The sequence below is a fragment of the Malaya genurostris genome, chromosome 2 (genome assembly GCF_030247185.1).
Source record: "Malaya genurostris strain Urasoe2022 chromosome 2, Malgen_1.1, whole genome shotgun sequence".
NCBI classification, from domain to species: Eukaryota; Metazoa; Arthropoda; class Insecta; order Diptera; family Culicidae; genus Malaya; species Malaya genurostris.
The window spans coordinates 139,907,870-140,036,982 of NC_080571.1; the positions used below are offsets into that span (position 1 = coordinate 139,907,870).

General features: G+C 38.7%; 1 protein-coding gene and 3 pseudogenes across 1 annotated transcript; all 4 read right to left on the reverse strand.

Moving 5' to 3' along the window:
- Nucleotides 1-3,895: 3,895 nt before the first annotated feature.
- On the reverse strand, nucleotides 3,896-62,114 carry LOC131428860 (uncharacterized protein K02A2.6-like). The gene is made up of 3 exons (XM_058592919.1): nucleotides 62,017-62,114; nucleotides 24,976-28,825; nucleotides 3,896-4,075 (listed from the first exon to the last, which is right to left on the reverse strand). Exons 1-3 carry the CDS (start codon nucleotides 62,112-62,114, stop codon nucleotides 3,896-3,898), a joined length of 4,128 nt encoding a protein of 1,375 aa, XP_058448902.1.
- A 28,851-nt stretch (nucleotides 62,115-90,965) lies between these two features.
- On the reverse strand, nucleotides 90,966-105,661 carry LOC131428862 (uncharacterized; annotated as a pseudogene).
- Nucleotides 105,662-107,312: 1,651 nt separating this feature from the next.
- LOC131428863 (uncharacterized) lies at nucleotides 107,313-109,685 on the reverse strand (annotated as a pseudogene).
- A 106-nt stretch (nucleotides 109,686-109,791) lies between these two features.
- Nucleotides 109,792-112,919, reverse strand: LOC131432520 (uncharacterized; annotated as a pseudogene).
- Between the last annotated feature and the right edge of the window lie 16,194 nt (nucleotides 112,920-129,113).

Genomic DNA, 129,113 nt, shown 5'->3' on the forward strand with positions numbered 1-129,113 from the left:
CATGTTTCAAACATTACCAAATATGTAACGAACGTTTGAATAATAACGCAGATATAGTCGAAAGAGAAAGTAAACAAAAAAAATCTGTCAATTGTTTTTAAGCCCTTTTGAAATGTTGACGTCGAGTTAGTTTACGTTTCTTTTCACTGAAAATCTCGATGCGTGACAGTCGCAAAAGTACGGGTGAAAATCTTTTCACGCGATATGCTCAAATTTTCACCGTGTTCACTCGTTAAGGGTTCCAAGAGAGGTGGAACAGAAGTTCAATGGCTGTAAAAACCACCAGCTCCCGTTAACATCGTTGGTGTGGGTTTGTGAGGCTTACAAAACGGGCATATTTGACAGATTAATTTAAATCAAAATCATAATTCATTTTGCTTTGTAAAAAAAATGTAACCAAAAAAAATGTCTCACAAATGTTCAAACTACTTACACTTGAAGGACTCACAGTTCACCATTTTCAAAATTGAATTTTGCACATCGGGAATACACGTGAATTATTTGATGTTTGGTCAATTCACGTAAACGAACCGATGATACTCTATTAATTTTAGGGGATGTTCGTGATTTTTCAAGTGATTTTAATGTGAATTTTTATTTGTGTGTCAAGATAATGAGCACGCTTACTTGTGGTTCTAAAGAATTAGATCAAAAGTCGCACTGTTTCGTAAAAACCATACTTACCCAAAATTGAATACAACGGGTATTACGACATTTTGGATCAATAAGCTTCTCGAAAAATTTGAGTAGATATTACTCCCTTTTGTTGACATTTGTAAATGAGTATAAAGTACCAAAGTCATTGGAAATCTATTCATGCTTCACAGTGTATTTATATGTACAAATGTAAACAAGCATTTTAATATATTTTACTTAAAAACTAGAGCCTGATACGCTCTATCTAGCTCGCTATCTAAAACACTTTATTTTTTCCATGCTGAATATTGGTAAACTTTTTACTACTCATTCGGGTCGGGTACGGGTACAGGTAATTTTTAATCGGGTACGGGTCGGGTACGGGTAAAATTTTTTATTTTTTATCGGGTACGGGTCGGGTACGGGTAATTTTTTTTTATTATTGATCGGGTACGGGTCGGGTACGGGTAATGTTTTAAATTTTTAATCGGGTACGGGTCGGGTACGGGTAATTTTTTTTGCTGATCACTCGGGTACGGGTCGGGTTCGGGTATAAGAATTTTTATACCCGACCATCTCTACCTGAAACCAACCGGAACCACCGGAAAATTCAATCCTCGGATCGGTCGATTTGGCAGTTCGGACTTTATCAGTGATGATCAAATCGCATGAGATCTTTGTTTAGGTTGAGATTGCATTTGTTTGATTCTGACGCGTTTTTCGGTCGACTAGCTTGCTTTCTCCTACAAAGAGGGAAACCGAAACCTTCCCCGAGAAGTCTCAAAGGCCGGGCAGCCGCACATCTGGCGGGTGGTGTCTCATCAAGAGTGGCGCTTAAATCACCCCGCTTAAACCCCTCGGAGGCACGTTAAGGAAGGCCAGTTGCATTGGCATCCAACAATACCAGGCATATTCAGTTTTTTTTTGTATCGCCAAACTTACATAGACACATTGGCACGTAAAAGGTGGACATGTGCTCCAAGTTTTTTCTGAAGTACTTTTGGCCATCTTCAGTTTAAACAAAAGTAAAACATTTCAGCTCTCGGTCAAGAAGCTTAGAAGAATTACCGTAATTTACAGACACACTGGCACGCAAAAGGTGGACATTTGCTCCAAGTTCTTTCTGAAGTACTTTTGGCCATCTTCAGTTTAAACAAAAGTAAAATATTTCAGCTCTCGGTCAAGGAGCTTGGAAGAATTACCGTAATTTACAGTTAATTGCTCTTTTCTAAAATATCTAAATGATGGGAATATTTCTCAATAGTCTTTGATAATAACAACCATAATGTAAGTAGTAAAACATATTTACTAATATTTATATATTTGTTCATTTATTAGCATGCTCATATAGTTTCGCTTATTTATTGTATTATTTATTTATTACATCTTCATTTACAACATACTATTGAATTAGTTATTTAGTCAATATACATTTTCTCAGTGTCAGTAGGATACATAGTACTAGCCATGCAATGATTCTGTACACTAAGAATCGGCTGCAAAGTCTGTTGAAACAAAAAGGCCAAATTCCACAAAAGGAATATAATGAAAAAATTTGACTTTTGACATTTTTAAATAAGTTAACCTACATACATAACATTGTGATCCATGGGATCTTATTGAAACATAAATATTTGCGCGCTTCAACGATCAACTCGTAATTATTGCTGAATTAACAAGCGATAACAAATAAACGAAAGTGAACTGTCTTTTCGCACACGCGGAAGACCTTAACCAGAAGGAGGTCGCGGAAGACCTTAACCAGAAGGGGCTCAATAACCCACTAGACTCATCGAAGGGGGCAATCCCCAAGCGATCGCCAGTAAGCGCGGACACGGTCATGGGGTCAAAGCAAGAATTGGAGGTATTGCAAAAGACACTATTAGACTAGATGGAAGAGGTAAAGACGAACAAGTAAGACAAATAAGCTCCAAAGTTCAGCAAAGAAAGCTACCATCACGACATCCTCACAATGTGAAGTCGGGCCAACGAATTCTAACGGTCAACAAAGAAATTTTCCATTACGGCGTCCTAACAATGGAGTAGGAAAAACAAATTTTAACAATCAGCAACGGAATTTACCTTTACCGTATCCCGATCTCACGCAACCGGACCAAGAGACAGATTCGAGCGACGATTCAGAACAGCAATCATGGAACGGAAACAGGGAAGAGGATTCATACTCTAACCAAGGAAGTCGACTATCGTCAAATCACGAAAGCCAACGATCGTCAAGACATTCGATCAGTCCCGGGGAACTGCACCGTAGACAAAGGCATAGAAGGCAGAATGAGGGATATGATCGACTGGAAAAATGGAAATTGCGTTTTCCGGTGAGTGAAGGTCCACAACGGTTGAAAATTTCCTTTACAAAGCCAGAAAAGTAGCCGAACGAGAGGGAGTTTACAAGCAGACATTGCTGAGACATATACATATACCTGCTACTCGAGGAAGCAGCAGCAGATGGATTCTTCACATACATAGAGGTATTCGAAACCAACATCACCTACCGATTAGGAAATCCAAATAAAGATCAAGGGATAGGGTCTAGAATACAGGAACGGAAACAACTAAGAGAACCGTTTATTGCCATCGTATCGGAAATAGATAAATTGAACCGCATGTTATCCAAACCTCTATCAAGACGAAGGAAATTCGTAGTAATCTGGGGCAACATGCGTTCATACTACCGATCCAAAATCTCCAACGTCGAAATTAACGACCTACAACACCTTATAATGCTCAACTGCCGAATCGATGCTGCAGACCCACAGATGCAACAACACACATCTGAGTTTTCGACACGGCGACCGATCAAACAGATAGAAGCGGACTACAGTGACGATGGCAGTGAGGATTCAAGCCCACTGAACGCTGCGGGAGGCCACCCCTATAGGAACACGTTATTCTCGCACAACTCAAGGCAAGGACTGCAGCAGCCATGATAACAGAATGAGCGAAGGGAGAGACCGAATCAAGAAGCAGTGCAAATGAAGTGTTTAAACTGCCAAGATGTTACGTTTGGTTTTGTCTATCACTACTGGTGGCTGCTTTTCAGCACCGGACCACCAGTTCAGGGTCGTTTATCTTCTTGGTCACCGGAGAAATTTCACTTCACTACTAGGTTTAGGGCGGACTTTTCTTCCCACCTGTGGTCACTGAGCAAAATGGACGACACAGCTTGTATATGAAAGAAAGACCGTACAATTTTTAACTCTAAACACTATATTTAAAAAAACACAAAAGAATATACTTTTTACTACTTGCGCAAGTTCATTCGTCGATAACTTCTTCTCAACACTCCGTTGCGGCCGTGATGATCGTTGGTCGACTTGGTGGTTCCTGGTGACGATGAGCGGGGCGGCACTAGCTTCGGGGGCGATGAATCAGCAACGGGGATCCAGATCCTGCAGCAACTTGGCCTGTATGGAGCGTAGGCCTGCGTTTTGTACACAACCCGGAGAGTGGTACCGTACACTATATTCACTAGCAGCAAACTTATCAATACTAATTATTGATCCCTTTGGATCCACTTTGAACTTATCGATGAAGGACTTCTGAAACGGGTTGATCCATTTGGATCGACTTCCACTAACTTGTTCTTTTTTTGAAACGCACTGTCACATTGGTTTGTGACCCGCGGCTACGATCTTCACTCTTCCGGGCTGGTAATATACTCGAGACCCCGCAATGGTTTTCTCTCGTGTTTTATAGGCTGGTTGTCCGGTTTCCATCGCATACCCACCGCCACCTTCCAAGCATGCCACCCCGCATTTTATGATGCGATGATGACGATGATGACGACGATGACAGTGTGTAGACAGATGACGGTTACAATATTTTGTCGTTTTATTATGGTTGGTGTCATGAATTGTGTATTTGAATTTTAGTACTTGCAATTTAATATGTGTATTTGCTATTTTGTTTCCTTTTACCGAAATAATCACAATTTGTTAAATAAATTTGTATAAAGAAGTATATGAATTTACGAATGCAAATAAATGAATAATATAAATAAATAAATAGTGTAAATAAATGATTGTAAATATATAAATAAACAATAAATAAATGTAAATAAATAAATAATAAATAGAATAAATAAATAATAAATAGGATACATAACTAATGAATAAATAAATGGAAATATATCAACAAAACCCTACTTTTGACACCAACCTTCGTTGTTGAGCAGAACTTAAACGTTACTCAAACATGTAAACACGGAGTATCAACGCGATTGACGTTTAAATTCTACTCAGACATTTACTGACAATGAAATAAACAAAAATATACAATATTTGGAAAATATATACAAGCTGGACTCAGTGACCAAAGGAACTACATTGTGACCAGAGAATAACAGGTCACAAAGAAGAGGGACACGGTTAAAGACAATGTAAGAAACCAAGGCTGATTTTCTGCTACGGTTGCGATAGTTTAGGTCAAACAATCCGTATTTGTGAACGGTGTTCGGGCCGAACAGAACGAGTTCAACAGGGAAAGGAATAAAGGGGTGGGAGTCAGGGATTTCGATCACCTCGTCAGACAATGAAATTCCCAATTCAATAAAAGCGTGCCTAAACAACGATCCACTACTACAGGTTTAATATATACGAATTCGAGTAAATAAATGTCCACACCTTAAAGTTAAAATTTTCGAAATTAGCTTTCAGAACTTAGAATCAGTGGAAAGGTATGGTTTCGATACGTATAAAGGGGTAATCAGGGTAATGCCTACGATTGTAGTACCTGAAATTTCAAGAAAATGGATTTGGGGAACAGACCGGAAGAACTAAAAACGATTGAACACAAAGATGAACCGATACCGTGTTTCGCTATCGAACAGGACAATGATTCGCCAAATGTCAACACAAACGAAAAACTGGATGAGACCCTCGATATCCCGATATACGAACAACCAATAGATTCAACACCGGATCCGGATAATATTGAAACAGAACACGACTTTACAACACAGCAGGACAAAGAACTTGCCGATGCGATCAGAAGTTTCGTATTAACCTCTACGGTCAAACTCGGGAGAACACACCTGATAGAACATGAGATAAAACTACAAGAGGGGGCCACCAACATACACATGCTCACCATATATACAAGAAGCGGCGAAAGCTGAAGTGGAACGATTCAAACAGTTGGATGCAATCGAAGAATGCTACTCGGAATGGACCAATATTTTAGTGCCGGTGATGAAAAAGAACGGGAAAGTTAGGGTGTGCCTAGATTCGAGGAAGATCAACAAGCTAACAATCAAATACACTTATCCAATGTTAAATATGCAAGACATATTCCGACGATTGGGAAAGGCAAAATACTTTTCAGTTATTGATCTCAAAGACGCCTACCTTCAGATTCCATTGAAAGAGGAGAGTCGGAACCTAACCGCTTTTCGTACAGCGGAAGGAGTCTTTCGGTTTAAAGTTCTTCCGTTCGGACTAATAAATGCTCCATTCAATATGTCAAGACGGATGGCAAAAACATTAGGCTTTGATTTTGAGGAACATTTAAAACTATTGAAAATCGTAGCAGACAGACTACAAAAGGCAGGGTTAACTATTTCCCTCGACAAATCAAGGTTCTGTCGTAAAGAAGTCGTATATCTGGGATACCTATTAAATGAAAATGGGATGGCAATAGACAGCACTCGAATCTAACCGATCCTAGACTATGTTCGACCCAAAAATCAATAGGACATACGAAGACTAATGAGTTTGGCTGGATTTTACCAAAGATTCACTAAAGAGTAGAGCAGAATTATGGCCCCGATCACGGAGCATGACAAAGCGCATTTCGGTTTCGAAAAGACCTTAGCCACCGTCAAAAATCACTTTCATTGGCCCAAAATGAGTAGCGACATTCGGCGATTCTGCCAAGAGTGTCTACGATGCCAAACAAGTAAGTCGGGAAACGTTAACGTCACCTCACCAATGGGATCCTAGAAACCAGTCGAGCACTCATGGCAATTCGTGACCCTCGACTATATAGGCCCGCTACCACCATCTGGAAGAAGCCGACACACCTGTCTTCTTATTGCCACCGACGCTTTCAGTAAGTTTATCTTGGTCCAGCCGTTTCGAGAAGCAAAGGCAAGCTCGCTGGTAGATTTCGTAGAAAACTTGATTTTCCGACTGTTTGGTGTACCAGATGTTTTGCTGACGGATAAAAGTTCCCAGTTCGTATCCTAATTGTTCAGAGAGCTGCTCGAATCGTATAACGTTTCGCATTGGTTGACGCCTGCCTACCAACCTCAAGTGAATAACACCGAGAGAGTAAACAGGGTGATCACGACCACCATCCGAGCTACACTGAGAAAGACTCACAATTACTGGGCAGACAACATACAGGAAATTGCGGATGCATTAAAGAATTCAGTCCATAATTCCACAAAGTACAGCCCGTATTTTGTTGTGTGTGGTCGGAGTAAAATATCCGATGAACAGGAATATAGTCTCGTACGCGATAACTATCGACAGGACGATAAGAAGGGAAAGGAAGTGTCCACGAGAAGAAAGGCACTATTCGAAGAAGTGAAAGCTAACCTGGTTACAGCGTTACAAAAACACGCCAAAACTTATAATCTTCGGTCCAACTCGCACTGTGCAACCTGTACGGTCGGAGAGAGGGTGCTCAAACAAAGATTTGACCTTACAGATAAGGGGAAAGGGTTTTGCGAAAAGCTGGTCCCTAAATACGAACCTGCGATAGTTCGCAAAGTTATGGGAGCTCACACATATAAAGATTCGGGGTTTACTTCGCCAATAGGCTGACGGACTCGGAGAGCAACACGATCGAGCGAACCTGTTCTTGAGGGTACCGGGATTGGCCTTTAAAGCACACAAGTACAAGCTACGAACATTTTTTTCTGAAGTGACAAAACCACTGGAAAACCATCCATGAGAACGCGTTAACCAAAATTATGGGGAAGACTGAGAAAGTCGCGACGCGCACGTAAATGAAGACAGGGAGAGATCGCAACGCAAATGCAAATAAATAATTGTATATATTTGTAAATAGATTCATCATATAGTATTATTTCTTAAAGATAATTTTAGTCCTAATAGGTAATTACGGTCTCTAACGATTGATAATACCCACACGGCATACTCACTTCACGGGATATTTGCTACTCACATTAAATAGAATTCATTGTCCAGCATACTCACTATCGTCTGTAGGAACTCTTGTCGAATGATGTACACTGCAAAAACAAAACATCTTAATAATTTACCAAAACAAATACCTTATTTCTCTTCGTAAATGCACGATGTTTCTCATGTAGTAAAACATATCTTCATACTTTCTCTGTTGCTTTCTATTTGTTCAGTATTCGATTGTAATCATTCATACCCGTCGGTAATACGAAATAGTATGTAGTTCCTACCGCGATCAGTTGAACTACACTACAGTCAATAAAATAGAAAACAAACCAGAACTTAGCAGCTCAATTGATGAACAATCCGCGGACTAGGTCAAATGGGCTATCCACACTGCTTCCAATTGGAAGGATTCCACGGTTCTAGCGAAATTTCCTTCATCCACTAGTAAAATTCATTAACCGGATAGAACCAAAACGGTCCATAGGCTTTCATCGGGGTCAAACTGTATTTACCATCAATCACACCACTGCATCACCTGCTACAAGCTTTCGTTTTACGACATTAAATAAATAATTTGTGGTTATCCAATTCCTACCTTTCAGTCAATTTTCTGTCTGTACTTTACCAGTACGAACCAGAGATTTGGTCCCCCAATACGATGGTGTGCGAAAACTGTACTATACATAGCACATTCAATTTCTAACCTGAAAAAAACAAACCTTACACCTAATAAGCAACGGATACCAATGGTACTCTCCTTATTACATTACAGTTTCGATTGTTTGTTATGTTAGGTTAAAGTTTTTTGTTGCTCCTATGTTTAGATTTTTTAGAAATTTCACAACTTCTTGTAGGATTGCAATGTTTTTCGATTCGTATAACTGTTTTATGTTTTAAAATTTGTCATCAGAGCTGCATTTTCTTCTCACTTGCAAGTAACACCGACAGTGTAGTATAATGTGTTCAGTAGTTTCTTTTACTTTGCATTCGGTACAATTTGGATCATCTTTCCTTTTCATTATATGAAGCCAATATTTGCTATAATCATGTCCGGCTAGAATTTCGTTCAGTGTTCTGGTTTCAATATTGTTCAGTGGTAAGTTGTAATACCATGGTTTTTTACTTGGTTTTTCCTTATATTCCGGTTGAATGTCTGTGATTGTACTCCGCAGCCATCGATTCTGATCCAGTAACATACAAGAGGATAATAAATCTGTTAATATCACTGCGTTCCATAGCTGACCTTTACGAATTTCTTCGGTAGCAACTTTCAATGCTACCAGTTCTGCTGTCATAATCGATGTGGAATGTTCCAGTCTCAATGCGATCCGTTTGTTTCCTGGTTCCACAAAAACTCCTATCCCGCAGGTGATTTTTTTTCCAGGTATTTATTTTCCATATGTGTTAACTTGTATGTATCACCTTCGTAATCTTCAATTCTTTGTAGTTGTTCGAACACTGAGTTTCGGTGTGCAACGCTCTTGACAATTTCTTTGCATGTTGTATATTCACACCGAATTTCTCACGGTTCTTGACTTGCTATTGCTGCTAGTGTATTTAAAGGTGTTGTTCTGGTGACTCTTCGTAGACATACAGGATGTTTGTTTGTGGCAGATGTATTGTTGATGACAGATGATCCGTACTCTATGAAGTTTCTTACGAGGCCGTTGTAAACTAGAGCCATCGTTTGTGGGTGACCACCGTTCCGAATGTTGCTGATGACTTTTAGCATTTTCAGTCTCTCTTCTATATTTTGCTTCATCGCTTTAATATGTCCACCAAATCCTAAAAACCTGTCAATTAGTATCCCAAGGTATCTGTGTTGATTGACTATTTCAATCGCAACATCGTTGATTTTCATGTTCAAAGTTTTGTTCCCGCGTTTTGTTGAAATAAGATTCCCTTGGTCTTAGTGGGATTTATTTCCAGGTTGAGACGGCTTGCTCTGTGTGTATCGGTTTTTGCATTTTATTGTTCAATCCTTCAATAGATTTTGCCTTTACGATCTCATTATTTAGCTTCTATAGCGTTTTCTATTGTACTCTGATCGTGGAACCTTCTCATCGCTGCCATCTTTTTCTTCCAAGCTTGTTCAACCTGTTCACTCCACCATACTTTGGGTGTGTATTTGTTTGCCTTTTTGTCGATTAGTGAGAATCTAGGTGGGAGGAGTTAGAACGCGCAGTGTAAGTCAGGTTTAACCAATGGGATCAGTTGTATAACGCCGACCATTGTATGTTTTGTGAGTAAGAGAAGAAATAAGCTTCTTGATGAGAGTGAGCGGGTGTGATACGGAGAGGAGCGGGCGATAGCATGTTGGGTTATTCACGTGAGTGTCGGTTTGAGTTAGTGTGTGTTCTTGAGTTACTTGTCGTTCTAGTTCTTGCCGGTTGGTATTCAATTGTGGGCATGAGGGGTGTCAAGGAAAGGGGAAGTGCCACAGTAGGTCAGGTCTGTTTATTTTCAATGCAACTTAATGCTTCCTCAATTCTTTCGTCGAAATTTATGTCTACGTAGCTCCTTTCTTTGGGTCAGCGTAAAGTGCCTTCATGTAGGTAATGTATTTGTTTTATGTAGGTTTTTGGGTTTTCGTGGAATGGTGTCGAGTGGAAATTTGTAGAGTATGTGTTTATGGAAATTTGTCAAGTGCGTGAGTCTATTTTTGTGAACAATGGTTTTTTTCTTTTGATTGTAAATTTTGTATTTCGCAATTTGAATCTTGAAGTTGTGTAACTTTAAATGGACCTATATAAAATGAATCTAGCTTGCGTCTATTTTCGTTTTGTAGATACACTATGTCGTTCAAATGTATTTCTATTGGATTGCACAGGTGGTCTGTTGTTGATTTTCTAAATTCTTTTTGGTGTATTAAATGTTTGTTTGCTATTTTGTGTGATTTGTGTAGTCGGTATTGTAATTCTTTGTTGTACATGTCGAAATTATATATTGGTTCAACATTGTCTGGGTAGCTTTCTTGTGGTAGTCTGGCTTTTACTCCGAACACTAGTTCGTAGGTTGTATACCCATGATCTGAGTGTGGTGTTGTGTTATATGAAAATGCATAGTATTGTAACCAATCATCCCAGTCAGATTGATGTTCGTTGATAAATGATCGCAGAAACTCATTGAGGCATCTGTGATTTCTTTCCAAAGAACCAATTGTCTGAGGATGATAAGCTGTCGAAAATGTTTGTTTAATTTTTAACAATTTGCAAATTTGTTCTAGGACCTCGTTCTTGTATTCGGTTCCTCTGTCGGTTTTTAACTCAAGAAATTTACCGTAAGTTAGGATAAAATTTTCTACTAACGCTTTAGCTACAACGTTAGCTTCTTTGGTAGGTATGGGTATATATACAACGTATTTGGTTATTTCACACTGTATGCTTACAGCGTATCTATTATTATGGATTGTTTTGGGTAATCGTCCAACAGTATCGATTGCCACTACTTCAAATGGTTTGTTAGGTGTATTAGTAATTTGTAATTTTTCTTTAGTATGCTTAATGATTTTGTTCTTTTTGCAAATTTCACAGGCCTTAATGAAATTAGCAATTGAACTTTTCATAAATTTCCATGTATATATTTCTCTTAATTTGAGGTACAATCTGTTTTGTCCGATGTGTCCTCCTGTTGGTAATTCATGGTGATTCTTTAGTATTATTTGTATTTTCTGAGGTTTACTAATAAACTTCGGTGGTTTGTAGATAATAATTTGTAATGTTTTAATTGTTTTTAGGACGAGACCTTTAAACATTTACATAGGTACCATCTCAAATATTTTATCATTGCAAGAGATTGCTACTCTGCTAACTTTTAATTTTCTCATTTCTTCTTCATATTTGGAGATTGCAAACACGAGTGTTTGTCTGATATCTCTTATTTCTGTAATTACACGATGCATCGGTTTTTGTTTCTGTATTCCTTGATATGTATCAATTATAATGTGGTTGTTTTCGAAAAAACACCTCATTTTCAATAAGTTTCTTACTTCGCTAGGGGTTTCCGTTGAATAAACAGAGAGTTGATCGACTCACTGTTGATGCAAGGATTGTTACTTGAATTATTCTTATAATTAGTATTTTTGGTATTATTTAATTTATCTTGATCTTTTTTCTTTTTTATTAGTTCTTGTTTTCTTGACATTGACCTTGTATTAACCATCAAAATACTATTTGCCTTCAATTCATCTGAGGACATAATTATGCGTGATAACGCATCGGCTGCAACGTTACTTTTACCTTGGATATATTCTATATTAAATTCAAATTCCTCTAAATGTAACCTCATTCTAGTTAATTTGGTGGTTGGGTTTTTCATATTTTCATATTAAATAGGAATACTAACGGTCTGTGATCCGTTCGTATAGTAAATTTGCGTCCATATAGGTAGGACTTAAAGTAATTAATTGACCAATGTATTGCTGTCAATTCTTTCAAAATTACTGATTTATTTTTTTCTCTGGGTGTAAAGCTTTTACTGGCAAATGCTATTCGTAAGTCATTGCCATTGATTATTTGTGATAAAACTGCACCGTCTGAAGCGTCTGTGGTTAAAATAAATTGTTCATTAAAATCTGGGTATTGTAGAAGTTTTGGTGACATTAAGAAGGATTTTAAGGTTACAAAAGCATGCTGACATTCTAATGTCCATGAAAATTTCTGGTTTTTCTTTAGTAGCTGATTTAATGGGTAGGCTATGGTTGCGAAATTTGGGACGAACTTTCTGTAATAGTTGCAAAAGGCAACGAATCTTCGTACGTCGTCGCTACTTGTTGGCGTAGGATAATTTTTTATTGCTTCGTATTTATTACTATCCGGTAGTATTCCTTTATCTGTAATTTTGTGACCTAAGTATGTTACTTCTGTATTAAAAAATGTACACTTATTGAGGTTTAGTTTAAGGTTGTACTTCCTGATGCGTTCAAAAACTTTTTCTAAATTCTGGAGGTGGTGTTGAATTGAGCATCCAACTACTATAATATCATCTATATATGCAAAAGCATGCTCAGGTGTTAATCCTGACATTGCGATTGTCATCATTCGTTGAAAACTGTTTGGACTGATATTTAAACCAAACGGTAATCTTTTAAATTGGAAGTGACCGGATTGGGTCGAAAATGCTGTAAATTTCCTAGAGTTTACTTCTAAGGGTATTTGAAGGAATCCTGACATTAAATCCAGGGTTGTAAAATATTTTGCTCTACCAAGCTGGTCTAAGATAGCATCAATTCTTGGCAGTGGGAATTTACCGGCAAATTTTTTTTTTAAGTTGCCGGAAATCAACTACCAATCTCCATTTTGCATTATTGTTTTCGGATTTTTTCGAGACTAATAAAATTAGGTTGTTATAAGGGGATATGGATCACAGACTAACAGACATGACAGTATGAGTAAATTCTTATAAAAATAATTTTTCGTAATGCACTAGTTCCACCTATATTGTACTGCGCGAACTATTTACTATCGGTACACCCCTTGTATTACGTAAAAGTTTTTTTACTAGTTGGTTTCCCCTCGTTTGTCAACACCGATCAGCTGCTTGCAGGGATGCCTGATTTCATCAAAATTTTTGAAAATGAATCGTCACAATAAATTATTGGATTACGTTGATAATATATTTAACTTTTTCGCGATGTTGGAAGGTAACCATTTATTTGACTCAACGTTGTTCATCTAGACTATTTTTAATGTGTTGGTAGTTTTCACCCGAAATTAAGTGGCGGCAGACCAGAAGCAAGTGAATATTGTAACAAAACGGGTTCGATTTTGTATTGCGTTGGAGGATAAGAAGTAGGCATAATTCTGTATATAGTTTTGGCAATATGTATTAAATCTGTATCCTGCATGAAATTCGCATGGACGTATACAAATCAATACATTACAGGTAATTCTGCATGAATGGCAACTCTGTTGGTAAATGAAAAAAATAAACACAGTATAGATGACAGACAGGATGTTTTTGATAGGGTAACGTGGCGCCATCATGACACATGTGAGTACTGTCCCAAATAAAGGAATATTCGAAATGACCGTTAAAATGATTGAAGAATCTAATTTGAGTATCCTGTCTGTTAGTCTGTGATATGGATGGTTCGATAATATCATCTCTCAACATTTTGTTTACTTGTGTTGCAATTTCGTTACTTTGGGAATGAATAGTTTTGCAGTTTGGGATGTATACTGGGACCTTATCGCTTAGTTCGATGTGTTGTGAATAGAAATTGTTTGATGAAACTGGTTCGTCTGGTAAGCAAAATATATCAGAGTAATTTGAAATTAACTTTTCCAGGTTGTTTCTAGCGTATATTGGTACGTTGTTTAGATCGAGTTCGTTTAGGACTTTGTTTTTTCTAGTGTTATTTTTGTACATGTTGTTTTTCAAAATTGTGTACTTACTTAGGGTTAGGGGTTCTAAAATTGGCTTGAATTCTGATTGGCTGACATTTACAGGTTTGTCAGTAGTATTCATAAATTTTACTAATTGGTTTTGTGGTGAAATAATTGCGCTTGCGCAAAATAACCCTTGTTTAATTTCCTGTGAGTGTAGTACCATGTCCTCACTGATATTCAAATTTTGCATTATTCTGATAACTTCGCATCTTCCTGGTATAATGTAGTTTTTATCAATTGTATCTTGAATCAGTATTGCTATTGGAATATTATTAATTGTAAAGTTTAATATCCAACATTCATAATCTATTAGGCATTTATTAGCTGAGAGGAAATCTCTGCCTAAGATGCCGTCTGTAGAAATAGGAAAATTTGGGCTTACTAGGTGGAATCTGTGTTTAATTGAAACTTCGTTGTAGAATATTAATTCTGTTTCTGTTGATGCGATGGTTTCTATCTCGCCTTCGGTAACTCCGGTAAGTTTAATTTTATTATTTGGATTAATTGGTTGTTGTGGAGATATTTTGTTTGCTTTAAATACTGATATATATGCACCTGAATCTATAATAAATGTGGATATCGAATTTGTCATTCTTATTCCTACTTTGATAAAATTAGCGGCGTGTATATTCATGGTATACAAGGTCTTTCTTAAAAATTTTGGTTCGTTGGGTATTGGTTAATATTTTGTGGTTGATAAGTTTGATATGGTGTGCCGTGATTTGGCGTAGTATTATGCATTTATATTCCTTTGTAATTGTGTATTGGGTGATTATTATTTGGGTAGTTAGGCGAATCAACATCGATTGGTTGTTCCGCATTAGTTATATACATTTTAGGATTTACATATCTTTGGTGGATATTTTGGTTTTGGTAGTTCCTTCTCTGGTATCTACCTTGAAATCTAGGGTTACTGTTTCTATCGAAAGTTTGATTATTGTTAAAATGTGGGTTATAGTTTCTAAAATAATGGTTATTACGGTTATTATAATTGTTATTATTACTACTTTTATAATCGTTAGGTTGATGTGGTACATATTGATTATGGATGTTGAAATGTCTTCTGGGAGGCCCGTACGACATACCTCCTCTCAAATAGTTATTTTTGTGCTGTTGATTAGCAAGTCTTGTGTTCAAAATTTGGAAGTGTGTGTTTTCGTTAACTTCACACTCTTGTGCCTTTCGTATAGCTTCTTGTAGAGTGCTGAAGCTTCCAGCTCTAAGTATTATTTTTAATTCGTTGTTGGAGCAACCTTTTATCATAGTTTCTACCCCAATCTTAGTGCTCATGCTTTTTGCTACTGATAGCGGAATTTTTTGATCTATATATGTATTTTCCAATTTTCCACAAATGATGTCGATTTCCTCGCAGAAATTGTTAATTGAGTTCTTTTGTTTTAGATTGTTGATTTTTGATATTATTAGTTCTGGAGTGAGGTTGCCTTTACATCTATCTTTGATTATTTCTATTAAATTATTTATTGTATCGACTGTTTCAGGGATACCTTGTCTGGCTTTTCCTGACAGTCTGGTTTTTAAAAAAAGGCGGGTGGGTAATGTCAGAGACATAACTGGATGTCGTGAATACGAAAACAACTGACATGTTTTTTAACACTTCCGAATATCAATTAGTTGATCAATTGTATGAATTATGCAAGCATTCCCCTTTTTCACATTTTTCGCAAAAACAAAGAAGACTTCACTTGATCTCGATTACTGTGAATTTCACACAGCGAAAAGTGCACAAATCTAACTAAACTATTAGATTTGCACTAAACTGAGGATATTTCCTTTCGATTTGCGAACAATAAATCCTAATTGTTCTTCAGAAAACTTTTAGAGTCATTAGAACGGCTGATGTGGTGTAATGCTCTCCACCGTTGGTTTTTCACCAATGCAAATGGCTAGCTGCTGTAACGTAATCGCGAAACTAGCTTTGCAAACGGCACAAAATACATCTGTTCGCTTTGGCGATAGAATCCAAACTGATTCAATTTTTGTTAGGAGCTTTCTTTTACGTGATTTCGTTTGTAGCTTTTTCACTAATGGGCGCTCCTAACAGCTATAAAAAGAGCCGCATACAGAATTTTAATGTCGATTATTTCATTTCGGATTTGCATATCATGATCGATTTTCATTTTTTTTTGCATAAATATCTGTTTATTAATCTTATTTTTGTGTATTACATCAACATTTTACAGTACAAGTGTTTTGACCCTTTGGCCTTTCATCTTTGTTGTTCATACGATTCGTTATTAATATTAGGTGTTTTAGTTACTCTTGTTTTACATACTAATGTTTAATCATATTTTAATTATTTATAAAATGTCTACCTACTTATAACTATCCCTTCGAATTATTTGTATTTCAGAGATTGAGCACCTCTCTTCAAATTTTGTGCAGTATTGTTCGAATTTTTGTTCTAGTATATCCAGTGAGGCCATCTCATGTACTTCACTAGTCCTTGTCCAAAGGGGGAGATTTAGAATCATCTTTAAGATCTTACTTTGAATGCGCTGAAGCCTAAGTTTGTGTGTTCGTGCACAACCCCGCCAAACATGGACTGCGTATTCAATTGCGGGGTAGATGATTTGTTTATAGACAGCCATCTGATTCTTCAGGCACAGTCTAGATGTTCTACAAATCAGCGGATATAGAGACCTAATGAGTATGCTGCATTTTTGAACGATTTTGTCAACATGTGACTTGAATATCAGATGTCTGTCAAAGGTGAGTCCTAGATAGATAACTTCGTCGAACCATTGGATGACCTCATCACCGAATCGTATTCGGGATTCGTCTGATGGAACAAGTTTTGGAGATCTTGAATGTGGAAACAAGATGACCTGAGTTTTTGCTGCATTGATCACAATTTTCCAGCTTGTAAAATATTCAGTTAGAGCGTCCAGACCTGTCTGTAGTTTATTCTTCAGAGCATTAACAACACGACCTTTGTAAAGAATGGCAGTATCATCAGCAAATTGTGACAGAACACCACCACCCGGAAGAGGTGGGATGTCTGATGTAAAAATGTTGTATAGGATGGAACCTAGGATACTTTCTTGGGGTACACCAGCAGGAATAGTAAATATTTCTGAAAGTGAAACCTGGAATGCTCTATCTGCAAGATAATTTTTGATAATTTTAATAAGATACATGGGAAAATTATACCTATGCAATGTAAACACCAGGCCATCGTGCCACACATTATCGAATGCCTTTTCAATATCCAATATTGCCATGGCAGTCGTTTTGGACACTGATTTGTTTTGCTGGATGACGTTGTTAACCCTTGTGAGTTAATGGATGGTGGATCTTCCTTTCCGGAACCCAAACTGTTCTTCCAGAAATATATCCTGTTCATCTGCGAAAGCAAGAATTCGCCTCTGTATTGAATTTTCAAACAGCTTGGATAGGGTAGAGAGTAAGCTGATGGGCCGATAGCTCTTGGAAAAGGAAGGATCATTCCCCGGTTTCAAAACTGGGATAACTTTAGCTAACTTCCACTTTGAAGGGAAGTAACCAAGCTCCCAGCACCTGTTGAAAATTTTAGCTAAGAAGACAAATGAGCGAATACTCAAATGTTTCAGCTCAATGTTGAATGTGTTGTCGAAACCGGGGGCCTTCATATTTTTGTATTTTTTCACAATAGCCATCAGCTAATTCGCAGTGACTCTACTTTCCTCAGGAACTAAGCTGTCTGATTGGTCAACCTGCTACTCTATCTGCAACGGCTCTTTCATGTGGACTAACAATGTTGAGTCCTAAATTGTGAGAACACACAAACTGCTGGCCTAGCGCATTTGCCTTCTCTACTGGTGTGATTAAAGGTATTCCTTCAGCTGCGTCCTGGGGTGGCAGCAAAGGAGGAATAGGCTTCGGTTTTTTCTTAAGCACCTTCGTTAAGGACCAAAAGGGCTTTGAATGTGGGAGAATTTCTCGAAGCTTTTGCAGGAAGTTCCTGTTGCGAAGCTCAGATACCCTTTCTTGGATTATCCTAGTTAAGTTGTTATAAGAAGTCTTCCTATCTAGGATGCCAGTTCGTTGATACTGCCTCCGGTAGATATTTCGAAGTCGGATGAGTTTCTTGGTGACACTGTCGATTTGAAGAGAGGAACTCGGCATATGTTGTACTGGAACCGTCCTATCACGAGCGACTGTGATTGAATGCTGGAAGGAAGTTGATCCGCATCGATTTCCATCGGGGAATCAAGTGGCAGATCGATATTAATATGTTGGTCGGCGATTTGTTGAAATTGGACCCAATCGGTGCGATAATAGTTCCTCCGAGGTTGAATAGGCACTGTTTCTGGTGAAGATCCCAACGTCAATATTACTGGAAAGTGGTCGGAAGAGAGCTCGTTGAAGACAACCGGAGAGCTGTCTACGGCGATGTTTCTGATGAATATATCCAAAATGGAATGAACTCCCGATCTGGAAAGTCGCGTTGGTTGATCCGGAGCGAGGATGTTGTATTGTCCAGTTTCGTTATCTTCGGCAAGTACGAATCCGTTTCGATTCTGTCTTCTGTTTCCCCACAGCTCATGCCGTGCGTTCAGGTCCCCAGCAATGATGAATTTGTTCTGTCGTCGAGTGAGCATAGCCAGATCTCGCTTCAATGATGAACACGTACCATCTCGAAGATTGGTTTGTTTGGGGCAGTACGCTGCAATGATGATGATGGGTCCCATCGTCGTAGTAATCTCAATTCCGATGGCTTCTATTAGTAGCAATTTAAATGCTGACAGAAGCCTGTGCTGAATGGATCGTTTAATGGCAATGGCAACTCCCCCTCCTCTGGTAGTTGTCCTGTCGAGCCTGTGAATCCTGTAATAGTAAATAAAAATAGAAATTTCAGGTTTAAGATGAGTTTCAGTTAAAATAGCAATATCGGCATTCTTCTCTTGAAGAAAGTCGGACAATTCAGCAGTTTTGCTCCTGAGTGAGCAAGCATTCCAATTTACTATAACCAACTCATTATATTGCATATTCGATGATGAATTTGCCTAAGGCGTTGATTTGATCTAACCGTGTACTGCAGTTTCGTAGTTTTGTTGTCATTGTTTCAAAAATGACGATCAGTTGTTCAGCAGAGAATAAATCACCAGAGTCATCCTTTGCTTGTGGTTGATTATTGCCCCATCCAGGAGGGATTTTTGAGGAAGATTCTTTTTATGATCCAGCAGCTGAATCTTTTGAATTGCTGCGAGGAAGTGGCGGCAAATTCGGAATATCCCTCTTCGGTGGGAGCCATGGGAAATTAGCCTCATCCTTCTGTGGAACATTCTTGCGCGTTGATTGTTTACGGGACGCCTGTTGTCGAATTTTTGTGAACTCAGCACGTTTGGGACACGATTCGCTAGTAGATGGATGGTCGCCATCACAGTTCACACATTTTACAGCGATGTCATCTAGTAGGCAATCGTTGGTATTGTGTGGTTCGGCACATTTCCCGCACCGACGTGCTGAGTTCACAAAAAATCGACAACAGGCGTCCCGTAAACAATCAACGCGCAAGAATGTTCCACAGAAGGATGAAATTAATTTCCCATGGCTCCCACCGAAGAGGGATATTCCAAATTTGCCGCCACTTCCTCGCAGCAACCCAAAAGATTCAACCGGTGGATCACAAAAAGAATCTTTTTTAAAAATCCCTCCTGGATGGGGCAATAATCAACCACAAGCAAAGGCTGACTCTGGTGATTTATTCTCTGCTGAACAACTGATCGTCATTTTTGAAACAATGACAACAAAACTTCGAAACTGCAGAACGCGGTTAGATCAAATCAACGCCTTAGGCAAATTCATCATCGAATATGCAATATAATGAGTTGGTTATATTGCTATTTTAACTGAAACTCATCTTAAACCTGAAATTTCTATTATTATTTCCAATTACAGGATTCACAGGCTCGACAGGACAACTACCAGAGGAGGGGAGTTGCCATTGCCGTTAAACGATCCATTCAGCACAGGCTTCTGTCAGCATTTAAATTGCAACTTATAGAAGCCATCGGAATTGAGATTACAACGACGATGGGACCCATCATCATCATTGCAGCGTACTGCCCCAAACAAACAAATATTCGAGATGGTACGTGTGCATCATTGAAGCGATGTTTGGCTATGCTCACTCGACGACAGAACAAATTCATCATTGCTGGGGACCTGAACGCACGGCATGAGCTGTGGGGAAACAAAAGACAGAATCGAAACGGATTCGTACTACTACTACTTCGTACTACTTCGAAATATCTACCGGAGGCAGTATCAACGAACTGGCATCCTAGATAGGAAGCTTCGAGAATTTCTCCCACATTCAAAACCCTTCTGGTCCGTAACGAAGGTGCTTAAGAAAAAACCGAAGCCTATTCCTCCTTTCCTGCCACTCCAGGACGCAGCTGAAGGAATACCTTAAATCACACCAGTAGAGAAGGCAATTGCGCTAGGCAAGCAGTTTGTGTGTTCTCACAATTTAGGACTCAACATTGTTAGTCCACATGAAAGAGCCGTTGCTGATAGCGTAGCTTAGGTTGACCAATCAGACAGCTTAGTTCCTGAGGAAAGTAGAGTCACTGCGAATGAGCTGATGGCTATTGTGAAAAAATCCAAAAATATGAAGGCCCCCGGTTTCGACAACACATTCAACATTGAGCTGAAACATTTGAGTATTCGTTCATTTGTCTTCTTAGATAAAATTTTTAACAGGTGCTGGGAGCTTGGTTACTTCCCTTCAAAGTGGAAGTTAGCTAAAGTTATCCCAGTTTTGAAACCGGGGAAAGATCCTTCCTTTTCCAAGAGCTATCGGCCCATCAGTTTACTCTCTGCCCTATCCAAGCTGTTTGAAAAGTCAATACAAAGGCGAATTCTTGCTTTCGCAGATGAACAGGATATATTACTGGAAGAACAGTTTGGGTTCCGGAAAGGAAGATCCACCATCCACCAACTCACAAGGGTTAACAACGTCATCCAGCAAAACAAATCAGTGTCCAAAACGACTGCCATGGCAATATTGGATATTGAAAAGGCATTCGATAATGTGTGGCACGATGGCCTGGTGTTTAAACTGCATAGGTATAATTTTCCCATGTATCTTATTAAAATTATCAAAAATTATCTTGCAGATAGAGCATTCCAGGTTTCTCTGAATAATGCACTTTCAGAAAGATTTACTATTCCTGCTGGTGTACCCCAAGGAAGTATCCTAGGTCCCGTGCTATACAACATTTTTACATCAGACATACCACCTCTGCCGGTTGGTGGTGTTCTGTCACAATTTGCTGATGATACTGCCATTCTTTACAAAGGTCGTGTCATTAATGGTCTGAAGAATAAACTACAGACAGGTCTGGATGCTTTAACGGAATATTTTACAAGCTGGAAAATTGTGATCAATGCAGCAAAAACTCAGGTCATCTTGTTTCCACATTCAAGATCTCCAAAACTTGTTCCATCAGACGAATGCCGAATACGATTCGGTGATGAGGTCATTCAATGGTCCGATGAAGTTATCTATCTAGGACTCACCTTTGACAGACATCTGATATTCAGGTCACATGTTGACAAAATCGTTCAAAAATGCAGCATACTCATCAGGTCTCTGTATCCGCTGATTTGTAGAACATCTAAACTGTGCCTGAAGAATCAGATGGCTGTCTATAAACAAATCATCTACCCCGCATTGAATACGCAGTCCCTGTTTGGCGGGGCTGTGCACGAACACACAAACTTAGGCTTCAGCGCATTCAAAGTAAGATCTTAAAGATGATTCTAAATCTACCCCCTTGGACAAGGACTAGTGAAGTACATGAGATGGCTTCCCTGGATATATTAGAACAAAAATTCGAACAATACTGCACGAAATTAGAAGAGAGGTGATCAATCTCTGAAATACAAATAATTCAAAATTTGTACGTATTAGGTTAGGGATAGTTATAAGTAGGTAGATATTTTATTAATAATTAAAATAAATATTATGATTAAACATTAGTATGTAAAACAAGAGTAACTAAAACACCTATTATTAATAACGAATCGTATGAACAACAAAGATGAAAGGCCAAAGGGTCAAAACACTTGTACTGTAAAATGTTGATGTAATACACAAAAATAAGATTAATAAACAGATATTTATGAAAAAAAAAAATTATGTAAAATCAGTATTTTTTTAACCTTCGAATAGAAAACATTAAAAGCAAGTGAACTAATCATTCCTCCGAACAATTCTTCTGGTGCTTTCGAACGGTCTACAGCTAGGACACAAGTGACTGCCGGTGGAAACGCTCTCGACCAGAGCGGTTTTGTCTTCCGCTTGCTTTCGATTTCTTCCAGTGACCTTTCTCCGATCGATATTGTTTTAATGCGTCAGTACAGTCGTTGCATCCCCTGCAAAGAGTTCTTTGATATTCAGATGCACCTTACTGAAAGTTATTAAACAAATCGTTCGCCGTCCTCCCTGTGGTGCTCCAAGAGATGCAAGTATTCCAGTAGGTATCAGTTGAGTACTTGCTTTCATCAAACGTTGGCGCAAGCCAACATAATGGTCCTTCGAGCCGGATACCAGCAGTGTGTGATAATGTGCAAATCCATATAAATTGAATCATAAAACTATCTTTCGAAAGTGATTGAAGATGAACAAATAGTGAACTTTTCAAGAATAGTTTAAAGAGAAACTTTAGTGACATGCAAAAAGTGTGAAAAACAAGTGCCAAACCAATTCTTATTGCTAATCAACTCCTAGTTTCAATTGAGAGCTGCTCATTGAATCTGATTTCCCGATGCCGCTGGCATACACTCCAGAGAGAAGCAAACCAACCAGAATGGACGACGTAAAGCCGCTCATACACCAACGTGGTCAAGTGAAGGCCAAAGTCACCGCAATCCTCAAGCAAGTAGAAAAAGCAGAAAATGATATTTCTCAGGTGAGTCTCCCTATGTTGAGAGTATTCTCTAAGAAGCTCGACGCATATTGCAGTGAATTCAACACACTCCATAAAGAAATACTCGTATTAGTCCCTACCCCGAAAATTGAAGACCAAGATGAAAAAATGTCTGAATTTGAAACCATCCATACAGATGCCATGGTGCGTGTTGAATGTCTGATTGAATCACTTTGTCCGAAACGTTCGGTGTCATCTAATCTCATGTTGTTCACTTCGAAATGTGTGCAGACTATGGAAGACGGATGGCAAATCGACGCAGCGTATATGGATCTCAAAGCAGCACTTGACCGAGTGGATCATGGAATTCTTCTATCAAAATTGCAACGACTGGGAATTTCATCGATGAGCGTGGAATGGTTCATATCCAACCTAACAAACCGTTATGTCAGTGTAAAAATTGGCTCCTCGATTTCAGAAGTTTTCTCAAACCTGTCCGGAGTTCCGCAAGGCAGTAATCTTGGTCCGCTGCTGTTTTCGATTTTCATGAACGATTTTCTGCTACTGTTACCACCGGAATGCAGACTCTCCTATGCCGATGACACAAAAATCTTTAAAGTTGTCAAATATCTCCTGGATTGCATTGAGTTACAGGGAATGATAGAAACGTACGTTGAATGGTGCTCAAAAAACTATTTATGTTTAAGTAACGAGAAATGCTGTATCATCTCCTTCCATCGTAAAACTGATCCTGTCATATTCGATTATTTCATTGTGGGAAGATCCATGACACGAGTGGAGAATATAAATGATCTTGGTGTCATTCTGGATCAAAAAATGACTTTTATACTTTATTATGACGAAATTTTAGCCAAAGCCAATCGTCAACTCGGTTTCATCATGAAGATTGCCTCAGAGTTTCGGGATCCGTTGTGTTTGAGATCTTTGTAATGCTCACTTGTACGCTCTATATTTGAGTCAAACACTGTGGTATGGTGTCCTTACCATGCTCTCTGGAATACTAGGATTGAAGCTGTTCAACGAAAATTTGTGCGATACGCTCTGCGCCTGCTACCGTGGCGTGACCCCATGAATTTACCGCCCTATACCGATCGATGTCGTCTATTGAATCTTGAGCCATTGGAAACACGACGAATCATTGCTCAAGCTACATTTGCTGCTAAACTGCTTTTGGGGGATATTGACAGCCCACCTTTGCCAATGCGGTTAAATCTCTACGCACCGGAAAGATCACTTCGTCAACGCAACTTTCTGCTCCTGGAATCAAGGAATACGGTTTATGGACAGCACGAACCTTTTCGCTCTGTCTGTACGATATTCAACGAGTTTTTCCAGTATTTCGATTTTAATATGTCGTCCCGTGTGTTTCATCAACGTCTACTTGACCTTTTTCATATTGTGTATCGTGAAAATTAATTTTAGTGTACTTAGTTCATTAGTTTCGCATATTAGTCCAATGGAATAGCGGACTAATTCTCTTCAACATTCGTTTGCTTCCAACATGTCCACTTAGAGGAGCATCGTGGAATTCTTTCTGTCGTGTATGTGGATTAATACAAATGTTATTTAAGTTTTATCAACGATTTAGGTTTTTATTCTCTTATTGAAAAAGCGCGTCGTAACTAACAACATGGCGAGAAACTAAAAAATCTTCTTACTGACATATGTGTTTTTTCTTCTTTTGATGCACCGATGTAAATCAATACATTTGAAAGTCGCATTTCTTCCCTTCTATGGGGAAAACCTAAGAGGCGGACGTCGATTTCTTTCCGAGCGTCGTAGAATAGGAGAGCCGATTTGTGCTCTCTGCTGATCTGGACTACAACACGGCGTTGAAAAACGTACATCAGGGGATCCATTTTCAACCGAAGAATTTGAACTGACTGTTGCACTAGAAAACAAATTTTGAGGTACTTCATTGCTATAATAATGTACCCGCCGAGGTGGACTCTCTTGTTCTGCTGGTATCTTTGATATGCGTTGTGGTGTGAGTGACGTCGGTATTGATAGACTTCGTTCGCTTTCTTCGTTGCTATGGTAGCGCTGGATTTGATCAACATGACGTTTGACGTGTTTTCCGTGATATTCTATTATGTAGTGTAAATCTCCCAGTTGTTTTGATATTTCTCCAGGAATCCATTTATCCATTCGATTATTTCCAGAAATAAAGTATATTTGTTGTCCCGGAGTGAAAGATCGGAACGATGTGTTGAAATTCGCCTTTTGTTTCTCTGTGATTCTCGTGCTAGCATCCAGTGGCCTTACTAAATCTAACCGAGTCATTATATTTCGTCCCAAAAATAGTTTTGCTGGAGATTCAGTTGTCTCGGAATGAGCAGTTCTTCGATACTGACACAGGAATTCATTTATATTCTTCTTCAGAGTGCTTTTAGTTGTGCCCATGGCTTTGAGGGCTTGCTTCACTGTTTGGACATATCGCTCAGCCTGTCCGTTGGTGGCTGGGTGGTACGGTGCTGAAAATTTGTGGAATTTAACCCCGCTCATTTGCAGAAAATGCTTAAACTCTCGAGCAGTGAACTGTGGTCCGTTGTCGGATACCAGTGTCGTTGGTACTCCATAAGAACAGAAAAGCTCGTCCAATATACCAACTGTCGCCTCAGTTGTTGACGTAGAAGTGACTCTAACTTCCACCCATTTGCTGTAAGCATCGACAACGATTAGAAGCATTGAATCTGCAATCGGGCCAGCGTAATCGACGTGAATGCGCTGCCATGGGCCTTGCGGATATTCCCAATGGTGACAACTAAATTTCGGTGGAGAAGGTGCATTACTTGAACAATTCCTGCATGATCGCACTGCTAGTTCGATATCGTTATCGATACCTGGCCAATAAACGAAAGACCGAGCCAAGCTTTTCATTTTTACTACCCCCAAGTGTGCTACATGTAGATCATTCAATATCGCCTGTCTAAGCGACGGTGGTATGATTACTCTGTGTTCATAATGCAAACAGTTGGCTGCTAAGGTGTACTTGTTTTCCGGAGACTTGTAACCACATCGCGCCAGATCGTAACCTTTCTCAAGTAGTTGCACAATTTTTCCCAGGTATTCATCCTTGCACGTTTCACGGGCAATGTGTTCCGCACGCACTGGAAGTTGTTGAATTTGATGCAGAGTGAATCCCTCGAAATCATCTTCCAAAGTGTCATCCTCTTGTTTCAGATAGTTGACTTGAGGCACCGTTTCCTTCGATATTCGTGAGCAGTAATCAGCATTTGTATGTTGCTTCGTGGGTTTGTAGACAATGTCGAAGTCAAAATGCGCGAGGTAATCCGCATAATTAGCCATTCGGCTTATGCACAACGTTGGTAGTGATTTCTCCGGATGCAAGATTTGTGTAAGGGGCTTATGATCCGTTATTAAAGTGAATTTTCTTGCGTACAAGTAGTGAAAGAACTTTTTCACTGCCCAGACAATAGCAAGTGCCTCCTTATCGATTTGGGGATAGCGTTGTTCCGTAGTTGACATACTAGTGCTGGCGAAGGCGATTGGTCGTTCCTGCCCGTTGCTCAACCGATGAGAAAGCACAGCACCTAGTCCCGTCTTGCTAGCGTCCGTTGCTAGTATTAGTGGGAGCGTTGGATCGTATTGCATTAATACTTGGGGAGATGTTAGGACTGCCTTGATATCCAGATAAGCTTTATCGGCTTCAGAAGTCCATTCAAAATTATCGGACAGAAGTACGTCGCGTAAGGCTCTTGTTCTTGAAGAAAGATTTGGTATGAAGGCGCTATAATATGTAGCCTTTCCCAGAAAAAGCTGTAATTCTTCTGTTGTTGTCGGTCGAGGAGCATCGCGAATTGCTGCAACGTGTTTATCTGATTTATGCAATCCATAACGATCAATTCTATGTCCTAAACATTCCAGAGATGGTGCTGCAAAGACGCATTTTGATCGATTCAGACGCAAACCACTCTCTCTCAATCTATCCAAAATGATAGTAAGCGCTTGAAGCAGGTTGTCAAAATCTCTTGCAAACACGATTATGTCGTCGTAGAAACTAACGACGATATCATCCAATCCTTGAAGCACAGACTCCATGCGTCGCTGCCAAATAGCGGGTATGTTTGCCGCTCCGTATACGGCCCGAGTCGGGCGAATAAGTCCGTGTGTTATCGTGTTAAGTGTTAGTATATGGCTGAACTCTTCATCTATCGGAAGATGAGTATACGCATCGGTCAAGTCCAAATGGCAAAACAATGTAGCGCCATTCATTTTGTTGAAAATCGTTTCTATCTTCGGTATGGGATGCTCATCCACTATCATCCGCGGGTTGACAGTTGGTTTATAGTTTCCGGTAATTCGCAGTTCTCCATTTTTTTTCACGACTATATGAGTCGGTGATGCCCACTCGGAGGAATCAACTTTCTTGAAGAATCCAGATGCTATTTTCTTGTCGATTTCCGCAGCGTAGCGCTCTCGTAATGCATACGGTACATCGTGTGCTTTGGCGAATATAGGAAATATTTCTGGTTTTAAATGTACTTTGGCTGGTGGTCCCGTTAATTTTCCTGCAGTGTCGCTAAATACATCTTCGAAGCCTCTCAGCAGATTCGAAAGACGTATTGTATCCATTGTATTCAGTCCGGTAGAGCTTATGGAATTGATCGGTGTGTCGGTAGAGAACAGTTCATGTAGATTGATATGTTCCACAAAATGGGAAATCCACTCGCGTCCGAAAAGGGATTCGGCTTTTCCGGATACGACGTACAAGTTCAATTTACGTGTTGAAGCTCCAACTGATACAAGAACCGGAATACGTCCTAGACAATTAATATGATGTCCGGTGTAACTCGAAAATTGTCTGTCCGTTTTTTGTAATGAGTATCCTGGTTTAATCGATCGCAATTTTGATTCGGTAATTATGCCACACGGTGCTCCGGTATCTAACTCCATTTGTAGAGCGCGCCCATCGATTTTGACATTAATCATTTTCTTTCCAGACGATGTGATATCGTGTACTTGATTCAGTGGTTGTACCAGGTCTATTTCCGATGATGGCATTTCGTGTGAGTCTACGAGATCTGCAAACGATTCTTGAATCATAGATTTGTTTGCCCGACATACTTTTGCAATGTGTCCTTTTATATTACAGTGATGACAACGAGCATCACGAAAACGGCACTGACTTCTTATGTGCTGACCGCCACAACCTTTGCAAGGTCCGACTTCTGTAGTATGATGATTGTTTGATCGCTGGTGATCACTCCTGAGATTTTTCGGTTGATTCAAAACTGACTTCTTCCTGATTCGAAGATTTTCGTAGCCTAGCTTGTTGGTTTCTTCAAGAATTGGGGAAGTTACACCCGTATTAACCTCTCGTGCCGTATTCCGCGTAGCCTCTAGTGAATGAGCTATCTCGTACGCTTCTTTAAAATTTTCTGGTTTTTTCGCAATAATCTCATCGCACATATCGCGGGATTCTAGACCGTGCAAAAGTTGTTCGATTAACATCCGATCAAGGAAGTCTTCGTATTCGCAATTCACCGCACCTTGTCTTAAACGGAGTGCGAACTGGGCGATTGTTTCTCCTTTTTGTTGAACAATCTTTCTAAATTTAATGCTTTCAACGTATTTGTTCTTTTTCCGATCGAAATGATTGATTAGTGTAGCCTGCAACTGGTCAAAGTCGATGGTAGCTGGATCTGCCGGGCTCACTAGAAACTTCAGAGCGTTATTCAACTCTGCTCCCATATGTACTCTGGCATAATTCGCATGCTGTAGTTGAGGTACCTGACTTAGCTCTAGTGCCCACTTGAACCGGCTGAAATAATCAGAAACGGATCTACTGTTTACTATTATGAAAGTATTGTCAAATTCGCTTTCACTAGCTTTATGTTTTGAAAACCCGTATAAAATTCAACCATTGATTTTACAAGAGAAACGATTGGTAAACAGTCAATTCTATTGGTTTCAATACATTTTATTGTATTTCAATTAGCAAGAAATATAGTTATTCGGCAACAATACAATATAAATAAGTGTTTTAATTTGATCGTGTAAATTGAAGTGAAGATGAAAAAATATAGAAATTTCTGTTGTAACGCGTGAAATTTTCCGGTGATTATTTTTGAGATAAAGTAAAATATGTCTCCGAAACTCAAAACTGGTTAGATGATTCTTTTTTATATAAACAACCCGTTCGTAATTTATTTTTAATAAATTGTTTCCAATCCAATGATTGAAGGCGAATCAAAATGTAAATTTTAGCTTGGAACGATATTGACCGAAGTAAATGGAGATTTATTCTCCACAAGTGGTCTCACCTTCGTGCCAGTAACTATGACCAAAAGTTTGGCAGATATTAACAGTAAGAACTCTATTGATCCACTAGTTTTGAGCCAAAAAGAAAATTTGATGCAATCATTTAAGGAGGACAGAAAACATTCAATAAATAATTCTCATGCAAATAAAAATTCAGCGGATGAAACTGAAATCCATGGCCATGTTATGAATAGATTGGCAATCACAACTTCAGCGGCACTGCATGCAATTGAATCGAATAAATTTGATAATGTTTCGGATGATTTTGTCGAAAGTAGGCAGCTTCCATCTAGTTTAACGAGATATTCAAATTCAGCCAAAAAGTTCAGGAGTTCGGCCACACCGGTTAAAGCTGCTGTAAATAACAATGCTTTAGAAGGATGCTCTCAATAAAAAAGACTTGAAAATTCAAAGCACGACCCTTTACCAGTTAATTTTGATATAGACTCTATATCAACTTCTCCGACATGTATTAGGAGTACAACTTTGCTTCCGCCGTTTTTCGATAAGTGGCTGTACCGGCTGAGGCTGGTTTAAATACATAGATTATAATGCCTTTAAAGTGAGTGTGTACAGTGCCTACCGAATTGTCATCGCCATTTCAGTGACAGTTGTTCTTGTTCTCGTATTATTCACGCTCGAAAATGTCTGTTTATGTGCCCAATTCTCGCCATTTGTGGGAAGTTTTACTTTTCTGTTACAATTCGAAAAAAATGCAACTGAAGCGCATCGAATCCTTTCAGAAACTTACGGTGATGCTGCTCTGAGTAAAAGAACGTGTCGGGAGTGGTTTCGACGTTTTTAAAATGGTGATTTCGATGTCGAAGACAAACATGATAGTGGAAGAGAAAAAACCTTCAAAGATAAATAACAATTTACTACGAGTTCTTAAAACCGGGTGAAACTATCACAGGAGATCGCTACCGAACGCAACTGATGCGCCTTAGTCGCGCTCTAAAAGAAAAGCGGCCACAATATCAAGAGCGACATGACAAAGTCATCCTCCAACACGACAATGCTCGGCCTCTCGTCGCAAAAGTGGTCAAAAAGTACCTGGAAACGCTGAAATGGGAAGTCTTGCCCTACCCGCCGTATTCCCCAGATGTCGCCCCTTGTGACTTCCACCTATTCCGTTCGATGGCACACGGCCTGGCAGATCAACATTTTCAATCCTTCGAAGAGTTGGGAAAATGGATTGCTTCATGGATAGCGTCAAAAAAGGACTCCTTTTTTCGAGCCGGGATCCGAAAATTTCCGGAAAGATGGAAGAAAGTTATCGCTAGCGACGGACAATACTTTGAATAATACATCTGTAAGCACTTTCTCACAATAAACCTTTAAATTTTGGAAAAAAACGACGGAAGCAAAGTTGTACACCTAATATTATTCTCAAAAAAAAAAAACAGCTGAAGATGTGATATCCAATGGACAATGCATTGTCGCATCGCATTCAAAGTCTGCGGAAGCAATCGATAAATCCCATGTATCTGACGAAAATTCCTGTCAGTTCAATGTTTCTGTCAGTCAGAGGGTACATGAAGACTCATATCGCATCAAATACTACGATTTACTGGATAAGTATAACAAAAAATTGAAACATTCAAAGCTCTAAACAAAAAATATGAAAAACAGAAACATTGCATAGCTGAGATGAAAGATCTCATTGTATTTGCTAATTCTGAAACTAAAACAGCTCAATCAGACCCACATGCTAAATTGGTAAATATAATTTGTGTACTATTTCCTGTTTCTTCACATATTATTCATTTATAGACGTTCACAACTGATCCTGAAATTGATATAACTGTTCAACAAATCGAAGAAATCCATCTAGCTTCCAAAACTGACGTTGCGTTTGGACAGAATATGGCACTTTTCTTATATGGAGCAAAAAGATTACAAACCCTGTCTGTGTCTGGTATCGCTACCAATCGCTTCAAAAACGCTGCGGCTCGTCCTGGAATCTCTCCTCGAAAGTTGGCATTCATTCATGGTATATGTGATAATTCAAATGCAATGTACTCAATACATGCAAATACATATTATTTACTTTTGTCCAACAGAAAAAGTGCACCAGCGTGTCGCCTTACGAGTTGGAGCTAATAACTTTGCTCATCCAACACGTGTTAATAATGGCATCGCAGAAAAAAACGCAAATTTAAAAATTCTGCAAAATATGCAGCAGCTCGCAATTTTATCGGTGATGCGAATTCTTTAACAAAACATCCAACGAAGTAATTTGCTAATGTAAAATAACACGCTTTCACACATTTCAATTGTTCTGTGTCTCTCGTTTTTTGTGATAATGAATTTGCTTGAATATAATATGTCGAAAAATTAAACTTTTTTGTTTTGTTATATCGCACGATTCATAATCAATTGAAAATTGAAATAAAAGCTGTTAAACAATGGAACAACCATTAAATCGATTGTAAAATTAATATGCTTTTTTACAATTCAGAACAATGAAATTATCATACATTCAAATGAATAGATTTATATTTTTTTCTCTACTGTTTTAAAACTGCAAATTTTATTGTATTGCGAAAAAACAAGTACGGGAAAATTCAAGATATTCTATTGTTACGATACTTAACAACCTATACATTCTATTGTAAAAAAGTCTTTCCACAATTGATTTAATAGTTTATCACAATATATTGAACAATATTCCTGCTGTTATTTTTACAACAATTGCTATGGTCATTGTAATGTTTCAAATGGTTCTGTAACAATAAAACGCATTGTTTTTCTATAATATTTTTTATTCGGGAATTTCAGTCAATATTTTTTCAGGCTTATTTCGTATTCTTCGAAACACGAGAGTGCTCCCAAATCCTCCTTTTCGTCCCATCCAAAGTCTATGTTTTCGAATTCGTCCATGTGCCGATTCCAATCTAATTTTTGTTTATTTTTAAATAGCGTTAATCGTCTAGACTCATCTGTGAGCTGTCTGGCGGGGGCTGTTTTACCTTCCGCGTCCTTCCGCTTTGCAGGTTCATTTTTCTGTTTGCTGTTTTTGACGCTTTTGTTGTCTAGTGACTATTGAAATAGGGTGTAAGGGCTCAGACTGCTCGGGCAGTCTAGATAAAAAGTCTGCCACAACATTGTCTTTGCCTTGTTTATAACGAATGTCCATTTCCAATCCTTGTAGTTTCAGACGAAGATGCGTTAACGTAGGCGAAGTTTCTTTTAAATGCCATATTAAAATCAACGGTCTATGATCAGTGTATGCAAAAAAAATTTGATTATATATATATATTTTAAATAACTATTTATTGGAATATGAGTTGAAATTAAATTATTATGATTTAAATTGGGTGTTCAGCCACAAGTGGTGACTTTTCAGCCCTATAATATAAATATGATTTGGTTATTACCACGAGGGCATCATTTGCTTCCGCAATTCTGAGATTTTTGTGTAGGGAAAATTCTAAACCTACTTGTATTGTGTAATGGGGAAAAGGAACTTATATACTAACTCACTAATTAATACAGAGAGCGAATCGATTCAATTGAAGATTGCATCGATTTCTGTCGGAATTTGCTTATAATATTATGTGACATTACATCTAATGGTTCTATATTTGTGAGTCTGTGTAACTCATGTGTACTAAACCAGGGAGGACGCTTCAAAATCATTTTCAGAATTTTATTCTGAATCCTTTGAAGCGTTTTCTTCCTGGTGGAACAACAACTCGACCAAATTGGTACTGCATAAAGCATGGCTGGTCTGAAAATTTGTTTATAAATTAACAATTTGTTTTTTAGACAGGGCTTAGAATTTCTGTTTTTAAGAGGATATAAACATTTAATATATTTATTACACTTTGCCTGGATTCCTTCGATGTGATCCTTGAAAGTGAGTTTTTTGTCATACGTTAAACCTAAGTATTTAGCTTGATCAGACCATGTCAATTCCAAGCCATTCAATTTGAGAATGTGATTATTGTTTGGTTTAAGAAAAGAAGCTCTTGGCTTATGAGGAAAGATAATTAATTGTGTTTTTGCTGCATTTGGTTAAATTTCCATTTTGACAGATAATCACTGAAAATATTTCAACTTCTTTGAAGGCGACTGCAGATCACTCTTAGATTTCTACCTGTGGCTAACAGACTTGTGTCGTCATAGAATAGCGATTTCTGACAACCAACGGGTAGATTTGGAAGATCAGAAGTGAAAATATTATACAAGATTGGAGCTACGCTCGAACCCTGCGGAGCACCTGCTCGTACGGGTAGCAATTCAGATTTACAATTCTGATAGCTAACCTGAAGAGTACGATCAGTTAAATAATTTTGAATCATTTTGATCAAATAAATGGGAAACTGGAAATCAGACATTTTTTCTATTAAACCTTTGTGCCAAACACTGTCGAATGCTTTTTCTATGTCTAGAAGAGCAACTCCAGTGGATAACCCAGAAGATTTATTTGCTTTTATCATGTTCGTGACTCTTACAAGTTGATGAGTAGTTGAATGTTCATGACGAAATCCAAACTGCTCTGCAAAAAAAATTGAATTCTCATTTATATGAGACATCATTCTCAACAAGATAATTTTTTCAAAACGTTTACTGATAGAAGGAGGTAAGCTAATTGGTCGATAACTTGATGTTTCTGCTGGGTTTTTATCAGGTTTGAGGATAGGAATTACTTTAACGTTTTTCCATCTTTTTGGGAAGTAAGCTAATAAAAAACACTTGTTGAAAATTTTAACCAGGAGTCTCAAGGCAACATCGGGAAGATTTTTAATGAGAGTATTAAAAATTCCATCATTACCAGGAGCCTTCATGTTTTTAAGTTTCCTAATAATTGATTTAATTCCATCAAAATTCGTCTCAATAATGTCATCTTGTGATAACATTTGGGTTGAAATATGCTCATATTTCAGTGAGGCTTCATTTTCAAAAGGACTCACAACGTTCAAATTAAAATTGTGGACACTCTGGAACTTCTAAGCAAGTTTTTGAGCTTTTTCGCCATTCGTACGAAGTATTTGATTTCCTTCCTTGAGAGCAGGAATTGGTTTCTGAGGTTTCTTAAGAACCTTAGAAAGTTTCCAGAAAGGTTTAGAATATGGTTTAATTTGTTCAACTTCTTTAGCGAAATTTTCATTTCGCAAAAGAGTAAATCTATGTTTAATTTCTTTTTGTAAATCCTTAACTATGTTTTTCATAGCAGGATCACGAGAACGTTTATATTGTCGTCGACGAACATTCTTCAACCGAATGAGCAGTTGAAGATTGTCATCGATGATAGGAGAATTTAATTTAGTTTGAGCTTTGTGAACTGAAAGATTTCTAGCTTCGATAATGTAATGATTCAAATTATCAATTGCTGTGTCGATGTCCGCAGAATTTTCTAAAATAGTTTCATGATACACATGATTTTCAATGTGAGATCTGTAATCCAACCAATTAGCTCTATGATAGTTGAATATAGAACTAATTGGATTAATTAAAGCTTCGTTGGAAAGTCTGAATGATACAGGAAGATGATCTGAGTCAAAGTCAGCATGTGTAATCGGTTCACTACAAATGTGACTGATCCGTTAGAACCAGATCAATTGTAGACGGGTTTTTCACGGAAGAGAAACAAGTCGGATTACTGGGATGAAGAACTGTGAAGTAACCAGCTGAGAGTTGATTATGAAGTATTTTACCATTACTGTTATTTTGCCTACAATTCCACTGGACATGCTTAGCATTAAAGTCCCCTATTACGAAAAATTTCGGTCGATCTCTTGTGAGTTTTTGCAAATCGCCTTTAAAGAAATTTAATTGTTCGCCGGTGCATTGGAATGCAAATATGCTCCAGCGATGAAATAAATTTTATGAATGGTTTCAACTTCGATTCCCGAGCTTTCAATAACTTTAGTATTGAAAGAAGGTAAAATTCGATGTTTAATTTGCCGTTGGACAAAAATGGCAACTCCACCACCCATTCCAGTAAACCTGTCAAATCGATGAACCACATAATGTGGATTACTTTTCAATTTGACAATTGGTTCAAGAAAAGTTTCTGTCACAATGGCAATATGGATTTTGTGAACTTTGAGAAAATTATAAAATTCATCTTCACTCGATTTCAAAGATCGAGCGTTCCAATTTAAATTATTCAAATAATAATTCAACATCACTGTTAAATTTTAAATTAATTATAATTTTATTTGCAAAATTCCATCCGATTATAAATGCTTCAAAAAGTGATGAAGTCGAATTCATTTGGATGATCATTTGAAAAAGTTGATCTTGTAGGTAGATCATTTTATTTTCAGTTATATCGCCTAAATCGACTTCATTTGAAGAAGCGAATCTCATTGAAGGAATATTGGTAGGTAGACTGCCATTAGAAGAAGATGATTTGGCCGGTCTACCTATTAATAAATTGTTTTCGTTAGAAGATGAAAGGCAATACGGTCCTGTGTTTTGATTATTTACATGAGAAGAAATAGGTGGTAAGAGTCTACCTGTTATAATGGCATATGTGACATTAGAAGAAGATGATGACGAGGTCGATCTACCTGTCAATAAATTGTTTTCGTTAGAAGACGAATTGACAGGCGTACCTGTTTTTTGTGTTAAATTCGAAGAAATAAGTGCCGGTTTTTTGATTTTCAGGTATGTTCTGTAAATTTAAGGTCGTTGATTTGACTTGTTGTCTAATCGAACGAGCGTTTAAAACTTTTTCCCTGACAGGACATTTCAAATAATTGGATTTATGATTTCCATCGCAATTTGAACATGAAAATTTATCAGTGGTTTCATTCATTGGACAAACGTCTTTCGAATGCGATTTACCACGATTAAAACACCGTATATCCATATGACAATTTTTGGTTCCATGGCCGAAACCTTGGCAACGACGACATTGCGTTAAGTTTGCAATACGATTATGCCGTTTATAATGTTCCCAATGAATTTTAATGTGGGAAATGTAACGTACTTTTTCTAAAGTTTTCAAATTGTTTACATCACTTCGATTGAAGTGTATTAGGTAAAGTTCATTGGAAATTCCAGAGCGTGGTTTTGAAGTACCATTCGCTCTTTTTTCATAAGTATTACTTGGGAAGGGGCAAAACCAAGCAATTCTTTTAGTTCATTTTTAATTTCATCGGTACTTTGATCATTTGATAAGCCCTTCAAGACAGCCTTTAAGGGTCTGTCTGATTTTATATCATATGAATAAAATTTATGAAGTTTCTCGGACAAATATCGAATAAGACGTTCGTAATCTTCCGATCCATCAACCAAGACTCGACATTCTCCTCTTCGTCCGATTTGAAATGAGACTTTTACTTCCGGGAGAAAAGTAGAAAGCTCAGTACGGAATGCTTTGAAGTCGGAAATCATCACAGTCACTGATGGCATAGATTGTTGTTTCTTCCCAGAACGACAAGCGTCCATTTTGGGAATTTTTGAAGAATTTTCTTCTAGATCGTGAATGTTATTAGAAAAATGTTGAATAACGGATTGTGATTTATTTCGTATTGAATTATTTTTAGCCTTAGGCTTGTTGCCTTTCCGGTTGGACACAGGCATTTTTGAAATGAATGGAATTTAGAATTTTGAAATTTCAATAATAGTTCTTTGAATAGTTAGCCTTAAAAAAGGCTGATTAATTTCTTAGTCACTCTAATATCACTCTTTGTATCACTTAGTCACTCTAATATCACTCTTTGTATAGCCTTGAGAAAGACTGACTAATTTTTAGTGTTTAAAAAGACTGTTAGTGATTCAGGTAGCCTTGAAAAAGACTGAAGCCTTGAATCAATGAAACTCTAGGTAGCCAGAAAATTTTTCCAGGAGCCAAGAGCTATACGCGTGCGATGCGATCGACTGTTCAACACCGACTGGATTATAAATAAAATCTTTAAAATGGTTCACTGCCATACGATGGCTAACGATTCCTTTTCAATCGTATGGCACTTTCTCTGCTTGCATATGAAATGAGCCTATCGATCGATTTTTCATTCTAGTGTACCGCTCCAATAGCGTACTCGCTTGCATCTGTCGTGATCACAAGTATTTTTATAGTTCGGTCTAATTAACAGTGTGTCAGAAGCTTTTTAAATTTTGCAATTTCTCAAAAGATTTTTGACACTCCTCTGTTCTAGTAAACTTATCATTCTTTCGCAAGAGATCGTTCAATGGCTTACGTTTCTCTTCTATGTGAGGTATGAATTTTCCGTAGAAATTTACTGTTCCTAAAACTGACCGAACACCTTTGACTGTTTTTGGTGCCGCCATCTCTTTTATTGTTTTTATATTGTCCTCCATAGGACGAATTCCTTTTTTGTCAATTACATGTTCTAAATACTTTATTTCACTTTTCAAAATTTGGCATTTACCTGGCTCGACTTGTTGATTACGTCGGCGGAGAGCCTCCTAGGCCTAGGAGACTTTTTCTAGGCCTTATGATACCTTGTTTTCGCATTTCTTCAATTCCTTCATTAATATGGTTCTTCGTAGCTTCTGGATATCTGTATTGCCGTTTATTGATAGGCACATTTGAAGTGGTCTCAATTTCGTGCACTGACGCATCGGTGATAGTTAAATTACCCCCTTCAGATAGAATACATCGCTATATGAAGCCAGAAATTTCTCTATATCCATAAAATTTGTTCTCACTAAATGATTAATATTTAGTGATTCTAATACTTTTTCCGTTCGGTCACGACCACTTATTCGACCGCATCTTTTATTTTCCGTAATAATTACGTCTTGATTTGTATCTAAATCAAGGAAACATTTGTCGTCCTCGTCACTCTCTCTGTCTATAAAATCTTTTTCTTCTTCATTAGTAAATTAGGCCCACAACGTGGAAGCATACTATCTGAATGTTCGTCGTTTTTGTATATATCATAGTTGTTCTGATACGGTGCATTAATGTTATTATTTTTATTCACTTTTTGATTCATTTCATGTTTATTATGCTTTGCTAAACTGCCCTTCAAACTTCAGCTTTGACGATAATTACTTCATTTTTGCCATTCTCTGCATCAGTTTTAATATTTTATTTTTTATTTTTTTAGATAACTATTTATTGAAATATGAGTTAAAATTAAATTATTAAGATTTAAATTGGGCGTTCAACCACAAATGGTAACTTTTCAGCCCTGTTATATGCATGATTTGGTTATTACCATGAGGACATCATTTGCTTCCGCAATTCTGAGATTTTTGTGTAGGGAAAATTCTAAACCTACTTGTATTGTGTAACGTGGAAAAGAAACTTATATACTAACTTACTAACTAATACAGAGAGCAAATTGATTCAATTGAAGATTGCATGGATATTTGTCGGAATTTGCTTATAATATTATGTGTCATTACATCTAATGGTTCTATATTTGTGAGTCTGTGTAACTCATTTGTACTAAACCAGGGAGGACGCTTCAAAATCATTTTCAGAATTTTATTCTGAATCCTTTGAAGCGTTTTCTTCCTGGCGGAACAACAACTTAACCAAATTGGTACTGCATAAAGCATGGCTGGTCTGAAAATATGTTTATAAATTAACAATTTGTTTTTTAGACAGAGTTTAGAATTTCTGTTTATAAGAGGATATAAACATTTAATATATTTTATTTTATACGTTTATTTCTTAAGGCAGTTTACATAAGTTTTTCTTCGCCGTAGCATCACTTTTACATAATATTCTTATCTTAATTTAATTCTAACATAGTCACAACGTTTTGAATTTATTAAAACATATTCTCTTATAGCTTAAATATCATCTTAGGTAACTCGTCATTAATTATGAAATCTACTCGGAAATATTATTTGAACCAAACGATTAACTTCTATAAATTATAAAATATGCTGTTATTTTCAGACATTTTGTTGATAATTTCATAAACTGTTTCGAGTTTGTTTGTATCATTACATAATTTTTATTCTAATTTAGCTATTGGTTGAACTCATGGACGCAGCTGGGATCAGAACTAAGTCTTAAAAGGGGCCTTTCCCTTTTAAGACTTTTCCCTTTTCCCCTGAACCATGCCTTTGTCGACTCTTCCCTTTTCCCCTGAACCATGCCTTTGTCGATATTTTCGGAATAATTGAGTGCATCCACCGACCCAGATCATCTTTATCCCAAGAAGCTATAGAATTCGTTGAAAGCAATCGGTCGCTCATAAATTTCACCCTCAATAGCACCACGTTTGGCTAAAATATCGGCTCTTTCATTGCCAGGAATGGAGCAATGAGCCGGGACCCAGACTATAGTGATTAGATAATTATTGTTCAATATGTCTTTCAGGCACTGTTTTATTTTGCCCAGGAAAAACGGTTCAGTCTTGCCAGTCATGTTTGAGCGAATGGCTTCAATTGCACTCAGACTATCTGTGAAGAGGAAATAATGGTTTGGAGATAATGTGACGATTACACTCAAACTATAATGAACTGCTGCTAGCTCTGCTATATAAACAGATGCAGGTTCTTGAAGCCTAAATGAGGCCGAAACATTATTGTTGAACATACCAAACCCTGTCGCTTCTTCAATTCGCGATCCGTCCGTGTAAAACATTTTCTCAGAGTCAATATGCCTGAACTTACTTGAAAATATTTTTGGGATTTCCGTCGAACGTAGATGATCCGGGATTCCACGCACTTCGCGCTGCATGGATGTATCGAAAAATAAAGTTGAGTCAGGGGCACTTAGGATGCTGACACGGATAGGAATATATCTTGAAGGGTTGATTTCCTGTGACATATGGTTAAAATATACTGTCATGAATTTTGTTTGAGATCGAAGCTCGACTAGTCGTTCGAAATTATTAATTACCATGGGATTCAGCACCTCACATCTTATTAGCAGGCGTGATGAAAGCTCCCAAAATCGATCTTTTAATGGAAGAACTCCCGCCAGAACTTCAAGACTCATTGTATGTGTCGAATGCATGCAGCCTAAGGCAATTCGCAAACAACGGTACTGAATTCGCTCAAGTTTAATAATATGGGAGTTTGCAGCGGAACGAAAACAAACGCATCCATATTCCATCACTGAAAGTATCGTTGTTTGATACAATTTTATTAGATCTTGCGGATGGGAACCCCACCAAGATCCTGTTATTGTTCGAAGAAAATTTACTCTTTGTTGGCATTTCGTTATCAGATACCTAATGTGTCCTCCCCACGTGCATTTGGAATCAAACCACACCCCGAGGTATTTAAAAGTTAAAACCTGTTGGATCATTCTTCCCATCATATGGAGCTGAAGCTGCGCGGGATCATGCTTTCTTGAAAAGACGACTAACTCTGTTTTCTCCGCAGAGAATTCGATACCAAGATGAACAGCCCAAACGGACAAGTTATCTAAGGTATCTTGCAATGGTTTATGCAGATCAAAAGCTTCGGGTCCAGTAACTGAAACCACGCCATCATCTGCCAATTGTCTTAGTGTACATGGGGTTTCTAGACAGCTGTCAATGTCATTCACGTAAAAATTATAAAGGAGCGGACTGAGGCATGAGCCTTGCGGTAGACCCATGTAGCTAATTCTGAATGTTGTCAAATCGCCATATGAAAAATGCATGCGTTTCTCTGACAAAAGGTTATGCAAATAATTATTTATAACCGCTGGGAGTCCATGTTGGTGGAGCTTGTCACATTTAATATATTTATTGCACTTTGCTTGGATTCCTTCAATGTGATCCTTGAAAGTGAGTTTTTTGTCATACGTTAAACCTAAGTATTTAGATTGATCAGACCATGTCAATTCTAAGCCATTCAATTTGAGAATGTTATTATTGTTTGGTTTAAGAAAAGAAGCTCTCGGCTTATGAGGAAAAATAATTAATTGCGTTTCCATTTTAAATTTCCATCTTGACAGATAATCACTGAAAATACTTAAACCACAGACTAATAGACAGGATACTCAAATTAGGTTCTTCAATCATTTTAACGGTCATTTCGAATATTCCTTTATTTGGGACAGTACTCACATGTGTCATGATGGCGCCACGTTACCCTATCAAAAACATCCTGTCTGTCATCTATACTGTGTTTATTTTTTTCATTTACCAACAGAGTTGCCATTCATGCAGAATTACCTGTAATGTATTGATTTGTATACGTCCATGCGAATTTCATGCAGGATACAGATTTAATACATATTGCCAAAACTATATATAGAATTATGCCTACTTCTCATCCTCCAACGCAATACAAAATCGAACCCGTTTTACCTTTTTTATATATATAAAAAATAGGTATAGAATTCGCTCAAACTTTCGAAAAATTTTCCGAGGCCCGGAGGGCCGAATGTCATATACCAATCGATTCAGCTCGACGAACTGAGCAAATGTCTGTGTGTGTGTGTGTGTGTGTGTGTGTGTGTGTGTGTGTGTATGTGTGTGTGTCTGTATGTGTGTTGTCAACTAAGAGGTCGAGATCTCAGAGATGGCTGGACCGATTTTGATCAAACTAGTCGCAAATGAAAGGTCTCCCCGTCACCCAGAACGCTATTGAATGGTTTTGAGATCGGATGTTTACTTTTTGAGTTATACGAAGTTTTATGTCAAAATTTTCAGTTTTTTGACAGTATCTGTCACAATTGACCTTGAAAACAGAATATGTTTTCAGACTTAGATTCCGCACGATAATAGCTATCCAACAAGCCATAGATTGTTAAAATCCGTCCATTTTTAACGGAGATATCGAATTTTTTGTGTAAGCGACTTTTCCCCCATATTCCAGCAGTAGAAGTTCTGAGCGCTGTATGGCAAAGAAAGGCTTGGGAGCAACGTAAAACACGATTTTTTATACTGTTACATACAATAGTTTCTAAGTACCAAAAAGACTGTGAACAGCATTATTTTTCATGACATTTTGCCTCGGACCAATTTTAGCACGGTTCGTTTTTGGCAACATAATCGTTCGAATATGACATATTGGAAAGATGGCAGTACTTCCGAATTCTGAACAATTTCATAATTATATTGATTTAAACTGCTTACAGCAATAAATGCTGGAAGAACAAAACACCCATATACCATTTGAATCAGTTCGTCGAGATCAGCAAATGCGTATGTGACAAATAATTTCACTTAATTTTGTACCTTATTTTCGAAGATGACTCAACCGTTTTCTACAAACTCAGATTCATATGAAAATTCGTATGCTCCTAAACAAGGTTCCTGAATTATGTTTGTATCCGACTTCTGGTTCCGGAACTACAGGATGATATGTGAAACGAAATTAAAATTGTGTAACTTATTTTCCTCGTAGATGGCTGAACCGATCTAAGATTCAAATGATATCTAAGAATCATCTAAGATTTGCTGATTTGAATAGTTGACAACCAAATAAACTTATTTCAGTTTTAGTGGTATTCAGTTTTCGATTCGGAAGGACCCAATAATTTAACTCGTACTACGATTTCTCAAAGATGTCTATACTGATTTTTAAACATATTGAAACAAATGTAAACTAATCAGGTGAATTTGTCAGAATACCGGCTCTGGAAGTACCCTAAATTACCGTAAATTCTAAAGTGGAACTCACTGCGACATATCATGAAAAGTTTAATCGATTGTAACCTTTTTAGATAGAGTAATGAGTGATTAAAATGTCAAATTGCAGCTTAAAACGACGGTCATTAAAATAATGTCATGAAAACCGAAGAATATTCATAAAAAAACACATGCGGATTGATAAAAAAAGGTATCATCTCACTGATAGGTGGATTAAGCACGTTTTGTTACAATATTCACTTGCTTCTGGTCTGCCGCCACTTAATTTCGGGTGAAAACTACCAACACATTAAAAAATAGTCTAGATGAACAACGTTGAGTCAAATAAATGGTTACCTTCCAACATCGCGAAAAAGTTAAATATATTATCAACGTAATCCAATAATTTATTGTGACGATTCATTTTCAAAAATTTTGATGAAATCAGGCATCCCTGCAAGCAGCTGATCGGTGTTGACAAACGAGGGGAAACTAGTAAAAAAACTTTTACGTAATACAAGGGGTGTACCGATAGTAAATAGTTCGCGCAGTACAATATAGGTGGAACTAGTGCATTACGAAAAATTATTTTTATAAGAATTTACTCATACTGTCATGTCTGTTAGTCTGTGCTTAAACTTCTTTGTTGGCAACTCCAGTGGATAACCCAGAAGGTTTATTTGCTTTTATCATGTTCGTTACTCTGACAAGTGAATGAAAAGTTCATGACAAAATCCAAACTACTCTGGTTTAAAAATTGAATTCTCATTTATACGTATAAGACATCATTCTCAACAAGATAATTTTTATTAAAAGTTTACTGATAGAAGAAAGTAAGCTATTTTGTCGATAACTTGATGTTTCTGCTGAGTTTTTATCAGGTTTGAGGATAGGAATTACTTTAGCGTTTTTCCATCTTTTTGGGAAGTAAGCTAATGAAAAACATTTGTTGAAAATTTTAACCAGGAGTCTCAAGGCAACATCGGGAAGATTTTTAATGAGAGTATTAAAAATTCCATCATTACCAGGAGCCTTCATGTTTTTAAGTTTCCTAATAATCGACTTAATTTCATCAAAATTCATCTCAATAATGTCATCTTGTAATAACACTTGAGTTGAAATATGCTCATATTTCAGTGAGACTTCATTTTCAATAGGACTCACAACGTTCAATTTAAAATTGTGGACACTCTCGAACTGCTAAGCATGTTTTTGAGCTTTTTCGCCATTTGTAAGAAGTATTTGATTTCCTTCCTTGAGAGCAGGAATTGGTTTCTGAGGTTTTTTAAGAACCTTAGAAAGTTTCCAGAAAAGTTTAGAATATGGTTTAATTTGTTCAACTTCTTTAGCGAAATTTTCATTTCGCAAAAGAGTAAATCTATGTGTTATTTCTTTTTGTAAATCCTTAACTATGTTTTTCATAGCAGGATCACGAGAACGTTGATATTGTCGTCGACGAACATTCTTCAACCGAATGAGCAGTTGAAGATTGTCATCGTTGATAGGAGAATTTAATTTAGCTTGAGCTTTGGGAACTGAAAGATTTCTAGCTTCGATAATGTAATGATTCAAATTATCAATTGCTGTGTCGATGTCCGCAGAATTTTCTAAAATAGTTGCCTGATCCACATAATTTTCAATGTGAGATCTATAATCGAACCAATTAGCTCTATGATAGTTGAATATAGAACTAATTGGATTAATTATAGCTTCGTTGGAAGTCTGAATGTTACAGGAAGATGATCTGAGTCAAAGTCAGCATGTGTAATCGGTTCACTACGAATGTGACTTTGATCTGTTCAATTCCTGTTACCATGTTACCAGATCAATTGTAGAGGGGTTTTTCACGAAAGAGAAACAAGTCGGATTACTGGGATGGAAAACTGTGAAGTAGCCAGCTGGGAGTTGATTATGAAGTATTTTACCATTACTGTTATTTTGCCTACAATTCCACTGGACATGCTTAGCATTTAAGTCCCCTATTACGAAAACTTTCGGTCGATATCTTGTGAGTTTTTGCAAATCGCCTTTGAAGAAATTTAATTGTTCGCCGGTGCATTGGAATGGCAAATATGCTCCAGCGATGAAATAAATTCCATGAATGGTTTCAACTTCGATTCCCAAGCTTTCAAAAACTTTAGTATTGGAAGAAGGTAAAATTCGATGTTTAATTTGCCGTTGGACAAAAATGGCAACACCACCACCCATTCCAGTAAACCTGTCAAATCGATGAACCACATAATGTGGATTACTTTTCAATTTGACATTTGGTTTAAGAAAAATTTCTGTCATAATGGTAATATGAATTTTGTGAACTTTGAGAAAATTATGAAATTCATCTTCACTCGATTTTAAAGATCGAGCATTCCAATTTAAAATATTCAAAAATTTATTTAACATCACTGTTGATTTTTAAATTCATTATAATACTATTTGCATATTGCCATCCGATTTGAAATGCTTCAAAAAGTGATGAAGTCGAATTCATTCGGATGATCATTTGAAAAAGGCGGGTGGGTAATGTCAGAGGCATAACTGGATGTCGTGAATACGAAAACAACTGACATGTTCCTTAACACTTCCGAATATCAATTAGTTGATTAATTGTACGAGTTATGCAAGCATTCCCCTTTTTCACATTTTTCACAAAAACAAAGAAGGCTTCACTTGATCTCGATTACTGTGAATTTCACACAGCGAAAATTGCACAAATCTAACCAAACTGTTCTAGATTTGCACTAAACTGAAGATATTTCCCTTCGATTTGCGAACAACAAATCCTAACAGTTCCTTAGAAAACTTTTAGGGCCATTAGAATGGCTGTTTTCGTGTAATGCTCTCCACCGTTGCTTTTTCACCAATGCAAACAAATGACTGGCAGCTGTGACGTAATAGCTCTTGTCGGAGGCGAAACTAGCTTTGCAAACGACACAAAATAGATCTGCTCGCAGTGGCGATAGAATCCAAACTAATCCAATTTTTGTTGAGAGTCTTGTTTTTACCTGATTTCGTTGTAGCTTTTTCACTAATGGGCGGTCCTAACGGCTATAGAAGTAGCAACATATAGAATTTTAATTTCGATATTTCATTACAGATTTGCATTTCATTGAAAGAAACTATCCGGCTGTTGTACGGGATTCATTCCTGCCGTTCAGAAGGACGAAATTGTGGAACTCACTACGATATTAAACACTGTTCGGAACATTTTTCTCGAACGATTTGTTGTACAGCAGCAGATATTTTGTTCTATTCCCCAGAACGCGTTATGATTGGCTGGTGTTGACATGGGTCAACGGTGGCAGGTTTTTCAATAGTGTACTATTGAAATACTTCAATGCTGTTGCTATACACGTTCAAGTTGAAAAATTTCGATTCTATTGGTAGTTAGATTATATAAATCCTTTCACAGATCACCGAGCTATGAGCTTTAAAAATACGAGAAAGGCAATCGTGCCTTATGAATTATCCTCTTTGATACTCGTTTATACCAAACATATCAGAAAAGTTTAATTTTGAACTATCTGAGATTATCTCACACAAGTGAATATTTTATCATAAAATTGTGATCATATTTCCGACGGTATGTAGCAAACATTATGTTGATTCATTAGATACAACAAGAGATATTCACGATCAAAAATTTATCACCCTCTCAGAGGGTAAATTTTGAAAAGGCATCCCATAGTAAAGTAAGTCGTATTCACGACAAAAGTTGATCTTGTAGGTAGATTATTTTATTTTCAGTTATATCGCCTAAATCTACTTCATTTAAAGAAGCGAATGGCATTGAAGGAATATTGGTAGGTAGACTGCCATTAGAAGAAGATGATTTGGCTGATCTACCTATTAATAAATTGTTTTCGTTAGAAGATGAACTGCAAGGGGTTCCTGTGTTTTGATTATTTACATTAGAAAAATTAAGTGGTAGATCACTACTTGTTACACTAGCGTAACTGACATTAGAAGAAGATGATGACTAGGTCGATCTACCTGTCAATAAATTGTTTTCGTTAGAAGATGAATTGGAAGTTTCAAATTCGAAGAAATAAGTGCCTTAGAAGAATTAGGCGTTTTTTGATTTTCAGGTATTTTTTTTGTAAATATAAGGTCGTTGATTTGACTTGTTGTCTAAGCGAACGAGCGTTTAAAATTTTTTCCCTGACAGGACATTTCAAATAATTGGATTTATGATTTCCATCGCAATTTGAACATGAAAATTTATCAGTGGTTTCATTCATTGGACAAACGTCTTTCGAATGCGATTTACTACAATTCAAACACCGTATATCCATATGACAATTTTCGGTTCCATGGCCAAAGCCTTGGCAACAACGACATTGCGTTTGCAATACCATTATGCCGTGTATAATGTCCCCAATGAATTTTAATGTGGGAAATGAAACGTACTTTCTCTAAAGTTTTGAAATTTTTTACGTCACTTCGATTGGTTACTTTGGAAGGGGTAAACCCAAGCAATTCTTTTAGTTCATTTGTAATTTCATCATTACTTTGATCATTTGATAAGCCTTTCAAGACAGCCTTGAAGGGTCTGTCTGATGTTATATCATATAAATAAAATTTATGGAGGACAAATATCGGATAAGACGTTCATAATCTTCCAATCCATCAACCAAGACTCGACATTCTCCTCTTCGTCCGATTTGAAATGAGACTTTTACTTCCGGGAGAAAAGTAGAAAGCTCAGTACGGAATGCTTTGAAGTCGGAAATCATCACCGTCACTGGTGGCATAGATTGTGGTTTCTGCCCAGAACGATGAGCGTCCATTTTGGGAATTTTTGAAGAATTTTCTTCTATGTCGCTACAATCGGATTGAGGAAGAATCTCGTAAATATTGTTAGACGGCATAGAATCAACGGAAGGGAAATCCGTCTGTTATTTTTACATTCAGATTCTATAAGATCGTGAATGCTATCAGGAAAAATGTTGAATAATGGATTGTGATTTATTCCGTATGAATTATTTTTAGCCTTAGGCTTGTTGCCTTTCCGGTTGGATGCAGCCATTTTTGAAATGAATGAAATTTGAAATCAAATTAACTAGGCTAAATTAGTCTTCGATTAGAATCCTAGCTTGGAAAAAGTCTTGATAAAGACTGATTTTGTGGTAGTCTTAATAGAGACTGATTAGTTCGAAGATTAGTTATTTGAATAGCTAGCCTTAAAAAGGCTGATTAATTTCCCAGTCTTGAAAAAAAAACTGATTATATTAGAATATCATTCTTTGTATAGCCTTGAAAAAAAGACTCTTAGTGGTTCAGGTTGCCATGAAAAATATTGAAGCCTTGAATCAATGAAAGTCTAGGTAGCCGAAAAATTTCCATGAGCCAAGAGCTATACGCGTGCGGTGCGAACGACTGTTCAACACTGACTGACATCAGTTTTAATATGTTTTTCGGTTGTCCTATATCTACTTGGAGATTTTTTTATTTTCCAGTTGTTGTCTGATATAGATTTGCTGCCGGCAGCTCCTTTTCTGGTTCGCATAATGTTTTTCCCAAATTTAGTATGTCTGTTGGTTTGTTAGCGCCCATTGGCGTTTCTCTGTGTGTCCTCTCCCGCATGGGTTCTTTACCTTGTACTAAATATAATGATCCTCTTGGACGAGGTCTCACTTTCGTGCTGAACTGTATAGGTTCTTCTTGCATGTATATTGTTTCGTTTTATTACTTAAACTTGTGACGTATCTATTTATGAAGTCCATCCCGAGAATTCCATTGAACCCCATTTCTTCGACTACGTCGAATTTTACTTTTAGATTCATGCCTTGCATTATAAATTCTTCCTTGGTTGTACCTAGACTTATCCGACCACCCCGTATACCGTATTTACTCTTGTCCGATTATCTTACCAGCGCCTATTTCATCCGCACATTTTCTACTGATTAAGTTGGAACTAACCCCTGTATCGATTAAAAATTCTTACTAATATATGGGTTAGTTGTAGACCCTAATTTAATCTCATATGCATTAAATCAATTTCTAATCATTACATGACTTGTGGTTCCTGACTTCCTTTCTTCTCGGATGCGTTTTTGGTTTACTGACCCAATATTCATCTTGGCCGCCTCTTGCTGTCTCATTTCTTGTATAATATCTGTGATTTGCCCGACTTGATTTCTCAACTGTGAAATAGATCTTTGAATTTCACGTTTATTCATTTTTAAGTCTCGCTTTCGAATAATGTCATGGGGTGTTCGGTCCTCTGTCCACTCGAACTGCCCCTTGTGAAGTTTTTCTATAGTTGTTGTGAATGTTATAGTTATTATCTCGATTGTTTTGATGCTCCTGCCGGTATGAGCGCTCCGCTGTTTAATAATTGTTCCAATTGTTCCAGCTTCTGCGTATGGGTATTTTGTGGTTGGTGCCCATACGTTCGAGCACTTGGTCGTTGTTGATCTTCTCTCTCATACTCTCTTCTAGTTACTCGGTTACACGGTTCCTGTCGGCACGCCTGGTTCGATTCGCCATAATGTCTCTGGTTGGACCCACCGCTTAACGCATTATATTGCCGCGGTGTGCTCAGCTCCTGACTGTGTTTCATGGTGGGGAACTAGACCTTCATCGCCTCGTGGGATTCTGAAATTATCTCCCTGGTGGTATGTATGATTTTGCCTCGCGCCGCGGTTCGTTCTCGTATGCGTGATGTTATAGTTATTATTTTGATTATAGTTCCGCACCTGCCTATTACCATTCCCGTGTCCGACATACGCCTCTTGGTTTCTTGGGCCACTCCTATTTTCCTGTTGGTATGGCTGGTTGCCATTTCTATTTCGTGAGACTCGACAGGCTTCAAGTCTCTGCTCTATCTCTTTCAGGTGATCACAGTCTGCATGTTTCTCCTGAAGAAACTGTACGAGTTCCCTGAACGTGTTTTTTTGGCTTCTTGCCACTTGCTTGAAACTCTTGTTTTTCAATCCTTAAATAAAGTGGCTTTTCAAAAATTTTTCTGAATACGAGATCTCAGTTTGATTATCTCCACGATACACATAAATGTGTAACGCTCTGTTGGCGTATGATGTAAACGACTCTGTCTGCCGCTGCTCAAGCAAATACAAATTATTTGTATTTGGCTCAAGTGTCTTCACATTCTGTTGGATATCGAACTTTTTCTGCTGAATTCCCGTTTCAGTTTGTGAGACATGGCCTCCCATGTATTTGTCCGTATTTTCCCAGATATGCTTCCTCGGTGTGTTGCTGGATTTGGGTCTTTTACGATTGAACCGTCCAATATCTTTGTCGAGGAGTTATATTTCTCCTTCATAATACTGTATCGATCTGTTAAATTATTCTAGATTGCTATATTCCTCGAATGCCTCTTTCAGCGCTTGAGTTTATCCTAACACGCCTTGTAATGATATTGGTCGTGTTTTGTTTCTGAATACATCATCGTGTTCCCTTCTTATATACTTTTAGATTTCGCTCAGTTTGTCCATTTGCGAGGACACCGAGGGGGACGACACTCAAAAACTTCATTCCTGATCCAAAAGGATTAATGGTCATACTCGGTTGTGCATATTCTTGTAGCTACTTTTCCATCTTTACTGATCATAGTATTTTTTGATGGTTTTGATGGTTCAAAATATTACCTTGGTGATTGATACGTTGTTGATAACTATATTTGTGTTAAGAAGCTGCAGAATTGTCACTAGAAAAATGATGACCGGAAAAGGTCCTAATTGATTTGTTATAGAGGATGCATATTTCAAACAGTTCTGTGTCGAAAGTAGAGAACAATATAACATAAAAGAGTGATAAATACTTCCGAGATTATCTGTTAAAATTTCTTTTCATCATGATGATCTTCTGAACAAACAGTTACAGTTAGCACAATCGAATTTAAGTTCTGTTGATTTAGACAACGCGAAGAGGACCATCCGGATAAATATACGGTGAAAAATATGCTCGCTAAAATTAATATGTCCACCTTCAAACAGTTTTTTTTATTCAATAGTATAATATATTTTTAGGCACACTGCTTAAGCTCTAAGATGCCAAGGGTATTTTCTAATCTTAATTAACGCCTAACTTAAAACTAGAATAGTATCATTAGATTATGTCGTCTCGAATTTTCGAAAATCCAGCTTTCAACTGGCGTTCGGCAGGTGAATTGAATATTGAATGACTTCCAGATGGCACTATCTATGGCCGCTTCCTTTCGGTTCGTGTGGATTCGCGGGAAACACCCCGAGGCTACGAGACCCGGCGGGTGGCCCGCATGCTGGTCATCGACTGGAGCGTAGGACCGTAGGCGGTGATGGTGATGTTACGAAGAGAATGAAAAAAAAACCTGTTTTAATCCACCTAGTGGTGTAATGATGCCTTTCTCATATCAATCATACTATCATATATAATACTGTGGTGTTCTTCAAAATTATTTTTCTTCGATTCTTAAAAGAATAACCGAAATAGATTTGTTTGACCGTCTACTGATAAAAACTATCAATTGGAAAAGATTTGAGGTCGATTTAGAAAACTTTTTATGGTTTTTCGCTATTTTCAGTGATGGTATAAACTTTTTAAAACACTTTACCCTATATTTCCGGATTCGGAAGTCGGATCCTGATGAAATTCAGGAATTACGTATGGGACCACAGGACCTTTCATTTGAACCTAAGTTTGTGAAAATCGGTCGCGCCATCTATGAGAAAAACAAGAAAATATATTTTCATTTTTTTGCGCATTTTACACCGGAAGTCGGAATCAAACAATATTCAGGAATTTTGTATGGGACTACAAGACCTTTCATTTGAATCCAAGTTTGTGAAAATCCATTTTACCCCATAATTCCGGAACCGGAAGTCGGATTCAAATAATATTCAGGAATTTTGTATGGGACCACAAGACCTTTCATTTGAATCTTGATTTGTGAAAATCGGTTCAGCCATCTCCGAGAAAAGTTAGTGCAAAAACGTTACATACACACATACACACATACGCACACACACACACACACGCACACATACACACACACACACACACACACACACACACGGAGACATTTTGCGTACTCGACGAACTGAGTAAAACGGTTCAAAAGTGGGTTTTCACAGTGATTGCATAAGCTTTCTATAAAGGTAAAGGCAAAAAGTAAATATTGTGGAAACCGAGGTAAATATACCCCCTATTTACCTCGGTTTCCACAAAATGTCTGAAAACTAGAGACATCTAATTAGTTGCCATCGAGATGGTGAAGAGACGGGGAAAGGGGGAACGAAAAGTTAGTGACAAAAAAAGATTCCAATGAAGATTGTGGACAGGGACGGCGATCGAGAGAATCGGGCGAATGTTAGTGTCGAACCTGTAGGTGGAGATTATACTTTCTGAACGAGGTATGACAGATTACACTTGGATATTAATGTGTTTGAGGTACTGATATATAAGAAGCATATAAGAGATATCCCGACTAGCCAACACATCTCGGACCGGAACTTCAGGTGGTCTACCTCGGGCCCTTAGGGAATCCTTTAATAAAGACCTGGCGTCACCTTCAAACAGTTCCGTATTCTCTCAATAGTAATTGTAATTGTATTCAATACAAATATTTTTATTGTGTAAAACTACTACTTTTACGTTTCAATATTTATTGCAGAAATTAGTTGCGAAACATTGCTGATGTGGTACTCTACAGCTATGCGTAAAGACTTATTTCGTGCAAGAGCTTTAGTCCTGGCGTCTCGATTTATATTAACCTGCGGTAGAGATGATGTTCAATACGTCTAAAATTCTCGCAAAATTTAGCGATTTCACTAATACGAAATCAATAACAATTTATTTTCGAGTAGTTGTGTTTGTACATAGTTTGTTTTTTTTTATCGAACTGTAACTACCGCATTTCAAAATCCTATTTAAAAATCTCAAACACTGTCCCGCGTTCATGTTTATAGTTTATAACAAGCCATATAATCAAATTCATGAAATTTTTTATTATTTAATGCACCACAAAACGTATTTTCTTATCCAGCAATTTATTTTCTTGATTGATTGCGTTGTGTTGACAACTCGTTAAATGTCATGAAATAAAAGAATACTTTAGGAGAGATCGCATGTGCTTCGATTTTCTTATCAACGGTTGGATACGCTTTAGAATGGTTAGATGTTATAATGAGGATAAATGCAATATGATTAGTTTCCATTGACTTTTCAAGTTTTTCTTGGCATTATCCGGATCTGTCGTCCCCCTCGGAGGACACCCTAAAATTTCTCACGAGTCCTTGCTATAGACCCACATTTTCTTTACCAAAATTTCCAAACAGACACAAAAAAACACACACACTTGGCGAAAAGTGTAGTGGTTCTCTATGTACTTGTTTAATTCACCTGATTAAAATAGCTTTCTCAATAAACTTTAAAGGAATCCAGTTGCACAAAAGAAAATAATAGTGTATTGGTCTATTGATTGCCGCCTTGGCGTCTATGAAGCCCAACAATGCCGATACTTGTTGTCTTTTCAGATACCCTTCACATAGGTCAGACAAGGCAGATACAGGCTTGATGGAGCCGTTTGATTCCTGTTGTAGTATTCACTGCTCCGAAAGTATTGATCTTTCTACTCTGAAACTTTGCCAAGATTGAGTAAACCCCTAAGGCTTCTTTTTCAACAGTAAAAAAAGATAAACATTATGCCCAAGTTTGAAATTTTTTTATTCGTTTAAAATTTTTTAATTTTTTTCATTATATTAACCATAAAGGTTGTTTTATGGAATCGTTTATTTAAAAGCTAAGGAAAAGACGCACATTTAATGTTTTAGACAAATTTGTGTATCTTTATTAGATTTTACAGTATAGGCTGCTGAAAAAAGGGTCTTTTTTGAAAACGCAAAATCTCGAAAATTCTACGTACCATACTGAAATAAAAAAATACGTGTTGAATATTTTTGAGTTCTTTACCGAAAAAATAGTTAGATAAAAAAAAGCATTTGGGTGGCTGATTTTGCGTGGAATGCCCCATATATATATATATATATATATATATATATATATATATATATATATATATATATATATATATATATATATATATATATATATATATATATATATATATATATATATATATATATATATATATAATATAAATTAACGAAAAATCTACGACGCCAATAATTGTGACCAAAGGGTTGTCGATCGAGAGTCTACCACACCAACACGTGCTATACGATTATACGATATGCCACGACATGGAACCAGCCTAATTCTAGGTCAGCACTTTCGGCTCATAGAAACTTGGAACCACCGACTATAGAAACTGGGAACCACCGACTATCAGGGCGGACAACGTGACCAGCAGACCATCTGCGTCAAATGCAGGATCAGCAGTTTTAGGGAAAGTGGGTTTGTGCAATCGATATAAAATAAATAAATCAGTCCAGTTCATACCTCCGTTGTTATTATTTTTTAAAAATCCGAATTCCCCAAGTGGGTTATTAATTGGCGCAGTCGTACAGGATAGTTGCTCAAAGTGTTCGCGAAGTAGGAATCGGTTCCGGAACTTAGTCGTTCGTTAAAGTATGTCGCGGATTAGAAGACCACCTGCAGCCGAAGACAGCAAAGACCATTCGTTACAACAAGCTCGAGAGAACATCGACAATTGTAAGTAATTTTACATCTAAAGACGGACAAGAGCTTTCTAGAAAAAAATAAAACCCTTGTCTCTATACAAAAAACATAATGCTTACTAGTTCATAGAGTAACTCTAAATATCACAAAAGGGTTTAAACTAACATAAAAAGAAAAGACAACAATATCTAAATAAACTCAATTTAAACAACACAAATAAACATACAGGAAGTGATAGTGAAAAAATGGAGCATCTACAAGCTTAAATATTAGACCTGCAAAATTTATTGCTGGACAAAGAAGAACAAATTGAGCGAATGTATTTGGAAGCCATAGGTGCTGCGGAGGCGGTGCAGGCAGCCCAGCTGCAGACTCCACAAATCATTAAGGATTTGCCATCCGTTGATGGCAATCCAATCAAATTGCATAGTTTTATTAAAAGTATAGATAATGTGATGCCGATACTCGGAAACGCGAGAGGCACCGCTGTTTATAGCAATTCGCGCAAAGATCCACGGAGACGTCGATAATGTGCTAGAACTCTATGGCACAAATCTCGAGAGGGAAGAAATAAAAAACAATCTCATTACCCACTACAGTGACAGGCGAGACGAGGTATGTCTAACCAGAGACTTGTTTCGTTTGGAACAGGCCTCAACAGTAGAAGAGTTTTACGGGAGATTTTCAAGACAATTCCGGCCATCTCAATTCAACCAACAATCTTCAAAACCTGTCCCCATGAAAGTCGACCTTCCATTCAAAGTCATCAAGTAAATTACATAAATCGTACACACTCACCAAGAGCAACTCTTGGACCAAACTACCAGTTACAAGTAGACGAAGAACAAAATTTAATTAATCAAGATCAACCGTATGACTATATCACTTCGATCATTATAACATACCAGACAACCAGCAACAAGCTATCTAACCGGATATGCAGAACTATACTGAACCTTAACAACAGTTGGATAAGAACACTGATGAACCTGTTTCTGACGAGTTAAATTTTCGTTTAACAGGAAAAACTTTACACCCGACCTAAGCAACTTTATTCCATATGTAAAACTTCGGACATCAACAGGAAATTTTTTAAATTTCCTTATCGATACCGGAGCAAATAAAAATTAATTAGACTCGAAACATTCACACACGTAGTAGATAAATTCGTAGTTTTCAACCCTTTTTCGAACATACCCAATACCAAACTACTAACATTTTTCTTGTTCAAATTCCACCCATTTTTCGATGGACTGATAGGATATCAGTCTCTGAGAGATCTGAAAGCAGAAATTATCACCTCGAATGAACTACGCCTTCCAGCTGGAATTATACAAATGCAAGGAAATATCCTGATACCTCTTGCATAAACCTTAACGCGCACGAGAGCAAGATAATTAATCTGCCAATCAACACCACAGAAGGCGATTTTCTTGTGGAAAATGATATTCAAATAAACCAAGACCTAGTTATTAACTCTGGGCTATACTATGCCTCATATAATAGAGCATTCTTCCGAATCTCAAACCTTACAGATACACCAACTAAATTTTCAGTCACATACCCAATCAAAATCCAGTTAAATAATTTCGAAACAGGAAACCCATCATTTCCAAAAAAAACAGACCGAAAAACCAGTTGAAGAATTTCGTACCGATCATCTCAATCTAGAGGAAAAAACTGAACTTTTAAAAGTGATTGCGGATCACTGTGACGTGTTTCACTTGGAAGGACAAGCCTTTCTTCCAGTTCACTGTAAATCGTATCGCTACCCCTTCTGTCATCGAGAAGAAGTACAGAAGCAGATAGATAACATGTTGAAACAACAAATTATAAGGCCATCAAACAGTCCTTGGTCCTCCCCAGTGTGGGTCGTACCAAAGAAATTAGATGCCTCTGGTACTCAGAAATGGCGCTTAGTCATAGATTATCGCAAGTTGAACAATGAAACGACCGAAGACAGGTATCCCATTCCAAACATCACGGATATTTTAGACAAATTAGGACGCTGCATGTATTTTTCGACGCTAGATCTTGCCTCTGGTTTTCACCAGATAGAAGTCGACGAGAAAGATATACAAAAAACCGCCTTTACAGTAGAAAATGGTCATTATGAATACTTAAGAATGTCTTTTGGCTTGAGGAATGCGCCATCTACCTTCCAACGGGTAATGGACAACATTCTTAGAAAACATATTGGAATCCGTTGCCTCGTGTACATGGATGACATTATAGTGTTTTCCACTAGCTTGAAGGAATATTTAGACAACCTTCGCCTAATTTTCGAAACGTTTTCAAAATTTAACATGAAAATACAATTAGAAAAGAGCGAATTTCTTCACCAAGAAGTTGCGTTCCTGGGCCACCTAGTTACTACCGATGGGGTAAAACCCAATCCCGACAAGATTCACATCATAATACACTGGCCACTTTCGAATAATGGAAAAACAGCTTAAAGGATTTCTCGGCGTTATAGGTTACTATAGGAAATTCATCAAAGATTTCGCATGACTCGCAAAACCCTTAACCAATGCATTACGAGAAGGCGAAGCCGTCAAACACTCGGATGAGTTCGAAAAAGCGTTTGAAAAACTAAAAGCTATCCTCACGAGTAGTAACATACTCAAATATCCCGAATTCGATAAAACATTTATTTTCATCACTGATGCATCAAACTATGCAGTAGGTGCAGTGCTATCACAAGGTGCAGTTGATAGTGACCGACCAATTGCTTTTACCTCAAGAACGCTGAATAAATCCGAAGAGAATTATTCAGCAATCGAGAAAGAATTTCTAGCCATTGTCTGGGGATGTAAATATTTTCGCCCTTATCTATATGGACGTAGATTTATCTTATACACGGACCACAAACCACTCACGTATAGTATGAATTTGAAAGATAGCAACAGTAGGCTTCATCACTGGCGACTATACCTGAAACAATTCCATTTTGAATGTCAAAATGTAGTTGCAGACGAGCTGTCAAGAGTGCATCACGAATTAAACGTGAATGAAGTAGAAAACTTCTCCGATGACGCAACCGTACACTCCGCCGACACGGATGACAAGGAATTCATACCATGCAAGGATATCCCGTTGAATCTCTACTCAAATCAAATAGTCTTGAATTTGGCCCAGAAGACTCAGAAGCATACGAAGAAATCTTCCCAAGAATCCATAGACGAACCATTACCAAAATATCGTACGGAGTCCCATACCTTATAAGACTTTTTAAGGACTGTATAGACCCCAAACGAACTAACTGCATTATGTGCCCCGAGAGACTGATCGGGACAATACAAACGGTTTATCATAATTATTTCAGCCGAGGTAAACCATTCAAAATTTATATTACACAGAAAATCCTAGACGATCTAAGGACTCCAGAGGAGCAAAATTTAGAAATAGAACAAACGCACAAATTCGCTCATCACGGAGTCTGGGAAAACAAACGTAAAATCCAACAATTTGTAAAACTATGCATTATCTGCAACAAGGAAAAATATGAAAGGCACCCATACCAGATTCACCTGACCAATACTCCAGAATCAAATAAACCTTGGGAAATAATCCATGTAGACCTTTTCATCTCTCAACCAACGATCCTCATTTCTGAGGTTGATAAGTTTTCAAGATTTGCTTCTATTATCTCCATAAAATCTAGAACTATAGTTGACATAAAAAGGGCTTAACGAAGTTATTTTCTTTGCGCGGTACTCCTAATAGTATGGTTTGTGACAATGACCCTGCACTAAAGTCTATAGAAATTCGCAACTTGTTAAGTCTAAACATTGCGATATATTTTTTCCCCCTAATCATAGTTTGAGGAATAGTCGAAAGGTTTCATTCGACCATAGCCGAAATATTCCGATGCATTAAAAATAAACACGACGACCTGGGAAGGAAAGACATTTTCAGAATAGCCTGCACTTTATATAACAACACTATCCACTCTGCTATAGGAATCAAACCGCGTGAGGAATTCTTCGGGTTAAAAGATGGATAACACGGGAAAATTAATTCATAAAGAAAACCTCAAAAGGATTCGATCATTTTATTGTCTATCGGTTCAGGAAAGTGTGGAAAAGGCGAACTTTTAACTGGGTAATAATCACGTATCTAATTATCAGTACCTCTTCACAAACAATCCAAGTCCATGACATAAGTAATAATCCAGGGGCACTAATACTAAAGAACGGACAGGCTAGAATAAGCAACGGACACAAAAGATTTCTTCACATAATAGACCTAGCAGAACTCGAAACCTCTTTAAAAATTCTAGAAAGCACGACAGAAGAAACTAACGACAATAATCTCTCAAGACTCATTAGAATCAAAATCACATCAACAAAATCCCTGTTAGAAACATTGTACCCTAAAGTAAGAGCTAGAAGAGCTTTAGAAATACTTGGAACCACAATACTTGGAACCACAGTTAAAATTTATAACTGGTAATCTCGATGCAAACGATTTAAAAGTCATTAATGAAAATTTTCACAACATTCATTAATCAAATGAAATTAATTTAAAAAATCGAAAACAGGTTACAGATATTCTTGAACGAAATTGAAACCCAAAAAAATGATTCAATCAAAATTTCTGAAGAAAACCATCTAGCTGAAGAAACCATTAGGATAGTAACCTTGTTTCAAATAGATTCAGTTTACCAGATATTAAAACTGATCGAAAACACATTAGCACTAGCACAATTGAATGTTATGAATCGCCAAATATTGAGTCACAATGAAATCGTTTCCATAGGTAAAGATCTTAGAAGAGAGGGACTAGAATTCAATAGCCTTGACGAGGTCTGCAGACTTTTTTCAACTACAACCACTAATTTAGCCAGAACACTATCAGAAGATAAAACTCATACCGATACCCATAGGAAACAAAATGTTAGCCGTAGAGTACACAACACTGCTGGTACATCGCAACCAAACGTTAGCAATATTATCAAAATGCTCAGAATCCATACACACGACCATATGTAAACCAAAGCAGGTGCAAGACATCAGCGAAAACGAATGCATTGCACCACTTGTGCGAGAAAGCAGAGGCAAATGCCCTTTCAAGGAAACCACACAAATGACAGAATTCAAACTGTTAACCCCTGGAACAATACTAGCAATAGTAATACATGGATCCGTCATGTTGAGTAGCACATGCGGAATTGATGAAAAGGACATCCATGGAATTGCCCTAATTACTTTTTCCAACTGTCCCGTCTGGATCCAAAATAAACTATTCGAGAACTACGAAGTCAAAGTCAAACCAGCTATCATATCACCGTTAAATCGACTACAAATTGATGAAGCATCTCTGGAACCCTTTGTTAACAATTCAGAACTACAGACACTACACATAAAAAACAGGGAGCTAAAAGCTGCTGAATTTAAATACAATTCATCCACCATTACAGGCCCGTACCCAGGATTTCGTTTCGGGAGGGGTCCACAGATGAGAAATAATGCGTCTAAGTGATGATTCTTATGCCTTTAGTATTTTTTGTTTTTTGTAGTGAGTGCAAGTATGTAGCATTTTAAGTAAATACGTACTCACATATTTCGGATTGGACAATGAGAGATTTAAGCAAAAATTTCTATGTGTCAAAGGGAAGGGATCGATTTTTACATTTCTTCTAGTCCTAGTCCCAGATTCGACTTCTAGTTCCGGGAAAGCTGAGTGATGAGTATTAAAACCTTCAATTTCAATGGTGTGTTCTTATAAGCCACGATGTAAGAAAGAACAAATATTTCGAAACTCTTCTAGTTTTGAAAAATTTGTTGGTTATTTGTCGAACAGATGGTCGAGCCGATTTTAACAAATTTATATTGAAATGAAGTGCCTTATAATCCCACGCGATCCTATTTAATTTCATCGAGTCAACTTCCGTGTCTGGATCAGAGATGCCTGCAGATTTGTTTGTAAATCAGTAGATTTATAAAATAAGCTGTAGACATGTTTCAGTTGCAGACTTTTTTGTAGACTTTTGAAAATCACGTTTTTAGTAGACGTTGGTAAAAATTTACCGATTTTTTAAATTGCCGCGATCTTTTTTTTTTGTTCGCTATAACAATTCCGTGCTTCATTTTTGAGGAAAATTTGGAGTTCGTGGACTTTTTTTCGAGTTTAAATTTTTGAATATATTTGAGATTTTCAGGGGAATATACGCATAAATATATTTGAAATTTTACAGGGTGATGAGTATAAAATTCAAATTCCTAATTGGGAGTGATGATGTAACAAAAGAAAAATTTTCTTAGTAGCATTCAAAAACTCCAAAACGGAACTCACATAAATTTCTCATAGCTCACACCGATTTTCAATCGCTCCAATAATTCACACTTATACTTATATTACCGAAATCGGTAATGTCCTGTTCTCTGGTGTATAATAATGAAGTAAGTCACCAACCAACCGACATTATCATCATCAGCATAGGCGAACATGCTTCTGAAGTGTGCTCGCGTTCATCTTTTTTATCCTGAGTATGCAAGTGCAACATCCAGCGGCAGGACATCTTTTTCATTCGCAGAATCGTGCTAAAACTATATGTTTGCTCAGTACTAATCTTCATGGCATTTTCTGATCATCCAGTACCATTTCCTTTAATTTTTACATTGATTGTAATCACGGTGAAACCCGACTTTTGAGCCTTGAAAATAAATTAGATTGCAAAAAGAAGCGGGTTATTTTAAACTGGTTGGTCAAATCTTCTAATTAGCACATCTTGTTGATAACCAAAAAACTCATTTCTGTTCCTGATTCCGGAAATAAAAGTTAAAAATCCCAAAGTGGAAATTACTTTACTTCAATTACGTGCCTGCACCATTATAATCATTATCATATTAGCCACAATGTCGATATTTACGATAACACTTTCTTGTATGAGGAAAAAAAACAAAGCCTTTTCACGGGACGTGAAATTCTTGAGGATGGAGCAATTAACGACAAATCTGCGACGCCAACAATTGTTACCAAAGGGTCGTCGATCGAGTCTACCACACCAACACCTGCTATACTATATGCCACGACATTGAACCAGCCTAATTCTAGGTCAGTACTTTCGGCTCATAGCAACTTGGAACCACCGACTATCAGGGCGGACAACGTGACCAGCAGACCATCTGCGTCAAATGCAGGATCAGCAGTTTTAGGGAAAGTGGGATTGTGCAATCGATATAGAATAAATAAATCAGTCTAGTTCATACCTCCGTAGGGTTCAGTTTAGTTATTATTTTTAAAAAATCCGAATTCCGCAAGTGGGTTATTAATTTATATATGTATATAGATATATATATATATATATATATATATATATATATATATATATATATATATATATATATATATATATATATATATATATATATATATATATATATATATATATATATATATATATATATATATATATATATGTATGTAATTTGTTATTTTATTTCTTACTTAAACGCATTTATTCATTCATTTCAGAAACCTTGACCAAGCTGAATTAAGGTAAATCGTTTAGAACTAACAATGAATAGGTATATTAGAACTTGTGGAGTGAATTGAAGAGACTGATTGCTGAATACTTCTTTATCTACTTGCCGATTTGCAATAATTCTTTCGAGTATTTCCTAAAACAGGCATTGGTGAACTCATTCCATACCCTAGCTCTTGCAGTGCCCGCTTGATGTCCTCAAAAACACTTGCATCTTCTATAGTTCCTGGTAAAATCACTGCCTTGTTCGCAGCCAAATCCGCCATTGCTCTACGTAAGGTCTTTCCTACATAATAATAAAATATTTTATCCACTACCAAAACGTACCATATAATTAAATTAATCACCGGAGCGCGTTCGGGGTAAACTGTTAACTTTCCCAACAAGTCTGAATGACGCTATTGGACCAATCATTTCGCGTATGAGTGAAATCAGTTCAACTGATATTTTGGTGGTAGTTTTATCGATACCGTACTTTGGTACGTATAAACAAAGAGGGATTTGTCCTTTTGTTGGTTCTGGAACTCCAAAAACAGCGGCATCAGCAACATCAGGATGCCTGAAAAAAAGTGATAAGATACACTGGATTATTTTTTTCCCTTAGGGGTCAAGCGAAATACAACAAAATTTTCATTCAATGATTGTTTAATGTAATTCATAAGGTATATTTCAGAGAAAGAAACTATTAAAATGCTGAACGAAATTCATTTCTGGCATGTAGAAGGACCAAATTGTGGAATTTTCTATGATATTAAACACTGTTCGGAGCAATTTTCTATGATATTGAACGCTGTTTTTTGTTGCCTTTTTCTCATTCGTTTGCTGTGAAAAGTACAAAGTGATTTTCATTTCAGATTGGCAAAGAAGAAGCTATCTTCATAGTTTTTAGATAACATTTGGAGATATTAAAAGTTTGTATTTTGCTCCAATACAAACGACCAGCAGCTGGATGGCACAATCGCTTTTGTTTGAATCGAAACATTCCGTAGCAGCTCTGGTTCAGTTCATTGAGATCACAAAATGCCTGTGTGTGTGTGTGTGTGTGTGTGACAAATAATGTCACTCAATTTTCTCAGAGATAGGTGAACCGATTTTCACAAACACAGATTCAAATGAAAAGTCTTATGGTCACATAAATAGCTATTAAATTCGATCTCGATCCGACTTCCGGTGCAGAGATGGCGTTTCTTAGAGATGGCTGAACCGATTGCACAAACATAGATTGAAATGAAAGGTCTTAAAATTTTCCTCAATTTCATTTGGATCCGACTTTCGGTTCCGGAATTACAATGGAAATATGTGTAAATTTATGCAAAAATGTGCACTCAATTTTCTCGGAGATTTCCTACCATCTTAATGTTGCTTTTCATTGTAATGTTGCTTTTCTATAAAAGTACACTTATTACCTTTCTCATATAAAAGGTTTGTGCCATCACTTGAAAATTGACTAGTAAAAATTAGAACGGAAGGCTAAGTGTGTATGTGTCATGTGGTTGATATTGAATGTCATCATGCTTTCATAGGGTAAAGTGTGCACACCTTTATTTAAAGCTACGATGCAAAAGAGGGTAGAATTCTTCTAAATTTGGCCCAAAACTGATTTAAATTGTAGGCTACATTAGTTACTTGAAACGAGACCGACTCGATTTTCTCAGAGATGATTTGATCGATTTCCACAAACTTAGGCTCAAATAAAAGTTCCTATAGTCTCATAGGTTGCTGATTAATTTCATCCGGTTCCGACTTCCGGTTTAGGATCTAAAGTGTGGTAAAATGTGTTCAATCATTAGTGCAACGAAGCAAAATAAAGAAAAATACTTATTAACTTGACATAACAAGTTGAAAATGTTCTGTTAGTTCATACCCAAAAAAAGTTTATTTTGTTCAAGATTTAAAAAAGTACGGGTGTATAATATCAGGTGTACAACTTTGCTTCCGCCGTTTTCCGATAGGTGGCTGTACCGGCTGAGGCTGGTCAAAATACATAGAAGATAATGCCTTTAAAGTGAGTGTATAGTGCCTAACGAATTGTCATTACCGTTTCAGTGACAGTTGTTCTTGTTTTCGTATTATTCACGCTCGAAAATGTCTGTTTATGTGCATAATTCTCGCCATTTGCGGGAAGTTTTACTTTTCTGTTACAATTCGAAAAAAATGTATCTGAAGTGCATCGAATGCTCTCAGAAACTTACGGTGATGCTGCTCTGAGTAAAAGAACGTTTCGGGAATGGTTTTAACGTTTTAAAAATGATGATTTCGATGTCGAATACAAACATGGTGGTGGAAGAGGAAAAACCTTCAAAGATGAACAACTAGAAGCATTGCTTGATGAAGATTCGTACCGAACCCAAGAAGAGCTTGCCGAATCGTTGGGAGTGAGTCAGCCAGCCATACGAGTCAGCCAGCCGTACGAGTTGAAACCGAGGGACATCGAGCGCCGTCTATTTTTATGTGAGCAAATGCTTCAAAGACAAAATCGTAAGGAGTTTTTATATCGAATCGTAACCGATGATGAAAAGTGGGTTCGATACGATAATCCCTAATGCAGGAAATCATGGGGAAAGCCCAGGCATGCTACTTCGTCGAAGGCAAAACCGAATATTCACGGTACCAAGGTTATGATTTGTATTTGGTGGGATCAGCTCGGTGTGGTTTACTACGAGCTCTTAAAACCGGGTGAAACCATCACAGGAGATCGCTACCGAACGCAACTGATGCGCCTTAGTCGCGCTCTAAAAGAAAAGCGGCCACAATATCAAGAGCGACATGACAATATCATCCTCCAACACGACAATGCTCGGCCTCTCGTCGCAAAAGTGGTCAAAAAGTACCTGGAAACGCTGAAATGGGAAGTCTTGCCCTACCCGCCGTATTCCCCAGATGTCGCCCCTTCTGACTTCCATCTATTCCGTTCGATGGCACACGGCCTGGCAGATCAACATTTTCAATCCTTCGAAGAGTTGGAAAAATGGATTGCTTCATGGGTAGCGTCAAAAGTCGACTCCTTTTTTCGAGCCGGGATCCGAAAATTGCCAGAAAGATGGGAGAAAGTTGTCGCTAGCGACGGACAATACTTTGAATAATACATCTGTAAGCACTTTTTCGCAATAAAGCATTTATTTTGGAAAAAAACGTGTTTAATCCACCTAGCAGTGAGATGATACCTTTTTTTATCAATCCGCATGTGTTTTTTGCATGAATATTCTTCGGTGTTTAAGTTTTCATGACATTATTTTAATGACCGTCGTTTTAAGTGACAATTTGAGATTTTAATCACTCATTACTCTGTCGAAACTGCAAATCGGATCGAATTTGAATCTAAAAGTGTGATAATCGATTAAACATACCATGACATGTAAGTTCCACTTTAGAGTTTACGGTAATTTAAGGTAATTCCAGAGCCGGTATTCAGGAACCAGCATAACCCAAACCGATTCGTATGGCCATATGACGAATAAATTACAACAGTTTTGAGTTCAACTTTGAAGCTTTTCGGGATTGTCATCTTCTATATCGGTTTGAATTTTAAAAATTCATCATCATGTAATTCGAGAACCGGAAGTCATAATTGGATAAAATAATTAATTTTTGTATATAAGTTTGCTTTAATTAAAATGTTTGTTTCCAAAATTTGATTGGGCTTTTTTTGAGAAAACGATTGAGCTATGAGAAACAATTTTATACTGGAACCGGAATTCAAAAATCGGTATGGCCGAAGTCAGATAAATTCACCTTAGTAGCTGTATAGTTTGCATTTGTTTCAAAATATTTGAAAATCAATGAAGACATCTTTGAGAAATCATAGCACGAATTAAATTTTTAGGTGTCTTCTGAATCGAAAACTGAATACCACTAAAACTAAAAAAAGTTCTTTTTTTTTCGACTATCCAAATCTGCTAACCCGATAAAGCTGATTAATTTATGTGGAATAGACATTTTTATACCAATCACCCTGTATCCCCGAAACCGGAAGTTGGATCTGACTGAAGAGCAAGATTTTTTAAAGAATCTTGAAACTTTTCATTTGCATCTTAGATGATTCTTAGATTTCATGTGAATCTTAGATTGGTTCAGCCATCTACGAGAAGAATGAGTTACACAATTTTGATTTCGTTTCACACATCCTGTAGTTCCGGAACCAGAGGTCGGAACCAAATATAATTCAGGAATTTTATTTGGAAGCATACGACTTTTCGTATGAATCTGAATTTGTAGAAAAGAAATTTTCCAAGAAAATTGAGTGAAATTATTTGTCACACACGCATTTGCTGATCTCGACGAACTGATTCGAATGGTATATGGATGTTATGTTCTTCCAGCTGTAAGTAGATTAAAAAAATATAATCAAAAGAAATTCTGCCATCATCTGGTTTACATATGTCATATTCGAACGATTATATTGCCAAAAACGAGCCGTGATAAAATCGTTCCGAGGCAAATTGTCATGAAAAAGGATGCTGTACACAGTCTTTTTGGTACTTAGAAACAATTGTATGTAACAGTATAAAAAATCGTGTTTCACGATGCTCCCTAGCATTGCTTTGTCATACAGCGCTCAAAACTCCTACTGCTGGAATAGGGGGAAAAGTCGTTTACACAAAAATGTCGATATCTCCGTTGAAAATGGATGGATTTTAACAATCTATGGCTTGTTGTATAGGTATTACCGTGCGAAATCTAAGTCTGGAAACATATTCTGTTTTCAAGGTCAAATGGGACAGATACGGTCAAAAAACTGAAAATTTTGACATAAAACTTCGTATAACTCGAAAAGTAAACATCCGATCTCAAAACTATTCAATAGCGTTCTAGGTGACGGGGAGACCTTTCATTTGCGACTAGTTTGATTAAAATCGGTCCAGCCATCTCTGAGATCTCGACCTCTTAGTTGACAACACACATATAGACACACACACACATACACACACACAGACATTTGCTCAGTTCGTCGAGCTGAATCGATTGGTATATGACATTCGGCCCTCCGGGCCTCGGAAAATTTTTCGAAACTTTGAGCGAATTCTATACCTATTTTTTATATTAATAAAAAAAGGTAAAAACGGCGGAAGCAAAGTTGTACACCTGATATCAGAGACATAACTGGATGTCGTGAATACGAATAAAACTGACACACTTTCGTGAATACTTCCGAATATCAATTAGTTGATCGATTGTGCTTTTTCACTACTAACATTTGAAACGATGAACCTAAACTAAAGTACAGATTAGTTACATTAAACATTCTGCCATACAATTATATATTACGAAATAATCAGAATAGTTCGTTATGATAAAATATTGATGGTTCTGAAAAGAACTTTCAATGAAGGCGTTCGTGATGGAGAGTGACTAGTTAAGTTCGAATCTATTCTGAGCCAGAGCTATTCATTTTATATAGCAAATCAGCAGATAGTTGTACTACAATAATTCTCTGAATATACAATTATGGTTCTAAATAGCAACATACAGAATTTGGAATGTCGAATAATGCATTTTGAATTTGAATATTTTAGCGAAAGAATCTATCAAAAGGCAGTGAAGGAAAAATTTCTGGCATTCTGAAGGGTAAAATTATGTAATTCTCTAAAATATTCATCACTGTTTGGATATAAACACGCAAATCTAATCAAATTATCCCAGCACCACTTGAGCGTTTGAGGTTTTGTACCACTCAAAAGGTCTGCTCTTATTACTGGCTACTGCTTCTCCCGACGATCGAAGTCCAAATTGTAACTGGACCGCCTGAACGTGCTTCCGAGGGGTGTAAGCGGGTGATTTATGCGCCACTCTCGATGAGAGACCACCCGCCAGATGTGTGGCTGCCCGGCCTTTTGAGACTTCTCGGGAGAAGGTTCCGGTTTCCCTCTTTGTAGGGTGGAAGCAAGCTAGTCGACCAAAAGCGCGTCCGAGTCGCGCGTGTCATACAAACTACGTCACGTCCGAAATGTTCAATGCGATCTCAGTCCGAAAACGATATTCTCACACGGTTGTAATCATCACGGGCAAAGTCTAACTTCCCAAATTAACCAATCTGCAGAAAACTTGAGAGTGGTTCCGGTAGGTTTCAGGGCCAACCTCCCCAGTAAAAACAAAATACAACAAAAAACTACAAACGAGACGGAACTCTGGACTTGAAAAGCTTCATCAATCTGCAAATTGGAGAACTACATCAAATCACAAAAAAAAGGTTTTTACAAAATCACAAATCCAACATTTATTTGCCTTTATCGGTTTTCCCGATCATGTTCTCTGTTCACTCTATTTTGTGCTAGCTAGCTATTTCCATTCGTTCACCTTTCCCTCATCTATCCTAACTGGCGATTTTTTTTATTGTCTGCGGTGCGTGCTTTCGGTGTTCATTGTTCACCTCACTTGCCTCTTATCTCCATTGTGCAAAATCACTTGGCAATTTCTTTAATTATTATATATAGATATGCAAATTAGACGGTTGGGTAAGGCCGTCAATAGTGACCCCATGCGCATGGACTTCACAACAAATATATCTTGTACTCACGACCTAGGATTTACGTGTTGGCGGGGGACGGCGATTCCTACTGGTGCTACTGATGATGACGATGATGATGCTAACGATGCAACGCGATGCTGCGACGAGTGCGTTTCCCTCGATCGAGCTGAACGGGCGACGCTGGTCTCCCCCGCCGATTTGTGGACTTACGACGACGGGATACTGCCGTCGAGTTTTCCGATCGTCACCAGAAAACTTAACAGCGTTGATGATGGTTGTCTACTAACCCTGCCAAGGCGCAAGACTGACGGATGCTGCCTTCTACCGGCCCAGTGTATCGCCGGGACCAAACCTTGAGACAGATCGTGGGGTCAAGAGCGGTCTCTAATGTACGGGTGTGATGTGTCGGGTACTTCGACGGTAGCCACAAACCTGTGAAAGAAATTGCAATTGCACAGAAAACGCATAAGCACGTGCACCTTGGTAGTGTCAACATTTGTGAGTTTACCTTGATTTCTTGGTTTCAACACACACGCGAACCGCCAAATTAACGATAGGGAATCTAACTGGGTTTTTATTCTGTTTGAGAAAGGAACGAATTTACATTTTGATGAAGAATTTCAAGTTACATTTAAATTTACCAAACTAAACACAACACGGCGCGAACTGAAATCGAACCACTCTTACCTCTTCCACTGATAAGTTCAAAGTGGTTTATTGGGCTTTGAGAATCCTCAGAATAACCGCGGTTTGTACATCTTCGTTAGCGGGTTAGCGGGATAATAGCGATAGTTCCGAATTCGCATTGATCAACCCGAACTTCCCCAGTTGCATGATCGCATCTCGTTTCTGCGAACGACCCCAATCAAACCAACCCACCGCCAGACCAGTCATCAGAGCGAAACAGAGCATTCTCCCGAAAGATTAACGCGGTCATGAACTTTGTAAAGGTCGATGGCCTCTTTCGGTAACCCAAACAAACACCCCATCGGCTGCGACGCCAGGCAAAGCAGAAAGCAATTGGCGCGTACTAAGAACGGCGGGAAATCAGCTGCTGTGTCTTAGGGCAAATCTCTTACTTAGAGCTTTTTCATCATAACGGGATGATTCGATTTTGTGAATCTCTTTTAATATCGTTTTGTATATTTATTATATTAAAGTTTAATACAAGAATCTATAAACATTATTATTACAGATCATTCACCTACTAACTATTATTTACAAAAAATATCTATTCTAATTCTGTACTCGTTACATCATTCCCCCCTAAAAATACGAAAATTTGATTGGAATAAGAAATCCAATCAAATTTTCGTAGCCATATAAGTCTCATTCAAAAAAATTATTGGAAACTTTCGGGGTCATATATGGTCATCGCCAACGATGTTGGCTCCTTCTCTATTTCCAGTACCTTAACCATCACGGATAAGACCTGCTACTGACTATCATCAACTTTCGTCTCCAGGAGTCGGTGTTGAACAGTCGTTCGCACCGCACGCGTATAGCTCTTGGCTCCTGGAATTTTTTTCTGGCTACCTAGAGTTTCATTGATTCAAGGCTTCAGTCTTTTTCAAGGCTACCTGAATCACTAACTAAGTGACTAAGTGATACAAAGAGTGATATTAGAGTGACTAAGTGATACAAAGAGTGATATTAGAGTGACTAAGAAATTAATCAGCCTTTTTTAAGGCTAGCTAGGAGTCTAATCGAAGACTAATTTAGCCTAGTTAATTTAATTTAAAATTTCATTAATTTCAAAAATGCCTGCGTCCAACCGGAAAGGCAACAAGCCTAAGGCTAAAAATAATTCAATACGGAATAAATCACAATCCGTTATTCAACATTTTTCTAATAACATTCACGATCTTATAGAATCTGAATGTAAAAATAAAAGACAACGGACGGATTTCCCTTCCGTTGATCCTATGCCGTCTAACAATATTTACGAGATTCTTCCTGAATCCGATTGTAGCGACATAGAAGAAAATTCTTCAAAAATTCCCAAAATGGACGCATGTCGTTCTGGGAAGAAACATCAATCTATGCCACCAGTGACGGTGATGATTTCCGACTTCAAAGCATTCCGTACTGAGCTTTCTACTTTTCTCCCGGAAGTAAAAGTCTCATTTCAAATCGGACGAAGAGGAGAATGTCGAGTCTTGGTGGATGGATTGGAAGATTACGAACGTCTTATTCGATATTTGTCCGAAAAACTTCATAAATTTTATTCATATGATATAAAATCAGACAGACCCTTCAAGGCTGTCTTGAAAGGATTATCAAATGATCAAAGTATTGATGAAATTAAAAATGAACTAAAAGAATTGCTTGGTTTTGCCCCTTCCCAAGTAATACTTATGAAAAAAAGAGCGAATGGTACTTCTAAACCACGCTCTGGAATTTCCCATGAACTTTACCTAATACACTTCAATCGAAGTGATGTAAACAATTTGAAAACTTTAGAAAAAGTACGTTTCATTTCCCACATTAAAATTCATTGGGAACATTATAAACGGCATAATCGTATTGCAAACTTAACGCAATGTCGTCGTTGCCAAGGCTTCGGTCATGGAACCAAAAATTGTCATATGGATATACGGTGTTTGAATTGTGGTAAATCACATTCGAAAGACGTTTGTACAATGAATGAAACCACTGATAAATTTTCATGTTCAAATTGCAATGGAAATCATAAATCCAATTATTTGAAATGTCCTGTCAGGGAAAAAATTTTAAACGCTCGTTCGCTTAGACAACAAGTCAAATCAACGACCTTAAATTTACAGAATATACCTGAAAATTCTTCTAAGGCACCTGCCAATTCGTCTTCTAACGAAAACAATTTATTGACAGGTAGATCGACCTCGTCATCATCTTCTTCTAATGTCAGTTATGCTGGTATATTAGGTAGAAAGCTATCTCCTATTTCTTCTAATGTAAATATTCAAAACACAGGACCGCCTTGCAGTTCTTCTTCGAACGAAAACAATTTATTAATAGGTAGACCGGCCAAATCATCTTCTTCTAATGGCAGTCTACCTACAAATATTCCTTCAATGCCATTCGCTTCTTTAAATGAAGTCGATTTAGGCGATATAACTGAAAATAAAATGATCTACCTACAAGATCAACTTTTTCAAATGATCATCCAAATGAATTCGACTTCATCACTTTTTGAAGCATTTCAAATCGGATGGAAATTTGCAAATAATATTATAATGAATTTAAAATTTAACAGTGATGTTAAATAATTATTTGAATATTTTAAATTGGAATGCTCGATCTTTGAAATCGAGTGAAGATGAATTTTATAATTTTCTCAAAGTTCACAAAATTCATATTGCCATTGTGACAGAAACTTTTCTTAAACCAAATGTAAAATTGAAAAGTAATCCACATTATGTGGTTCATCGATTTGACAGGTTTACTGGAATTGGTGGTGGAGTTGCCATTTTTGTCAAACGGCAAATTAAACATCGAATTTTACCTTCTTTCAATACTAAAGTTATTGAAAGCTTGGGAATCGAAGTTGAAACCATTCATGGAATTTATTTCATCGCTGGAGCATATTTGCCATTCCAATGCACCGGCGAACAATTAAATTTCTTTAAAGGCGATTTGCAAAAACTTACAAGATATCGATCGAAATTTTTCGTAATAGGGGACTTAAATGCTAAGCATGTCCAGTGGAATTGTAGGCAAAATAACAGTAATGGTAAAATACTTCATAATCAACTCTTAGCTGGTTACTTTACAGTTCTTCATCCCAGTAATCCTACTTGTTTCTCTTCCGTGAAAAACCCGTCTACAATTGATCTGGTTCTAACAGATCAAAGTCACATTTGTAGTGAACCGATTACTCATGCTGATTTTGACTCAGATCATCTTCCTGTAACATTCAGACTTTCCAACGAAGCTATAATTAATCCAATTAGTTCTATTTTCAACTATCATAGAGCTAATTGGTTGGATTACAGATCTCACATTGAAAATCATGTGGATCATGAAACTATTTTAGAAAATTCTGCGGACATCGACACAGCAATTGATAATTTGAATCATTATATTAACGAAGCTAGAAATCTTTCAGTTCCCAAAGCTCAAACTAAATTAAATTCTCCTATCATCGATGACAATCTTCAACTGCTCATTCGGTTGAAGAATGTTCGTCGACGACAATATCAACGTTCTCGTGATCCTGCTATGAAAAACATAGTTAAGGATTTACAAAAAGAAATTAAACATAGATTTACTCTTTTGCGAAATGAAAATTTCGCTAAAGAAGTTGAACAAATTAAACCATATTCTAAACCTTTCTGGAAACTTTCTAAGGTTCTTAAGAAACCTCAGAAACCAATTCCTGCTCTCAAGGAAGGAAATCAAATACTTCTTACAAATGGTGAAAAAGCTCAAAAACTTGCTCAGCAGTTCGAGAGTGTCCACAATTTTAATTTAAACGTTGTGAGTCCTATTGAAAATGAAGTCTCACTGAAATATGATCATATTTCAACCCAAGTGTTATCACACGATGACATTATTGAGACGAATTTTGATGAAATTAAATCAATTATTAGGAAACTCAAAAACATGAAGGCTCCTGGCAATGATGGAATTTTTAATATTCTTATTAAAAATCTTCCCGATGTTGCCTTGAGACTCCTGGTTAAAATTTTCAACAAGTGTTTTTCATTAGCTTACTTCCCAAAAAGATGGAAAAACGCTAAAGTAATTCCTATCCTAAAACCTGATAAAAACCCAGCAGAAACATCAAGTTATCGCCCAATTAGCTTACTTTCTTCTATCAGTAAACTTTTTGAAAAAATTATCTTGTTAAGAATGATGACTCATATAAATGAGAATTCAATTTTTTTACCAGAGCAGTTTGGATTTCGTCATGAACATTCAACTACTCATCAACTTGTCAGAGTAACGAACATGATAAAATCAAATAAATCTTCTGGGTTATCCACTGGAGTTGCTCTTCTAGACATAGAAAAAGCATTCGACAGTGTTTGGCACAAAGGTTTAATAGCAAAAATGTCTGATTTCCAGTTTCCTATTTATTTGATCAAAATGATTCAAAATTATTTAACTGATCGTACTCTTCAGGTTAGCTATCAGAATTGTAAATCTGAATTGCTACCCGTACGAGCCGGTGTTCCGCAGGGTTCGAGTGTAGCTCCAATCTTGTATAATATTTTCACTTCTGATCTTCCAAATCTACCCGTTGGTTGTCAGAAATCGCTATTCTGTGACGACACAAGTCTGTTAGCCACAGGTAGAAATCTAAGAGTGATCTGCAGTCGCCTACAAAGAAGTTTAAATATTTTCAGTGATTATCTGTCAAAATGGAAAATTAAACCAAATGCAGCAAAAACGCAATTAATTATCTTTCCTCACAAGCCAAGAGCTTCTTTTCTTAAACCAAACAATAATCACATTCTCAAATTGAATGGCTTGGAATTGACATGGTCTGATCAAGCTAAATACTTAGGTTTAACGTATGACAAAAAACTCACTTTCAAGGATCACATTGAAGGAATCCAGGCAAAGTGTAATAAATATATTAAATGTTTATATCCTCTTATAAACAGAAATTCTAAGCTCTGTCTAAAAAACAAATTGTTAATTTATAAACAAATTTTCAGACCAGCCATGCTTTATGCGGTACCAATTTGGTCAAGCTGTTGTTCCACCAGGAAGAAAACGCTTCAAAGGATTCAGAATAAAATTCTGAAAATGATTCTGAAGCGTCCTCCCTGGTTTAGTACAAATGAGTTACACAGACTCACAAATATAGAACCATTAGATGTAATGTCACATAATATTATAAGCAAATTCCGACAAAAATCGATGCAATCTTCAATTGAATCGATTCGCTCTCTGTATTAGTTAGTAAGTTAGTATATAGGTTCCTTTTCCCCATTACACAATACAAGTAGGTTTAGAATTTTCCCTACACAAAAATCTCAGAATTGCGGAAGCAAATGATGTCTTCATGGTAATAATCAAATCATATATATATAACAGGGCTGAAAAGTCACCACTTGTGGCTGAACACCCAATTTAAATCTTAATAATTTAATTTTAACTCATATTCCAATAAATAGTTTTTAAAAAAAAAAAAAAAAAAAAAAAAAAACTTTCGTCTCCAGTCTCCAGCGAAAATTTATTAACAATTTCTGAACTACGACTTCAAAGGCCAATAGAAAAAAAACTAAACTATAATAAGTAGTGTATTAATGCGATGACCAGAAAACCAGAAAGAACGTTGAACATTACTTTTTGATGACTGACGGACTCCATTCACCCTTCTCAATCATACATCCCATTCTAACCAACATTTATAAGACCCACTACACATAACTGGCTTCAACTCAAAGGTGTCGACGAACCTTGAGCGAGCACACAAATAAACGACTGGAACATTATTTTCTACACCTGGACGTACCGATTAACGAAAATAATATTCACGAAATTATTCACCTATGTGAAACACGAAAACCGCGAGTCCAGTTTGCCGTCCTGTCCCCAGCACATAGCGAGATTATAGGACCCAAACTCTCCTCACAAAAATAAACAAACTGTTTCTATCCGAAATTCGCTCCACAGAGTAACGACTCCGCGATTTTTGCTTATTGCGACCTCGAAACGAAAAGTTTTCCTTAAAAGAATTTAATTTTACCCACCGGACATTACCCGATAATAAAAAATTCTTCAAGAACATAATTACACGAAAACAAACTCATTCATGCACCACTCACATACTCTATATACCCTAGAATCCAACTACGCGCCCTGTCAGAACGCGAGCCGGTCTATCATTCATACAAGTTCCGTCCCATCTTAACGAAACGTCAAACAGAGAAGCAAAGTGAAAAAAACATAGTGTGTGCGCTACGGGTTATTCCGACGGAAAAATCGATCGGAATCGTGAAGATTTCGATCTAAATAGTGTTGAATTGGTGAAAACAAACGGCGACTTATGGATTAACCGGAGCCCGAATTAGGAGAGTAAAACCAGTATTCGTTCCTTATTAGATGTAAAGTTGTTTTTTGTCGTGAATACGACTTACTTTACTATGGGGCGCCTTTTCAAAATTTACCCTCTGAGAGAGTGATAAGTTTTTGATCGTGAATATCTCCTGTTATATCTAACGAATCAACATAATTCTTGCTACATGCCATCGGAAATATGATCACAATTTTATGATAAAACTTTCAGTTGTGTGACATATTCTTAAATAGTTCACAATTAAACTTTTCTGAAATGTTTGGTATAAACGAGTATCAAAGAGGATAATTCATATGGCGCGTTTGCCTTTCTCGTATTTTGAAAGCTCATAGCACAGTGATCTGTAGAAGGATTTATATAATCTAACTACCAATAGAATCGAAAATCTTCAACTTGAACGTGTATTACAACAATATTGAAGTTTTTCAATAGTACACTATTGAAAAACCTGTTTGATTTAACCCATGACAGCACCAGCCAATCAGAACGCGAGATGTCTGTATCTATACAAGAGCATCCATATAAAAGTTGAATGGTTCACTTTTCCTATCATTTGCTGAGCAACTCTTCCCGAAACAAGACACACGACAGCAACATCGAGGACCTGTCGTCTCATTGTTTCCCGATATGAATGCACGAGACACCGTCGGCACAATGACACCGAAAAAGGCAGCCAAAAAGTCCAGCAAGGCCCATTGGCGAAACAAGACACACACGAGAACCATCTCAGATCTCAATATTTCCTACCAAAAGATTCATCAAGATGGGAGTTAAAATAATTTGCACCGTCACTAACACATTCAATTACGAACGGCAATGCGAAAGCGAAAGTGATGATTTTGAACACATCTTTATACTAGTATACAAATATGCCGTGCGAAACAGAGTTGCCACAGATCAATATGTATTTTTGTCGCGAGTACTTTAGTATGCGGCCGAAAACAAAAATTGTTAGAACAAATGTTTCCACTTGATTTGCGCATTCTACTTTCCAGGCGTATCAGAACTGGCTAAACTTAAAGCAATTCTAAATATTTCTTTATCACAGTGATGTGGTCATCCTGAAAAGGACGGAGTTTTCAACGGATGGCCAGCTGCAGATGGCGAGGGATGATTTTCGTTTTCGTTGTCATGGGCAGCGTTACCGGTCAATTCCAACACTTCGGCAACCAAGTACTCCATCACTGCCGCCAGATAGACCGATGCACCAGCACTGACACGCTCGGCGTAGTTCCTCTTCCGAGGCAAACGATGGATTCTGCCGCCAACTGGGCACTTCAGACCAGCACGGTTTGAGCGGGACTTTACCTTGCCCTTAATTGTTCCTCCACAATATGCTGTTAACAGATCGACGACCCATTCAGTATTACTGGCTGCCGCTCTGCTAACTCTCTCTTTTATATCGTTTCACTGTTTCCCGTTCTGCGTATAGGAAAGGAATTCTAACAAAGGGGACGTCCTACCGTGCTACCACTAGCACGTATAAAAGGAAATGTGATGTGAGAAATAGCGTCATTTAAGTTAAAGCAGCTACTCTGTACGTACGAGACACCGTCAGGGTTGTCATATATACTGGTTAATCTGTATTATTATTATTACTATCATTATTATTATTAGAATCACTTGCATACCGAAGATCGTAGATACATTTCAGACCAGGCCATTGCAATTGTCTCGTACTGAAATTTCGAGAAGAATCAGATATCTTCGAACATAGCTTCAATAAAAATAAACTACAAATTTGTCGTACCTAGCTTCCTATATTAGCAAATTAAAAAGGAATTGTTTCAAGTTTGGAATATATAGTTGTAGAATAGTAGCTGTTTAATGTAACTAATCTGTACTTTAATGTAGGTGTATCGCTTCAAATTCTATTAGGGGCTATCCATAAAAGACGTCACGCCGCAAGGGGGAGGGAGGTGTTTCCTAAAACGTGACCTTTTGTGACAGGGGGGAGGGGGGGAGGTTTTCGGAATGTGACGTCCAATATTTTCAATGAGCGCATTTTTGAAATACCTAATTATATTACTGCTTTGACATATTTCCTGAAAAACCTCCACAATAAACGTTTACATTCTATAGGAAAACGTGTATTTGTAGATATAAAAGCTTTTTCTTGTAAATTCGGAAATGAGTGATGCAGGAAATCATTTCTGTTGTGATCAGCAAAAGTGCACGGAGGAGCGAGTAAATTAGCGAAATTTATAAATTTTGCCTAATATGAGTAAAAAGGAAAAAGATGCCTTCAAACAGTTTAACTTAAGATGTGCACTGACAATTTTTTCAGTAATTTGATTTTCTAGCAATGATAATAGTATATCATAATAATTTCTCTTATCTGATTCTGATGCAGTTTATTCAATTATACTTAATTTGAAAAAGGGCGGGAGATCAACGATTTCAGACGTAGAACATGTCATGTCTTATCTTGATCATATGTGATTTTACTCCACCAACATAAAAGCTTATCGAATCATCCAATGATTGAACTTTCACTGATCAACTAATAATGAAAAGATTCTCCGGCAAAGATCTCGTTTTGATGAGGTTTTGGTCTTTATTTTCTCAGCCCTGTAAGCTACACTACGGAAATATTATTCTTTACCTAAAACAATATATCTGTGTACCCCTAGGAGGACTAAAACAGATGATTTAAATGTTTCATCAATTCCAACCAAATACTTTTGTTAATTTATATAATTGATATTAATAAAATAATTCCGATGATTTTGTAGATTTATGGATATTTTTTAATCTAATGACAGCATGTAATAAATCGATTTTTCCCTCATATTTTTATGGTTTGTCATACATATTGAGAATTTATTGAGATGAATTTTATTTATTTTGAATTCGTGACACGTGACATAGGGGGGAAGGGGGGTCTTTGCTTCTGTGACAATTTGTGACAAAGGGTGGATGGGGAGTCAAAAATCGTCAAAAAAAGCGTGACGTCTTTTATGGACAGCCCCTTAGTGAAAAAGAGGAAAGCTTGCACAATTCATACAATCAATGAACTAACTGATATTCGGAAAAGTGATGGGAGCGTGTCAGTTTTTTCGTATTCACGACATCCAGTTATGTCTCTGACATTACTCACCCGCCTTTTTTTTTATTTTTTTAGATTAGACTGCAGTCTAGGTAACCCGCTAGCGTGAGTATTAAACTGAAAAACTGTATGCCGCTCCCGACTTATCAACCCCTGTAGTAGACTATGTTGTGGATTGATCTGGGTAAGAGGATGTCAAAAACCGATCAGAAAAGGCGTTTGTTACTATGGGCTGTTGGCTCCGTCAGGAATAGACCACCGAGTAGGACTATTAGAAAGCATACGAGAAACGGTTGTCGATCCGCTTGAACGCTAAGGCCGTTGCTACGTGGGATACTTGCGCGCTAGATAAATGAATCAGATATCTATTTATAAACGGAAACTAATTTTGTGTTTTGTTTACGTAGGGAACATTCACCGTGCAAATGCATGTTGTGCATCGATGGACAAGTATCCCCACAGAAGGCAGGGAGTATGCCAGTAAACTGATTGACGATTGGCAAACATTCCATTTAAAAAAAAACTGTGTTTGGAGAACCTTGAGTTTTATATGAAACTAACCCTAAAACTAGGTACTAATATTATCGTAAGTGCTAGGAGGCTGAGGACTAATAAACTAAACTACTATTTACAATATATCCTTACAACGATTATTTACATACGTGTCGCGATCTCTTCGGTTTTCTTTGTTTCTCGAAGAAAACTGCTTTTCCGTGTCGGGATATTCGCGCATCGCGAGCTCTTTCGGTTTTTCCCTAAATTTGTTAACGCGTTTTAAACCAATCCCGGTACACTCAAGAACAGATATGTTCGTGTTTCTGTCCGAGTCCTTCGAGATTGTGTTAAAAGAAGTATGACCCTTAATGGTGTTTTTTTTTTCGTAATCTGGTCTCCCCTTTTTAGAGGTACATAGCTGAAAAAAAACTGACCTTACTTTAAAAATCTGCTCAAACCGTTCAATTTTGTTTACCCTATCTGGACGGGTGAAACTTTTTTAGTTTATTGGCGAAGTAGACACCAAGTCTTTTCCCCGTTAGATCCTCCACCTCATAAGTGTGAGAACCCAGCACTTTGCGGACTACTGCTGGTTCATATTTAGGGGCCAGCTTTTTGCAATACCCTTTCCCCTTATCCGATAGGTCGAAGACCTGTTTGAGCACCTTCTCTCCGACCGTATAGGTTGCACATTGTGAGTTGGACCGAAGGTTATAGGTTTTGGCGTGTTTTTGGTATGCTGTAGCCAAGTTAGCTTTTACTTCTTCGAAAAGTGCTTTTCGTCGCGTGGATACCTCCTTCCCCTCTTCGTCCTGTTGTTGATACTTATCGCGTACGATGCTATATTCGCGGCCGTCCGATATTTTATTTCGGCCGAATACGACGAAGTACGGGTTGTACTTTGTAGAATTGTGCACAGCATTTCTTATTGCATCTGCAATTTCCTGAATGTCGTCTGCCCAGTGATTATGATTTTTCTTAAGTGTGGCTCGAATGGCGGTAGTGATTACCCTGTTCACTCTCTCGGTGTTATTCACCTGGGGATGGTAGGCAGGCGTCAACCAATGCGACACGTTATACGATTCGAGTAGATCTCTGAACGATTTGGAGACGAACTGTGAACCGTTATCCGTCAATAAAATTTCTGGAACACCAAACAGTCGGAAGATCATGTTTTCCACGAAATCTACCAACGAGCTCGCCTTTGCTTCTCGAAATGGCTGGACCAAGATAAACTTACTAAACACGTCGGTGGCAACAAGAAGACAGGTGTTTCGATTCCTTCCCGATGGTGGTAATGGGCCTATATAGTCTAGAGTCACGAATTGCCACGGGTATTCGACTGGCTTCTGGGCTCCCATTGGCGGTGTGCGTTAACGTTCCCCGACTTGCTTGTCTGGCATCGCAGACATTCTTGGCAGAATGGGTGAATGTCGTTGGTCATTTTGGGCCAATAGAAGTGCTCTTTCCAAGGTCTTTTCAAAACCGAAGTGCGCCTTGTCATGCTCCCTACGGATGATTTCTCTTCTCTCGTTCTTCGGAGGGTAGTACTTCCAAGCAAACCGTGCGTCGCTTTGTCTATTTTTGGTTCTATTTTTTCTTCGCCCTTATGTTGTCCAATAGCTGTTCATACTCTGGGTCGGTAGACAGTAAGGCTATAGTATCGATCGCGGTTGAACGCGATAAGCAATCTGCTAACACGTTTGCTTTTCCCTTGCGATAGAGAAGTTCGAAGTCGTATGCTTGGATACGTAGGGCCCATCGGAGTAGCTTAGCGTTTCCAGTCTCCGTACCCAGGTTGAACAGCCATAACAGGCTTCTGGCGTCTGTCACTACCCGGAATTTCGTTCCCTCAACGTAATGTCTGAAATGCTGGATGGCCGATAATACTCCGAGACATTCCTTTTCCACTGCCGAATAGCGACGTTGTGTTCGGTTTAGTTTCTTACTAAAATAACTTATAACGCGATTTTCTCCTTCCTGTTCTTGTAATAGTGCTGCTCCAATTGCCCGGTCGGATGCATCGGACTCGATGGTGAGTGGCCTCGAAAAGTCTGGATTCGCTAGTATCGGCGCAGAAGTTAAGACCGACTTCAATTCGTTAAAGCCTTCTTCGGCTTCTCTTGTCCAAGTGAAGCGCCGGTTCTCTTTTGTCAGCAAGTCGGTGATCGGGGCCGTAATTCTGCTGTAGCCCTTGATGAATCGCTGGTAAAACCCTGCTAATCCCATTAGTCTTCGTATGTCTTGTTGGTTTTTGGGGCGGGCATAGTCTAGAATGGGTTGAATGCGACTGCTGTCTATTGTCACACCGTTTTCATTTTTTTCATGTAGCAGAAAATCAACCTTGGCTTCTTGCACTGTCTCCAACCGTGTCCCTCGTCTTGACAATTCCAACACTTCATAGGGACAGATTCTTGATTGGGTCCAATCCCGTAGGTTTGTTGCTGTTCTCTAGGCTGCCTTGGGCTGTAAGGTCCTCTTGGGTTTCTATCGATGTGGCTTCCTATCACGTTTAGTGGGGCTGAATGCTCACTGTCAAATTCGCTGTCTTCTGCCTCGATTTGATTGATTAGTCTTCGAACTAAGTTGTCATTTGCCGAATGTTGCATCTGTGGATCCGCAGCATCAATGCGATGATTAAGCATGATCAGGTGTTGCAAATCGTTAACTTCTACGAAAGAGATTTCAGACCTGTAGTGTTGTCGCATGTTATCCCAAATCACTTCGAATTTCCTCCGTCTTGATAGTGGTTTGGATAGCATGCGGTTCAATTTATCTATTTCAGATACGAAGGCAACGAATTGTTCCCCTCTTAGTTGTTTTCGTTCTTGTATCCTAGACCTTATCCCCTGATCTTTGTTAGGATTTCCGAACCGGTAGGTGATGCTGGTTTCGAAAGCCTCCCATGTGTCCAACTCGTCGACGTATGTGAAGAACCAGTCCGCTGCCGATCCTTCGAGTAGCATGTGTATGTCTCGCAGTAGTGTTTGCTTCGAGACTCCCTCTCGTTCAGCCAACTTTCTTGCCTTGTAAAAAAAGTTTTCTACCGTCGTGGACCTTGACTCACCTGTGAAACGCAACTTCCATTTTTCTACACGTCCCTGCCCCTCATTTCGTCTCCTGTGCGGCAGTCTACGTTGGGGGGACCAGGATAGCACCACGAGTGCCTTGATCGCTGCCTTCCGTGGCTTGAATATGAATCATCCACCCTGCTTTTGCTCCACGTCCGTTCGTGTTGTTCCGAGTCGTTTCCGCTGGAATCAGTATCTTGTTCTAGTTCCGAAAAACCTGGTTGTAAATACGGTGTTGGTAGCATCCGATGCTGACTGTTGTTGTTTTTCTTCTCCGCAATTTCACAGACGGGTCTTATGTGGTGCTGGTTTTCCCAGTCGGTAGTTTCTGGCGATCTGTTCTCTGTGTTTCGTACGTTGTTGGCTTTAACCTGCTCCATTAACTCCGCTAGTGTCTTTTGCATATCTGCCCATTCCTGCCTCGACACCGTAATCGTGTCCGCAATTACTGGGGTTTGTTTTGGAATAGCCCCTTTCGATGTGTTTGTTGAATTATTGGGAACGGGCTCGCTAGTTTGTTGCATTGTCTCCTGAGAAGTGGTCTGTGCCTGTTCTACGCTACCTGTTCTTCCTTCGGCCCCCGAAATCCTATTATTTATTTGGTCCTTATACGGGGAGAGTGGTGGCCCAAACTGAAAACTTGCATGACCTTTTCAATTCGCCGTGTCAGATCTCGGCGCATTTTTTTCTCGGTTTCAGTTACCGCTAAACACCTTTTTACCCGGTACCAATAATGCAAAACTCTCGATTCCAGCTTCGGTTCTATCCTTCGCGCCAAAGCTTTTTCTAACTTTGCGATTCTCCCTTCAATATGAGGAGCCTCGTCGCCAATATTGACTGTCGACCGATAATTTCGACCTTCGTTTTGATCCTCCCTGAACAAGCTTCGTAATCGTCTTTGCTTCCCTACCAGATCTAGCTTAAACGCTTCTTCTGGTTGTTGACGAATCATTAATTCATAGTCAACCTGTTCCTGGTTAAGGTCTTCCGCGTGTGGAAAAAGACGATTCATTTTTTTAAATGTTATCGCGTATCAATCAAGGGATGAATAACGCGTCGAAGTGTGCGATTTTAATTGAATTTCTTTATGTTCCCTTTAAGTTATTAAGGTTCAAATTGTTATATGTTATATGTAGGTTTAATAATTTAGATGAATGTTTAATAAGAAAAATGTAATAATATAATGTAAATATTTTATGCAATAAATAAATGTGTAAATAATAATACAATAAATGAACGAAAATATATGAACATGCAAGTAAATAAATAAATAACTATCAGTAAATGTAAATTATGATTTACTGTACACAATAATGTTGTTTTTATCGAAGAAAATTTGAGAAATTTTACCTTTATCGAAATATTTTAGAAGACACTGTATGCCTTTTGTTATGGTCGAGGATTGTTAAATGTCTTCACTATGTAAATCTGAACGAAAAATATTAGCCAATGTAGGTTGGCGATACCGAAAAGAATACGGGAAATACCTAGTAACTGATTAAGCAAGAAAAATTTTGTTGGGCGCCAATAAAACTGGACCGCCTGAACGTGCTTCCGAGGGGTGTAAGCGGGTGATTTATGCGCCACTTTCGATGAGAGACCACCCGCCAGATGTGTGGCTGCCCGACCTTTTGAGACTTCTCGGGAGAAGGTTCCGGTTTCCCTCTTTGTATGGTGGAAGCAAGCTAGTCGACCAAAAGCGCGTCCGAGTCGCGCGTGTCATACAAACTACGTCACGTCCGAAATGTTCAAAAACTATATTCTCACACGGTTGTAATCATCACGGGCAAAGTCTAACTTCCCAAATTAACCAATCTGCAGAAAACTTGAGAGTGGTTCCGGTAGGTTTCAGGGCCAACCTCCCCAGTAAAAACAAAATACAACAAAAAACTACAAACGAGACGGAACTCTGGACTTGAAAAGCTTCATCAATCTGCAAATTGGAGAACTACATCAAATCACAAAAAAAAAGGTTTTTACAAAATCACAAATCCAACATTTATTTGCCTTTATCGGTTTTCCCGATCATGTTCTCTGTTCACTCTATTTTGTGCTAGCTAGCTATTTCCATTCGTTCACCTTTCCCTCATCTATCCTAACTGGCGATTTTTTTATTGTCTGCGGTGCGTGCTTTCGGTGTTCATTGTTCACCTCACTTGCCTCTTATCTCCATTGTGCAAAATCACTTGGCAATTTCTTTAATTATTATATATAGATATGCAAATTAGACGGTAGGGTAAGGCCGTCAATAGTGACCCCATGCGCATGGACTTCACAACAAATATATCTTGTACTCACGACCTAGGATTTACGTGTTGGCGGGGGACGGCGATTCCTACTGGTGCTACTGATGATGACGATGATGATGCTAACGATGCAACGCGATGCTGCGACGAGTGCGTTTCCCTCGATCGAGCTGAACGGGCGACGCTGGTCTCCCCCGCCGATTTGTGGACTTACGACGACGGGATACTGCCGTCGAGTTTTCCGATCGTCACCAGAAAACTTAACAGCGTTGATGATGGTTGTCTACTAACCCTGCCAAGGCGCAAGACTGACGGATGCTGCCTTCTTCCGGCCCAGTGTATCGCCGGGACCAAACCTTGAGACAGATCGTGGGGTCAAGAGCGGTCTCTAATGTACGGGTGTAATGTGTCGGGTACTTCGACGGTAGCCACAAACCTGTGAAAGAAATTGCCATTGCACAGAAAACGCATAAGCACGTGCACCTTGGTAGTGTCAACATTTGTGAGTTTACCTTGATTTCTTGGTTTCAACACACACGCGAACCGCCAAATTAACGATAGGGAATCTAACTGGGTTTTTATTCTGTTTGAGAAAGGAACGAATTTACATTTTGATGAAGAATTTCAAGTTACATTTAAATTTACCAAACTAAACACAACACGGCGCGAACTGAAATCGAACCACTCTTGCCTCTTCCACTGATAAGTTCAAAGTGGTTTATTGGGCTTTGAGAATCCTCAGAATAACCGCGGTTTGTACATCTTCGTTAGCGGATCTGACGCATTTTCCACGAAGTGGATAATAGCGATAGTTCCGAATTCGCATTGATCAACCCGAACTTCCCCAGTTGCATGATCGCATCTCGTTTCTGCGAACGACCCCAATCAAACCAACCCACCGCCAGACCAGTCATCAGAGCGAAACAGAGCATTCTCCCGAAAGATTAACGCGGTCATGAACTTTGTAAAGGTCGATGGCCTCTTTCGGTAACCCAAACAAACACCCCATCGGCTGCGACGCCAGGCAAAGCAGAAAGCAATTGGCGCGTACTAAGAACGGCGGGAAATCAGCTGCTGTGTCTTAGGGCAAATCTCTTACTTAGAGCTTTTTCATCATAACGGGATGATTCGATTTTGTGAACCTCCTTTAATATCGTTTCGTATATTTATTATATTAAATTTTAATACAAGAATCTATAAACATTATTATTAAAGATCATTCACCTACTAACTATTATTTACAAAAAATATCTATTCTAATTCTGTACTCGTTACAAAATGAAAACACGACCTGAGCGTTTCAAACTTTATACATGGTTTGTTCTTACTGATGCTGGTGGGAGAACCTCACCTTGACATCCAGTTCCGTCTGAAGGACTAGCAGAAATACACGACTTTCGATCAAAGTTTATCTTTTATACTCGTCCAGTAGATAATCGGAACTGATATGTGCTTGACTACCTCAAAACCGTCGCCCGGGTGCGAAAAAGGCAATCAAGCGTGATAAATTTTACTCATTATTTCTAAAAGCTTTTGAAAACTTTGTTTGTAAGTTATTTCTTGAAGTTGAAAATTTAATCGCAAATTTCTGATCATATTTCCGTTAGCTTGAAGAAAAAAATATGTTGTTAGGTTAAGTACATCAAGAGATATTCGCGATAAAGTTCTGCCCATTCTTGTACTGGGTAAATTTTGAAAATGCACTCCATAGTACAGTAAGTCGTATTCACGACAAAAGATTTCTTGACAGAATCTTCTAATGATATTTTTGAAAATATAAGTAATATGAGAAAGGCATCATTACATCACTAGGTAGATTAAAAAGGCGGGTGAGTAATGTCAGAGACATAACTGGATGTCGTGAATACGAAAAAACTGACACGCTCCCATCACTTTTCCGAATATCAGTTAGTTGATTGATTGTATGAATTGTGCAAGCTTTCCTCTTTTTCACTAATAGAATTTGAAGCGATACACCTACATTAAAGTACAGTTTAGTTACATTAAACAGCTACTATTCTACAACTATATATTCCAAACTTGAAACAATTCCTTTTTAATTTGCTAATATAGGAAGCTAGGTACGACAAATTTGTAGTTTATTTTTATTGAAGCTATGAAGTTCGAAGATATCTGATTCTTCTCGAAATTTCAGTACGAGACAATTGCAATGGCCTGGTCTGAAATGTATCCACGATCTTCGGTATGCAAGAGTGATTCTAATAATAATAATAATGATAATAATAATAATAATGATCATACAGATTAATCTGTATATATGGCAACCCTGTTTCGCAAGGCATATTTTCACACGACCCCATACTAGTATAAAGATGTGTTCAACATCATCATTTTCGCCATCGCATTGCCGTTTGTAATTGAATGTGTTAGTGACGGTACAAATCTGCTTTTCTACCTGTCTTCGGAGCCATCGTTCTGACGGTGTCTCGTACGTACAGAGTAGCTGCTTTAACTTAAATGACGCTATTTCTCACATCACATTTCCTTTTATACGTGCTAGTGGTAGCACGATAGGACGTCCCCTTTGTTAGAATTCCTTTGCTATACGCAGAACGGGAAACAGTGAAACGATATAAAAGAGAGAGTTAGCAGAGCGGCAGCCAGTAATACTGAATGGGTCGTCGAGCTGTGGAGGAACAATTAAGGGCAAGGCAAAGTCCCGCTCAAACCGTGCTGGTCTGAAGTGCCCAGTTGGCGGCAGAATCCATCGTTTGCCTCGGAAGGGGAACTACGCCGAGCGTGTCAGTGCTGGTGCATCGGTCTATCTGGCGGCAGTGATGGAGTACTTGGTTGCCGAAGTGTTGGAGTTGACCGGTAACGCTGCCCATGACAACGAAAACGAAAATCATCCCTCGTCATCTGCAGCTGGCCATCCGTTGAAAACCCCGTCCTTTTCAGGATGACCACATCACTGTGATAAAGAAATATTTAGAATTGCTTTAAGTTTAGCCAGTTCTGATACGCCTGGAAAGTAGAATGCGCAAATCAAGTGGAAACATTTGTTCTAACAATTTTTGTTTTCGGCCGCATACTAAAGTACTCGCGACAAAAATACATATTGATCTGTGGCAACTCTGTTTCGCACGGCATATTTGTAAACTAGTATAAAGATGTGTTCAAAATCATCACTTTCGCTTTCGCATTGCCGTTCGTAATTGAATGTGTTAGTGACGGTGCATATTATTTTAACTCCCATCTTGATGAATCTTTTGGTAGGCAATATTGAGATCTGAGATGGTTCTCGTGTGTGTCTTGTTTCGGCAATGGGCCTTGCTGGACTTTTTGGCTGCCTTTTTCGGTTTCATTGTGCTGACGGTGTCTCGTGCATTCATATCGGGAAACAATGAGACGACAGGTCCTCGATGTTGCTGTCGTGTGTCTTGTTTCGGGGAGAGTTGCTCAGCAAATGATAGGAAAAGTGAACCATTCAACTTTTATATGGATGCTCTTGTATAGATACAGACATCTCGCGTTCTGATTGGCTGGTGCTGTCATGGGTTAAATCAAACAGGTTTTTCAATAGTGTACTATTGAAAAACTTCAATATTGTCGTAATACACGTTCAAGTTGAATATTTTCGATTCTATTGGTAGTTAGATTATATAAATCCTTCTACAGATCACTGAGCTATGAGCTTTCAAAATACGAGAAAGGCAAACGCGCCATATGAGTTATCCTCTTTGATACTCGTTTATACCAAACATTTCAGAAAAGTTTAATTGTGAACTATTTAAGAATATGTCACACAACTGAAAGTTTTATCATAAAATTGTGATCATATTTCCGATGGCATGTAGCAAGAATTATGTTGATTCGTTAGATATAACAGGAGATATTCACGATCAAAAACTTATCACTCTCTCAGAGGGTAAATTTTGAAAAGGCGCCCCATAGTAAAGTAAGTCGTATTCACGACAAAACCTGTTTTAATCCACCTAGTGGTGTAATGATGCCTTTCTCATGTACATATAATATTGTGGTATTCTTTTCATAAATTTTCTCTTCGATTTTTGAAAGAAACCAAGAGATCGTTTGTGCATTAACTAGTATAACATACATAATAAAACAGTGCTTTGATTGCGTAGGTCATCCTTAAGGAAACGAAGTGGGTTCACTATTATATGCACTTTCACCACCGGAACCCGAGAACCGGTGTAATCAAAGTCGGTTCGTACGGCCACCAACTAACATGACATACAAACTCTACTGGTACGTACTCTTAATTACGATTTAAATGTTTGTTGCATCCGAAAATATGCAGTAAATTGTGGTAGGACCATAAGACCTTTCAATTGACCCTAAGACTGGGAATAACGGTTTAGAGTCCAGTTTATAACATTTTCTACGGTTTTTGTTCTGCCAGTTTAAGTGACGGTGTACATTATTGTACACACTTTACCCTATACTCTATCGATATGGGACCGGAATACCTTTCATTTGAATCTAAGTTTGTGGAAATCGGTCAAACCATCGCTGAGGAACGCGAGTGAGATCTATTTTGGTATATATGACCATTATTTCCGGTACTTCCGGAACCGGATACCGGGAACCAAGATAGCCGGAATCGGTTTGTTTAGTTGCCTACTGATAATGACTATCGATTTGTGTAGTTTTGAGACCAGTTTAGAAATTTGTTTAAGCTTTTTGTTTCGCCGGTTTAAGTGATGGTGTACAATATTGAACACACTTTACCCTATAACTCCGGAATCAGAAGTCGGATCCGGATGAAATTCAGGAACTTCGTATGGTACCACGAGACTTTCGTTTGAATCTAAGATTGTGGAAATCGGTCAAACCATCGCTGAGACAAGTGAGTGAGATCCATTTTGGTACATATAACACTATTTCCGGAACTTCCGGAACCGGATACCGGGAGCCAGGATAGCCGGAATCGGTTTGTTTAGTTGCCTACTGATAATGACTATCGATTTGTACAGACAAGTGAGTGAGATCCATTTTGGTACATATGAACAATAGTTCCGGAACTTCCGGAACATGATACCGAGAGCCAGGATAGCCGGAATCGGTTTGTTCAGTTGCCTACTGATAATGACTATCGATTTTTACAGTTTTGAGACCAGTTTAGAATTTTTTTTACGTTTTTTGTTTCGCCGGTTTAAGTGACGGTGTACAATATTGAATACTAATACCCTATAACTCCGGAACCGGATGAAATTCAGGTATTCCGTATGGGCCAAGAGACCTTTCATTTGAATCTAAGTTTATCAAAATCGGTTCAGCCATTTCCGAGAAAACCTAGTGAGATTATTTGACACATACACACACATACATACACACACAGACATTGCTCAGTTCGATGAACTGAGTCGAATGGTATATGACACTTGACCCTACGGGCCAATTTTCACTAGTCGGTTTTTCAAGTGATTGCATAACCTTTCTATATGAGAAAGGCAAAAATGTTTTGAATAATTTTTTCTATTATGGTTTTCTAAAAATAATAGCAGTGAAAATGATTTAACGCGTTAAGAAATAATGTCATTAATAAAATAAAGTATTTAAAGATTACGACGTTCTTTAAGTGTTTATATCTTTATGAGCATACAGCGTGCTTCATATGATGGTAGAGGAAATGCTTTCCAGTTTAATTTACGAAGTGCGTATAAAAGAAATTGTTTCTGGATCGATTCTATGCGTTCTTCGTGAGTAATATTATATGGATTCCATACTAGGCTGCGATATTCCAAAATAGGTCTGACATATGTACTGTGTAATAATTTGATTTTTATGGGTCCTGGAAGTTATTACTGAAGCGCTTAATAAAGCCCAGCATACTATTTGCTTTATTGATTATGGTATTGTAGTGTTCCACAAAAGTGAGCTTGGAGTCTAAGACTACGCCTGAATCTCGCACTATTTTACATTTTGACTTAGGACTAAGACTTTCATTACTATGTTCATCTGAGTGCATTTTGAAAATTTCACAGCACGAAAGTGTAACGAAATTACTCCAGATTTGTTTTCTTAATAACTCTTTTCCTGTTCGAGTATTTTCTCTAGTTCTCTCACGAAACGAATGGAAGAAAAGTTGGAATCCACGATAAAGTTGCCTGTGGTGACATGCAAATTGCACGTACATTAATATCAGTCTGCCATATGATATATCAGCAATGGCCCTTGTAGTGATATACATTACCATACTTGTCTAAGGTTGATGTCAGAGTGAACGCGGAACGCGGACCGAAGCGAAGCGATTCAATGTGATGTACTGTTTTCACATCGCATTCACTCTGACAGGTTTGCTTTGATCAAATGTAAGTAGCTCACACGCGCGTCCAGACGCTTCGCGTGACGCATTCACTCTGACAGCAATCTAAGACGTTCCCATCAGTTGATGTATCATCAATGGCCCTAATAGTGGGATATATCACCATACTTGCCTAAGACGTTCCCATAATTCTGCGGAAGTACCATTAATGGCCCTTGTAGTGTTCATACCAGCTAAACCACCTTCTACGTTCTGTTCGGTCTACCGCACGATGCGAGAAATACTTGTCTCGCTGACGGTACCGTAGTACACAATTCCGCTGGTTGCATTAAAGTTATCACAAATTATGATAAAGTTGATCAGTTTTGGCCACCAATGTATCTATCGGGGGACAAAAGTTCGTAACGTATTCTTCGAAAATATTGCCTTTAGAGCCAAAAAATGCATTTTGAGCATATGGTCGATTTGGTCCGGAGGAAGAGCATGTCTTGTGAGTGGACCAACCATGGTGCGGTACACTACGGTTTAGTTGAACAGGTACGAACAGGGAGGCATAATGTCTATATGAGCGAGTCCAACCATGATGTGGTACACTACGGTTTGGTTGGACATGTACGAACAGGGAGGCATAATGACTATATCAGCGAGTCCAACCATGAAGTGGTGCGCTATGGTATTGTCTGAGGAGGTACAAGTCGAGCGGTAAATAGCTATGTGAGCGGGAACAAACATGAGCTTTGGTCGGAATGGTAAAGGTCAGGTGGCGAATGGTTATTTGAGTACACAAACACTTGGAACGGTACATCATAAGTTGGTTGGGACAACAGTACATGGCCGATCGATTGGTAATACAAGCGTAAGTGTGTTCTATCGCTTCAGGACGGTGCACTACGTATAATTTTCGAACGAGGAGGTAAATGATCGATCGGTTGGTTACACAGACGGAAGCGTGTTCTGTCGCTCTGTCGGATCGACTCCGGCTAATGTGAGGAGGATTTAGGTGTCTGATGAATGTTATACGGCTACCACGTTATATGCTATAGTAGCAGGTATTATGATTCGTCCTGATTGGTTTACCGTCATCAACCACGGGCAGTGGTCTAACCGTAGTCGGCCGTCAAGGATGGGTATCTTTTGGCGATTGTTTTGCTTGATCTCTAGCACCGCGTACCATCGGGGTACGGCTAGTGTCGCACCGGCGACGGATCTTTCAAATATCTGCGCTATCAACTATTGATGGTAGTATAGAGGACTACCATGGTTGCAACGGGTAACGGGGAATCCGGGTTCGATTTCGGAGAGAGATTCTGAGAAATGGCTACCACATCCAAGGAAGGCAGAAATAACAATATAGGTCTCTCAATACAGGTTTTTATTTGGATTGAGTTGAGCATAAATCCTTCAAGAAGGATCAAGTGGAGGGCAAGTCTGGTGCCAGCAGCCGCGGTAATACCAGCTCCACTAGCGTATATAAAAATTGTTAAAACTTTCGAAGTTTATTGTTGTCCAACACGGGTGCTACTCCTACTACGGGTGGTAGTAGATCACTGGATTGTTGCGACTATAGGACTGGGTGTGCGATCACATGGGCCGTCTGGTTCACGTGTATTGTTGTGGCGTCTGTTGCCTTTTATCGAGTGCTGGCGTTTTCCACAAGCCCAGCTGCTATTACCTTGAACAAATTAGAGTGCTCTAAGCAGGCTGTCTCTATGGCCGAGAATAATCTTGCATGGAATAATGGAATTTGACCTCGGTTCTTATATTCATTGGTTTGTAATCCAGATCAAGAGGTAATTATTAACAGAAGTAGTTGGGGGTATTAGAATTGCGTCGCAAGAGGTGAAATTCGTAGATTGTCGTAAGACTAACTAAAGCGAAAACATTTACCACGGATGCTTCTTTCAATCAAGAACGAAAGTTTGAAGATTAAATGCGATTAGATACCGCCCTAGTTCTAACCGTAAACTATGTCAGCTAGCAACTGGGAGACGCTACATTATGGTATGGTATGGACTGTGACGTTAAGTTGTGAGTAGATGGAGAATTTTCGATCATATGATTCGCAAAGCTGTATACAGGTAGTTTTAGCCGATGCAACCATCGTGAATGGCAGAGGTCGTCAAATGGTGAGATAATTAAGTCCTCACAAGTCCCTATCTCATGCCTCCCAGAGCGTATATGATGACATTTGGTCAATAGAACGGCGTCGACTGGGTGCTATCGCCTTCTGCGTTAGTAGCAGAATGAGAGGGTTCGAAATGGCTTGTAGGTTGAAGCCCATCCTAAAGTGCAGTGTTTATCATAGTATATAACAACATATAATTCTGTTGTTTATTACATCATGTATTATTATTTTTATCTTATTAATATTATTATTATTATTATTATTATTATTATTATTATTATTATAATTATTATTATTAGAAGAGCGTAACTTACACTTCGACATTAACTGTTATATTGTATCATAGCATATTATTTCATATATTATCGTCTTACACTATTTTATGTTATAATATACTATGTTGTATGGTATCATACTGCATTGCATTATATCATATTATATTGTATTATATTATATTATATTTTATTATATTTTATTATATTATAATATATTATATTCTATAAATATCTGAAAGACTCAAACTTCTTGCAGTCACAGTTGGATGTATTTTCTAACTGGAGCAACGTCAACAGAATGTTTATTAACGCCTTCAAATGTTTCGTTATCTCCTTCTCTCGTAAATGAACCACGATCATGTATGATTACACTATTTCGCAAGCTGTACTAAAACGGGAGACATCAATTAAGGATCTAGGAGTGTTATTGGATTCAAAACTTAGTTTCAAAGATCACATAGAATATACCCTCTCTAAAGCATTAAAGATGATAGGATTCATCTTTCGCATCTCAAAAAATTTCAATAACATATACTGCCTGAAATCGTTATATTGCGCTCTAGTTCGCGAGTATGCTGTTGTTGTTTGGGCACCATATTATCAAACAGATAAGCTACGCATTGAAACTGTTCAGTGCAAGTTCATTCGTTTTGCTTTACGTCGGCTGGAGAGATCCATTTAAACTTCCAAGCTACGAAAATCGTTGTAGACATACACTTCGATTTGCTATCTGTCCGCCGTGATACACAAAAAGCTGTTTTCGTCGCGGACCTCATCCAATCTCGAATTGATAGTGCAGATCTCCTACAACAGCTAAGTTTTGACATTCTTCGGCATAATTTGCGGTTTAATCCCTTTCTCAGAATTCCTCGTGCTAGAACTAACTAAGGGTTCATTGAACCGTTTTCGAGTATATGTCGCGTATTCAATACGTGCTCTGATGGATTTAATTTCAATTTATCTCGTAACGCCATTTCAATTTATCTCGTAACGCCGTTCTCCAAATCTTTTCCCGCTAGTTTTATTAGGATAATTAGTCAATATGAATAGTTGTTAGTTAGCTTTGTAGTTTAAATAAGGGTAATTAAAGATTTCGTTATGTATCATTTGGTCAAATCTTATTTGTTGATACAAAAGATGAGAATGTTTTATGCCTGCTGGAGAAGGAGAACCAAAATCTCAGCTCCAGCAGGCTTTTCCCTTGCTCCTAAATAAACAAATAAATAAATTAACAGATGGATGAAAAAGAGATGACTAAGATAAATACTTTAAATTGACCCCACAAATTTCCAAAAGCAGCCCTCGGGGCTTGTTGTTTATTATTGAATATTAAGACTTATTTGTACTGAAGACGTTTAAAATTTAATTGCTAATCCTTACGGATTATCGAAAGTAATAAACTAATTTTGAACGGTTGTCCATAACCTACTTCACCGCTACTGATATTACTTAGTCGTGTTTGATGAATGTTCGTAGCAGGATAATGACAGGATCAATTTTCGATTAACGAATTAGCGATAAAATGAAAAATACTTGAACATTCGAAAGTTCAAATTACCCTTTTATTAATTATTGTGTCCATTACCTTTGACATGAACGCTATATTCGTTCAAGAATTGTATCAAAAGGCCTCTCATTCGTCGAGCCACCACATCGGTTTGCTTAGTATTTAGTCCTGAGAATCAATATTCTGTTCTAGCGGAGTGAACATGAGGAGTGATTATTCTTATCGTTAAAGCCAATGTATAAAACAGCAGATCTCACAACTAATGGTTCTTACATGCCACGATTTCTCCTTCAGATATGATATTCACGATTCGCATATGGTAATTCGTCAAGTAATCCAAAGTTCGGAAAATGAAATGATTTGGCTTAAGCAGCTTACAAATGTCATGAATACCATAAATATTTTCATCTGAACTCATTATTTCAACAGCAGAATCCTATCATTGATACGTAAAAAAATCGTTACATAATTTTATTTGTTCAACTCACGGCCACGATGGCCAACATAATTCATCTAACTACATCTACTGGTAAATGACATTAGAACTTGTGCTTCTGTTTACGGTATAGCAGTCATTTGGCAAGTAATGATTTTGATACCCTATTAAGCACGTGTTTCCAAATGACGAATCAATCATGCATGTAAAATCTCCACCCAAATCTACTCGTTGCGCGCCAAACGATTTTCCAAAGATCTAGTATTCTTTTCTTCAACAGCGAAATACTGAGCATCTCCTTGCGCGCCAAACATCAATTGTAGATCTAGCAATCATTGGCGACTTTTGCAGTGGAAAATTCCATTGTCCATACAAAATAACTTTATTGGTTTTTCCCACTTTTCCGGTAAGTTTTCCAAATTTTTTTGATGTACGAACCCGGTGGGGGTAAAAACTGATCAAACAAAAAAAAAGCATCTCAATCCGTCCATCCGTTCTTACGTGATGCGATTACAAAAAATGATCTCTGCATTTTTATATATATAGATATTATAGGATTTATTATGAGTAGTACTACGTACCTCTGCGCAAAATATAATTTTTGTTCCTTATAAGTTATCATTTTTAAAGTAACTTTTAACTAAACATCAAGGTCGTCACAAGGTGAGCTTGGTCCCCACTGGTTCCTGTTTCATGCCTACACGTGTGTCTGTGTTATTATTTTCATTATTATATTTATTGTTATTATTATTAATTTCTCATCGATAATAATAACATATATTATTATTATAGATGTGGATATTATTATTGTTATTAGAAGAGAAATATTCTACTTCCTGCAGTATTGCGAAGATAGAAGAGCGTAACTGACACTCTACTTTAACTGTTATTTTATATATTGTTTTATAATATATTATATTATATTGTATGACATTGTATTATATTATATTAAATTAAAATATATTATACTATATTATGTTATATTATATTATGTTATATTATATTATTTTGTAATCTATTATATCATTTTATGTTATATTAATTGCATTACACTATGTTTCATTGTATTTATCAATATAAAACATTTTGCACGGGGGCGTAAAGGGGAGGGAGCATCAGGGCATCGGACGAATTGATGACTGGACGAGGGATTGTGGATAGCCAGCTCAAGTCACTTGAAGGAAACTTGTTTCGTTCTGAAGGTTTGAAATGAGTCTGACGCGTCCTTCTCAAACAAACCATCAGGCGGGTTCAAGCATGTATAGCGATATGCTTCATCCATGCGCTGGATATTATGGTTGGAAGAGCATCTTTTATTCCCGCGGAATACGAGTAAGTGACTCTACTTACATATCCGCCCAACCCTTTTTGTTCGCTTTTCGGTAACAGCTATAGTAAGAAGGTGAATGGATGAGTCATATCGGGGCTACTGTAAGTCTACCCGCATCCACTGGCAAGTCCTTGAACTGATGGTGGCTTCACTTCACATCCCACATCACATCACATGCAACCATCATGAATGGCAGTGCGGCTATTTGATAAGTATGAAAATGTGCTCTTTTTTCTTTCTCGTATCCAGAAGCTGTAGCATGTGAACATCATAATATCAAATTGAGTTATTTATTTGATTTCACTCTACTCGAGTATGTAATCATTTTGAAATACGAATTTCGAGGCTCATAAGAGCGAGCGCTTTAGAGTGAAGTCGTTTACAGCGAAGGCTCATTGAAGACGTGACTTAGGAATCTGACAAAAAGCAATCCCAGATCACATATTATTTCGATTACATAAAAATATCTTACTTATTTCGACTAATTGGGACAATGAACGAGTATCTCACTTCTGCCCACAGACAGCATCACATTGATTTTGCAAGTTTTTAATTCTAGTGTAGACTTTAAATTCGGGATCATTCGATGAAGATTTTTTTCGGAGCGAACATTAAGCAATTCATTTGCTTGCTTCAGATAAAATGGATTAAATATAGATAATTCATGGAAATCTGATTATTTGGAGAATAGGGTTTTCAAACTAGTTTTCTAAATTTTTCAAATATTAATGCAAAATCGCTGTACAATATGGACCTAGTGTGCTAAAATATGATCTAGCTCCAAAGCTTTTTTCTGAGGAAAGTTGTTCGGGATGTCAAGGCCTACATTATGAAGAATATGTTAGTTAGGAATTCATTCGCCAAGCGCTCCTACAGCGCTCGAAAGTTTCTGATAGAAGACATATTACGTTATATCTCTGAAACATGATGATTTAGAACGTCGGTTATTCGAGGTAATAAAATTCTTTCATTTGGTGGCGCTAAAATGCAATCAAATATTCAAACGTCCCGGGTTGGCGGTTCAATGCATAGGACGCTGGTCTTACAAGTCAGTTGTCGTATGTTCGAGCCCCGACCTGGAAGGGTTCTTAGTGTCAGTAGGATCCATAGTACTTGCCATGAAATGATTCTGTACACAATGAATCGGCTGCGAAGTCTGTTGAAACAGAAAGGTCAAATTCCACAAAAGGAATGTAATGCCAAGACTTTGCTTTCTAGAGATGGTCTGGTTGGGATATTTTATAGGGGAGTGAGCGCAGCAAGTGTCATTAAAAGGAAGGAGGGTGGGGGGGCTTGGTGCGGTCATGAAAAAGGCGGGTGGGTAATGTCAGAGACATAACTGGATGTCGTGACTACGAAAACAACTGACATGTTCCTTAACACTTCCCAATATCAATTAGTTGATCAATTGTATGATTTATGCAAGCATTTCCCTTTTTCACATTTTTTGCAAAAAAAAAGAACGCTTCACTTGATCTCGATTACTGTGAATTTCACACAGCGAATAGCGCACAAATCTAACCAAACTGTTCTTGATTTGCACTAAACTGAGGATAATTACCTTCGATTTGCGAACAACAAATCCTAATAGTTCTTTAGAAAACTTTTAGAGCCATTAGAACGGCTGATTTTGTGTAATGCTCTCCACCGTTGTTTTTTCACCAATGCTAATGACTGGCAGCTGTGACGTAATCGCTCTTGTCGAAAGCGAAACTAGTTGTGCAGACGGCACAAAACACATCTGCTCGCAGTGGCGATAGAATCCAAACTGATTCAATTTTTGTTAAGAGGTTTCTTTTTACGTGATTTCGTTTGTAGCTTTTTCACCAAAGGGCGGTCCTAACGGCTATAAAAATAGTCGCATACAGAATTTTAATGTCGATTATTTCATTTTGGATTTGCATTTCATTGAAAGAAACTATCCGTATGCTGTACGGGATTCATGCCTTTCAGAAGGACCAACTTGTGGAACTCACTACGATATTAAACACTGTTCGGAATATTTTCTCGTAAGATTTGTTGTACAGCAGCAGATATTTTGTTCTTTTCCTCAGAACGCGTTCTGATTGGCTGGTGTTGACATGGGTCAAATGAGACAGGTTTTTCAATAGTGTACTATTGGAATACTTCAATGCTGTTGCTATGCACGTTTAAGTTGAAAAATTTCGATTCTATTGGTAGTTAGATTACATAAATCCTTTCACAGATCACTGAGCTATGAGCTTTCAAACTACGAGAAAGGCAAACGCGCCTTATGAATTATCCTCTTTGATACTCGTTTATACCAAACATTTCAGAAAAGTTTGATTTTGAATTATTTGAGATTATTTCGCACAACTGAAAATTTTATCATAAAAATGTGATCATATTCCCGATGGCATGTAGCAAAAATTATCTTCATTCGTTAGATACAACAAGAGATATTCACGATCAAAAACTTATCACTCTCTCAGAGGGTAAATTTTGAAAAGGCACCCCATACTAAAGTAAGTCGTATTCACGACAAAAATTCATATAACTTGACGAGAATCGATACGTTTTGAAGACCATAGAAACATTTTGTATACCTTAGATATGCCGAGGGGTGGATGTAGCAAGTGCCTTAAAAACGGGGGGTGTATTGTTAGTAACAGCATAACTCCGACACTACTGAACGAATTGCTATCAAATTTGGCATAGATACCTCTTGCTTTTCAGAGATGGTCACAAGTGTATTTTTATGGGGAAGGGGGCCTAGCAAGGGTCTTTAACAGGAGATCATGGAAAAGATTATCTAATTGGATGAGTATCGATACTTTTTGAAGACCATTTTGAAGGATGAGCATCGATACTTTTTGAAGACTTTTTGAAATTGTTGGTTTGAAACATGCAAAGGATAAACTGTATATATGATCAAACATAGCTCCAGAACAACTCAATAGATTATTAACTATCTTGGCACAAGTAATTCTTGCTGTTCATAGGTTCTTATAAGAGATATTCTGGAGTGGGGTGGGAGGTGGTGGTTGCAGTAAGTGTTTGATAACAGGGGGAATTTGAGGCAAAATGTTTCGAGTTTTACGAAATCGAAATTTTTCGACAGGCACAGATATTTATTACAACTAAAAGATGATCGTTAGGATATTTATACGCGTGAAAAGATAGCAAGTGTTTATTGTAGAAGCTCTCAGCTCAATTATTTGTAAATATCAGAATAATTCCATAACTACTCACTTGGCAGAGGTGCTTCTTGCAATTCAGATGTGGTAATAAAGCTATTTTTCTTATCGAGATCAGATATTCATTGCACAGGTGAACAAAAGGTTGAAATTTGTAGCAAGTGCCACTAAAAAGGGGTTTATTGTTAAATTTATCTTATTTGTCGACAAACGAGGAAGGATATAGACTAGGAGAAAAGGGTCTCGAAAATCAATTTTCATTTCTCCTCCCCCCTCTCTTTTTTTGACGAGCACAGATACTTTTCAGATTACTCAGAGGGCAGAGAGCTGTTGCAAGCTCACTAACAAAAGGGGAGTTCAATGTAAAATTCATTCGAAGAGAAACGATAATTCTCGATTAATACAGATTAATACCTTCACATCAAAATAGATTAAAGGGAAGGAGTGCAGCAAGTGCCCCAAACATGGGAAGTATAAAGTCAATTGATCGGATTTTACGAAAATATGGTACTTCTTGACCAGTGTTATCTAACGTTAACACGCACTTTAGCACAAAACGGTACACATGAGGTACCAAACCCCTAAATGACTACAATCTGTTGGCGGCCAGTATGTCGTCAATTTGTTTTGTTCTTTCGGCACGTCAGGATAGACATGGCACTTCGGTGCCATTAAGTGATTTGTAAGTAGCAAATACTTTACGTCTGCTCAGCGGTTTATGTTGAACCACCAGGTGGCGTTAGCGGTTCAACATAAACTGCTGACGCACTGATGAGTTGAATGCGAAACGTAAAAAAATGAAACTAGTCATGTGCACTTTAGCACAAAACGGTACACATGAGGTACCAAACCCCTAAATGATGACAATTCGTTGGGCACTGTACACACTCACTTTAAAGGCATTATCATCTATGTATTTTAACCAGCCTCAGCCGGTACAGCCACCTATCGGAAAACGGCGGAAGCGAAGTTGTACACCTGATATAAAGAAGAGCGTATTATTCAAAAGACTTGCTAGTTGATGCACGAAAAAACAATCGCTTTGGCAATACCGATCGTCGATTTCTGATCCACAGACAATAACGGTCAAAACAACAACCGAAAATAATAGTCAGAACATTTAACATCTTTTGTCGTGAATACGACTTACTTTACTATGGGGCGCCTTTTCAAAATTAGCCATATGGAAGAATGGGCAGAACTTATTCGCGAATATCTCGACTTGTATTAATGGTAGCAACATAATTCTTTCACCATTTCATCAAAAATATGATCAGGAATTCAGGATAATATTTTGAACAGTGTGCGATAACCACAAACAACTCAAAAATTAAGTTTTCTTAAAATTTGAAAACAACGCGGAAAACTTTTTACTTTTGCTTGGGTTTTTCGCGCAAGGACGACGATTTTGAGATAGTCAGGCACATATCTTCAACTGAATGCGTATAAAAGGGGAACCGTGGTCGAAAATCGATTATTTCTTTTCGTGCGTTCGATGGAAGCAGACGTCGTGGGAGTGGAATCATCAACCAGCAGCGAGAGAGAATGCACCTTCTGCGTGGTTAATAAAAACCTCAAACGCTCAGGTCGCATCTCTCATTCGCTTGCTGGCCATCGAAGCGCGAGGACCAGCCAGCAGCAGCAGCGGGAGTTAACCAGCAGCGAGAGAGAATGCACCTTCTGCGTGGTTAATAAAAACCTCAAACGCTCAGGTCGCATCTCTCATTCGCTTGCTGGCCATCGAGGCGCGTGGACCAGCCAGCAGCAGCAGCGGGAGTTAACCAGCAGCGAGAGAGAATGCACCTTCTGCGTGGTTAATAAAAACCTCAAACGCTCAGGTCGCATCTCTCATTTGCTTGCTGGCCATCGCGAGGACCAGCCAGCAGCAGCAGCGGGAGTTAACCAGCAGCGAGAGAGAATGCACCTTCTGCGTGGTTAATAAAAACCTCAAACGCTCAGGTCGCATCTCTCATTCGCTTGCTGGCCATCAAGGCGAGAGGACCAGCCAGCAGCAGCAGCGGGAGTTAACCAGCAGCGAGAGAGAATGCACCTTCTGCATGGTTAATAAAAACCTCAAACGCTCAAGTCGCATCTCTCATTCGCTTGCTGGCCATCAAGGCGAGAGGACCAGCCAGCAGCAGCAGCGGGAGTTAACCAGCAGCGAGAGAGAATGCACCTTCTGCGTGGTTAATAAAAACCTCAAACGCTCAGGTCGCATCTCTCATTCGCTTGCTGGCCATCGAGGCGCGAGGACCAGCCAGCAGCAGCAGCGGGAGTTAACCAGCAGCGAGAGAGAATGCACCTTCTGCGTGGTTAATAAAAACCTCTCTCATTCGCTTGCTGGCCACCAAGGCGAGAACCAGCAGCGACTGAAACTGGATTCTGAGTCTGTTATTGGATCTAAATTTAGGTCTTGAACTCAGGGTCCAGTTCTCTATTCCAGACTTCTATTCGGTTCTTCTTAAAACCATAATAATACTCCTAAAGAATTATGCGGAATTTACTTTACTGTACCTCTATACAACCCATTTTTGTCGTGAATACGACTTACTTTACTATGGGGTGCCTTTTCAAAATTTACCCTCTGAGAGAGTGATAAGAATCAGAACGCGTTCTAAGGAAGAGAACAAAATATCTGCTGCTGTACAACAAATCGTCCGGGAAAAATGTTCCGAAAAGTGGTGAATATCGCAGTGAGTTCCTCAATTTGGTCCTTGTGAATGCTAGAAACGAGTCCCTTCAGCATATTGATAGTTTCTTTCAATAAAATATGCAAATCCGAAATGAAATAATCGACATTAAAATTCTGTATGCGGCTATTTTTATAGCCGTTAGGACCGCCCATTAGTGAAAAAGCTACAAACGAAATCAGGTAGAAACAAGCCTCTCAACAAAACTTGAATCAGTTTGGATTGTATCGCCACTGCGAGCAGATGTGTTGTGTGTCGTCTGCACGCTTTCGACAAGAGCGATTACGTCACAGCTGCCAGTCATTAGCATTGGGAAAAAAACAACGATGGAGAGCATTGCACAATATCAGCCGTTCTAATGGCTCTAAAAGTTTTCTAAAGAACTATTAGGATTTGTTGTTCGCAAATCGTAGGGAAATATCCTCAGTTTACGGCAAATCAAGAACAGTTTGCTTAGATTTGTGCACTTTTCGCTGTGTGAAATTCACAGTAATCGAGATCAAGTGCTGGAAACGAATCCCTACAGCATATTGATAGTTTCTTTCAATAAAATATGCAAATCCGAAATGAAATAATCGCCATTAAAATTCTGTATGCGGCTATTTTTATAGCCGTTAGGACCGCCCATTAGTGAAAAAGCTTCAAACGAAATCAGGTAGAAACAAGCCTCTCAACAAAACTTGAATCAGTTTGGAATCCAAACTTTGGATTGTATCGCCACTGCGAGCAGATGTGTTTTGTATCGTCTGCACGCTTTCGACAAGAGCGATTACGTCACAGCTGCCAGTCATTAGCATTGGGAAAAACAACGGTGGAGAGCATTGCACAATATCAGCCGTTCTAATGGCTCTAAAAGTTTTATAAAGAACTATTAGGATTTGTTGTTTGCAAATCGTAGGGAAATATCCTCAGTTTACTACATATCAAGAACAGTTTGCTTAGATTTGTGCACTTTTCGCTGTGTGAAATTCACAGTAATCGAGATCAAGTGAAGCTTTCTTTGTTTTTGCGAAAAATGTGAAAAAGGGGAATGCGTGCATAATTCATACAATTGATATTCGGAAGTGTTAAGGAACATGTCAGTTGTTTTCGTATTCACGACATCCAGTTATGTCTCTGACATTACCCACCCGCCTTTTTTTAACTAAACGCGAAAACTGTTAGAGAATCTGATATTTAACGTATTCTACTAGATTTTTGATATCAAGTTCCTGTAGAAGGTCTTTCTGTGGCTGACGATTAGCAAGATGAGAATGCCCAAGCCGCTATTCGTTCTCGAAAGAGAATGAGGGCTTTTGGCCGGATTTGGTGAAGGCTCAGTATGCCAGAAGATCGCTAAAGGAGATACAGTAGCTTCAGATAAACGTGGCACCAATGATCACCAACCTATCTAATATCCTCCAGATGTGTGGGGATACAAAAATAATCTCGCAAGCAAAAATATAGAGGATTATTGGTGTAAAAGCTTCAAAAGTGTTGACAAAAATTTTTTCCTTGATCACGATTATGTTTCCGGACAACTGCTACAGGAAGCATTTTAGTAAAACGCAATATAGAATTAAAGGAATAATTGTTCCTTTAAAATTTATTTTTGCATTTTTGTATTGCCTAATGGAACTAGTCCTATTTTGATGCAGTTATTAAGTTGTTGCTTTTGAATAATCATTATTGGAGTTTCTCAAAATTTTGGCTCGCAAGTTTTTTTTTTCAAAAGTAACAGCAAAAAGATAACATATTATATGTGATATCCATTGAATTACATGTGATATCCTTTGAAAAATTGATGAGCTGAGATCAAATTAAGATTTCAATGTGATTTTGCTATCATGATAAGATTTCAATTTGCTCTCGTTTTGATGTTTGACTTTGCTCAGGCACTTTGTCCGTTGCTTATCTCATCATATATTGCTTAGTCGTCGGTGTTGTCTTTTCGTTTCCCTAATTGATCGTAGTCTTGGGCTCGTTGAGAGTTGCTGTAGATGCGCCTTGTTGGTTGCAGTTGCTGGTTGGTTGGAAGGTAGGTTGTTAACTGCAGCTCGTATACTTTGTTCTATAGGGGATACTGATGGTTTCGTTGAAAGGGATGCTTCATTGTTGTTGATGGCTGTCACAGGTGTACTGGGGTTGCTTGGGATTGGAGTAAAGGAAGCACCGTTGTCCTTTGGTGTAGTTATCTCCTTGTCCAGTTTATTACACGGCGCGTAGCCATCTGATTGTCATAGGTAACAAGTAATTTGCACGGGATTCTTGTATCCTGACCGATAGTCACATAAGAAGGTAACAAGCGTACTCCATTTAGAATACCGGGGAAAAAGTTCTTCCACTTCTATTTTTCGATAGAGAGAAGCTCTCCGTATTGGGACATAGTCAGTGCTGAAAAAATTCGTTATCACAATGGTGACTCGAGCTTGCATTGAGACAACACATATATCATCGTCCACCCAACGACGATTGTCGCTAATTGAATCATAACAAGTATCATGACTGCCGAACCCTTTCAGTATCATTGGAAATTGATTTCATGAAAATGTAAATAAAAGTTATCCCCCTATCACCCGGCGATGAGCCAGTGATAGACGACAATATTTGTCTTATTCGACATTCAGTTGAGTATCAACGGTATCATATACATACATTCCTGAGAATCATCGTCAACCGAACCGATTGGGCCCTTCCAATTATATGCAGTTGCCAGCGCCCTGGGAAACAACTCTTTGTTTAATTTAATAAGTAAAATGTTTTCCAACGTATCTTTCCCAAGGCCAGAGCGTTGATTAGAGAGAACCAAGGCAAGGGCAATGAAAGACCGTTCAATAGAGACTTGGTTCGATGGTGTGGATAGTACAACCATTGCTACTGCATATATCTTTGGGTGCGTAGTCTTACGGCGCAACCAATGGTCCCACACGTTGTAGTTATGTTTTTGGCGTGGCTCTAGGTCCAAAGACTTAACTTGTTGAAGAAACCCGGTCTCGCAACCAAGATTCACGGATTCACCAAACATTTGCGTAAGATACTGATCAAAATCATCGGTAGACTCTGACGATTCTCTACTTGTACTAACCGGTGTTTTACCCAGTTGGCAGATACGTTCCCATGTATCGACTATGTATTGCTGAATTTTATCTTTTTCCTCAGCCGTGAATATTTTAGAACCTCGATAGTTGAACCTTGGATCCAGGTATAATGCCATCTGGACCGCCTTCAATTGGCGCAAAATGTTCAATCTATTGTTCAACGACCGAAGTAAATGGGGACTGAAAGAGTTTTCGCGAACTTTCTGTACCTCACTCGTGTCCATCAGCCATGCCATATAGAAGTCAAATAACGACACGTGCTACTCTTGCATTTGCTTTGTGCAGATGTATAACGGCTTAAACGTATCATAGTAATGCTCATTGAACGACCATTGATTAGAAAGGTCTAGTTCGGGAAAATTATCGACCAACTGGTTAAAAAACCATTTTTGGTGTACGAACCTTTCCATCATTTTGAATATACCACCCCATCGTGTCCTACTCCAGACGGGTGGGTATGAAGCATCGTAGCTTTCAAACTCTGACCGGTACTTCACCAGCTTACATTTTCTAGCAACAGCAGTGATGGCTCGGATAGACTCATCGGATTTATCAACAACATCCAGTATTGCAAGCTGTAAGGTATGCACGGCACATCTCACAAGAATAATCCTTTTGTTCCAGAGTTTAATGTCGTAGAGAATTACGCAATTTGACTCTTCTGAATGCTGGAAACGAATCCCTACAGCATATTGATAGTTTCTTTCAATAAAATATGCAAATCCGAAATGAAATAATCGCCATTAAAATTCTGTATGCGGCTATTCTTATAGCCGTTAGGACCGCCCATTAGTGAAAAAGCTACAAACGAAATCAGGTAGAAACAAGCCTCTCAACAAAACTTGAATCAGTTTGGAATCCAAACTTTGGATTGTATCGCCACTGCGAGCAGATGTGTTTTGTATCGTCTGCACGCTTTCGACAAGAGCGATTACGTCACAGCTGCCAGTCATTAGCATTGGGAAAAACAACGGTGGAGAGCATTGCACAATATCAGCCGTTCTAATGGCTCTAAAAGTTTTATAAAGAGAATGAGGGCTTTTGACCGGATTTGGTGAAGGCTCAGTATGCCAGAAGATCGCTAAAGGAGATACAGTAGCTTCAGATAAACGTGGCACCAATGATCACCAACCTATCTAATATCCTCCAGATGTGTGGGGATACAACAATAATCTCGCAAGCAAAAATATAGAGGATTATTGGTGTAAAAGCTTCAAAAGTGTTGACAAAAATTTTTTCCTTGATCACGATTATGTTTCCGGACAACTGCTACAGGAAGCATTTTTGTAAAACGCAATATAGAATTAAAGGAAAAATTGTTCCTTTAAAATTTATTTTTGCATTTTTGTATTGCCTAATGGAACTAGTCCTATTTTGATGCAGTTATTAAGTTGTTGCTTTTGAATAATCATTATTGGAGTTTCTCAAAATTTTGGCTCGCAAGTTTTTTTTTTCAAAAGTAACAGCAAAAAGATAACATATTATATGTGATATCCATTGAATTACATGTGATATCCTTTGAAAAATTGATGAGCTGAGATCAAATTAAGATTTCAATGTGATTTTGCTATCATGATAAGATTTCAATTTGCTCTCGTTTTGATGTTTGACTTTGCTCAGGCACTTTGTCCGTTGCTTATCTCATCATATATTGCTTAGTCGTCGGTGTTGTCTTTTCGTTTCCCTAATTGATCGTAGTCTTGGGCTCGTTGAGAGTTGCTGTAGATGCGCCTTGTTGGTTGCAGTTGCTGGTTGGTTGGAAGGTAGGTTGTTAACTGCAGCTCGTATACTTTGTTCTATAGGGGATACTGATGGTTTCGTTGAAAGGGATGCTTCATTGTTGTTGATGGCTGTCACAGGTGTACTGGGGTTGCTTGGGATTGGAGTAAAGGAAGCACCGTTGTCCTTTGGTGTAGTTATCTCCTTGTCCAGTTTATTACACGGCGCGTAGCCATCTGATTGTCATAGGTAACAAGTAATTTGCACGGGATTCTTGTATCCTGACCGAAAGTCACATAAGAAGGTAACAAGCGTACTCCATTTATAATACCGGGGAAAAAGTTCTTCCACTTCTATTTTTCGATAGAGAGAAGCTCTCCGTATTGGGACATAGTCAGTGCTGAAAAAATTCGTTATCACAATGGTGACTCGAGCTTGCATTGAGACAACACATATATCATCGTCCACCCAACGACGATTGTCGCTAATTAAATCATAACAAGTATCATGACTGCCGAACCCTTTCAGTATCATTGGAAATTGATTTCATGAAAATGTAAATAAAAGTTATCCCCCTATCACCCGGCGATGAGCCAGTGATAGACGACAATATTTGTCTTATTCGACATTCAGTTGAGTATCAACGGTATCATATACATTCCTGAGAATCATCGTCAACCGAGTCGATTGGGCCCTTCCAATTATATGCAGTTGCCAGCGCCCTGGGAAACAACTCTTTGTTTAATTTAATAAGTAAAATGTTTTCCAACGTATCTTTCCCAAGGCCAGAGCGTTGATTAGAGAGAACCAAGGCAAGGGCAATGAAAGACCGTTCAATAGAGACTTGGTTCGATGGTGTGGATAGTACAACCATTGCTACTGCATATATCTTTGGGTGCGTAGTCTTACGGCGCAACCAATGGTCCCACACGTTGTAGTTATGTTTTTGGCGTGGCTCTAGGTCCAAAGACTTAACTTGTTGAAGAAACCCGGTCTCGCAACCAAGATTCACGGATTCACCAAACATTTGCGTAAGATACTGATCAAAATCATCGGTAGACTCTGACGATTCTCTACTTGTACTAACCGGTGTTTTACCCAGTTGGCAGATACGTTCCCATGTATCGACTATGTATTGCTGAATTTTATCTTTTTCCTCAGCCGTGAATATTTTAGAACCTCGATAGTTGAACCTTGGATCCAGGTATAATGCCATCTGGACCGCCTTCAATTGGCGCAAAATGTTCAATCTATTGTTCAACGACCGAAGTAAATGGGGACTGAAAGAGTTTTCGCGAACTTTCTGTACCTCACTCGTGTCCATCAGCCATGCCATATAGAAGTCAAATAACGACACGTGCTACTCTTGCATTTGCTTTGTGCAGATGTATAACGGCTTAAACGTATCATAGTAATGCTCAATGAACGACCATTGATTGGAAAGGTCTAGTTCGGGAAAATTATCGACCAACTGGTTAAAAAACCATTTTTGGTGTACGAACCTTTCCATCATTTTGAATATACCACCCCATCGTGTCCTACTCCAGACGGGTGGGTATGAAGCATCGTAGCTTTCAAACTCTGACCGGTACTTCACCAGCTTACATTTTCTAGCAACAGCAGTGATGGCTCGGATAGACTCATCGGATTTATCAACAACATCCAGTATTGCAAGCTGTAAGGTATGCACGGCACATCTCACAAGAATAATCCTTTTGTTCCAGAGTTTAATGTCGTAGAGAATTACGCAATTTGACTCTTCTGAATGCTGGAAACGAATCCCTACAGCATATTGATAGTTTCTTTCAATAAAATATGCAAATCCGAAATGAAATAATCGCCATTAAAATTCTGTATGCGGCTATTTTTATAGCCGTTAGGACCGCCCATTAGTGAAAAAGCTACAAACGAAATCAGGTAGAAACAAGCCTCTCAACAAAACTTGAATCAGTTTGGAATCCAAACTTTGGATTGTATCGCCACTGCGAGCAGATGTGTTTTGTATCGTCTGCACGCTTTCGACAAGAGCGATTACGTCACAGCTGCCAGTCATTAGCATTGGGAAAAACAACGGTGGAGAGCATTGCACAATATCAGCCGTTCTAATGGCTCTAAAAGTTTTATAAAGAACTATTAGGATTTGTTGTTTGCAAATCGTAGGGAAATATCCTCAGTTTACTACATATCAAGAACAGTTTGGCTAGATTTGTGCACTTTTCGCTGTGTGAAATTCACAGTAATCGAGAACAAGTGAAGCTTTCTTTGTTTTTGCGAAAAATGTGAAAAAGGGGAATGCGTGCATAATTCATACAATTGATATTCGGAAGTGTTAAGGAACATGTCAGTTGTTTTCGTATTCACGACATCCAGTTATGTCTCTGACATTACCCACCCGCCTTTTTTTAACTAAACGCGAAAACTGTTAGAGAATCTGATATTTAACGTATTCTACCAGATTTTTGATATCAAGTTCCTGTAGAAGGTCTTTCTGTGGCTGACGATTAGCAAGATGAGAATGCCCAAGCCGCTATTCGTTCTCGAAAGAGAATGAGGGCTTTTGGCCGGATTTGGTGAAGGCTCAGTATGCCAGAAGATCGCTAAAGGAGATACAGTAGCTTCAGATAAACGTGGCACCAATGATCACCAACCTATCTAATATCCTCCAGATGTGTGGGGATACAACAATAATCTCGCAAGCAAAAATATAGAGGATTATTGGTGTAAAAGCTTCAAAAGTGTTGACAAAAATTTTTTCCTTGATCACGGTTATGTTTCCGGACAACTGCTACAGGAAGCATTTTTGTAAAACGCAATATAGAATTAAAGGAAAAATTGTTCCTTTAAAATTTATTTTTGCATTTTTGTATTGCCTAATGGAACTAGTCCTATTTTGATGCAGTTATTAAGTTGTTGCTTTTGAATAATCATTATTGGAGTTTCTCAAAATTTTGGCTCGCAAGTTTTTTTTTTCAAAAGTAACAGCAAAAAGATAACATATTATATGTGATATCCATTGAATTACATGTGATATCCTTTGAAAAATTGATGAGCTGAGATCAAATTAAGATTTCAATGTGATTTTGCTATCATGATAAGATTTCAATTTGCTCTCGTTTTGATGTTTGACTTTGCTCAGGCACTTTGTCCGTTGCTTATCTCATCATATATTGCTTAGTCGTCGGTGTTGTCTTTTCGTTTCCCTAATTGATCGTAGTCTTGGGCTCGTTGAGAGTTGCTGTAGATGCACCTTGTTGGTTGCAGTATCTGGTTGGTTGGAAGGTAGGTTGTTAACTGCAGCTCGTGTACTTTGTTCTATAGGGGATACTGATGGTTTCGTTGAAAGGGATGCTTCATTGTTGTTGATGGCTGTCACAGGTGTACTGGGGTTGCTTGGGATTGGAGTAAAGGAAGCACCGTTGTCCTTTGGTGTAGTTATCTCCTTGTCCAGTTTATTACACGGCGCGTAGCCATCTGATTGTCATAGGTAACAAGTAATTTGCACGGGATTCTTGTATCCTGACCGAAAGTCACATAAGAAGGTAACAAGCGTACTCCATTTAGAATACCGGGGAAAAAGTTCTTCCACTTCTATTTTTCGATAGAGAGAAGCTCTCCGTATTGGGACATAGTCAGTGCTGAAAAAATTCGTTATCACAATGGTGACTCGAGCTTGCATTGAGACAACACATATATCATCGTCCACCCAACGACGATTGTCGCTAATTGAATCATAACAAGTATCATGACTGCCGAACCCTTTCAGTATCATTGGAAATTGATTTCATGAAAATGTAAACAAAAGTTATCCCCCTATCACCCGGCGATGAGCCAGTGATAGACGACAATATTTGTCTTATTCGACATTCAGTTGAGTATCAACGGTATCATATACATTCCTGAGAATCATCGTCAACCGAGTCGATTGGGCCCTTCCAATTATATGCAGTTGCCAGCGCCCTGGGAAACAACTCTTTGTTTAATTTAATAAGTAAAATGTTTCCCAACGTATCTTTCCCAAGGCCAGAGCGTTGATTAGAGAGAACCAAGGCAAGGGCACTGAAAGACCGTTCAATAGAGACTTGGTTCGATGGTGTGGATAGTACAACCATTGCTACTGCATATATCTTTGGGTGCGTAGTCTTACGGCGCAACCAATGGTCCCACACGTTGTAGTTATGTTTTTGGCGTGGCTCTAGGTCCAAAGACTTAACTTGTTGAAGAAACCCGGTCTCGCAACCAAGATTCACGGATTCACCAAACATTTGCGTAAGATACTGATCAAAATCATCGGTAGACTCTGACGATTCTCTACTTGTACTAACCGGTGTTTTACCCAGTTGGCAGATACGTTCCCATGTATCGACTATGTATTGCTGAATTTTATCTTTTTCCTCAGCCGTGAATATTTTAGAACCTCGATAGTTGAACCTTGGATCCAGGTATAATGCCATCTGGACCGCCTTCAATTGGCGCAAAATGTTCAATCTATTGTTCAACGACCGAAGTAAATGGGGACTGAAAGAGTTTTCGCGAACTTTCTGTACCGCACTCGTGTCCATCAGCCATGCCATATAGAAGTCAAATAACGACACGTGCTACTCTTGCATTTGCTTTGTGCAGATGTATAACGGCTTAAACGTATCATAGTAATGCTCAATGAACGACCATTGATTGGAAAGGTCTAGTTCGGGAAAATTATCGACCAACTGGTTAAAAAACCATTTTTGGTGTACGAACCTTTCCATCATTTTGAATATACCACCCCATCGTGTCCTACTCCAGACGGGTGGGTATGAAGCATCGTAGCTTTCAAACTCTGACCGGTACTTCACCAGCTTACATTTTCTAGCAACAGCAGTGATGGCTCGGATAGACTCATCGGATTTATCAACAACATCCCGTATTGCAAGCTGTAAGGTATGCACGGCACATCTCACAAGAATAATCCTTTCGGACAGTTCATTGGCCAGTTCAGCAGTAACGTTTCGTTCACAATGTTGATCATCCTCTATCACATCCGACTCATCCAGCTCATCTATGTTCGTACCATCAGCCTGCGGCTCTGTAGGCATTACTAACGTATCATTGTTTAATTTTCTAACCGTTGCCACCATATTAGCCCCATTGTCGCATGTCACGGAAAATATGTTCTCAAGAGATAGCCCATAGTCGGCCAAAGTATCCATAACTTTTGATTTCAAGAACGCCGCTGTTCCAGCACGGCTTAAAATTAGAAAAGTTACCCGGCAGATTTCATTCATTTCATCAAATTCAACTCCAGGATTTCAAAACGCGATCGAACATTCCAATATAGCATAAAAAATGCTCAACCACCAGATAAGAAAACTAGAACTGTTTACCCCAGTTTAAGTCTCATGTTTATTTTCCATAGTAATAAAACCTTTCCGTTCCTCTTAAGAAAGGGATCAGCATATGCACACAGGCAGGATAGATTTTACAGAGCTGCGCGCTAGGGCCTTATAGACTATTCAATGTAGGAGGTAAACAAATGCCGGCTAAGAGAACCAAGCAGAAATTTATGTAAACCAGATGCGCGCGTATGCATAGCTAGGGACGCGGACGAACCGCCAGGACTCCCGATGTGGAATGGAAAGAGAAAACAACAATACGTTGCGTCATATGTTGCGCAACGTTCCATTTCAATGCAACACTTTTCTTATTATAAATAGCTTTAAGAAATTGTTAATAAACCAGTATACGTCTAAGTCTTGTCCACCCCGGTCGTATCTCGCGTGTAGTGAATATCACCTTTCATTCTTCAGTTTGATGCTGAACAGCGGTTGTCTTTGTCTCCAGTTGAGAGAATCATGACTTGCTGGTTTTAGTGTCGGATGGATCTATTCGGAAGCGCCTTTCTCACTCTCTGCTCACTGAAATAGGCTGAGCTTAGTTACAAGCCATTTTCCACAAGCTGGACTCTGGCCGAGAAACCGTGGAAGACCAGATTTATACGGCCTACAATCGGCTCCGACGCGCCCCCTCTTAGAATCTCTTATCACAAGCTGGCATTAGTGGAGAGGCTGGTAGCAAGAGTCAAGATTTTGCTCTAGCTGATTCGAAGTGGCCACTTCTGTCAGTCTCAAACTGTCGGTAGAAATACAGAACTGAGCTGATTTGCCAACAGGTAGAGCTTGGCGTGCAAAAGCAGCACGGTAAGATATACCTGCCGGATAGAAGGATCACGTCTCAATTCGAACATTGGAGGCTCCGGCGAGATACGAGTGTTTTTAGTTAGACAGTTAGGGCTCGTAGAGTAAAGTTTTAGTTGAGTTGTAGGGAGTATAAGAAAAAAGTTGATGATCGCCAAGATCACGAGTAGGAGTGTAGTTTCCAACAGGCTTTTAAGTTGAGGAATAGTGGTTCCAGCTTCACTTCTACAAGCCAGCAGCATTGGTAAGTGTCCTTAATATTTTTTTATCTTTATCCTTAAATAAAAGTGTGCCACAAATTTGTGGAGCTGCTGGTTATTTAAGTGACGAGTGTTCCGCGTTAATCGCCGACGTTGTGGGACTTAAATCGGGAAATCCTGGCTCGTCACTGAACCGTTAACTGGTTATTACCAGACGGTGATTTATTCTTACGGGCTATGTGCAACTAGAAACCCGGAACCAAACGCAGTGTTAATCAAGTATTATTGACGGTTCTAGTTAAGCACCCGTAGCAAGATTCATTTCATGCGGATCTGATAGGCAGGGTATACTAAATCCTATCAGGCGTAGGACTTAAAAGTAAAAAGGCGATCCTACGGTCTTGCATATTTAATAAAGTACGGATTATTCGAGACGTCGTTTAATACCTCGGCAGACCCCATAATAGGAAGGGGCGGGATAACTGTCGTGGCAAAACAGTTGTCTATGCCATGAGCATGATGTTTTTAGAAAACAAAAACGGGAATTGCCGTCTGTGTACGGAACCCGATGGCTGGTAGCATGTGACGAGTGTGATAGGTGGTTTCACATCTCGTGTGCAGGGCTACCATCGGTGCCTTCCCAGACAGATGCATATTTATGCAGGAAGTGCCAATCAAAATCTCTGCAATTGACAGAGTTAATTAAATCAATGAAAAAAAACTCACTTGGAGTTGAATATTTTACGCGAAGAATCCGATCGCAAAGATCAATCGATCGCACAATTACGAAAGTCGGTTGAAGGTACAACCGATTTAAGCACTGCGGAAAAGAAAAATAATATTAGGCACATTGAGCCTTTAGAAGTGTTTATCAAGCGGCAAGCATTAGCCAAGTTACCCGAATTTAAAGGCGACCCTAGGGACTGGCCTCGTTACAAAAAGTTATTTAATGAAACGACATTGGCAGGTGACTTTTCTCACCTTGAAAATCTTAATAGATTGCAAGACGCCTTAACTGGAGAGGCTTTCAAACGTGTCGAAGTATTAATGCTAGACTCAGCAAATGTTCCAGCAATTATGGCACGACTTCAGTCAGATTTCGGTCGGACAGAATTTATTTATGACAGTCTTTTAAAAGATTTAAGACGTACAAAAAATGGAAACACAATACAAATTTCGCATGCAGTTGAAAATTTAATCACTAACATGCATGCATTACAGGAACAACATTATTTACATGATCATCGTCTTGTGACGGAGTTGATAGGAAAATTACCCTTCAATTTAAAATTAAAATGGACTGAAGAACAGCTTCAGTCCAAAGAAAAAGCAAATTTAGAAGATTTTTATAATTGGATAAAACCCAAAGCTGACGTATTGAAGTTAACGCATTACGAGAGCCAAGGGGAATCCTCGACGGTCAAATCATTTGTGCCGAAGCGGCGAGCATATTTGAATATGCATAATAAAGAAAAGCAACACTGTGTGTTTTGCGATTTCAGAACACATAACATAGAAAATTGCACTCATTTCCTGCGATTATCTGTAAATGATCGTTGGGCAACAATAAGAAACAAATTGTGTTACTGTTGTCTAATGACAGGGCACCAATTAAAAGAATGTCCGAAATTAAAGATATGCGGTGTTAAAGATTGTCCAAAGAAGCACCACAAATTACTTCATTTTGAGAAATTCACTAAACCTTTGAATCAGCACAGTAGTGTTGATTCCAAAGTATTGTATCAAATTTTACCTGTTATAGTTTCAAATGGTGAAAAGAAAGTACATACATTCGCATTTTTAGACTCAGGATCATCCTTGTCTATTATAGAAGAAAGCTTAGCTCGAGAATTAGGTCTCGAGATCAGAAAAAGTCCGTTGCGGTTACTTTGGACTCAAAACCGTTCCGCTGATATTACAGCGGAAAGGTGAACTTTAAAATTAGAGGTGAGAACTCCTCCGAGTACAGCATGGAAGGAGTAAGAACGATGCCTTCTTTGGATTTACCTTCTCAGAGTCCAAATATGAAATCTCTGAAGAAGCAACATAAACATTTAAGAGATGTCTCTCTGTCCAGCTATTCTAGGGCAAGAATTTTAATAGGTTTAGATCATGCAGGTCTAACCGTGGCAAATAGCCAACGGAGAGGAGCAGTAGATAGCAGTTAGGATGGTTGATTTATGGAAATACGCCCGAGTATTTTCAGCCATCCTGCTCCCTTGTTATTCAGGAGGAGCAAGATTTAAGACAAATGGGGCGAGATTTTTTGACGCAGGAAGAATTACCGGTCAATCGATCGATACCAGAAGTCAAATCAACTGAGATAGTTCGCGCTAATCAGTTGATACAAAATACCATGAGATACGATTCCGAGTATCAAAAATATGAAATTGGATTATTTTGGAGGACCGATGACTTTCAGTTTCCCTCCAGTTTTAAACATGCTTTACACAGGTTAGAGGGCCTTGAGAGAACTCTATCCAAAGATATAGTGAAAAGTCAATGGGTAAAAGATACCATAAACGATTACATTACGAAAGGATACGCTAGAAAACTCACTCCTAGCGAGTTAATAGCCAATCCTAAGAGAGTTTTTTATTTACCTCAGTTTGTAGTAACAAACAAAAATAAATTACCGATGAAACATCGGTTGGTATTTGATGCAGCAGCATCAGTACAAGGTGTCTCATCTAATTCGGCCCTGCTTCCGGGGCCGGATGCTAACGCTTCTTTGTTCGGAGTGTTAATTCGATTTCGAGAATATGGCATAGCAGTGAGTGCCGATATAAAAGAGATGTTTCATCAAATTCGAATTCGCGATGAAGACCAGCATAGCCAAAGATTTTTGTGGCGTGATTGCGATTCATAACGATCACCCGATATTTATGTTATGCAAGTTATGATATTTGGTTCGACTTGCTCACCAGCCAGCGCTCAAGCTGTAAAAAATTATAGCGCCGAGCAGCAATCAGGACAATATCCGTTGGGCGCTGTCGCGGTGTGTCGTCAACATTATGTAGACGATTATTTGGATAGTTTCTCCACAGAATCAAAAGCTAGAGAAACTATTAATCAGGTTATAAACATACATGACCGAACTGGATTTTTTATTCGCGAATTTATTTCAAATAAAAATACTATTTTAAACAGTTTGTCAGAGCAAAGAAAGAATGCTCAGAAAGCAACAGTTAAAACGTTCTGCGAAAAACAGGACACCTATGATAAAGTTCTAGGAGTTTATTGGGATACCAACCAAGATGAGTTGCGATTTGCGTTAAATTACAAGCAACGCGAATTTGGAAACATTGATATTCATGTCACACCTACGATGAGAGAAGTTTTAGCTTTCGTGATGAGCATATTCGATCCATTAGGTCTGATTGCTCATTATACTATTCAAGGCAAACTTATTATGCAAGAGTTACACCAGTACAGTTTAAGTTGGGATGACTTGATTCCCCTTACGGTACAATTAAGGTGGCAAAATTTTTTGAGAAAAATAAAAGAAATTGAAAATATCAAAATACCTAGAGCTTTAACATTGGATTCAGATCCACAAACAGAAATACACACGTTCGTGGATGCATCGGATAGAGCTTACGCAGCCTGCGTGTACATTAAGAGTACTTTATATGGCAAACCTGTAATAAGATTAGTGGCAGCAAAAGCAAAAGTAGCCCCAATTAAAAGAGTCCTAATTCATAGGCTCGAGCTTCAAGCTGCCGTGCTTGGAGCAAAATTGACCGACCAAATCTGCAAAGAAATGCGTATTATAGCTATTAAAAAATATTATTGGTCTGACTCTCAGACAGTTTTAAATTGGATTCACTCAGAACATAGAAAATTTACGTTGTACGTCTCATTAAGAGTCAGCGAAATGTTAAGCCTCAGTAAAATCGATGAATGGCGATGGGTGCCGACGAATTTGAATCCGGCAGATGAAGGCACTCGAGAGGTAAAGGTATCAAAATGGTACTCAGGGCCAAATTTCCTGAAGAAACATGTTAACCAGTACCCCAAAGGCAAAGGGTTTTTATGCGAAAAAGAAACGGATGTTGAATCCATCCCAGTCAACATCCATAGTGCCGACACTTCAAGCCCACGTAGGGTTGTTAATAGGAAAGGACACGATCTCGTTGGAGGGGAAGAGCCGCTTGATCTTCTCCGCGAGAATGATATATCTACGTGCGATAGATTAATAAAAAATCAATTGTTATACATCAAATTACTTATGTATAAAGTACACTTGAATAAGGTACGTTTTCATAACTTGAATAAACCGTTTGACTATGTCAACGACTATAAAGATAGAATGAACGCGGAACATTACGCGATAAAAAAGGTGCAATGTGACGTCTATAGCCGACAAATAGAAGAGTTAAAAGGTGGAACTTCGACATCTTATAACCAATTGAATAAATGTAATGCATTTTTGGATAAAGATGGCCTGTTGAGAGCGCGGGGTCGGCTCGCTAACTCAAATAGTATTCCTTTAAGCACTAGGACCCCTATTATTTTACCGAAGCATCGGATAACCTTTTTAATAGTCAAACATTATCACGAGAAAAACCTTCATCATAATGATAATGTAGTATTTTCTACGTTATGGGAGAAATATTGGATTCCCAATGGAAGGTCAGTTTTGCGCGACGTCAAATTAGCGTGTCAAAAATGTCGCAATGACGCATCCAAACCAGAACCACCTCAAATGGCTCCTTTACCAGATTGTCGAACTGGTGGAGTTTTCCGTGCGTTTGTAGAGACCGGTGTCGATTATTTTGGTCCTATAGAAGTTGCAGTTGGAAGGCAGGTACATAAGCGCTGGGGCGTCATATTTACTTGCATGAAGTCAAGAGCAGTTCACATAGAACTTGCGGAAGGATTGGACACAAATTCCTTTTTACGTTGTCTAAGTAATTTTATGGCTTTGAAACATGCAAGACCAAGACAAATTTGGAGTGATAATGGTACCAATTTTGTTGGTGCGAATAAAGAGCTCAAGAGAGCTTTAAAAGAATTGAATAATGAAATGCAAAAACGGGGGGTGCTAATGGAATTTTCGTGGAAATTTAATCCACCGCTCAGCCCCCATTTTAGAGGAGCATGGGAGCGTTTAATACGAATCATTAAGCTATCTTTGAAGGAGATGTTAAAAGCTTTTGGAGTCAACAGGCCTCGAGTTGAGACTCTAAGGTCATGCTTGTATAAGGCCGCAGACATGATCAATGATCGACCATTAACAGAGATATCCTTGAATAATGCGGATTCTCACTTTATAACTCCCAATCAGTTACTAACAGGGAGAATTAGCGAACCAGAAGAAGCTTACATTACTGATTTGGTAGATCTGTCACAAACTAATGTAAAAGCTATCGCTAATAGCCAGCTTCACTTGTGGAGGCGTTGGCGCAATGAATACTTACCGACCTTAATAGAAAGGCGGAAATGGCAGGGCAAGGTTAGGCCCATTCAGATTGGCGACATTGTCGTTATAACTGAAGATAGTTCTCTTACCGGCAGAGGACAGTGGCTGAAAGGCATTATTGAGAATGTGCAAAAGGCCAAAGACGGACAAGTAAGGTACGCAACAATAAAAACTGTGAAAGGTATATTTAATCGACCCGCAGTAAAAATCGCAGTACTGGATGTACGTGAAAATTGCGATATATTTGAACAGAACAAAAAGAAACCTTCCTTGTTTTTATATGCCACTTCTTGGCAGGCCGTAAAAGGAGCCGCAATAATAGTCGTGCAATTTGTCGATACTTTGAAAGCAAAGATAAAGAAACATCCATATAATAAAAATATCCCATCAATAGTTGATGAACATAGGGCTAAAGAGCTTATATTTCGATTAGCTCAAGAAAGAGCATATGAAAACGAATTAGCTAGTTTAAAGAATCAAGAATCAGTAAACCCTAATAGTTCTGTGGCTAATCTAGAGCCATTCTTAGATGACGATGGTATAATTAAAACAGGACGAAATGGCAAAATTATTCTACCTGTAACACATATGTCCCGATTATTAATAAATTACAAAATCCAAACGAGCCCCGATATTTACGAAGCTAGACATAACATTTCGTCATTATATTATATGAAAAATTTAAGTTCCATTTTAGAAGACATAATCAGTAAGGGGTTGCCTCCAGTAATAACAGCAACAACGAGTTCAGCAGCAGCAACAGCAACAGCGAGTTCACCAACAACAGCACCAGCAGTCATCAATAAGCAGAAGAAAACCCGATCTTCGTCAGAAGTTGTGGAGGCGTTCTCACCTGCACAAACCACATCGAAGCGAGCACTGTCACAATCCGCAAAACGTAAGCAGAAAGTCACAAAAACCATAGCAACGCCCTCCGAGGAAAAACACTTCGTCGGTTGCATTCGCCCGCAAAAAAGACCACGTGAATGGGAATTCCCTAATTGGGGAACAAAAGATGAAATCAACATGGACCGTGTCAGGGAAAAGGCCAAAGAACTTCGAGAGGAAAACCAACGTGGAGCAAACCAGCAAAGGTCAAACTCAAAGAAATTTAGACCTATCTATGGACTACCTCTTCATATTATAACAATTATCTGCATCGGAATATTATGCTGCGTGTTTGGAGCGTTACCTGACTCGTCAACGAAAGGGTTGATCGCGTACGATTGCGCGAACCCTGAAATCAACATAACAAGCTACTCACTGCTGGATGTTGCCGCCTGTTTACCACCCGCAGACAATATTACGACAAGTGAAGTCTCTATACAGGTTCTCCAGAGAAATGCTAAAACTATAGCAAAGGTATATCAGTGCAAGGTAATAATCAAAAGAGAAATAAGGCACTGTAGAATGCACTCGCATACTTCCGATTACGAGCGAGGTTTTGCATATATAATAAAAGAATTCACAGCCGAAAGCTGCCAAAGAGCCCATATGCTCAGTTCAGTGCCATTAACACACAATATAAATATAAACGAAGCTAAAGTAAATACGACAACGAGAGGCGAAACCTTAATCGCAGGACACGTTAGCGGTAGTAGTTGTACTGGCGAAACTTATCGCACACCAGAGTATACATGGACTAAAGCTTTAGTCTACTATAGGTACGAAATATCATTATATGAATATACAGCCAAGGTTGATTTAGATAACGACCAGATCCAATTACGGCAAGGTTTAATTTGTCAATATTCATTAGGTCGTTGCCTGGACTCCGAAGAAGGATATTTAACATGGGAAGTAAATCCAAATAACAAATGCGAAGACACTGAATTCGAGATCATTTTTGAAGGATTGGTAAACAAAACCTCGCCCAATTCCAAAAGACGAGAACAACATCAAATAATAATGTACACCACAATTTCGAATTCACAGTTATTCTCCATTAGAACGAAAAAATACGCAAAATTTTGCGGTTATGGCGGATGTTCTACCGATCATTATAGGATTTTCATACTAGAAACCACAAATATACGACCCCGTTCCGCAATAAAGCATCAATAGACGAGTACGGGAGACAACAGCGCCGAAACAACTAACAACAGACATCGTTACTAGTTGGACGTACACGCCACTTCCTAGTCTCATGGAAGCTGGAATCTATGACGCCGAAAGTGTGAGGAAAATGAGGAATTTAATTCACGAACAAGGAAACACTCGAGTAGCATCATCTATAATCCATAAGATGCTAGCAGGACAGCACCCAGATATGCAAGGGTTTCATTTCGACGCCTTAATATCGGAAAAAGTAATTAACGCGGCCATAGGAAAATATTGGACCAAATTCATAACGTGGTCAACGTGGCTAGGTGACGTCACATCAACAGCAATCGGAATATACATGATAATCAGGATTGTCAAATTTCTCGTCGATACAATAATGCACGGGAAAATTCTGTACGAGATCTACGGCTTCGGATGGCAACTGCTCGCTTCATTTTGGGACTCCATCACGGCGTTCCTGTCTCATAGAAGTTCTATGAGGAATCATCAACGAACTGAACCGTCGCAACAATCAACCGCTTCAGTACCGAACGCTCCACCATTAGAAGCGGTAACATCTGGCAACGTCTACCCGATTAAACAGCTGAGAATTCTCAACGCAGACATCATTAGAGCATCGCAACGAGAAACGGAGGCAACCAACGAATCAAGTATACATTAAATACAATTTTCTTATATTCAATTGTTCATGCATCTTAGCATATTGTATTAGAATTCAACATATATACTTTTCTCCAATACATATTCAAGCGTTATGAGCTTTAAAATTAATTTTCATAAATCAATCTTTACAATGAAACTATATCTTAAGTGAATTGTATTATTTTAAAAACAAGTGAAATGATTATATTCAATTACATAAAATCTACAACAATTCAATTACACTAGACATACGATATATCAAGCACAGAAGCTGAAACATACAACAAAGCAAATTTTAATCTCGTGTTTTCACCCTTATTGAAGTAATAGAATTACTGGGGCCGGGATGTTCCAGCACGGCTTAAAATTAGAAAAGTTACCCGGCAGATTTCATTCATTTCATCAAATTCAACTCCAGGATTTCAAAACGCGATCGAACATTTCAATATAGCATAAAAAATGCTCAACCACCAGATAAGAAAACTAGAACTGTTTACCCCAGTTTAAGTCTCATGTTTATTTTCCATAGTAATAAAACCTTTCCGTTCCTCTTAAGAAAGGGATCAGCATATGCACACAGGCAGGATAGATTTTACAGAGCTGCGCGCTAGGGCCTTATAGACTATTCAATGTAGGAGGTAAACAAATGCCGGCTAAGAGAACCAAGCAGAAATTTATGTAAACCAGATGCGCGCGTATGCATAGCTAGGGACGCGGACGAACCGCCAGGACTCCCGATGTGGAATGGAAAGAGAAAACAACAATACGTTGCGTCATATGTTGCGCAACGTTCCATTTCAATGCAACACTTTTCTTATTATAAATAGCTTTAAGAAATTGTTAATAAACCAGTATACGTCTAAGTCTTGTCCACCCCGGTCGTATCTCGCGTGTAGTGAATATCACCTTTCATTCTTCAGTTTGATGCTGAACAGCGGTTGTCTTTGTCTCCAGTTGAGAGAATCATGACTTGCTGGTTTTAGTGTCGGATGGATCTGTTCGGAAGCGCCTTTCTCACTCTCTGCTCACTGAAATAGGCTGAGCTTAGTTACAAGCCATTTTCCACAAGCTGGACTCTGGCCGAGAAACCGTGGAAGACCAGATTTATACGGCCTACAATCGGCTCCGACGCGCCCCCTCTTAGAATCTCTTGTCACAAGCTGGCATTAGTGGAGAGGCTGGTAGCAAGAGTCAAGATTTTGCTCTAGCTGATTCGAAGTGGCCACTTCTGTCAGTCTCAAACTGTCGGTAGAAATACAGAACTGAGCTGATCTGCCAACAGGTAGAGCTTGGCGTGCAAAAGCAGCACGCTAAGATATACCTGCCGGATAGAAGAATCACGTCTCAATTCGAACAGCCGCCGTTTGACTTTCTTTGATTTCGATCATACCAAGGGTACGAATGACCACCTGCTCGTCTAGGGTATACTGTACATTGATGCCGAAGATATGGCGATTGTGTGGGGCAGCAGAATCTATTTTCAATCAGACGAGCTTGCCTTTCATCTCATCTATCAACATTTCTTTTAGACGATAGGCAGTCTTCGAGAGATGACATTTCATTGTGACACGGTTCAAAGTGCACCCAAGAGTCGTTGTAATCGGTTTCAGTAAGTCTTTGAAGCCTTCCCACTCGAAACAGGTAATAGGAAGATGATGGAAGGTCGTCAGCTTAACTGCTGACGCAATTAGTAACTGCCGGTCAATAGCTAATAAACGCTTAGGAATTACTCTTTCCTTCTTCTCCATTGGATAGGCAATTGTAAGGAGATTGTTTGCACATGCACGTTCCGTATGTACGGTACGAAAGTGACGGATGAAGTTGCCAGGGGCAAATCTACTCTGGACGTATGGACATCCTGATGCGGGATCGATGTTGCAGATAGCTTTATCGCCCTGTCTTACTACCAATGACGACGCAATGTATGTCAGTGACCGCTGCAGCTTATTGCGGTCTGCTCTAGTTGCCTCTCTGTTCGTACCTGTCCCTCCAAACCGTAGTTAGCAATTCCAACAACCTACATATTTTCAGTTAGCTTTTCCAACAACCTGTCCGATTTTTTTTCTTAGCTAAGTCCAACACTTTTTTAGTTATTCCAACGACCGATTTTGTTCAGTCAACACCCGCATTTTTTTCCAAAACCCAGCTGTTTCACATATGGTAGTGCCGTCCTCGCTCTGTCGAATGCAAATGACGGGAGCGTAGTACGCGGGATAGGTGATAAGTTACGAACGTAGGCGCTATGCCTATCCGTGCGGGATATGTACCAGTTCGTACATGCTGGAAGGCCGCAGCATGAGAGGCATACGCTTAGTAAACCGGGTTGACCGGTTGCACCTTGGTCACATTTGAATGGAGCAAAAAATTTGTGCGCAGATTTTAAAAAACGGACTTCACGTCGTGAAAGTACGTCGCAAAACTTTCAGAACGCACCATATGTCGTTACTTCGTTTACCATAGTAAGCCGTGACAACGATTTAAAAAAAATGCCTCTCGGTACGAACCATTACCATGGACACGTATATGGGCGGTCCGCTGTCTATGCCGCATCGATAGGCGTTAACGGTTAACACTGTATACATAACTACGGACGCGTATACGGGCGCGGTTCGCTGCATGTGCATCGCTGTTAGGCGTTAGCCATAGATACGTTCTCAACCAACCACCAATCTTATACCACTTGTGCACTTAACAATTGTTACGACATGTACGACCCAGAACTTTACATCACTGGGTCGATGTGATCAACAGATGGAAACTTGGTCAAGTAACCCGGTTGCAAACACATTTGCACACTATACGTACCACCATCAGGGTTGAAAAAAATCGAACCTCTCTACTGAAAATCAGTCATAGTGAAATATCAGTCACATTAGCTAACCATGATATTCATGTAACTTATCACTCGAGTGTCTTTCGGTGAAGCGATACGCAACTGATTTTCAGATACGTAGTCCTGATATATCTATTTCGGTATCAGTCAACTCGCGTTAGCTCTATGACCGAGTACGTGTTTATCACCAACCACCAATCACCATTCACCAGACTGCTTGGCACTGCAGCCACCAACCACCAAGCATGCCACGTACCGACTGTAGTACCATATGTGATAACGTTGTGCGTGCACTCACTCGATCGGCTACTCATCCATCGAACTATAGCCTGCAGTGCATACATGGTATGCATGCTGCCGTTACCTATCGCACTTTTTGTGTTTTTCAGTGGGTTACATCGCACCAACGTTTACCATATGTACATATGTTTACATATTGGAATTGTTGAGTTAATAAACCAGCGAGCATGGGTAGTCTGAATGGATCGGAATATAGAGACTTCCTCTGCCACTCGCAACCCCCAGCCTGTTAACCTATCGTTTGTAGGGGGTCTCAGGTATCGAGATTATATATTGATGCTCAACAATGCCACCAGCGTTCCAGCATATTAGCGATGTACTTGCTGTATGACAATGCATACGGGCTCTGTATCAATAAAATGCCAACGTGAGATCACACTAGCAAGTCTTGTAGAGTTTTATGCCATATGATCAACGACCACCTATAGGATACACTGTCAGCTCGGTTTGGTTACGACCTTAGAGGCGTTCAGGCATAATCCAACGAACGTAGCGTCCGTCCGGTCGAACTAGTATTGAGCCATTGGTTCGTTCCTATGGTTCCTCTCGTACTGCACAGAAATACCGTTAAGACAGTGATTATATACACACCAGTAGGGTAATACTAACCTGTCTCATGACGGTCTAAACCCAGCTCACGTTCCCTTGAAAGAGTGAACAATCCTACGCTTTGTGAATTTTGCTTCACAATGATAGGAAGAGCCGACATCGAAGGATCAAAAAGCCAAGTCGCTATGAACGCTTGGCGGCCACAAGACAGTTATCCCTGTGGTAGCTTTTCTGACACCTCTTGCTAAAAACTCTTTAAACCAAAGGGGTCGTGAGGCCTAGCTTTCGCTGTCTCAATATGTACTGAACATCGAGATCAAGCCAGCTTTTGTCCTTATGCTCAGCGTGTGGTTTCTGTCCACACTGAGCTGACCTTTGGACACCTCCGTTATTGTTTGGAGATGTACCGCCCCAGTCAAACTCCGCACCTGGCACTGTCCATGACTTGGAGTGTCCAGATGTCTACTGTCATCGGCGTACTGTGTGAAAGTTGAACGGACTGTGGCTTTGCCGCACGCGGACGGGACCCTACTTCAGGACCCACCGGACCGGACGCCGGATTGCGCACCGTGAAGCACGCCCCGTACGCACCGATCACCCGGTTCGGACCACACGCCAAAACACGCATCGGACGAACGACTACAGGCTCTGTCTTCTGCATTATTGCCAGAAATGACGACATGGCTGAACGCTGAACAAGAAACCGTATGCCAAGAGGTTGCAATAACCCCAGTACTTGTTCCACCTGATCATGTAAGTAAGGCAACAGTAAGAGTTTTGGTATCTCATTGGTGCTCGGGAGATAATATTTTACCCGAGCTTCCACCTATTCTGCACCTCTTATATCGCCTTACAATGCCAGACTAGAGTCAAGCTCAAAAGGGTCTTCTTTCCTCGCAAGTGTTTCCACGCCCGTTCCCTTGGCTGTGGTTTCGCTAGATAGTAGATAGGGACAGAGGGAATCTCGTTAATCCATTTATGCGCGTCACTAATTAGATGACGAGGCATTTGGCTACCTTAAGAGAGTCATAGTTACTCCCGCCGTTTACCCACGCTTGCTTGAATTTCTTCACGTTGACATTCAGAGCACTGGGCAGAAATCACATTGTGTCAACACCAGTTGAGGCCATCTCAATGCTTTGTTTTAATTAGACAGTCGGATTCCCTCAGCCGTGCCAGTTCCGAATTGAATGTTTATTGATGACTACAGTGCACAGTACGTACGAACTAAATCGATCGCACCAAGCACATTAAGGCAAAAGCCTACTACGAAACGCAATCGAGCGAAGTGCTTACTCGAGCGACCGATAGTAGGATAAGAGCCCGAGTCATCCCAGTCTTCAGAGCCAATCCTTATCCCGAAGTTACGGATCCAATTTGCCGACTTCCCTTACCTACATTATTCTATCGACTAGAGACTCTACATCTTGGAGACCTGCTGCGGATTCGGTACAAGCTGTTGAGAGTTTGCGTGTCCCAATCCTCGATTTTCATGGACCAAGGAGAGTGCATCGACACAGTTGTAAAAACCATGCTCTTGCAGTCTGTCCAACCACATTTCTCTGTGAAAGATTTCCGTGGTCAGTGTGACTGTTAAACAGAAAAAAAACGACTGGAGCGCCATCCATTTTAAGGGCCACTAGCTTTGGCAGGTGAATTGTTACACACTCCTTAGCGGATGACAACTTCCATGTCCACCGTCCTGCTGTCATTAGCTAATAACACCTTTTATGGTATCTATGATGCGTCGTCTATTTAGGCGCCATAACATTACGTTTGGTTCATCCCACAACACCAGTTCTGCTTACCAAAACTTGGCCCACTAAGCACACCGATATCTTTCACGTCGACGGAAGACACCTAGACCTAACAGAGGGTCAGTGTCCGACGTTACGTTGCAATAACATCATCCAAGAATGTTACGATACGTACCCATTTATAGTTTGAGGATAGGTTAAGATCATTTCGAACCTAAGGCTAATTTCAATATAGCATAAAAAATGCTCAACCACCAGATAAGAAAACTAGAACTGTTTACCCCAGTTTAAGTCTCATGTTTATTTTCCATAGTAATAAAACCTTTCCGTTTCTCTTAAGAAAGGGATCAGCATATGTACACAGGCAGGATAGATTTTACAGAGCTGCGCGCTAGGGCCTTATAGACTATTCAATGTAGGAGGTAAACAAATGCCGGCTAAGAGAACCAAGCAGAAATTTATGTAAACCAGATGCGCGCGTATGCATAGCTAGGGACGCGGACGAACCGCCAGGACTCCCGATGTGGAATGGAAAGAGAAAACAACAATACGTTGCGTCATATGTTGCGCAACGTTCCATTTCAATGCAACACTTTTCTTATTATAAATAGCTTTAAGAAATTGTTAATAAACCAGTATACGTCTAAGTCTTGTCCACCCCGGTCGTATCTCGCGTGTAGTGAATATCACCTTTCATTCTTCAGTTTGATGCTGAACAGCGGTTGTCTTTGTCTCCAGTTGAGAGAATCATGACTTGCTGATTTTAGTGTCGGATGGATCTGTTCGGAAGCGCCTTTCTCACTCTCTGCTCACTGAAATAGGCTGAGCTTAGTTACAAGCCATTTTCCACAAGCTGGACTCTGGCCGAGAAACCGTGGAAGACCAGATTTATACGGCCTACAATCGGCTCCGACGCGCCCCCTCTTAGAATCTCTTGTCACAAGCTGGCATTAGTGGAGAGGCTGGTAGCAAGAGTCAAGATTTGCTCTAGCTGATTCGAAGTGGCCACTTCTGTCAGTCTCAAACTGTCGGTAGAAATACAGAACTGAGCTGATCTGCCAACAGGTAGAGCTTGGCGTGCAAAAGCAGCACGCTAAGATATACCTGCCGGATAGAAGAATCACGTCTCAATTCGAACAGCCGCCGTTTGACTTTCTTTGATTTCGATCATACCAAGGGTACAAATGACCACCTGTTCGTCTAGGGTATACTGTACATTGATGCCGAAGATATGGCGATTGTGTGGGGCAGCAGAATCTATTTTCAATCAGACGAGCTTGCCTTTCATCTCATCTATCAACATTTCTTTTAGACGATAGGCAGTCTTCGAGAGATGACATTTCATTGTGACACGGTTCAAAGTGCACCCAAGAGTCGTTGTAATCGGTTTCAGTAAGTCTTTGAAGCCTTCCCACTCGAAACAGGGAATAGCAAGATGATGGAAGGTCGTCAGCTTAACTGCTGACGCAATTAGTAACTGCCGGTCAATAGCTATTAAACGCTTAGGAATTACTCTTTCCTTCTTCTTCATTGGATAGGCAATTGTAAGGAGATTGTTTGCACATGCACGTTCCGTATGTACGGTACGAAAGTGACGGATGAAGTTGCCAGGGGCAAATCTACTCTGGACGTATGGACATCCTGATGCGGGATCGATGTTGCAGATAGCTTTATCGCCCTGTCTTACTACCAATGACGACGCAATGTATGTCAGTGACCGCTGCAGCTTATTGCGGTCTGCTCTAGTTGTAGGTGCCATCGTATAAACACCACACAAAATTTAGTCGTTAATGGTTTAACTCTAAATACGCTCCTCTATCTAAACACACACACTTGATAAATACTTCTTTGATCAATATTGAATTCGCACTATATCACTATAACCTTGTCTGAACCGAATTCGTTCGGAATACGATACGAAACCTGACAGACTCTCCCTCCTACGCCTCCGACAAGTGCTGGAAGCAACGGTGGTAACTCATTGTTGCCCGGGAGATAATATTTTACCCGAGCTCCCACCTATCTGGCAGTGGGCCACGGTAGTGCACCACTTCATAGTCCAGCGCTCATATAGCTATTCGCCTCTCTGTTCGTACCTGTCCCTCCAAACCGTAGTTAGCAATTCCAACAACCTACATATTTTCAGTTAGCTTTTCCAACAACCTGTCCGATTTTTTTTTCTTAGCTAAGTCCAACACTTTTTTAGTTATTCCAACGACCGATTTTGTTCAGTCAACACCCGCATTTTTTCCCAAAACCCAGCTGTTTCACATATGGTAGTGCCGTCCTCGCTCTGTCGAATGCAAATGACGGGAGCGTAGTACGCGGGATAGGTGATAAGTTACGAACGTAGGCGCTATGCCTATCCGTGCGGGATATGTACCAGTTCGTACATGCTGGAAGGCCGCAGCATGAG

What these genes read in the sequence shown, in the direction of transcription:
- LOC131428860 (XM_058592919.1), bottom strand. Translation starts at nt 62,114, where the DNA reads ATGGCGGATTTGGCTGCGAACAAGGCAGTGATTTTACCAGGAACTATA. An exon ending in CGGGCACTGCAAGAGCTAGG is followed by an intron (nt 28,826 to 62,016) that starts GTATGGAATGAG and finishes TGATTATTTCAG; the next exon opens with CCGGTTCAAGTGGGCACTAG. An exon ending in AAGAGAGTCCACCTCGGCGG is followed by an intron (nt 4,076 to 24,975) that starts GTACATTATTAT and finishes TACAAAACGCAG; the next exon opens with GCCTACGCTCCATACAGGCC.